At 39.3% G+C, this 144179-nt stretch overlaps 3 protein-coding genes and 1 long non-coding RNA gene across 14 annotated transcripts; 1 reads left to right on the top strand and 3 right to left on the bottom strand.

Moving 5' to 3' along the window:
- Positions 1 to 5295: 5295 nt before the first annotated feature.
- On the top strand, positions 5296 to 54413 carry LOC113241341 (uncharacterized). Of its 6 annotated transcripts, XR_008956497.1 has the most exons (8): positions 5296 to 7091; positions 15575 to 15630; positions 16852 to 17508; positions 39474 to 39565; positions 47705 to 47919; positions 48885 to 48958; positions 49962 to 50175; positions 53291 to 54413. It is a non-coding gene; the product is annotated as an uncharacterized LOC113241341 (long non-coding RNA). The 6 variants fall into 6 exon arrangements; XR_008956498.1 differs by lacking the exon at positions 39474 to 39565 and having other exon boundaries at positions 6438 to 7091; XR_008956495.1 differs by lacking the exon at positions 16852 to 17508 and having other exon boundaries at positions 6541 to 7091.
- SPAG6 (sperm associated antigen 6) lies at positions 27216 to 88593 on the bottom strand. 2 transcript variants are annotated; one of them, XM_048219364.2, is made up of 11 exons: positions 88469 to 88593; positions 88281 to 88376; positions 73315 to 73481; positions 69634 to 69817; positions 49945 to 50150; positions 48880 to 49053; positions 47611 to 47763; positions 44709 to 44900; positions 35969 to 36085; positions 32115 to 32260; positions 27216 to 28174 (listed from the first exon to the last, which is right to left on the bottom strand). In XM_048219364.2, exons 1-11 carry the CDS (start codon positions 88491 to 88493, stop codon positions 28105 to 28107), a joined length of 1530 nt encoding a protein of 509 aa, XP_048075321.1. In that variant the 5' UTR covers positions 88494 to 88593; the 3' UTR covers positions 27216 to 28104. The 2 variants fall into 2 exon arrangements, with proteins under 2 accessions (XP_048075321.1, XP_026334733.1); XM_026478948.3 differs by lacking the exon at positions 32115 to 32260.
- Positions 88594 to 102798: 14205 nt separating this feature from the next.
- BMI1 (BMI1 proto-oncogene, polycomb ring finger) lies at positions 102799 to 112782 on the bottom strand. 5 transcript variants are annotated; one of them, XM_048219366.2, is made up of 10 exons: positions 112684 to 112782; positions 107757 to 107887; positions 107323 to 107419; positions 106660 to 106715; positions 106513 to 106563; positions 106241 to 106349; positions 106117 to 106162; positions 105587 to 105685; positions 105147 to 105227; positions 102799 to 105060 (listed from the first exon to the last, which is right to left on the bottom strand). In XM_048219366.2, exons 2-10 carry the CDS (start codon positions 107866 to 107868, stop codon positions 104731 to 104733), a joined length of 981 nt encoding a protein of 326 aa, XP_048075323.1. In that variant the 5' UTR covers positions 107869 to 107887; positions 112684 to 112782; the 3' UTR covers positions 102799 to 104730. The 5 variants fall into 5 exon arrangements, with proteins under 5 accessions (XP_048075323.1, XP_048075322.1, XP_026334735.1 ...); XM_048219365.2 differs by lacking the exon at positions 112684 to 112782 and adding an exon at positions 112195 to 112340; XM_026478950.4 differs by lacking the exon at positions 112684 to 112782 and adding an exon at positions 108258 to 108732.
- Positions 112783 to 114182: 1400 nt separating this feature from the next.
- COMMD3 (COMM domain containing 3) lies at positions 114183 to 118126 on the bottom strand. The gene is made up of 8 exons (XM_026478952.4): positions 117950 to 118126; positions 116520 to 116631; positions 116349 to 116412; positions 116225 to 116259; positions 115801 to 115861; positions 115652 to 115708; positions 115498 to 115557; positions 114183 to 114558 (listed from the first exon to the last, which is right to left on the bottom strand). The coding sequence occupies exons 1-8, from the start codon at positions 118086 to 118088 to the stop codon at positions 114499 to 114501; spliced, it is 588 nt and encodes a 195-aa protein (XP_026334737.1). The 5' UTR covers positions 118089 to 118126; the 3' UTR covers positions 114183 to 114498.
- Between the last annotated feature and the right edge of the window lie 26053 nt (positions 118127 to 144179).

A 144179-nucleotide genomic window follows, 5' to 3' on the forward strand; every position in this document is an offset into this window, starting at 1 on the left:
TCTCAGAATTAAAAACAGCACAGAACCCTTGCTCTTGACTTTTCACGCTAACTACTGGACCCTAGCAACTTCTAGAGTACTAAGGGATATTGACAGCTCTCGTGGTCCAGCCCTCATTTCCAGATATACTCACATGTAAGTGAATTTCAGGAAAACACAGGTCCAAGGCATCCTTTTCCCCAACCTTCTAATAGGTTGTGGGAGAAGTGACAGGAAGCCTGGTCAGATGTCTGGGTTCCAATCCTGGTTTTGTCACTAACTAGCAGAGTATCCTTTGGCAATTTCCTCTTTCTGGGTCTCATTTTCCTTTATCTGTTAAATGAAGACAGTGGACCAGAAGATCCAAAGATTCTTTCAGATCTAAGTTTTTATGTACAGTAGATTATTTCTGGAGATAATCACAACAGTCCCTTCTACTTCCTATTTCCTGCCCTTCAAAAAAAATTTACCTAGTAATTGTAATAAAATGCACACATTTTGACAAATGGGTACACCACCATGATCAAGGTACAGAACATATATTTCACCCCAACAGCTTCCCTCATGCCCTTTGCTGTCACTCTCCACCCCCCAGCCCCAGGCAACCAGTGATGAGCTGCATTCTGTCACTCTAGATCAGTTGACCTTTTCTAGAATTTCATATAAAAAGAATCACACAGAATGTATTCTTTTGTGTCAGTCTTCTTTCACTCTGCATAACCACATCTTTTTTGCAATGTGCCTGTACCATGCTCCCATCAAGAGTGGGATGTATTTCTCAATCTCTTGAATCTATGCCAGCCCTCTGACTTGCTTTGACCAATAGAATATAGGGAGAATAATGTTTGTGTGATCTCTTTCACCCCCTTGGAAGACAGCCACCATGTAAAAATGCTTGAGCTAGGCTACTGAATTATGTGAGACTACATGGAAGGGGAGAGAGAGAGAGGGAGAGACAGAGAGACATGTGGAGGGGAACCAGACATGTGGATGAGGCCACCTTTCTCTCCAGTACCTGTTGAGGTACCCCAGTCAAGAATGGAGCAGAGAAGAGCCATCCTGCCTGAATTCCCAACCTAAGAACTGTGAGCAAATAAAATGGTCTTTGTTTAAGCCACTAAATTTGGGGGTAGCTTGTAACTTCAGTAACTTAGTAACTGAAACAATGAGTCTTCTCCCCTGTTTTCTTTAAAGGTCCATCAGATTTCTTTCAGGCCCCAGGACTATTTGCTAACTATACAAATGTTTTTTTCTTAAATAGCTTCTACTCCTCTTACTCCCTTTTCTTCTTATTTTAAATTGATGTATAATTGACATACGTTATATTAGTTTCAGGTGTAGAAAATAATGATTCAGTATTGATATGCTGTGAAATAAAATGATCACCATAATATATCTAGTTAACATCCATTACCACACACAGTTACAGATTTGTGTGTGTGACGAAAACTTCTAAGATTTACTCTCTTAGCAAGTTTCAAATATGCAATATAGTATGATTAACTATAGTTGTCATGCTGTATATTACATCCCCAGGACTTATTTATTTTACAGCTGGAAATTTGTACCCTTTGACCCCCTTCATCTATCTTGGCCCCCACCCCCAACCTCTGGCAACTACCACCTTGTTCTCTATTTATGAGATTCGGTTTTTTATTTCTCTTTTTGTTTTTAGATTCCATATATAAGTGAGATCTCACCATATTTGTCTTTCTCTGCATGACACATTTCACTAAGCAAAATACCCTCAAGATCTGTCCTTATTGTCTTGTTACCTTTTCATATTATTCTTCCTGCAAGTTTCATAAATGGCACTACACACTAACTACATGATAACCCTGTTACTTACATGAACTTGAAAATTATAAGGTGTTTTGGTTTTGTTGTTGTTTGGGGTTTTTCTTAGATTTCACTTCGGCAGGGTTAAAAAAAAAAAGTGTCTCAAATTCCTTCCATCTTCCCTTCAGACCCGCTGTCTGGCGTTTGATTTACAGCATGTTCTAGAGAAAAGAATGCTGAGTTTCTGAGCCAAGAGCACTCACTTCATGCTTAACGAGCTGTATGGTTCAGGGCAAGTTTGAAACCTTCCTGCACCTGATTTTCTCCATGTAAGCTATCTCATGGGCTGGTGGAAGGAAGATAAACTGCCAAAACAGATGGGAAAGTTACTTGAAAGCAAAAGTGTTTTTCATTTCCTAACTCTGACAGTCCCTCTGCAATGATATTTGTATGCCCTCCATGTGTCAAGTTCTCTGTCATAGGATTACATGCAAGATACATTCACCTATCACCTGGAAGACAAGATAAACACTATGTCTGCCTTACGGCTTATTGGGAGAAATGAGAGACGTGCGTGTGTGTGTGTGTGTGTGTGTGTTACTTTACTTTTTTTAATATAATGTGTTGTTGTGGGCCATTATGACTCGTGATGATCAAGCAAAATCTGGTGAAGGAAATGTTCTCATGGAAGGATGGAAGCTGAGGTTTACAGGAAGAGATGCATTTGGTTTGTGGGAGACTTAATTATAAGGCTTAGGATTTTTAGAAGTCACCTCTAGCAATGAAAAAATTATGGGAGTCCCATCTCTCTCCCCAAATACAATTCTAAATCAATTTAATCTTATAAACCATAAAATAAAGGTAAAGAAGCCCAAGAGTTTCTGATTTGCACCATGATAGTTAACTTTGAAGCTTTGTTTGAAATAACAAATATAATCTTTCTGACTTTTTTCTCTTTCTGTTTATGGTGCCCTTGTTTGGGGGGTTATATCATGATAGCAGCAGTAGCATCATTGTGAACTTGTTAGAAGAGCTAATTCTGGGGCGCCTGGGTGGCTCAGTTGTTAAGCGTCTGCCTTCGGCTCAGGGCGTGATCCCAGCGTTCTGGGATCGAGCCCCACATCAGGCTCCTCCGCTAGGAGCCTGCTTCTTCCTCTCCCACTCCCCCTGCTTGTGTTCCCTCTCTCACTGGCTGTCTCTCTCTCTGTCAAATAAATAAATAAAATCTTTAAAAAAATTAAAAAAAAAAAAAAGAAGAAGAGCTAATTCTTGGGCCCTAATCTACTGAATCAGAAACTCAGGGCATAGGACCTAACAATCTGTGTTTTCACAAGCCCTTTCGGGTGACTCTGAAGTACTGGAGTTTGAGACACACTGCCTTAGATACTTGAGCTGCCCACTGCACTGTTTCTCAGACTGCCTTTCATTCCAAGTTCCTGAGAGCTTTATAAAAATGCAAGTGTTGGGACTCTACCCCCACTGATTCTAATTCAATGATCGGGGCAGGTCCAAGAAGCCAGTATTTTTTAAAGTCTCCCAGGTGATTCTAACATGCTCACCGGGGTTGAGAAAAACTAGCATGTTGGGGAATATAGCTCTAACTCCTAGGTTTGATCAACTGGTGGGGAGGAAGATGAGGCAAGATGGAGAGAACAGAGAGGAGGTCTGCTTCCTCAGTTTAGGCTGAAGAGAATAAGCAGGAATATAGGATAGTTCAAAAGAATATTTAAGCAAATTTGAAGTATAACATATGTAAATGTGAAATGGGGAAGGCCATAGTTACTAGTTAAGCCATAGTCTTACGTGAGCATTTTAGACTGAATGAAAGGAAGAAAATTTAGAGAAAATTGGTGAAAAAGAGCAGAGATAGTACAACTATGATAACATAGGCTTGAAATTCCTTCTGGTACTATGTTATGCACTAGGACCTGTTCATTTATTTTCTGAGTCTCTACAACAACATTTAGTTTACTCCTTAAAAACTAAAAATCTGACAAAGGAACACCTCTGTTTTTGAAAATCCGTTTAATATTGCTATTCTCCATATTATGTTTTATTGTATGCCCCTATAAGATTGGGATGGTCAGGTAAAGTCTAGGTGAAGGAAACATTCTCATGGAAGGATGAAAGCTGATTGGATAGTGATTATCTTCACTTATAGCCAACTGAAGGAATCCAGGAAAGTCATTTTTAAACTTTTAAAAATTACAGCCATAAAAAGAAAATTTGAGGAATGGGTTTTTTTGGGCCAAAAGTTAGGTTTTTAAAAGGACTTGATTTTTAAAAGATGTAGTGAAAGGATGGAAGGAAGGGGTCTGGAAGTGGAACAATATAAAACAAGGGAGAGATCTTTGTCGGTTTTTTTTTGTTTTTGTTTTGTTTTACCGCTATCTCTACAGCATCTGGAACAATGCCTGACACATAATATTCAATAAATATAGAATATATTTTTGAGAATTATCTCCTAGGAGAACTCCAGTTTTGCATACCAGGATGCCATGATTACTGGATGATTGAGGCATTGATATAAGAGCTTAAACTTCTATTTTATGAAGAACTTTCCAACCTGTCAGGTATACTCTGAAAGGTATTATAAACTTTCCTAGCCAAGGTGTGGTTGTGGTCCTTTCCTAACCAAAGTTCCAAAGAAAAGGAGGTTGAGACAGGGATAATTCCTCAAAGGAGCTGGCTATTCTGGTTCTCTTCACTTTCAAACAATCCATTTTCACTTCAAAACTAATCCAGTGCGCCTGGGTGGCTCAGTCAGTTAAATGTGGGACTCTTGGTTTTGGTTCAGGTCATGATCTCAGGGTGGTGAGATCCAACCTTGTACCCGCTCCCTGTCAGCACAGAGTCTGTTTGCCCCTCTCACTCTCCCCCTACCCCGCTCCCACTTATGTGAGCGCATGCAAGCTCTCGATCCCTAAAATAAATAAAATCTTAAAAAAAAAACAAAACCTAATCCATCATTTATTAATCATCATCCTTTGGGGCCATTTTTGAAAGGGTGTTCAGGTAGTAAAAAGGATTTAGCCAGCTAATTTTCATGTGAAACACATTTCCCAGATGTGTACTGTACATGACATAGGGACTGCAGAACAGAAAAATATTTATGGAACAATGACAAAAATCTTGTGTTCTTAATGTCTGGAAGCCCCAGGTCGTGCTCATCAGACAGACCACCTAAACTCCCAGACAGAGGTGAGCATGTGCAGAGGGTTACATAGGAATAGTAAGAAAGGACCTCATTTTCCTCACAGATTTTTGGTAGGCTCACCCCAGAAAATCAATCCCTAGCTTGAAGGGAAAGCCACCCAGAAGTGCAAGCTCGTTTATTTTATTCTTCTTCTTTGGAAAATGGAAGAGTGGTGTGACTATCTTTTGGCTATTCCTTATTAACTATTGCTCCACAATGAAAAAAGCAGGTTTGAAGAGATCGGTTTTCCTCGTGTCATGTGGCTTTTGGGTTTGTGTTTCTCGCACAATGCCTTTAAATCACGTGTCGTGTCTGTTTGCTAACCACTGATTGCAGTAAATATTTACAAAGCCCCAAGTACTTTGCCAGGTACTGTACTAGGCTCCAGGGAACAACAGTAAACAAGCAACTCCCGGCTCCCCATAGGTTTGGATCAAGTGGGAAGAGACGCCAATAAATGCGTGAAATATACATGATCAGGTGGTTACAGATGCTGTGAAGGGAAATAAAAGAGGAGTATGGGAGATAAACAGGAGGGAGTTGTAAATCCAAGCTTTACTTTGGTGCCTAAAAAATATTCCGCTTCCCTCTTTTGTCATTGAGGTTGTTGTGATCACACAATAGACGGCTTCTTAGCTGACTGCAAGCCCCCTTCTTAGGTCCAGTTCCCTCTCACCTTCTCCCACCAGGCACTTTCATTGGATATTCATAAAAGTCACACAATTATGGGTTCCCCAAATAACTCTAACCTCCACCAGCCCTGCCGCCCGTCCCCTCCCCCACTCTCCTCACCCTCACCCCCAGCCTGAGGCACCGGGGTGGATTCAACAAAACCAATGCAGGCTACCCGTGTGTGTGTGAGCATCGGCCACCTCCCCGGTCTTCTAATTATTTCTGAGAGAGCAAAGGATGTTCTGAGGGTCCAAAAAGCCCTCGGTTACATGAAAAAAGAGTAACTGAAGACTAAAATATTAAAGGAGACAAAGTCAAGGCGGATGGTGGCTCTTCACTGCAGCTCCAACTGACTCTAGGGCTCAAATCTGAATGAAAACGTGGGGAGGAAAATGCAGATTTTTCCTTTCTTTAATTGATATGGAAAAAATTGCCAGCGGTCCCCCGCGCGGTCCCCGCCGAAGGCGGCCCGGCGGCCATTCAGGAGAGGCCGTTTCGCAACAGCTCTTTTACTGCAGACAAAGCCTCCTTGTAAGTCCCTCTGCTGCCTCCGAATAACCACGTTCCGCGTAAGAAAAATAGCGCTGCTGCTCCCGTCAGGCAGCCAGACAATAGCGGCGGGCGGGCCGCTCCACGCCACAGGGCAAAACGCCATCATCTTTGTTTCCACTGCATCCCTGAAATGAAGTCTCCAGATACTATCGTAGCGCCCAGGACGTGGAGGAGGCGACAACGACTCCGGACCACCATCCTCGATCGTCCCTTTCTGGGGGCAGGGACGCGGCGGCCAGCCCTGGAAGCGGCGGACGCGGCGTGCTGCCTGCGCGCTTCGCCGTCTCCCCTCGGGCGGAGGAGGCAGCGCGGCGGCGACGCTTGACGCCGCGCCCACGCCGACGACTCGGCGCCCCCCCCCCCCAGCCCCCGAGCCCGGTGGCCGCGGCGGGAAGTAGCGCCGTCCGCGCGCGGAGGGAAACGCCCGGGCGGCGCGGGGTGAAACGCCCAGGCACGCGGCGCGATCGGCCGCTCGCGCCGTGACGCGTCCGCAGGAACGCGGCGGTGCTGGCCGTCAGCTGCGGGAGTCCAGCCCGCCGTGGCTCCGGAACTCCGCGGCTGCCCCGCCTCCCCTCCTGAAGTGGCCGCGGAGGCCCGCTCGGCGGGAGCAGGCGGTCCTGGAGGCCGGCTGCTGGGCCCGGGGCGGCCGAGGGGGCGGTGGCTCCGACATCGGGGAGTCTCCGCGGGGCCTAGGTCCCGAGCTGTCTGGCCCGAGCCTCTGCAAGGCCAGGCCCCATCTGCCCCCTGGAGCTGGACAGTAGGTGCCACAGGTCGGGCTCCGGAGCACGGTGTGCGGAGCCGCCAGGCTGACTGACGCGGGAGTCGGCCTGGGGTCCCTCCCCAGACTCCACCGCTGGGCTCCCTGAGCCTGGGGTCGCTCCGCTGTGAAACAGGATGGTTGTGAGAACTCCAGGTGAGATAATGCAGCTAAAAATGCCCGACATGTAGCGTACATAGTAAGTTCTCCAAAATAAGAATAAAAAGGGACACACTCTTCATACGTGGAGCAACATGGACCTGAAAAACTTTGTGCTATGGGGGAAAGGTAAATACAAAAGGCCTCAGTCTGTATGGTTCCATGTATATGAAATTCTAGAAGAGGCAAAACTGTGGTGACCCAAAGCAGTTGCCTGGGATGGAATGCAAAGCAGCGGGAGGGAACTTTTGGGGGCTGATGGAACAATCCCATATCTTGATAGGAGTGGTGGTTATAAGACATGCAGTTGACAAAATTTATCTCACCATCGTGTCCACATGGGTGAATTGTAGTATATCTAAATTACACCTCAAAAACGGGGAGAAAAGAGTTAAAGTAGTTGCGAGGGATAGTTGAGGAATAAGGGACACGTTGGTTTACAAAATCTGAGACCTAAATGTGTGTTCTCTCTGAATGGAGGGGGTCCTCCTCCTCCAAGAATCCATGACGACCACCACTAGGAATGTGCACTGTACCAGACTCAGTTCATGCACCTCCGCAGATTTGCTCAGTCCCACCCCCAGGTCCCCTCTTAACCTCTTGCTCAGTGCAGAGGCCTCTGCTTCTGTGGCTTCCTCTTGGGACAGCGTCCCCCTGGTTCAGCACTGCCTCTCATACCATGGTTCTGAGGTAGGAGCCTCTGGCTCTTCCCATCAGTCCCAGACTCAGGTAAAAACCTTGCAGTGCAACATGCTCTGGCTTCCCAGGCAATAGCCTGGAGAGGTCATGTGACATACCCAGAAGAGCATCATGAGGCAAATTTGCACCAAAAAGGACAGAAAGCAAGAAGTAGCCAGCATATAAATTCCTCCCCCTTTTTCTCCATAGACAGGTCTCAAGACAAGATGGTTTTGTAGGGTTTGTCTGGAAGCTTTCCTTTGAGACTGAGCGATCAGCTCTACTTTCTTGTGAGGTTGTTTTCAGCTCAGTGACGTGCTGCCTTGTATTTGCTGCCTTTGCATTTCCCCTTACCCTTGCTGCCCTGGGATTGTACCTCCTAATAAAATCCTAGCACTTAAACTTGGCCTCAGGCTCTGCTTTCTAGGTAATCCTTTAGCAGCATTTGGGCTTTAGGTCTGTGCTTGACTGAAAATTTCGCAGCCGCAATAACAAACAAAATTAAGGGGTGTTTTTGGCTCTGGCTTACTGTCTTGTTAACCCTAAACTGCTACTTTAAAAGGCAACCAGTTAAGGGGCGCCTGGGTGGCGCAGTTGTTAAGTGTCTGCCTTCGGCTCAGGGCGTGATCCCGGCGTTATGGGATTGAGCCCCACATCAGGCTTCTCTGCTAGCAGCCTGCTTCTTCCTCTCCTACTCCCCCTGCCTGTGTTCCCTCTCTTGCTGGCTGTCTCTGCCAAATAAATAAATAAAATCTTTAAAAATAAATAAATAAATAAAAGGCAACCAGTTAAGACCAATACTGAATGCATAAATTTATATATACATGCCTCTGTTTAAAGTTGGTAGAGATAAAAGTTAGCTTTTCCATTTATTGGTTCCTAATGTCAAAGTTAATTTCTAGAGCACTGGCACTTATATATTTTAAACATTGGAAGCTTAAAAAACTTGAAATGCATGTAGGTGCAAAAGAAATATATGTATATTTCAAACATATATTCGAAACATGTTTTCCATCATGATCATAAAGTTACTAGTTGGGGGGTGTCTATGTTTTCGGTTTATTCATAAAGCCATGTTCTTTCCTAAAATTTTATGTCAAAGCCTTTTAAAGCAACTTTTTCTGGAATGCTTTGCAAAACACTTTTTCTTTACATTATTTTAATTTATTGAAGAGTAGTAAGTTTGTATATTTGATGATAACAGCCACTTGCTTTGTGGTCTGTTTTGCAACTTTGTCAGACCTTTCTCTTCCCTCCCACCTGGCTTGCCAACCATCTGTAACTTGATCAACAGTTATTTGAGATGGGACTGGCCAGGGTCATATGTTAGAAAGAACATTTCCACTTTCTTTCTTTCTTTTTTTTTTTTTTTGAAGATTTTATTTATTTATTCGACAGAGAGAGAGGGAACACAAGCAGGGGGAGTGGAAGAGGAAGAAGCAGGCTCCTAGCGGAGGAGCCTGATGTGGGACTCGATCCCAGAACGCCGGGATCACGCCCTGAGCCAAAGGCAGACACTTAACCGCTGTGCCACCCAGGCGCCCCTCATTTCCACTTTCTTGACCACAAAATCCTTCCTTTCCTGACCGCTTAAATACTGTTACATAATCTACAAACACGTGGATCTGATGATCTTCTGCTACATATGTTTGCAGATGTCACACTTGGAAATCTACCTTTCTCACAATATTTTTTATTACTTCTTTTTATTGCTTATAATGTGGCTTATCAGAGTGTTAAAAAATTATTTTAGAAAAAATGTTCTGCCTGCATCTACGTCAGTGAATTGATTTTTGCAGAGAAAACTTTGTCATCCTCTCATGTGAACAGTTTTTAGTCTTTTCATTTGAAAAGTCTGCATTTCTATTTGGGATTAATTTCAGTTACAAGCAAATATGAAGCCAGGCTGGACACAGAAGGTATGTAAACACATATTCACAAAACAAAAAATCATTTGAACATATCTTCAGTCACAGGACACAGTATCAGAGGACATTCCGTTAAACAAATGTGAGCCACTCTTTAAGTCCTAGCACTTGATTCTTTTCAAATATATAAAGGCAGGGGCGCCTGGGTGGCTCAGTCGTTAAGCATCTGCCTTCGGCTCAGGGCGTGATCCCGGAGTTCTGGGATCGAGCCCCACATCAGGCTCCTCCGCTGGGAGCCTGCTTCTTCCTCTCCCACTCCCCCTGCTTGTGTTCCCTCTCTCACTGGCTATCTCTCTCTCTATCTGTCAAATAAATAAATAAAATCTTTAAAAAAAAAATATATATATATATATATAGGCAGGTAACGTTCTAGTAAATGCACAGGTTTTATATATACAAATAGGTGTTCGCCCCTTCAGAATAGGCCGTAAGCTTGCTGCAATTGTATTTCCATGACTCAAACATTTAAAACATTCTTTAGAAATTTGCCACAGGAGACTGAGTCACATTTCTTTAAATGACATCATCCCATCAGTGATAGAAAATCTTCTTCCTCTGAGAATAGATTTAATTTTTAGAAATACCCAAAAGTCATTTGAAACCAGACCAACCTTAGTAACATTGTTCAAAAGGAGAAAATTCAACAAGAAAGAGTAAAAATAAGTGAACTAATACTTAACTTTAAGAAAAGGAGAATTAAGGAAAGATTGAAGCAGAAATCCGTGAATTAGAAAAAAAAGAACAGAATTATTGATCAATTCCAAAAGTAATTTTTTTGGAAAAAAATAGGAAGAAAGTAGAGAAATATCTGACAAATCTATTTAATAAAAGGAGAGAGAAAAAATATAAATTAAAAAGGAGAAAGGAGACATAATAGCTATGGAAAAGTTTTTGGTGTTTTTTTTTTAACTATATGAGAATACTATGTGTAGTTAGCTACGTGCTATTACATTTTCTTTCTGGAAAAACATAAATCACCCACATTGAATCAAGAAATAGAAAAAAAATAAGTAAATCAAAACCAGAGAAGAAATCAAAAACGGCTCAGCCCTGTAGGCAAATCTTTGCAAATTTTGAAAGATATATAATTCTCTTTCTAAATGCATAAAAATATAATAATTTAACCCATTTTATGAAGCAAATATAATTACTGTAAATCCTGTCAAAAATATTACAAAAAGTGCACTCAGAAACTACAAACTCATAAGAAAGTCAATGCCAAAATTCCCCTTGAAAATATGACAAAATCAGGGGCATCTGACTGGCTCAGTCGATGGAGCGTGTGACTCTTGATCTCGGGGTTGTGAGCTCGAGCCCCACATTAGGTGTAGAGATTACTTAAAAAATATAAAATCTTGGGGGCACCTGGGTGGCTCAGTCGGTTAAGTGTCCAACCCTTGGTTTCGGCTCAGGTCATGATCTCAAGATCATGGAATTGAGTCCTCTGTTGGGCTCCACACTCAGCAGAGTGTCTGCTTGAGGATTCTCTCTCTTCCTCTCCATCTGCCCCTCCCCACCCTGTCTCTCTGTCTCTCTCTCTCTCAAATCTTTAAAAATAAAGAAAATCTTAAAAAAGTATATGAGCAAATTAAATTCAATGAAGCTAAGTAATTTTTAACATGATCAGGTAGATTTTGTCCTAGAAATGCCAGGAATTTTAATAATACAATAATTGAAGTAACAAATCATGCATTTAGGTTACATATGAAAACCCCTATCATCTTAATAGGTGATAAAAATCTAACACTCCTAATGAAAACGACAACAAAATTTTTAAATTTTAAATTTTTAAATTTCTTGGTAAATACTAAACCAAGAGCTAATATCATATCCTTTAATAAAGTTTTATAAAAATAATAATGCTAATGGTAAGACACTCAAATTGTAAGGAAGAGGAGGAAGTGTAAAGTTAATTCCTCAACCTCCCATTACCGCCACTCCTCATTCTGTCTCCCAGAGGTGACCTCTATTAACTGTTTCTTATATATCCTTCCAGAAATTTCCCATGTACATAAAAGCATATGACCATCCACTTTGAAAAAAAGCAATCATACTCTACATATTGCTCTGTGCTTGCTATTTTCATCGTATAAAGTACCTTGGACATCGTCCCACATCAGCACATAGGTCTACCAAAATTTTTCATAAAGCTGACTTAGTGAGTATACCACAATTTTTCACTTACCTACTGGGAATATTTTGTCTAGTTTTCCACAATTATATACAGCTACAGTGAGCCTTCTTGAATATCTATGTGTGTTGGTGCTGGTGTAGGATTAATGCCTAGCAATGGAATTGCTGGACCCATTTTTGGATAGATATTTGCAAATTAGCATCTAGAAAGGCTAGATTAATTTATAAATGAACTAAGTGTATGCAAAAATGTTGACAGTTATTGAGGCTAGGTGACAGGCACATGAGAGATCGTTTTAGTATTCAGTCTACTTTTATGTGTAGTCTAATTTTATGTGTATTTTAAAATTTTAGTGCTTAATGATTTGACAAGAGAGCATTCTCATTAAAATCCAGTGTAAAGATGTCTGCTATCAATACTGTTCTTTAAAATTATGCTGAAATAATTCTGTAGTAAGACAAACAGAAATAGTAAGTAACATATTGAAAAGCAGAAGAAAATTTGCCTTTATTTGTAGATGATACTTTTGCCTGGAAAACTCAAGAGACTTGATTGAAAAGCTGTCATAACAATAAGTATTAAAAGTCAGTAACTTTTCCAGTGATCGAGCAATAACCTGTTGGGATATATGTATTTTTTTAAAGATCTATTTACATATAAATAGTATTGGCAAGAACTGGAAGGGATCTGTACAAAAAAAAAAGAGAAAGAGAGAGAGAACCACAAAAACAAGATTTGAATAGATTGAGAAATCTATTATGCTCCTAGAGAAAAGTATCTATTCCTTTATTTGCAACCTTAACCAAAATCCCAATAAGAATTTTTTTAAGTTGAAAAAAACTGTATTTCCACTTGGAGGAAAAAATAGGACTAGCCAGACTACTTTGAAAAGGAAGAGTAATAACAGGAGATTCATTGCACCAGATGTTAATAGATTCTGTAAAACTGCAATAATTACAATGATTTTGAACTACTGAGAAGAGATTGACAAACAGATTAATATTTCAGAAAAGAGAGCCATGAAAGAAAATTCAACATACCAATAAATGACACCTCAAGCAATGAGGAGAACATAGATTATTCAATAACTGGTACTAGCAAAACTGGCCAATCATCTGGGGGAAAAAAAATCAATTAGATGCTCATTTCATACTATGCACTGAAATATAACCTAGATAGATTAAAGGGACAGATGCAAAAATGAAGCTGTAAATGAGCTGAAAGAAAATAAAAGTGAATATTTAAGTGATTTTGGATGGGAAGAAACTAAACACAAAACAATGGAAGATATAATGTAGATTTATTTGCTTAAGCATTGAGAAAATCTATATGTCAAAAATTACAAACAATATTAATAAGTTGAGAAGTAGATATTTGTCTTAAATATTATAAAATGGCAGAGTTAGTATTTGTACCAAGATCCTTCAAAGCTTCAAAAACAAAATCCCATCAGTTTTCAGGCAACGGCAGCATCGTTGTATTAGGAGTTATGAGTTTATGTATTATACATTCAGATGCAACCACTTTGAAGAAAGTTCATTTGGAAGAATCATTTATCCCATTTTTAGAATGCTAGGTTTTTGTCATTTATATGTTTTGTTCTATTTGTTTCCATGTCATTTCATGTGATGATAGTTGGATTACAAATGCTTTTTGCCCACTTTCTTTTTCAAAAGCACCCCTAGGATATTGTGCTTCCTGTCTCCTCTGAAAGAGGTTCACTTGATTTATCTCATTACAAACCCAGGGGCAGATACTCTTACTCTCCCCATTTTCCAGATTATGAAGGGTTTATCTTTGTGGCTGTGAGTACAAATAGACAGCAAACTGAAATATCAAGATAAATCATTCAAAACAAAGTCATTGGAGGAGAAGCCAAAACAAGGGAACAAGATTTAAGAAAGAGGCGGCTGTTAGAAGTACCTGCCAGTTTATATGTGTGCTCAGCCAGGGTTCTTACCTCCTGCCCCAACCTTAGCTGTCACAGACAGACCATGCCCAAGGGATGTAGCCTAGCATTCCACAGTTCCTAAACGAGGACAGGTCCCCGAAGGCCCAGGTCTGGAGAGAGATGAAGTTGTAGACGTGAACGGATGCCTACACTTGTGCTAACACTTACTGGGGCTTAAAACAGGGACTGTTCCAGGCATGTTCTGACCTCGTAATATGCATGAATTGTCTCATGTAACCACCACCAAACGACCCCAGGATTTAGGTCCTTTATAATGTCCGTTTTCCACATTAAGAAACTGGCGTCCAGAAAAGTTGAGTAGCTTGCTCAAGTTTTCACAGCTAGAAAATAGTATTTGAGCCAGGCAGTCGGAGCTGGAGCCCAAGCTCTGTGGCCACATGTAACCATGTATAAAGTCCTTTCATCCACAGGAGCTCCTTTGACCCTCACAACTTTGTGAAGTCAGGAAAAATTCTCCCCAGTTTACACTAAGGCAGTGGGGAAGCCAGAAATAAATGGGTTATTGGAATTAGTAATCTTTTTTTTTTTTAATGGTCTGAGAGAAGCTGACAGCAGAGCATGGATGAGCATGTGATGAGAAATGACTGCAGGGAAAACAAGCCTTCGAAGGCTTGGATCAGAGAGAAGCGCCCTCAGCTTTAAGGAGGTTCAGCACAAGCTGCATGGACGGGAGGGGAGCTGGGAACAGGCAAGCAGAGGTTATCCTGGCACAGTTAGCTCGGGAGCCATCAGGTTTATAACGATGCGAGATGATAAACAGTGAAAGAAATCACATCCATCACGTTGAACTCGTCTACCTTCCTGAAATACTAGCTCCTACTCCATGTCACTGTTGGTCTAAGAATCCTTGTTAATTTATGTCTCTGTTTATGTACCTGGCCTTTGCTAGTTCAGATAACAAGGCTAGAAGTTGTGTAAACCACCAAAACGAAGCTCCCATTGCACAATAGGATTTTCACCCGGTTTTTAAATACAATCATGGTAATAAAGCTTAGACAAATACTTTAAGAATTTCCTTTCCTAGAACCAAAATAGTTATTAGTTAACTTCTGAACTCATTGCTTGCTTTTTGACTACACTATTTTTTGTTCTGCAATGTTGCAAATACAAAGGAACTTCTCAAGAAGCATACATGTTCTGAGAAATTTTTATAAAATAATCCATGTTACATGCACTGGAACTGTATTTAAAAGCAGGGAAATAAGAAGTTCTTTTGCTATGTGACTCTCACCTTATCTGATTTTGTTCAAGTCTGAATTGATAGGTATCAAAAAAGATCAATATATCCTAAACTCACTTCAAAATATCCTTAAAGTCAGTATGCACCATCAACTACAAGGGAAATTCTTTTACCTACTGTAAATTACGGTATTAACTTCAAGTTTTATGTAATGGTATATCAGTATCATAAGATTTGTCCAAAGAACATTATCTCTTTACATTTTCGTAAATAATTTCCATCTAAATCGTCTCTCAAAAGTGAGTAAATTCCACGTAGTAAGTCCTTCCTAACTTCCCTTTCCTGCTCCAAACACAACATTCTATAATTTTTGGCCATCAGAATCTTTCAGTGACCTGTAGCAACCAAACAGGTTTCTGGTATTTGATCTCAAATAGTTAAAAAAAAGGGGGGGGGGAATTGTTCAGACTAAAATATTTGGCTATGCCTCAGGGGAAAAAAATAAAAGGCACTCTTAATCCATGGTTCTAACAAAATTGTTCTGATTTTTTTTTTATTATTGCTGGTGCTGGCATGAATGAAATGTAGGATGATTCATCTCATGAGAATTTGAACGCTGGTGGAAAACTGCACAGAAAATCCAGGTGAGTTGAAAGAGAACGAGATCAGGGATTTGTGAGAAAATTCAGTCAGAAACCGAAGAGAGGCTCTGTGAATGCAGGAAAACAAACCTAGCCGGCTGGAACTCTTAATATTTGAAGCCCGCTAAAGGCCAGTGACATAGGACACCAGGAGGGCAGAAAAGCCGAGGGTGAAAAGTTTCTGAGCGGGCTATTAAATAGATGTAACTCACGGACGAGCGTGCCCATGTGGGATTTTAATTACTCAGACATCTGTTTAGCAAAGTGTACTACTAAATAGCGATCAAATACAGAGATCAAATTACGTGGGGAGGAGAGTGGAGATGACATTCATGACTCAGAAAGGAGAGCTATCGGCCAGGGGAAAATCAATCCCGGCTTTACATCTCACCAACAGAGAAGCAATTATTTTAGATGTGGGGCTGGTTAGCATCCTAGGTCATGAATTTAATTAAATATCCCTCGAGTGGCAGAAAACAGAACAAACCACTGTATTTAACTGTCAGTAAGACATGCTGCAAATAAATGGTCCAAATTCCTCCTCTCTTCCTTCCCTCCTCCCACAGAGATTTGGTGTAGTTTTCTCTTAAATCCACAGCTCTCTTGCCTTTCCTAATTTAGCCCGCCCTTCCAGTGGAGCCCGTAAACTCCTCTAAGTAGACGGCTTGAGCCAGAGGCAGAATTTGACTTCCCCATTTTCACAATGAGATGCTTGGGAAGATGGAGAGAAGGGGCAGGGATTCAGTCCCTGTTCGAGTTCCTTCCTCAGGCTCAAAGAAAACGGCTGATAATTCAGAGAAATAATCCTGGAATCAGAAGAATCCTGTGGCCCCCTTGTTGGCAGTTAGCACCTTGGAAAGAAAAGAAGCTGAGGGAGGGAGACTCGAAACAAGTAGTTGGAGCAAGAACTGTCGGAGAGATTCCTAAGCAGAGAGGAGAGGAAGAGAAGACATTCAGCTTTTAAAAAGACTATTTAAAACCCACCCTTCCTGGGCGCTGCCCCTTGCAGCCCTCTGCTGAGCTCCAGCCAGTGGTCCACGTGCGGCCCCTTGCCTGGAGCTGAAGAAAGGTGGTTCTTTTTAGAGCCTTCGCCCCAACTCTCCACTCAGCTTTCCTCCCCGCATCCCACCACTTCCTTCAGTGACACCATCATTCTCCCAGCAACAAGCTTAAGCTGGACACTGGTTTCCTCTAAAGTGCTTTTCTTCTGTTTGCAAATAACAGAAACCAACTGGAGAGAACCTAAGTGAAAGTGGAAATTTACTGGAAGGATACTCAGGATCTCGTGGAATCCAGGGAAGATTGGAACAACCAAGCCTTCCTCTGGGACACTTGGCCCAGGAAGTCCCCTGGTTCCTCCAAAGCCCAGCATCAGCGGCTCAGCTCCCAGCCCCCACTCACTGGCCCTCTGCGTCAAAGCCGAAATTCCCGGTAGAGTTTGATTCACACGCAGGGAGTGTGTATTCCAGCTCACACAGTTTAGTCAACTCAGAATTATCCTATATGTGGGTTCATGCCTTTGAAACTGGTCCTTTCCGCTATCATCTCAAAGTCCTAAGAAGAACTACTTGAGGCAGCGCTAACTTGAGCTGAGCGGCTGTGGCTAACAATACAGCCAGCTTCCCATGCCCGGTGTAAACAGAGTGGCAGCAGCCCGGAAAGAGTGCAGCTTGAAAAGAGCCCATTCTTGCTCGGGCAGGCTACTTTCCGAGTGTCCTGGCCAAGGTCCCTGCTGCCAACAGCCAGCAGAGCTCAAGGAGCTCTGCAGTGACTCTGTATTGATCTCCTGAGTGCCAGGCAGCCATGCTAAGTGGTATGTTGGATACAGAGGTGAATGTTTCCTGACCTCGCGGTGCTGAAACCCAGACCTGTATCTCTTGTGTGAGTAGCAATCTAAAGACTTCTAAGAAAAATTTGCCGCATGAATACTGTTTAACTTCCTTCCTACTCCCACCCCCACTCCTGCCCTTGGATGAGAAACCCAAATTTGCCTGAGCTGTAAGGCAACCTCATCGTAAATGAGGTCAAGATTTTGCCCCTTAGAGTCAGAGGCTTCGTTAGGCTAAATCAAGGAGAACCGAGATGACTTTACAATTGACCACAGCCAGGTGTCACTTACTTGTATGATGTGACTTGGGGGTATGATGTTGCGTGGGTGTGGAATTACTTTTGGAAATACAACTGATGTTTTCTTCCCCATCTGAGTAAGTTGGGAGCTTCTGATTAGCAAGAGCTACTGAGGCCAAAGAGAGGCCAGCCAGGGTTAAACGTGCAAAGTGTCTGAAACCGTGGTTTGGGTTTAGATCTGAGAACATTTGATGCTCTGGTTTGGTTTGATTCCAATTTAAACAAGTTGCCTAAGTGTTCTTAAATTTTGGGGGGGTTCGACTTAAGGTGTTAATTTTAAGAGTTAGCAAATTATTAAGGCTCATTCAGGTTGTGGGTTGAGTATTTAATTCAGTTCATATTTGTGGTAAGGACAGAAAAGGTCTGCCTAGGAAAGAGCTGCCGCTGGGGAATGGGTGCGTTGGCCCTTGGCCTTGAAGAGGAGCGTCCATTACAGTTCATCCCTTGTGCTGCTTTCCTTGTTTTACTGAAGTGTAGTCAACACTCAGTGTTGCATTAGCTTCAGGTGTACGACACAGCAACTCAACACCTCTGTGCATGATGCTGTGCTCACTACCGGCGTAGCGGCCATCTGGCCCCGTACCACGCTGTTACAGTACGGCTGACTATATTCCGTATGCTCTTCCTCTCCTCCCTGGGACTTAGTCAGCCCGTGGCTGGAAGCCTGGACCTCCCTCTCCCCGTCACCCATTTTGCCCAGCCCCTCACCCTTCCCCCTTCTGACAACCATCAGTTTGTTCTCTGGATTTGTGGGTCTGTTTCTGCTTTTTGTGTGTTTCTTTGTTCGTTTGTTTTGTTTTTTAGATTCTCTGTATAAGTGAGATCATATGGTATTTGTACTCTTTAGGTCCAACCATGTTGTCGCAATTGGCATGATTTCATTCTTTTTTATAGCTGAGTAATATTCCAGTGTGTGTATATACGTGTATGTCGTGTGAGTGTATATATATATATATTTTTATATATATATATATATATATATATATATATATATATATGCACACACACACTCCATTCATGTGTTGATGGACACTTGGGTGGCTTCCATATCTTGCCTGTTGTAAACAATGTTGCAGTAAACATAGGGGTGCATATATCTTTTCAAATTAGTGTTTTCATTTTCTTTGTATAAATACTCAGAAGTGGAATTACTGGATCACATGGTAGTTCTAGTTTTAGTTTTTTGAGGAACCCCCACACTGTCTTCCACAGCGGCTGCACCAGTTTGCACTCCCACCAACAGTCCAAGAGTTACTCCTTCTCCACATCCTCACCAACACTTGTTATTTCTTGTCCTTTTGTTTCTAGCCATTCTGACAGGTGTGAGGTGATAACTCATTGTGGTTTGGATTTGCGTTTCCCTGGGGATGAGTGATGGTGAGCGTCTTTTCATGTGCCACCGTTTCTCATAGTAAGTTCATCCACCTAATAACCAGCAACTCTAGGATTCTCGTTGGCCTTTATTGCCAGGGAAACTTTCAAGAAGGTTTGTGGGCAAACTACAGTCACTACCGCTGCAACGGATCTCAAGCCCTCAGTAACTGACACTTTATTTCCTTCTCCACCACCCCTTCTAGATTTGCCTCGCTAGCACCCATGCTGGTCTAGGCATATTGCCTGGTAGGGTGACCCAGACCCTCATCTCCAAGAGTCTTAGGACCTGGTCACCATTGCCGTCTCAGATCATGGCTTCTGTTCTTGTCCGATTACTGGTAAAACTGGGCATGGGCGCATCGGGAGACTCGGCTGGATCGTTTGTGCACCACACATTGTTCCCTCTCTGCTTTCTGTAACAGAGCTCTACCGCCTCCTGATCGTCGGGGTCAATGATCTCTGCTAGCTTAGTCACTCCTTTGCTTCCTGCTGGTCTCGCGGCATAAGGAGACTGAAGTGGCTTGAGTTGCAGCTATAGTATAAAATACAGTGGGGCTCTGTGTCCACTGATGACGTATTATCCCTCTGAGAACAAGACCTCTTGACCCACAGAATCTAAAGTTTTGGGGACAGGAAGCACAAATTTCCAAGTGTACCCCTGGGAATGCCACCTACTTTCCGCCATGGTTCCTGGACCCATCTATTCTACCTACTGGGGACACAGTACCATCTCATGGTTACTGATTTAGGATGGCATCTCAACCTCAGCGTGTATCATCGCCTAGCTGGAGCCTCAGCTGTGTCTTCGAGAGCCCATTCCACCATTCTGCCGTGCCGGTGGCCGAGGATGCGGTGTGGGATTGGACCGCTGTACTAGCGTACTCTTTGGTCCAAAGCAGTGTTGTATGGGATCCTGTGTCAGTAGATCAAACATTCTTACTCCTCACATGGTGATGGTGGCTGGGTCCCGTGGATAGGAAAGGAAAACTCATTCTTAGCATATATAACCCTAGTCTAGGTGAATCCCTGCTTGTTCCAGAGTAAAAGAGGTCTCCTGTAGTCCATTTGCCTCCAGATGGTTGGTTGGTTGGTTGGCTGCCTTGGGGATGGTGTTGTAACTGGGGGGGTCAGAAGTCATTTCTCTGATTGACAGGTTGGCTATTTGGCAGCAGCAGTGGCTGGACCAGCCTTGGTGAGTCGAAGCCCTATTCACAGCCACTGTCCCTATCGCCACGGCTACTGCACTGAAACACCCGTTAGTGCCCACACTACGATAGCTGATGGGACTGGCTGATGTCCGTGGCTGGGTGGTGAGCGTTGCTTAGTGCCTTTCTGATCAAAGCGCTTAGGGCACTTTGATATGCATGAACCTGGGACACAACCTTATTCACACTTTGTGTCCACACCTTATCCATGATATTCTTTCTCCGTCCAAGCCTCTGGCCAAATTGCCGCTCCGTTTACCACTGTCCATGAGCCTGTGTGTATTCTTACCTTGAACTATTCTTGTTTCCACGCAAAGCAGACAACCAGGGGCTTCGCCAGCAACTCCCCCTGACCGCTCTCTCCCAGGGTCCCCCTAGTAGGCTGCAGGGCAGCAGCTTCTCTTTTTGGCTTGCAGTCTTGTGCTGAGCCAACCCAGCTGTAAACAAAGGTTGGCCTTTCTCCTCTCTGTCAGCTGGCCCTAAGACACACCCCGTGCAGCCGTAGTCGTGAGCTAGTTGTGAACCCAGAGTTGTGAATGCCAGCTCAGTAGTGGGAGAAGACACGGAGATCCGGACCACCAGCTGGAACAACTGACTTGTGCCCTCTGGCCCTCCTCCCCATGCCCAGTCCTGGGTCTTACACTCCCATTTTATGATGGATTGCTGCTGGGCCCACCCAAATCATGACCTGCTGGGTCTGATAGAACCAAGCCCGTGTTTATCTCTGGTTGCAAAGTTACTTGATATCCCATGGTCAGACCTTGTCTCAATCAGGGCCATCAGTCTATAAGAACTTCTTTTCAAATGGTGTAAAGTTCTTTACTACAGATGGAATGACCTTGATCCCAAATCCCAGGAGCCTCTGCTGTGGTTCCTTTATTGGGATTAGCAGTAACTCTGCATAGCATTTCCCACCACAGATCCCTCCATTACCACAGGCCTGCTCAGTGATCTGGTGGGGCTCCTTGCCCGGGGGCCTAGCCCTGCTGCAGTGCCTGTCACCCAGGAAAAGGGCGGGGGCAGGATTTTGAAGTGCATGGGAAATAGCCACTGAATACACTTAGTCAGGCGTTTCAGGCTCCATCCTCATCGTGACCAGCCCGTCCTTCAGTCAGTTGGCTCCAGATCTGGGAAACGGGGCAAGTGACCATGACTAAGCTGCCCTGAGCCTACTGACCATCCATTTTTCATTTATTTTTATTTTATAAACCGATACCCTTATTGACTACCTCTAGAAACGCTGAGTTCCTTTAACTGCCTTCATGGCTGTCTACGGATTGGATCCTGGTTGCCACTCCAGTTTTGCGGCTCATGGCGATAATTGCACACCCCTTGCTTCTGACAGTTAAGTATTCACCTGGCCTCTATTATTTCAGGACCCCATCATCCCTCTTAAGGAGCTCAGTTTTATAACACTGTCTCCACCAGTCAACCCTGGCATAGGAAGAGCGTTACTACTGAGATTCTCAATGGTCATTACCCTCTGAACAGTTCATTTCCTGCCACCTCGGTAACTGGTGTGTTCTCTGGGCTTCTCTTAGAAGTGGGTTTTGCAGTCCTATCTAGGGGATGCGCAGCAGCGTGCCCATCCCCGCGTCATTTGTTATCTCCCCCCACCCCATCTGCCATGGCAGTTGCAGCATTTCCACTTCACTTACTGTGGGAAGTCACTTCCTCCAAACTTCCAAGAGCTATCCCAGCACCTAGGGTCCTTGCCAAGGAGATAAATCCTCTGTCCTGGGAGAGTGTTCCCATTACCAGTAAACTCTCCCTTACCCAACTGTAGTCAATCTTCTTCACGATTGTACTGCTAGGTATGAAAATGAGCCAGATTTTTTACTTTTGTGTACAAAATGTCCTACAATGATCCCTTCAAGAAAGGCTGTTTGGCTAGAAGAGAGAGTCATCCGTCATATCCCAGCCCAGGTTCTGGGATGAAGAAAGGTGAACAGAGTCCCAGCAGAGTTCCCTTCCAGAGATCTGCCATCTTGCAATAACAATGTAATATTCTGAAACCAATTTTTTAAATCAAGATTAAAATGCTATATAGATTATTCCAAAACATACATTGATTTTGCATATATACGTCCCCATTTGGTCTTTTGGTTTTTATAAATGCCAGAATAATGGCTTAATTAGTATCTCTGCTAACTTAAATTGAAGGTTTTACTGTAGAACATACTTTTCTGTATGGGAAGTGGGAAGCAGGGGAAGTAGTAAGCTCAAATGTTTCCAGGCTTTGTAACAAAATAGAGAAAAACTATTTATAGAGATTAACTTTGACTCCTTGATTTTTTTTTTTAATGAATTGCTTCATACAATAGCATTGTTTATCTGGAATTCCCTTCCAAACCCCATTTACAAAAGTGAAAAGAAGAGTAGCAAATATGATCTACTGAGCACTTATGTGCGCAGTTGTGCAGGTTGTGTACTGCACAAGGGCACCTGCACATCTAAGGGGATGTGGTTCACATCATAGAAATCATGGATTTGCATATTTACTAAGAGAATTTTCCAGCAGATGGCAGTAAAGTGTCTTAGTGTAAAAGTCAGATTATTACAACAATTTCTGCTAGGTGAAAGTAAAGTGTCTTGAGGACAGTGCATCTTTTTCTAATTACACAAAGATACCATATAGTTAGTGCTGTCACTGCTTACTACATGCCAGGCCCTGTGCTCATTCACCCTGTTTAGTCCTCAGGAGCCTATAAAATGGGTACTACTGGTAACTTGCTGAAGGCCACTGAGTCAGGGTATAGCAGTTTTGAGATTCTAAAATGGGTCCCTAATTCTAGAGCCTGTGCTCTTCTGCACTAAATGATGGTTTTTCAAGGGCGCCTGCATGGCTCAGTCGGTAAAGTGTTTGCCTTTGGTTCAGGTCATGATCTCAGGATCCTGGGATCGAGTCCCAAGTCGGGCTCCCTGCCCAGCAGAAAGCCTGCTTCTCCTTCTCCCTCTCCCTGTCGCTCTCCCTGTTTGTGCTCTCTCTCTGTCAAATAAATAAATAAATAAATAATCCTAAAAAGGAAGGAAGGAAGGAAGGCTGGTCTTTCAGAAAAGTAAGGTGTAGGGACTTGAAGACACGTGACCAGAGAGAGCTGCTCGGCCGTGCTGCTCAGGCCGGCCGGCACTGGTGCTACTGCACGCTTGCCACAGTGCTGGGTGCCACCGGGGACGGAAGAGCACGGGGCACACTTCATCCAAGAAAAAGGTCATACTTGAGTTTGTGAAGAAAGAAAAATGGGAGAAGGATGACATTCTCTTTGGAATTTTAATTACATTTGTGTGATTTAAACTATATCTGCTACAGAAATTCAAAAAGCAGAGAGCTCAATACAGGTTACAGTAGTTCTCAAAGGATTGGACTTCTTTATATCCAAAAATACTTTGAGTAAATACTTACCATCAGTAATGTATACATTCTATATTTTAGTATAAATTTTAGCAGGATTGCATTACCACCAATTCTGTATACATGGGGAAAATTATAGGCTTTATTTAATATATAAATATCTACACCAACCCACCTTGCAAATGATATATTTTCTGTAATATTCTTGATCCAGTGTTGTAAAACTGATAAAGCATAAGCAGCACTCAATGTAAAATCTCTGTAACATTTAGGGGCGCCTGAGTGGCTCAGTCGGTTAAACATCCAACTCTTGATTTCAGCTGAGGTCATGATCTTAGGGTCCTGAGATTGAGCCTCACATTGGGCTCTGTACTGGGCGTGGAGCCTGCTTAAGATTCTCTCTCTTCCTCTCCTTTTGCCCCTCCCCCCCCCCGCTATATGCACTCTCTCTAAAAAAACAAAAAGAAAATCTTTGTAGCATTCACAAAGTCATAGCTTCAGGTACGAAGAGAAAAGAAAAAGACATTAAACTTCATGGTCTATTTTATAGAATCACTTATGAAATTATGAAATAAAATGTCTGCTAAAAAAACCCCAAAAAATATAAAAGAAAAAATCTCTATAACAAATACTAGTCAATCATTTGTAAATATTTTATATTGATCCTTAATTTACCACCAAGGAGACCTTTCCCCTATTAGACCCACTGAAATAAAAAAAGTGAAAAAGCTCCATCTTCTGTGAAACAAGCTATTACAACTTTTGCTCTTTATTTTAAAATAGCATGGATAGCATGAATACACTTTTCTAAGTTTTTTTTTATCTGTACAAAGGCTCAGGGAGGTATCTAGGATTATGTCAGCTTATTAATGACAATTATTTTCTGGGTTGTGAGATTTGGAGTGATGGTTTTGCTTTTTTCTTTATCCTTTACTATATTTCCTTAATTTTTTAAAAGATTACTTACTCAAATATAATAAAACTTACCATTCTTTTTTTTTTAAGATTTTATTTATTTATTTGACAGAGAGAGAGACAGCCAGCGAGAGAGGGAACACAGGCAGGGGGAGTGGGAGAGGAAGAAGCAGGCTCCCAGCGGAGGAGCTTGATGTGGGGCTCGATCCCAGGACTCCGGGATCACGCCCTGAGCCGAAGGCAGACGCTTAACAACTGAGCCACCCAGGCGCCCCAACTTACCATTCTTTAAAGCAATATCACTGAATATTATCTAATTTTATGCCCTATGAAGTCCTCTTAAAAACAAAACAGAAGTGGGCACCTGGGTGGCACAGTCGGTTAAGCACCAGACTCTTCGTTTCGACTCAGGTCGTCATCCGGGGGTTCTGAGACTGAGCCCTGTGTGGGGCTCCGTGCTCAGTGTGGAGTCTGCTTAAAAAATTCTCGCTCCCTCTCCCTCTCCCCTCCCACTCTCGCTCTTTCTCTCTCTCAAATAAATACATAAATCTTTTTTTTAAAAAAACCATAAGTTTTCGTATTACTAGAAAAATAATTGCATAGACAAATAATATTTTAAAATAAGTCCAAAGTCCCTTAACGGACTGATAAATGTAAGAGTTACAGTTATGACTGTCATTTAATCCTTTTAATCTCTGAAACAGAATAGCCACAAATCAATATTCTCTAGACAGTGATATTTTGTGGGAAGCCTGCTTCTCCCTCTCCCCCTCCCCCTGCATGTGTTCCCTCTCGCTGTGTCTCTCTGTCAAATAAATAAAAATCTTTAAAAAAAAAACTTGAAAAGAAAAACAGGACAACTTCCTGTAAATATGAAACTGTCATTTGCTTTTACGTGAAATATGCCTGTTTTGTGTTCAGTGTCTCCTGCCTATTTTACTCCCTGGGTCTGGGCAAATGTGTTTATATTAGAAAACTCTATGAGGACGGGCAGTGTAGCTTTTCTTTATCATAATTATCTGGTATCAGCTCCACTTACCTAAAAGGATGGGGCCTGATGTGCCCAATTGCTGCCCAGAATGTGTGATCTGTTGTTGGACTGTCAAGATTCACCTTAGATCATATATCAATTTGCACAGAATAGAACAGTTTACAAAACTGTTACCTGCATCACTGGAGGTTAATTCATAAGCATCTTATGAGTAAGCTGAACAAGTATTATCACCCCTTACTATGTAACAGATACAACTAGAACCTAGATTTTCAACATCTCTTTTCAGCACCGCTGATATGCACCTGTTTTCATAACAAGCGAACTGTATGAATAATAAGTTTCAACCAATAATTAGATTCAAGCATCTTTTTCCTGAAATGAAGTCCTAAAAATAAACTGCTGTTTATATAAGCTAAACAAGATATCCTAATGATAGTTGAATTTTAAATAAACTGCAGAGGGGAGAGAGAGCAGTGAGACAGGGTTGGTCTGCCTGGAGAATAGGAATGGACAAAATCCAAACCAGGAGTGAAAATATCAAAGAGAATACCACCAATGAGAGACACTATTTTGCTCTAGCCCAAATAGAAAAGATTTTTTTTAAAAATTTTTTAAAGTCTCATAGTAGACTTTCCTAAAAATAAAGCAAGCTTCATTTTGCTTTAAGTGTTTTAAATTAAGAAACATTTCATAGCATATATTTTCCAAATTTCATGATAAAATTATACCATTCATCCAAAAAAAAAAAATTATACCATTCATCCAAACACTATTAAATATTTTATTTCTTTGTTAGCTTAATACTATTTGATAAGTATGAAATGATGTATGAAGTGAAAAACTTCCACTACATCAACATACAATGGCAAGAAGTAATAATAGGAAAGTCACCATTCCCAAAACAGCTGTGCAGGTTTCATTCCAGATAGACTAGTTTTTGTCACCACCAACATGGCCATCGAAAAAAAATCATTCTAAGGAAGAAACATGAAAACTACCTTTATTTTCTCAGATTGTTAAAAGGTTCGGAAGAGAAGCTGGGCAGGCATGAAGAGAATGGAAAGCTACACACCTGAAAATAAAAGTTATTTTCTTATGCAATACATCAAAGAGATTACTGCAAGGAAACAAAGTAGGCCCAGAAGGTATTCAAAAGTCAAATTGCAAGCAATCCTAGGCCTATATAAGGCAAAAAGAAGTGAGACAATCTTGGGTATGATTGAAGTTTAATTTAAAAAGATGCAACAAAGTTATGCACTGTTAGGAAATGATGACAGAGATGAATTCAGAAAATACCAAAATTAGATGGGCAAGTTCTTTGCGGGGGGGGGGGGGGGGGGGAGGGGAGGAATCCAAGAAGGAAACCTGAAAGCTGGCCAGATTGGGAACAGTGTGGCCTAGGGGCTCTCTGGTGGTCTTTCACCTCCTCTCCAGGCCTCCAGGGAAGATCACTGTAAGGAATGTCCTTCTAGATCAAAAGACAGAAAGACAGACATACACACACCAACTAACCAAGACTTTTAAACGTAATCATGTAATCCCCAAGGTCAGAAGTACACCACAAGACAAAAATGCAAAGGAGAGTCTGATGTTTTTATTTAAAATTTTATTGAAACTCCCTCTCACTCCCTTTCAGCTCTCTAAGTGAAAATGCATGCAAAGTCCAAGTCTGGTGGTATTCTTTTTAAATTATTTCTTAAATCCCTGAAAATGTGCCTTTTGAAACTTGGGGAAGTGAAGCGAGGACAGGGTATACTGAGGACCCATTTTATTTGCCTGCTTTCTTGTTTATTCATGAGCAGGGCTAGACTAAGAAACCTTTCAATGAAATGGGGAGCATGTCTGTAGTGTAATAATGCTTAATACTGACTTCCTCCCTCTCCAGACCCATGAAAGGTAAGGAAGAGTTTCAGGGAGGTGAGAGAAGAGCTTAGAAAATTTGGCATGAACACGAGAGCTTCCTGAGTTATTAGGAGAACCTGACAGGGTGTCCAGAGAGTCCCTGTGCTTGGATAACGCACTGATGGAAAGAGCATCAGAGTCTCTTCAGGTGCCACATACTTCTGTCATTAGTTTCTTCTCTTGGCTATTTCCCCTTCTACGTCCTGCTGAGGAATGTGCAAGGCCAGTTTTCCTTGCCTATGTCTAGGAGGAATTGGCCAAAGTAACAAAGTTTTCGACACCATCTTTCATCTATATGTAGTTGGAGGTGTGAGTGTTTGAGGGCTGTGGAGAGGGGTTTACTAGAACAAAAACAAATGTCTTAACACCCTTCAGTGTCTTCTAAAAATTTACCCTGAGGGCAAATCCTATGCAGATGACCAGCAGTTCCTCATCTGTCCAGGCCACTAATTTTTTTAAGTATTACATAAATTTAGAAAATATTATCCAAATGTATTTCACACTGAATGAATCTAGAATGTACTTAGTTCAAATATTTAGAAAGAGCTTTAACAACTGTCATTCATAACTACTGCATTGTGAATTCGAGTATAAAAACAGAACTTTGCTTAGTTAGTAAGTGGTTGATAGCTGTCCACTCTCTGCAGAAGTGTATCTGAATATCCAGGGGAATAATACCTGAAAAAGAAAATTTTCTATTAGATACTTAGGAAAAGATTCAGCACAGCAAGCACAAAAGATTCCATATAAGATATTTATCTAAATTAATTCTATCAGTGAAAGCTCATACTCGGAATAGTTACGCTCCAGTAATGCTTTGTGCATCGGGTTAGAGGCTGTCAAGGGGGAGAACACCAGCTCATGGGACTGTGCTGGATAAATAGCGAAACACTGACGGGCGATTAATGTAGTGGCACAGAAGGGGTATTTTCAAAGCCAGATACTTGGATCCAGTGATAGTATTTTATTACAGAGACTCTTTTTATTATGTTAAATGACTGATGTTGCTTTAATAATCATAGCTAATAGGTTTTTTCATAAATTAGACATCACTAATCAATGACTGCCTTCTGATTGCCTTACAGATTATTCTCACTGTATGTCTTAATCAGATCTGGCCACCAATAAAAACAAAAATTTCTGGGAGTATAATTCACATTAAAGAACTATTTAATAAATGGTTTACAAATATCCCACTGTACAAACTTAGGAAATTAGTCATTTTCATTGATTTGGGGCATCCATAGTACTAAAATTTATATTTAAAAATTGAACATTTTAGAGGGGCGCCTGGGTGGCACAGCGGTTAAGCGTCTGCCTTCGGCTCAGGGCGTGATCCCGGCGTTATGGGATCGAGCCCCACATCAGGCTCTTCGGCTATGAGCCTGCTTCTTCCTCTCCCACTCCCCCTGCTTGTGTTCCCTCTCTCGCTGGCTGTCTCTATCTCTGTCAAATGAATAAATAAATAAAATCTTTTAAAAAAATTGAACATTTTATAAAATAGATAGTATGAAAGCATTAAATATATTGATTAATGCATTATGAAATGCTTCATACTATGGAAAGAATTTATATGCACATAGAAGTACGTCAAATAAAATTTGGCAGTCATTATAGAATATAATAAACAGACAATCTAAGTGTAATTTAAAATTTTCCAAAACACTCAAAATAATTAAACTTCCTAAGGTATTCTCTCCAGATAAAATCTAATGTTTAAGATTTGCTTTGTCCTTGTTAGTTATCTTTACTTATTCTCAGATGCTTGACTTAAAAACTCACAACTTATATTACACTAATTTCTCCCACAATTCGTCAAGTAGAGGTGAACAAGACAGAATAGTATTTTCTCAATAGTGTATTTCTAGGCGGTCCTAGTTAAATGGACACATACATACATACATACAATTTACCGTAAAGAATGTTTCTCCTCTAAAGGCCTCCTACCCTTGAAAAAACTGTCCTTCAACAGTGTCTCTTTGAAGTCCTCTTACACTGAGGAAGTCACAACTGTTTCTCTGAGTTAGTCACAAATTTTAAACAGGCCTCACCCTCCTAGGCCTGATAAATGGGTCAGATACAAGATAGGTACTTTTTATGTAAATGGTAAGAAGTAGATTTAGAAAAACCAAAACTTTAAAAATTGTGCTGTTTCACGTGGTAGCCACTAGCTACATGTGACTATTGAGCATTAGAAATATGGCTAGAGTGACTGAAGGGTAAAAAAAATGTAAAAACTGATACTCAATTCAGTTATTTTAGGTGAAACTTTTTGAGAGAGAGCGCGCAGGCGCACACACACACTCCCTCGCGCTAGTGGGCGGAGGGACAGAGGAAGAGGGAGAGAGAGAATTTTCAGCAGGCCTATGCCCAGCCCATGTGGGGCTCCATCTGATAACCCTGAGATCATGACCTGAGCCAAAATCAAGAGTCGGGCACTTAACCCACTGAGCCACCCAAGTGCCCCCAGTTGAAACTTTTGGGTGTCTTTGGAACAACTTGTGAATCTACATTTTCAACTGTAAACTTTTTATAATCCAAATACAGATAAGTGTTTCTAATAAAAGCATCTGAATTGAGGTGAACTGGAAGTGATAAAATACCTACCAGATTCCAAAAAATCTAGTATAAAAAATGATATAGCTCATTAATAATTTTTTATAATGATTACAATATAGTCTAGTCTAGGCAGAGATCCAGAACACAGAGTTCTAAAAATACCTCTGGCTGTGGAATGGGCTAGGATTAGAACTCAGGCCTCTAACATCTAGGCCTGAGCCCCTTTCTGCCCATCACACTAGCCACCTTTATTAGAGATCTTGAAAGATTACCAAAACTGCAAGGCAATATGAAATAAATGTTTAGGCTAATAAGAGTTGAAAGAATGTATCCATTGATAACCCATCTTATAAAGAATAATTAGTTCTAAAATAGTCACCAAGTGATTCTTGAGAATTATATGATTACAAAAATAAAACCATTCTGAGCTTATATTTGTCCATTTTCATAGACAATGTTTCAAAGATTTCTACAAAACACCTCTAAGTTCTATAGAACCTAATGCCTTAAAAACATAAGAACCATGAAATGTCAGCTCATCAGAATTCTTCATGATAAGTAGCCAAGTTTTAAAATGAAATCCTAGATCACAGAATGTGAGGTTAAAATTTTGCAACGGTATTTTGACAAAGCACCAGATTAAATTCTAATATGACAGAGTTTTCATTTTCCCCTAGTGTTCTGTAACATAATTCTAGAAAGGAGTGAAAGAAGACTTCTGTTCAAGAAAGTACCTTATTGCTGGTTAATTCTAATAGGTCATTCCATTTTGAGCCCTTAGCTTTGTAAATTTTTTTCCTATAATTTTGTTTATTTTAGAAAATTACATTGAAATCTATTTTAAACTTAAATAAAATAGCATTCTCCCTGAAGGGAAGAATGTATGCAAATTAACTTTATCTTCTTTTCCCGATAAAAGATTTTCATATTTCTTCATTTAGTAGTTTCACACATATTTTATATAAGCTTTTTTGTATATTATTTTATTTGTATATTATATATAGTAGATATACATTTATGATATACTACTCCTTAGATATATTTTTTTATATATTAATATTTTTAAGGCTAACTTATTGGAACTCCTTTGGTCAAGCAGTATTCACGAACCTCACAAAAGTATATGAATTCTACCTATGGAAATTTACTGGAAAAATATATATGAACAGAAAACAAATTTTAACCTTGAAGAAGATTAGTTTTGTGCTTTTACAATGAGTGTTACCATATATATTAAAAACCACGGATACTAAATAGGAAGAAGCATTTATATAACTTAGTAAATCATAACATAGATTTAAACATTGTAATATATATTCTCCAGAATTAACTAGGGAAAATTAGAAATGAATGTAGGGTTAGACAAATATGGATAAATATGGCCTTTAATTCCGAATGTTTCACCGGTGTTTTTCAAGATTCAGTTGTTTAAATCATTCTATCTTTTTCTTGGTAACTTTGCTTTTATTTATTTTGGGTTTAGTGGTATAGTTCTTCTTTAGACTTACAAGGACTGAGGCTTAGGTTTAATGCTCTGCAAATCAAACTTATTTAAAAAATTCATCTTGAAAAGAATTTCCTACTACATTACTATGAGGCACCTGCATATCACAAACATTAATTTTTTCAAATATAGATAGTAACTTTCTTTTTGCTCCTCAACATCTCTTTTCTATTTGTAATACTCCTGTTAATATAAATGTGAGCTTAAGGCAGAAAAATAATATGCAGGGAACTATGAAAATCAGAATCTACAGGCCCTTTCTAGATCAGGTTCACACTGAAGATTGCTAATGTAACTCGCACTCTGTCCTCAGTGCTCTTTAGTAAATCACGTGTTGGATTAAGATAGCAATGTCTCAAATGACATTCTAGTTTGAGGTGGAGAGGCGTGTGTCAATCAGAACATTAGCAAATTTGAGGGGAAAAAGAGGTCACGAGAGAAGTAAACGTAAAAATATTTCAAGAACACATATTGATGCAGTGGATATAAAATCTAGATTTGAAAACAGGAAAACTACATTATAATTTTGAACTACTCAAAGTCCATTTTTCCCACCTTACTATTTCCTCTGGGTAACAGTTGTTAATACTATTGATGTATTCTTGAAGGAGAGATCCAGGCTCTGCTTTTATCTCTTGAACCTTTTTAAGTCCACCACTTGTTACAAAAAGTCGTCGAGCTTTGCTGTCATGTGGCAGTACCTTGAAAAGTTGAGCACATAAAAACGTCAGCTTTTCTTTTCCAAGGGGGATTATCGTTAGTGAAAAGAAATAATCTATCTGAGGAAATGTAAAGGAGAGTTTATGTGCAATATACCTGTAACAGAATGAGCCTAAATTTGCTGATGATTAGAAGTAAAATGTAGTCTTTTTAGAAATGTATTAGCTTTTTATGTTGTGGAGATGGGATAAAGGCCTTGAACATAAGCAAAGGTGATGGGATCCGCTCATATGTAAAAGTAAAGCAGTGTCCCTTCTTTGCTTACACCCATTCAGGGTCTCACCACTACCCTCAAAATTGAAGGCAAGATCCTTCAGCAGGCACAGAGGGCCTTTTGTGACTCAGGTCCTAAATACCTCCCCAGCTCCCTTCCCTACCAATCTCTATCTTAAATTTCATTTCAGTAAGCTCGACGGGTGCATGTTGGGCCATTACTTGCCTTTGCCTATGCTGGTTCCTCTTCCCAGGACACCCTTCCACCCTCCACGCTTCTCCCCGCCTTTGTTTGGCTCTTACTCATCTTTTAAGATTCAGCTCAGGCATCCCCTCCTTTAAGAAACTTTCTCTGGGACATTCCTACCCACCCTCCTATCCCGGGTTGAGGCAGATAACTTTTCTTCTCTCACAGCGTTCTGTTGAACCACTGTCAGTGCGCTTGCCACATAATCTTTTAACTATCAGCTTCTATGTCTGTCACGTATAAATGTCATTGAAGACAGAAGTTACATACTCATTAGTTCATGTATTCGTTCATTCATTTCTCTAGTGTCTGATGCCTCATCGATGCTCAATACGTGTTTAACAAATGAATGGACATAGTAAAGAGTAAGCAGAGAAAGGAAATTAAGGAGATGTCGAAAAGGCAAGAAAAATCAGAAAAGTAAGGAACCAACAAATCCAAGAGAAGATTTCAAGAAGCAGCCAATGAGGACTTTTAAAAGTCACTGAATTTGACAGTGGATGTTCGTGTGTTGAGAGGAAAGGGCCAGTGGAGATGAAGAAATAAATTATGCAAGACAACAATGACTGACCAGACAAGAAAGGCCCTGAGAGGAGGCAGGTTTGCCTTATGGGAATCCCTGCTCCCTTCTTTGGTCATGGCTACAATGCTCTCTGACAGAAACACCCTTTCTTTCCCCCTCCATTCTTTCTCTTATTCCCTTGTACTTCCTGCATTGAAGGCCCTCTGAATATTTCAGACTGCATTCATTATTCATTCTTAAATTTAAAAAAAAGTTTATCATGAAATCTAGCACACTGAAGTGTTTTTGAATTGTTTTGTCTGGTCTCTCAGCTAGATTATAAAGTTCCTTGAAGAAGAACTTTGTCTCATTTTTTTTGTCTATCCCCCAGTGTTTAACAAAGTATTGGGTACATGTAGGCATTTAGCAAATATTTAAAATTACAAAAGGATCTTGCTAATAGAATGATAATACACATCAACTGGACATTAAGAGATGACACTAGTGGGGCTCTTGGGTGGCTCAGTCAGTTAAGTGTCCCATTCTTGATTTCAGCTCAGGTCATGATCTCACGGTTGTGAGATCGAGCCCTGCGTGGGGCTCTGTTCTCAGCGTGTAGCCTGCTTAAGATTCTCTCTCTCCCTCTGCCCCTCCCTGTCCCCCTAAGCTCATGCATGTGTTTGTGTTCTCTCTCTCTAAAAAAAAAAAAAAAAAAAAAAAAAAGATGACACTAGTATGTATTTCTAAAAAATGAAATAGCCTCCAGATATATCTATTCTAAATATTTGGTTTGGCCTGGAGAGTTTTCATTACCTCCTGTCTCTGATGCCAGCCACACTAAACTAATGTCTTTTTACCTTCCGCCTTGCTTTCTCACCTCTTTCCAGTGCTCTGGTACCCTCAGATTAAGAAAACACAAAATCCTGCCTAAAGCAAATATTCACAAGGGCACATTTGTAAGAGTGTATCATATGTGGTACTGCCTTTATTTTAGCTTGGCTGTCTAACGTGCACAAATCCCACTGGTTTACTCTAGTGACTCATTTTGAACTCAGTTCGGGTCAGTGTTCATTTTCACAGTAAGTTCAATAAACTAGTCACTCAGTAGACTTAAAGATTAGATCATAAAATACAACTTTAAGAACTTAGGAAGACAGAACCTAAGTGTTTGATCCCCAGAACTATATCGTGAGGCAGCCTCAGCAATGTAGAACCTTCTGCCACCCAGTGTCTATGGTGCTTGAGGGTCCCCCAAGCGGCTGGAGACCATGGAAGCCAGAGAACTGAGGCTGTTAGTAGATAGTATTACCTTCCAGATGAGTACCTGAAACTAGACCTGTGGCTGCAGGGCCTAGTTTAAAAGCTGTAACGATATGTAGTTTTTGTTCATTGTTTATAGAAACAGTACACAGATAGTAGTACCTCCTTCGTATAGGTCTACACCTGACGGTTCACACGAATTTACCCCCCACTCATTTTTAGTAATTTTTAAAAATTAACCTTAACCACTTCTATGTTTTATTTCTTAAAAACAACATTTTGGGTTTTTCAGTGGGGGGAGGGGTTTGAATGCTTAATAAGTGGGATTAAGCTAAACCTTTTACATATAATATCTCATTTAATCTTACAGTGATCTTATAAAATAAGAACTCTTATTACCCCCCATTTTATGGATAATCATACTAAGGTTTATACACATCAAGACTTTGCTAAAGATACTACGGCTGGTAAATGGGAAATCCAGGCACCCTAATTTCTCAGCCTGAGCTCATAACCACTATGGGATGCTACTTCCAAAGACCCCATTTTCTTAAATCTCCTGAGCACACTGTAACCAGTTATTTACAGCTTAGGGCTGCCACCCTGGCCATCAGTGGCTGTGGGCATACAGTCATTCTTTCTTAGCCTTTGCTATTAATAGTCGGTCCTGCTGGCTAAACCCACATCCAGCAGCTTGACCTTTCTACCTTACTACTTTTAATCTGCAATGATCTAAGAAATATGACGGCTCTATTTGTTAAAACTGTTCATAAAATAAGTCAATACACTCCAAATGACTATCTGAAAGCATCTCCAGTAAAGTACATGGACTCTGCCATAAACAGCTCAGAGACCTTTTTGTTTTTCTTTATAAGATCTTTGCAGTGTTCCCAGGTGAGTGAGACTAAAAGACACCACGATAATCACTAAATTACTTATCAACATAAATTATCTGTATTATGAGGTGCGTATATGTTGACATACTATTTACTCCCCAAGAGCACTGAAAAAGATAGGACAGAGGCTGTAAAGAAAATGTGAGGAAGAAGAAGTGTGAATTACTTATATGTGAATTTTATTAACTTATGTTAATTTTATTAACCTATGTCACCCTTTTTTTTTTTTTAAAGATTTATTTATTTATTTATTCGACAGAGATAGAGACAGCCAGCGAGAGAGGGAACACAAGCAGGGGGAGTGGGAGAGGAAGAAGCAGGCTCCTAGCGTGGAGCCTGATGTGGGGCTTGATCCCAGAACGCCGGGATCACGCCCTGAGCCGAAGCCAGACGCTCAACTGCTGTGCCACCCAGGCGCCCCCTATGTCACCCTTCTTGTCACTACAGTCAGGGAGAGCTAAGAAATAAATGCCTGTGCCCCTCTTTCAGAAGAAGACATTGACCCAACAGGAGAAAGTTAGCAAGTCATTTAAATTTTCTTCCCCCACTTCCGGAAGAGAGCACATCTTACCTTACTGAACTGTCCAACCACGTGCTTCAGAATATTGGGAGGTGCATCATACAGAAACGGCTCCAGGGCTGGTAAATAGGTGCATTTTTGTAGGATATTCTTTATGGCTTTTTTACTCTATTGAAATACAAAGCAAAATATAGACCAAAGTAGTAATCAAAGCTTGACCAAAATGCATGCCTCATGTTCCTAGAACTTGAAAATGAAATGAATTTCCAGGTCTAACCTGCAGTTGTTTTATTGTTTAAGATAGTTGTCAGAAAAACTATCCGGCATTGGTTTTACCATAGAATACCCTGCCAATTGTCTTCTTGTTAAAATTTAGAATGTACAGTGTTATTACTGATGTCTTAAAATCACCCATGAGGAAAGTAAAATTAAAAAGCATAAAGCTATAGACTGTAAATTAATATGTATTATATTTTATTAGTCCAAATTGTATATATTAAATTGTGAGATAACCAACATGTCCTACTCCTTCCAATCAACAAGCAGAAAACAGTTTATTGTAGAAAGTCATTATCAAACATTCCGTGTTCTCTAAAAGGCTTCATGGCTTCTAGGTATGTAGTCAGGAAGAGTCTACGCTGTGCGTTATTCAGTGAATGTTTGCAGATTCGCTGCTATAGCTTGTGGGGAGAAACTGCCCCATTCACAGGTAAAGCGGAACAGAGGGGAGCTACTTGACTGTACAGGAAAGCTCCCCTCAGCAACAGGGAGCGCATCACCCACAAGTCAAACAACAGGCACTTCCCCACTGTCCCCAGCCCTCCGTATGTCCCAGTGACACCGGGTATGACCGAAGAAGGGTCCTGATGTGACTGTAGTGTGTCACTGCAGCCAGCTCTCCGGTCACGGCTCGTTGTGACTCCGTTTCCTCGTCTTCAAGCCTGCCCTCCTCACTTCGGAAGGCTGGAATTCCACACCTGCTTGTATGAGGTTTCGTGTGGCGGCGCACCCCTTCCTCTGATCCCTCAGATTCTCCGATTCTCTCGCAGGCCTTAGCCAACCTGGTCTCCTGGCATCTTGCTATTGAATGTTTAGCAGTGCTTTTGAAATGTCAAGCAGCATTTTGGTGTTTTGTTTTGTTTTTTCCAAGGAGCATTTTGATTTTCACGTCATGAATTTTCCAGTTGACAAATGGATTCAGGAAAACCTTTCCTCACATTTGTGCTATCAGTAAAGGCTCTGTTAATTTCATGGTTTCCCAGAAACCCAGGCTAAGCAGACCGGTATAACCTCTTGTCTTGACACATTTGTCCTCAAACATTGTTTCATAAACTGAATGAAACAAAATCAGGAATGTAAGAAATGCAGCCCAGCTTTCTTCCACAAGTAGTATAACCTACATTGAAATTAAACTCTCAATCCCCAGCATACCTAGCTATATCTTCGTGAGCCATTTTAGGATCATGGTGACCTTAGCAGGTCACCAAATTTAACTCAACTGCTATTAGGGAAAGGTCTACTAATTGTGTAGCGCAGATCACATTCAATGTGCCATGTGATGTACTGTCAAGTTATTAAGAACTCTAGAAAAGAGTCTAATGATCCTACAAATTCACTGAGTTTTACTATCCCTTGTCAAGAAATATACTTGATTTATGACTATATATACTTCTAGATAGGAATGTATGTCATGATTAATAATCAGCTATATTTCCCAACATGAAAGAAATATTAGTGTATTAATTACGATTTTATTTACTTGTCAAATTCTGGGCTTAAGATATTTTAACAACCTTATTGACATATAATTTACATACCATAAATTCACTCATTTTACGTGCACAGTTCAATGGATTTTTAGTAAATTTACAGAGTTGTGCAACCATCACCACAACCTAATTTTAGAACATCTTCATCATTCCAAGAAGGAACCTCATTCCGTTTGTAGTCACTCCCCCAACAGCCCTGGGCAACTGCCAACCTACTTTCTGTCTCTACAAATTTTACTTTTCTGGACAATTCATGTAGGTGGAATCACACAATATGTGAACTTTTGAGTCTGGCCTCTTTCCCTAAGTGTGATGTTTTGGGGGTTCATCTATGTTACAGCTCGTATCAGTGCTTCATTCCTTTCATTGTCAAATAGTATTCCCTCAGGCAGATTTATCACATTTTGTTTATCCAGTCCCCATTGATAAACATGTGGGTTGTTTCCACTTTGGGTGATTGTGAATAATGCTGCTATGGAGATTCATATACAAGTCTTTGTGTAGACAACTGTTTTCATTTCTCTTGGGAAGATACCTAGGAGTGAAGCTGCTGGGTGATAATGGTAAATTTATGTTTACTATTTTGAGAAACTGCCTGTTTTTCAACGTGACTACAACATTTTACATTTCGACCAGTAATGTAAGGAAGTTCAGATTCTCCATATGATGATCAACACTTGTTATTACCTGTCTTATTAATTGCAGCGATTCTTGTGGGTGTGATGTAGTATCTCATTATGGTTTTGATTCGCATTTCTCTAGTGACTAATGATGTTGAATATTTTTTCATGTACTGATGGATCATTTGTTGGTGAGATGCTTATTCAAATCTTTTGCCCATTGTTTAGTGGCTTATTTGTCTTCATATTATTGAGTTGTTGGAACTCTTTATATATTTTTAATACAAGCCTTTCTTGAGTATATTATTTGCAAATAATTTTTTCAAGTCTGTGGCTTGTCTTTTGGTTTTCTTAATGGTGTCTTTTAAAGCATACCAGCTTTTAATCTTGATGAAACCCAACTTATGAATGTTTCATTCATTACTTGAGCTTCAGGCGTCATTTCTAAGAAACGAATGCCTAATCCAAGGTTTCAAAGACTTCTTTATTTTCTTCTAAGAGTTTTGTAGTCTTAACCCTTATATTTAGATCTATGATCCATTTTTAGCTACTTCAGGTGTATGGTATGAGATAAGGGTCCAAATTAATATTTTTGTTTGAGAATGTAATAATTGTTTCCAGTGCATTTGCAGAAAAGACTATCCTTTTCACATTAAGTTGCCTTGGAACCTTTGTGAAAAATCAGAAAAGGGTCTATTTTAGATTTTCAAAGTTCAGTTACATTGATACATATGTCTCTATGTAAGCAAGTACCACACTATCTTGATAGCTGTAGCTTTGCAGTAAGTTTTAAAATTGGGCAGTGTAAGTCCTTTTACAAGATTGTTTTGGCTAGTCTGGGTCCTTGGGATTTCCATATGAATTTTAGGATCAGCTTCTCAAGTTTGGGGGAGATGGGAAGCCAATTGGGATTATGATAGAGATTGTATTAAATATATAGTTCAATTTGGGAAGAAGTATTGCCATCTTAACAATATTGAATCTTCCAGTCCATGAACATGGAGTGTCCCTCCATTTATTAAGACCTTCTTTAACTTTTTTCAGCAATGTTTTGTAGTTTTCAGTGCACAAATCTATACTTCTCTTACTAAATTTATTCCTAAGTATTCTTTTTGATGATATTGTGAATGAAACAATTGTCTTAATTTCATATCTTTTTTTTTTAAGTTGACTTATTTATAATCTCTACACCCAACGTGGGGCTGGAACTCATGACCCTGAGATCAAGAGTGGCGTGCTCCACTGACTAAGCCAGCCAGGTACCCCACATGTTTGAATTGTTCATTACCAGCATATGAAAATATGATAGATTTTTATATATTGATCATATATCTGGTGATCTTGAACTCTTAGTAGTTCTAGTATTTTCGTATATGTGTGTGTGTGTCTGTACTCCTTAGGATTTTCTACACACAAGATCATGTCATATGTTGGGTTTTAAATTTATTAGCCTTTAGAAAATGTGCCTTATGTTTGGTTATTTATGGCACTGAGCAAAATAAAATAGTTCTTACAACTTCATACTGCGAATTATACAGAATTTATATGGGGTAAACACACCCTTTCGTTCTCCTTTTTCAGTAAATCAAGTAATATATTACTTTGAAATAATAACAGATTATGAATTTTTCTAATTGTCACAGCATTTGGTAGGTAGTGTTTATCCTTAGACATGTATAATAGGAGATGATGTCAGAGAAGGAGTCATGAGCTGTCTATTTAGGGCAACTTGGGTTTGAGCCTGGTTTTCCTATAAAGTAGCATAGCATGTATCGTTCTACATTCATTCATTTTTCTGTCATTTCTAAAAACTGACTCTGTCCACATTGATAAAAGCTATTATAAAAACCACAGTAAATAGCAACACTATTTTTGAATCTCTTAACACACATAAGAATAGTAATTAACAAACTAAAATTGTCAATACTATGCAAATATTTGATGCCATTTTAATTGTTTTTCACAGAAAATGAAAGAAATAATAAAACTTATTCATTGTTGCTTTCCTTAAAGGATGAGCTTTAATGAAAACTGCCTAAAATGAATAATGTTTCTTATTCAAAAGTTAATTTTGTTCTGAAAGCATTCTGGCCCAAAGAATTATACTTATTAAAAAGAAGGGGAGGGGCGCCTGGGTAGCTCAGTCAGTTAAGCGTCTGCCTTTGGCTCAGGTCATGATCCTAGGGTCCTGGGATGGAGCCCCGCATCAAGCCCCACATAGAGCCCCGCATCAGGCTCCGTGCTCAGGAGGGAGCCTGCTTCTCACTCTGCCTGCCCCTCCCCCTGCTTGTGCTCTCTCTCAAATGAATAAATAAAATATTTAAAAAAAAAAAAAGAAGAAGGAGAAAAAGAAGAAGAAGGGGAGTGGCGCCTGGGTGGCTCAGTCGGTTAAGCATATATGACTATTGATTTTGGCTCAAGTCATGATCTCAGGGTTGTGAGATCGAGCCCGGCATGGGGCTCTGTGCTGGGCATGGAGCCTGCTTAAGATCACCTTTCTTCCTCTACCTCTGCCTCTCCCGCCAGAATAAATCTTCATGACCTTGGGTTAGGCCAAGTCTTTTTAGATAAGGCTCCAAAAGTACAAGCAACCAAAAATAAATAAATAAATAAATTGAACCTTTTAAAATTTTAAAGAATTTTGCTGCAAATAATACCATCAATAATGTGATGATAACCCATAGAATGGAAGAAAATACTTGTAAATCATACATCTGATGAGGATTTGTATTCAAAATATATAAAGAACACTTACAACTCAATAATAAAAATATAATAGCCCAAATTAAAAATGGGCAAAGGGTCTGATTAGACATTTCTCCAAAGATGTACAAATAGCCAATAAGCACGTGAAAAGATTTTTCAACATCATTAACCATCAGGGAAATGCAAATCAAAACCACACTGAGGTACCAATTCACACCTACTAGGATGGCTACAATAAAAAGAAAGAAAGAAAGAAAGTAATAACAAGTGTCCACAAGAACATGGAAAAATTGGAACCCTCATACATTGCTAGTGGGAATATAAAATGATGCAGCCACATTGGAAAACAGTTTGTTGGTTCCTCAAAATATTAAAAAGAGTTATTGATTGATCTAGCAATGCCATTCCTTTGTACCCAAGAGAAATGAAAATATACATCCACATACATCCACACAAAAACCTGTACAAATATGTTCATAGCAGCATTATTTATCATAATAAAAAGAGTAGAAACAGTCCAAATGTCCATCAACTGGTGAATGGGTAAACAAAATGTAGTATAGTGATACAATGGAATATTATTTGGCAATAAAAAGGAACAAAATATTGATACATGCTACAACAAGGAGGAACCTTGAAACTTACACTAAGTGAAAAGAAGCCAGGCACAAAAGACCACTTACAATGTATGATTCCATTTAAACGAAATGTCCAGCAGAGGCAAATCCCCAAAGACACAAAGTAAATTAATGGCTGCCTGGGGCTAAGCAGGGAGAGTATGGAGTGACTGCTCAGGGGAATTGAAAAGGTTCTAAAATTAGATTGTGGTGATGGTTGCATCTGTGAATATACTAAAACCATTGAATTATACACTTTAATTGGGTGAGCGTATGGCATATGAACTATACTTCAATAAAGCTGTTAAAAGACGGAGGGAAGCAACCATGATGACAAGAACACAATAATCAAATAATCTTAGAAATACTTTCATAACTAAGGTAATAGAATGAATTTACTCAAATGCCAAACTAAGATGGACCATTACAATATGATTCCTCTAAATCAAAACAAATGAAAATGCAACTGTGTGAATGTTTTCAAAATATATGTAGGTGAGCTTATTAGATAAAAGATGGATCTTTTTTCCCATTTTTAATAAGGTGCAGGCAGATATAAAGCTATATGAGAACATGCGAGCAATTCCAAAGGACAGCTCATTGGTTCTCCTGGATCAGAACCAATTAGAGAATGCTTACAGAAGCTGACATGCCTTTGGGACAAAATGAACTTCAACATGGCCTTTAATTTGAAAGCTGCCACAGAGTAACAAATGAGAAATACCATTAGACAGTTCCTAAAGCTCTTGGATACATTTTTCCCCACTGAGATAATGTCAAACCAAACAGACTTGGACTTTCATTCTAAAGCCTTTAAAACAACAAATGTTAGAATCCAAGAAAACTTGAGGAAGCAAAAATAATAATCAAGTCCCTACAATAAGAAAATATGTAGATGGACTTAAAGCCTTGGAAGGGTTGCTGACAGGATAATGATTAATAAAAATCCCACTTTTTATTTTAATACCCATTGTATTTCCTGAAAGTAAATATTCTATCAAATATAGGCAGAAGGAACCTTAACTTCTATTAGTAAACCTGAATGTTTTAATAAAACTACTTCTGTTAAACTTAAACACAATAAAAATGATCTTACTTCAAAAGGTGAATGTTTAAACTTATTTTACTCTAGTGATATTTATACAAAAAAACCAGCATAATAATTCATTAAAAACCAAGTTACATAAACTCAGTAGTATATAAAAAGTATTTAGTGCTACCTAAGACGCTTTTTGCAAGGATTTCTCAAACTACAATTAGTATTGATTTCACTATTAATGATTCATGCTATAGCTGATATATTCCTTTCTTTCCAAAACTTAAAGGAAAATAGAAGTTGTTATGTGCAGGAATCTGAAGGCGATAGAGACTATTAATAATTTGCCTCTGGATAATCTAGAAGTTGAACATGATTACTATTATGTTTTGGGCGCAGCTTATACCTGCAGAGACCCTGCAGACGAGACCGTAGTCATTGGACCACTAGAGAAAGGAGGGAAAAGGAGCGAGGAGCGAGGACGAGGAGGCCGGGGGGTGGGAATGAGAGGGAAGAGGGAAGAAGAAAAGGCAAACACGATAACAGGTTAAAATATGAGGCAAAAGTGAACTACATAAATAAGCTAAAATTATACACATGTAAACCAGCTGTCCTTGGACAACTCAAAACTGGAAATGTAATTGTGGTTTCTCACCAGAAAGACAAAGAATCACAGAATGGTTAAACAGGGAAAGGCCTTAGCACGTTGGCAACATTACTCTCTACCAAGCACTGCGAAGGAATACACTCAACACTGTGGAGAAATGTAAGGGAAGCCCCAAATCTATTAAGTCATTGCTTTGATCTGGAAAGTCTTATAAAAATTGAAAAAATGCTAACGTTAGAAATTCCCTCAATGAATCTGTAGAAAAACAACACGTAAACATAACCAAATAAACATAAATTCACTTTTACAAAATTCATAAATCCATAAATGACTCATTATATGACTTTCAGAGTCTCTCAGCTATATAGTTCAAGTAAACTTCCTGCCTTACTATACCGTCTAAAGTTGCCTCAGCAAGTGGCTTTCCTATTGGTTGATTTATTGTTTTAACTAAATTTAAATGTCATTTAACTTACTCTTGTTAATTTTATCCTTTCTGTGCACTTTCCTCAGCCTAAGGCAATTCTGAAAACTCTTTCACAAAAGGTACATGTTTTCTTAAGGGAGTTATGCTGGGAAACGTTTTTTAAATATTTCATTTATTTATTTGTCTGAGAGCGAGCACAAGCAGGGGGAGCAGCAGGCAGAGGGAGAGGCAGGCTTCCCACTGAGCAAGGAGCCCGATGCGGGACTCGATCCCCGGACTCTGGAATCATCACCTGAGTCCAAGCAGACGCTTAACCACCCACAGAACCACCCAGGCGTCCTGCTGGGAAACATTTTTTTCTTTCTTTGAAATTCTAAAATTATTAAACAACCCACCCTAATTAAATTTAGGTTAATTAAATTTAGTAAATCATTCTACTAGCCATTAATATTTTTTAAAGAAAACTTGCTTTTAAAAAAAACACATGATTTTAAAATGTTTAACTTAGTGAATTTATGGACATTTTTCTTTTAAGGAACAAACATAAAATATATAATTCAAGGATCCAGCAGAGTTAGGAGAGGTAGATCATAGCTTCAGGAATACCCTCTGACCAGTCGCATTATGCCTTTCAAAAGCACCTTAAATTCTTTCGGACTCAATTTTTTAATGTGAACTGGACTAAAGTTCTAATTCCACCTCCAAAATCCTATTATTCAATTCCTATTCCATAAGAAAAGTCAACATTAAAGTAAAATGCAAAAACCAGACATTCATTTTACAAACCACTTTGCACCTATAGAGAACTTTCTTTAAAATAGATCGCTGTTAGAGATAAGGGTAACCCATTTTCAAAGAAAAGCTACCTCAGTTCTGGTAAATTTGTATTTCTCAACTAATAGAATCAATATTACCCATAATGATAATTAAAACATTTAAAATTACATATTTTTAAGAATGAGTCAAATCTAACAAATCTTCATACAACTGTTAAAAATTAAGCACTTACTTTTACTTGAAGATCCTCGGAGCTTTCTGTTGACATGTACAACGAAAGCAGAACCGGCAAGGTGTTCGTGACTGCAACAGCCCGGGCGTGCTCTGGAGTGTGTCTCCCAATCTGTCCTATGGCCCAAGCAGCAGCAGCCTTAATATGATCTTCTGGTTCTTCTGACAAGCAGATTGACAACTGGGGCACACCCTGCAGCGTTGATCAAAAGAGCAAGTGTTATGAATCTCGAGCAGGATTAAAGAGTCTTCCATGTCTCTCAAACATTAGAAGAAATCATTTTGGCCTTGATCCTTTTTTTCCTAAACGGTTCAATAAATGAGCACATCACAGGGGCTGTCATTTTTCAAGTCAATAAAATGACTAGAACTAATTTACCTTAATTATCTGTAACAATCCAACTACACTAAGAATATCTCTGCTAGCATTTACTCCCCAAATAGAGTGGCATTTAACCAAACAACAGATGCCCCAGACTAGTATATATTATAGGCAAAACCAGATTCCAATGTGGCAAAATGAAAGTGTTTAGGATTTTAAAACCTTTTATTGTCCTTTGTTTAAAAAGTTAGCTTAGAATCCCTTAAAAAAATGCCTTTCACCAAGTATAATAGATCTGAGAACAAAATAACTAGTTTAGATCCAAAATCAAAAGAATGAGCAAGAATCCTACTTAAGTACCTTTTAGATGAAATATTCACTAAAAACTTTCCTGATAGAGTAAATAATTTTCATTTATTTTAGCCAACTTTTAAATGATAGTGTTGCCCATTTTAACATGATTAAATGTTAAAGTAGAAATGACTACTTTTGTTACATAGATATCATGTATTTATATTCTGCACAGGCTTCAATTTTATCTCAATAATCAAAAACAGAATTAACTAAAGGGTCTCAAATACACCACAGTTTATATTCCCAAGGAATACTCAAATAACCAAATCAAATTATAATTCCGGATTCTATATAGGCATAATTTTCTAACGAATTCGAGACTAGAATAATTATCACCTTAAATTTAGTATCACAAAAGCCAATATCACAAGGTCAGGCTACCATAGCAAAGGCCAAATGATCATGTATATTTTCTTTTTGTCCACTTTAATATTCAGTTATTAGTACGACTAATTTCCTGAAGAAACCCACCATATCTCTTCATTGGCTTCTTTCTTACAGCAAAAAATATGTGCCTGCCAATACAAGAAAGGTCAGATCTGTCTTCAGAATGAGGCAACTTTGCAGAAACCCCATACTTCTGGGATATATCAAGAATGAAAGAGCAAGAGGAAGAGAAGTCACCTTTATCCCTATCCCCCAAATTCTGACTTATGGGCTTCCATTGTTATGACTGTCAAATGAGATAAGAAACATGAATGTGCTTCGAGAATTATAAAGCGTTATGTAAATGGAAGTTGTTGTTACTGGTCCTTACAGTGCCCCACAGGACAAGGAAAGAATGATGCAGCCCTGGGTGGCTTGAGAGAACCGCTGCTGCCACTGCCCCCGTCTTCACTAACTGAAAAGCAAACTAGGTGGGAGAGGCCAGCGGCAACCCTAGACCAAAGGAGGGGAGCGCCGCCTGGTTAGTTTGGGGAAGAAATACAGGAAGCAAAAGTAATTGCTTCTTCATCCTTCTTCCAATGTGTAAGCTTTCTGACTATGCACAAAAGAACTGCAAATCAAAAATCCCAATAATATCCCCGTGGTGACCCTTCGGAAAGCATTACTGCTCTAGTCACTATCATAGTCTTTGGTAATTGAAGAACAAAAGGAAAGGCGCAGGATAAAAAGGGAGTGAAACGAAGAATTATCAAGGAATTGGTAGAAAATGAAGATCTGAGGTTCCTCTTTATTCTGAGGATTAGCAGGGGATAAAAACACCACCACCAACAACAACAACCAACCCCCTCCCTTCTGTTGAACACACAGCAGCAGGTTTTCTAGGCTGATAAGAAACCCACACCCTGGAGGGTTGCCAGAGACACTGTAAGCACACAGCCTTCGAAGCATTCTTTGGGAGATCAATATTTATTCATTCAACAAATATTTTTTGAGCACCTACTATGTGCCAAGGCTACACTCCCTGGTGGGTTAATACTGAGTTGAGATAAGGCCAAATCCCTAGAGCAAGGAAACAAAACCATTACTGTCTGATGTGTGCTCTGAATTGCCTCCATCTAAGAAGAGAAATCAGTTCATGAAAGCTTACAGAGAAAAGGGAGATAAAGAAGGGATGTCCTAGCCTTGTCATCTCTTACCCAAATGACAGGAAAGGGGATAATGTATAGACATCAGAGGACAATGAAAACGACTACCAGGCATGTCATTCATAACAGTTGTATTTTTTTAAGATTTGTTTATTTATTTTAGAGAGAGAGACCATGCGCAAGTGGGGGTGGGGGGGCATAGGGCGAGGGAGAGCATCCCCAAGCAGACTGACTACCCACTGAGCATAGAGCCCGACATGGGGCTCGATCCCAGAACCCTGAGGTCGTGACCTGAGCCGAAGCCAAGAGTTAGATGCTCAACCGACTGAGCCACCCAGGCGCCCCATAACAGTTATTTTTAATCAAAGTGTGCTTTATATTATCTGTAAATATGTAGTCAATCCTTCAAGATAGATACTTAATATTTAAGTACAGATAATACTAAAACTCAGAAGTGTCGATAGTTTGTCTATACTAAACACTGGCTAAAACTTTAAACTTCTGCAAAGTAAACCTCACTTCAAGCACTGCTTTGGGAAACTTACTAATAAACCTTGGAAAAAGCTGAAAATTTCTCGAAGTAATTCTTTCACTCCGGTCAGTTTTATTTTATACTTTGTGGGAGAGCACTCGCGTGTGGTTCTGCGTTCGCACATCTCACTGCAATAACTAGAGGAGACGAAACAAGCACAGACCTTGGAAATGATCACTGCCATTGCCAGGTTCTCAGAATGAGCCGCTACATAACCAAGCATCATGATCCCGGGCAGCCTTATGTTTCCTTTGCAGGACCCGATACAATCAATCACGGCAGCCACTCCTCCGGCGTTAACGATCAACTGCGAAAGCTAGGAGAGGAGAGGCAGAGCATCGGGACCGTGAAGCAGGAGATTATCTTTCAATCTACCTTTAGTCTCGCCCGATTTTTAAATTTAGGACCTAAAAACCAGCTGGTGAAATCTGAAATATCATTTCGTGAGATTGTTGTATTCATTACGGAATACGTAAGTAGAATAATCCTGCTGTTTCCAATGCGCAGACGTACTCACTGTGAGGAGCCACTCTGTGGTTCCGTTTTTCGTGCATCAATAGCACAACTTTTATCCTTATTGCAATCGATGTCAAAATTCCTCACTTAGACACTAAGCCTAGGGCCAGTTCATAACTAGCTAACTGCTGAAACCCCCAATCCCAATGAGTGAGTATGAAGCACATTAATCACTGAATGCTGAAAGACAATGTCAGACTTAAACTGTTCTGGCCTAGTTCTCCCCCCTTTGCTAGCAAGGACTATTAGCTGCTTGCACTTTGATCTTGAAAAATCTCAACCAAATGAAGATGTTAGGTGACATAAAGAATGAGGACTTTAAAGTTCCGTGAAATGAAACTGATGAGTCAGAAAATACACGGAAAAAGATACGACTTCAGAATCCACCCAGATTTGCTTCATCTCTACTCCCTCAGCATCTGAGAGCTCAAGCAGTTAGGAGAGTTAGGCTGTCCTAGACTGTGGGCCTGGTGGTCTCTTCGGACCTGGAGGCATGCTGTCTGTCACTACTCCCAGCTGACCTAGAATGACAAGGATGACAAAAGTCCACGCCCCCCACCGTCTAGAAATGGAAAGCAGGAAATTATTAAAAACTTAGATTTTAGACTCAAATTCCATTGAGGCACTTGTGTCCCCTGGGAAACGCCAGCCATATATGGAGACATTTTTATCAGGATGGGGTTCAGGTGCTACTGGCATCTTGTGGGCAGAGGCCAGGGATGCCGTGTACAGGACAGCCCCCCATGACAAACAATGACCTGGTCCAAAATGTCCATCGTGCTGGGGACGAGAAGCCCTGACCTAACCAGGTCACGTGGCACAGCATTTGAGCCCCATAAACAAGTTGATGTTTTGCTTAAAAACTAAAACTACATATTACTGTATTTTAAAACCTGAATTTTTTTTTTTTTTTTACCTCAGGCGTATGTTTTGCAATCTCTCTAATTAAAGTAGAAGCATTTTTCTTCACGTATTCATCTTTGTCCTTCAGACAGGTAAGTACAACTGGAAAAATCTCTGCTTCCACCACCATTTCTGCCAGATCCACGGAATGTTTTGCAATCTGACTAAGAGCTGAAAGGACCTGACGCTGTTGAGCAAAAAACCAAAAAAAAAAAAAAAAAAAAAAAATATGACATAGAGCTTGCTGCAGAGTTCTGATTTAAACAGCTTTATACACACTCAAATTCCTTTATAAAAAGGAGAAAACAATTACATTTCTAACAGAACCTTAGATTTAGGAGTCTCAAGACAGTCCATTCCTAGTCTTAGGCTGGATACTCAATTTCTCAAATTCCCTAATTCCCAAATTAAATGCCTTCATTTTTCTGTGGACTCTTTAAATCTCTTATCTATGCAGATGATCGAAGAATATGACCTTTGGATGAATAGTGTTTCTTAATTAACACTCACATTGTTAATTTATGATACATGTAGTACAAAAATGATCAAGCACAAGCAACAACTTATTTTTGGCATCATGCTGATAACATTTCAAAGAACTTTCCATGACTTAGTTAACGGTATCAATTTTAGAAACTTACAGAATGTAAGTATTAGAATGTGAAAGTATAAGTAACTATTAACTGAAAATCAAATTTTAGAAAGCCATAAAAAAAAGTAGGGTAAATATGGCAATTTTCATAAGAAACTTAACTATAATAGCGGTGGGCTAGAAGACCTTTAGGTTCCTTCCAACCCTGAGATTCAGTCATTGCGTAATTCCTTATTTTAATGATGATGTTCATACGTCACCTAGTTTTCAGCATGGCACATATTTTAACCAGACAGGTCTACTGTCTGATCTCTACGGCTTAAGGTTCACATATTAAAAGACCAAATACATAACATATCCGTATCTGTTTTCAAGGGTGAATTTTCTAATTATTTTTAAATGTGTAATATTAATCTACCCACATTCCTATTTTCTTAGGTAATCGGAAGCCTGATCTGTTTGTTTTTTAGCTTTCTTTTTCAATACCTTTAATTTCGAATCAGGGTTCAGGATCATCTGGGCTAAGTGAGCAATAGCGCCTGCGTCCACTACGGTCTGTGCTAGCTCCGGAGAATGCTTTGAAATATCACTGAGGGCTGAAGCTGCAATCCTTTTCAAAGCAATTTCTGGCTCCTGGATACAGAGCACTAAAAGAGGAACAGCTCCCGCATCCACCACAGCTTGTGACAGTTCTGTGGGTCCAAGAAAAGTAATTAAGTGAGTATGGGTGACTGACCCTTGTGCAAGCCATTTTTCACCCTGACAGATACAGCAAAGAAAAAAGGGGAGGGTGTACTTCACTGTCTCGACATCTGCATTTCAAATCAGCCTTCCTGGTTTCATAAACCATGTGGACCAATCCTGAGCTGAAAAGAATACAGGTCAATAGATGGACCCCCATTTACATGAACACATTTGAGGTAGATTAGGCTGAAATGGCTTGTTATTCTTTTTTTTTTTTTTAAGAGAGTAAGCAGATGTCAGCTGTTTAAGCTCTGACAATTCTGCTCTTCTCAATAGGCAAGCATTTTATGCATGGTTTACAATAACAGAGAAAATTAAAGTACCAAAAATTTACCAACCACACTAATTAGGCAGTATTTTGTGCTATTTACATGAGTAAACATTAGCATGAATCTTGTGCCAATAATGTCAATTTTTAAATTCCTTTCATCTTATAGTACTTTTGAAAGATTTTTTTAACTTATTCAGAATTAAAAGGTGCATTTTCATTGTACAAATAAAACAAGATCTACAACTGAACAACATTTTAATATGCAAATGTTAATGTTTAGATAAAGGAATAAATTTATCTTAACCATTTCACATGTCAGAAATAAAATCTTTTGAATATACATGTTGATTTGTTTGTGTGTCCAAGACAAACAGCTATAAAAATAACACATTTTAAATTATAGAGAATGAGAAACGAGCAGGCAGACCCATATAATATGTATGTAGAAAATGTCTTTTGAGAAGCATAAAATACCATACATAGTTACAGATTCTCCCCTCATTGTATTCTAGGCCTCTCTTCCTAAATCACATATACCTATTTCTAGACTCTCTTCCTTTCAAATTATGTTCTCATTTTCCCAGATTTGTAGTGCCTTGGCAATTTATAGCCAAGCTAAGATATCTATTTAGCATATCACTTAAAGTCTTTAATTAAAAAAAAAATACAGTGGTTAATTTTTCAAAAGATTGGTGATATCACATTTTCTAAAAGGAAATAATGTTCAAAAATACAGGTTATAGTGTCCAATATTTGTTTTCCTTCAATTATTGTAATTATCTTAAAGTTCTGGTATTATATAAATGGTTCACTCATCCTTTCATTAAACAAGTATCAATGAAAGGTTATTATGTGCCAGACTCATTCAGCTCCGGTGCAGATGACACACTTCTACAAATTAACACTACATTGATTAGCAAATATATTTCAATTTTAAAAAATCTAACGTGAAATATGAAATACAATGGGAAGTTAATATGTAATCTCAAGAACAAGAGGCAGATAAGAGGACGTTGGTTAACAACAGCAACAAAAAAAAAAACAGCAACAGACTGCAATATCAATCTCACAATATAACAGATCCTCAGAAGCTTCGCTGGGATTCTGCCGCAATTGCCTTAAGACCAGTAAGACAGCAGGTGAAACAGGTGATTACTGTATCTTTCCTACCATCCCCACCCAAGGGAAATGGAAAGAAAGCATAAAGTATGATATGTGTAATTTATAGATATAATTTTCATATTTTATGTTAATTGGTAACATGTTACTTAATTCAGTTCGGCCCAAATTATACAGGTGTTGTATGGTAATACCGACTTTATGTGCACATATTTAAGGGCACCTGGTATATATACACAGACAGTCCCCAACTTAGGACGGTTTGGCTTAAGATTTTTCAACTTTATGATGGCGCAAAAGCAATATGCACTCAGCAGAAACTGCAATTTGAATTTTGAATTTGGATCTATTCCCAGGCTAGGGATACACACACAGTACAATGTGAGGCCCAAGCCTCAGCCCTGGCAGCCACGTGATCACGAGACCAAACAACCAGTACGCGCAGCCATGCTGCACCCACACAGCCATTCCGTTTTTCGCTTTCAGTGCAGTAGTCAATACATTACGTGACATTTTCAGCACTTTATTATGAGATGGGCTCTGTGTTGGATGACTTTGCCCAACCGTAGGCTAGTGTAAGTGTTTTGAGCACGTTGCGGGGAGGCCAAGCTAAGCTGTGATGTGCAGCAGGTTAGGTCAGCAAATGCATTTTCAACTTGGGATATTTTCAGTTTACAATGGATTTACCAGAATGGAACCCTATTGCAAGTTGAGGGAGATCTCTAATGGGCTGCATCTATTTTGAGAGAGTATAAAGATGAGTTCGTCTATTTATGTTTGCTCACTTCTATATTTTCTAAGAGGAGGAATGTGCAGTAAACTGCAACTGTTTAAAAGTACTATTAATAGGGGGGGCCTGGGTGGCTCAGGTCATGATCCCGGGGTCCTGGGATTGAGCTCCGCATCGGGCTCCCTGCTCAACAGGGAGCCTACTTCTCCCTCTCCCTCTGCCACTCCCCTTGACTGTGCTCTCTCTCTCTGTGTCAAATAAAATATTTTTTAAAAAATAAAAAATAAAAGTACTATTAATAAAAACTAAGGTTTTTTTTTTTTAAATTACTATCTTTGTAATTTCCACGTGTTTTATCTTTTCCTTGAATAACAGAATGCCATATCCTCCTTTTCCCGAACTCTATAATGTTGAACAAGAAAGCAAACTCTGTTCTTCTGACTGGTTACCATCCTCAGCTGTTTTCTATTCTCTCCAGAGTAGTGATGGTAAATGTGGGGAAGGCTGGGGATGGCCCTGGAGAAAGATCTACTGTGAAGGTTATGAAGCTTCCAAGAACCTGGGTTGGGCCTACAATTCTGTACTTGAGATTTCATATACATCATATCTCCAGATTTATCTGGTCCTCTAAAAACTGGGATCAGAAACACACTGTTATTTATAAATGATGGTATTCCATCACGTTCATACACACATAAGGTATAAAGCAGTGTATATACATGTAAGAATACAGCAGGCCTAACGAATGCACACCATACCACGTTACACATATTACAGACTATCTTATCCTGCCTCTAGCGCTACTCTTTTTCCTATGGCATGTTTTTCTCCTCTTCCCCACAGTTGCTTCCTCTGGCATTTCTGTGCCAGTCACCATTGGTGTCTACCCTGTAGCCTTTGTCAGCCAAGGCACAAGTAGAAGTCAGCTAGAAGCATCTGTGAAAGGGTTTTTTCTCTGTCGTCAATAGATACACACAGAAGGAAACTCCGACTCTGCTGGACATGGTCAAGTGTACGAGTGACATCTGGAACTCTTACATCTGTCTTGCAACGATAACGGAAGAAATCACCGTTTCTCTGAGGATGACTGAGTACAAAAATGAAAAACATCTGGGTCCTCCATGACACTGTTCAGCTGCATAACCGATCTTAGAACTGCCCTGCCTCTGAACTTGTGTGTCATGTAAAACAAAAAACGTCCTTATTTTTAAGCCATTTGTAAAACTTGATATTCTGTAACAGCCAAAAACATCCCGGTATAATCCTGTCCTCGCTCATGCTCGGTATATTTACATATTCTCCTCTCTTCCTCTGGTCATCAGGTGTTCATTCAGTGTTTACTACGTGCTAGAAACTTGGCTAGATCTTGGGGAAGCCGAATAGAGTAAAACGTGGTTCTGTTCTAACAGTTGGCTCAGGGTGAAGGTACAAACAGACTACACCAAGTAAGAGCGAGGAGTCAGGTCTGCGGAGCGGGTGGGGAAAACAGATACGCAGGGGTGTGGCAGGCAGGGCTTCCCACATTACCTCCTTCTCCCCTTTCCCATGTCCTACACTTCTCTATTCGGAAAAAAGCAATGGCAACCGAAGTACATGCAAATTCTGGTACATTTAAAAATTACTTCCCGTAACAGAAATCTCACAGAGTTCATTTCTAACTCTAATTTGAAAATGAGTTTTGGTTGTTCAGTTAATTATACTTATGAAATCAAAGATCGATACAGACTCAGATGCTCATTATAGGTTGACAGATTTGACCAAAGAAAAGCAGTGAGTTAAGAAATTTATCTTAGTGCCTGAAAATAGCTTCATTTTAAATTTTAAATGAACCTTCAAAAATTAGTTTTTAAAAAATAAATCTTCTCTTATGCAATAACATTCAACATAATCATTATGTTAGATAACAAGCAAGATTAGTAGTAGTTATACAAAGAAAAATGCAGAGAAAGAGGGTTATATATTATACCAACATACCAACAGAATTTATAGTGCATTGATGGTACTATTGCTGATAAACTTTTCTTCTCAATTTGCCAAATTTTCTTTGATGTGATTATAAATGTTTTAAAAATAAAAGAAATGTGAACATGTCTTTTGTCCATATATACAGCTACTGCTGTGTTAACTATACTAATATTACTATTATAAAGGAAAAATAAATATAAACATTTTAGCTTATTTCTCAGGATGGCAGGAATTTTCTTATTTTAAAAAACAGTGGGAATGTATGTCCCCTTTAAGCATTCTGAAAATTAAAAATCTTTGGAAAATTACTAATGGATAGAGGAAATATTATCTGTTTGCTTTTCCACACTTGCCCTCTTGCCTTAATTTATGTCCTTATTACATTTACGTTAAAATATTACATTTTTAAAATGTGAAGCTTTATTCATTTATAACAATTTCTTAGACTGCAAATTGTCAGAGGGAATGAAACTATCCAATAGCACTTCCTTTTTCATAAATAATAATGAAGGCCATGTATTGCAGACATGTAGACAACTGAATACACAGTCCGCAGACTTGATGGTCAGCTGTTTTCAGGAAAGGAAAAACTGGTTCTATTGGGCCTCATGAACAGCTCGCTGTTGAGACAAGGAAGGAAGGCAGCCTCCTCCATGGGACTGTGACCAGGGTAGTCACCCGTCACACTTCTCTCTGCCTCTCTCAGTTTTTCCATGATCCTTTCTAATTACATTTGTAAAGGCTTATGTGCATACAATCCTTTCAATATTCTTAATACGAAATTTTGGGTGAGAACTCGTTGCTTCTCACACAGTTGCTTTTTGTTAAGAATTTTATTCTGTCCTGTTCTTGGGACCTGGGTTTTTGGTTTTGGTTTTGTTTTCCTAACAAAATAAAGGCTGAACTTGTAGTACTCCCTAACAGGTGTGAAGGATTACAACTTCAATGGATCAAAATCTTTCATACAGAAGAAGAAAAAAATGCTCAGGACACTTTAATTTTAAAACAAAAAGACATAGTATAAAGGGAAGACTTTTAAGAACAACACCACTCATAGAATTAGTACTACTTATATCTGGATGAGTGGAATATTAGAAAGGACTTTATATTGACTAGAAGAGGACAGGAATGCCCATCAGTGTATAACAGGCATGGCTGACGCAGGGAAATCAGGGAAAAGTGATTTTGCTTTAGTAGGACTCACAGTGGCTTCGACCCCTCCTCTTAACTGCTGGGACTGGTTTTTTGTTTAGATCCGCAGTGGTAAACTCAAATGTCCACGCGGCCCAGCAAGTAACTCAAATAAGCGAAGTCAGAGGGTATACGAAAAATACTGGGACGGGGAACAGTGGAAAACCGGAGAAGCACATGCGACGGCTGCAAGCAGCAGCAATCGCTCAGCTTGAGCCCGGTGTGGCCACAGAGGAACACAGGCCTGTGTCATCAGATCCAATGATGTTTCAAGAGAAGCCAGAAATCTGATTTTTAACGTGAAATCACCTGGTTTTTTAAGTGTTGGCAACTTAAAAAAAAAAAAAAAAAACACAACACCACTCTGTGAGACAGTATAATGCAGGCCAAAGAAAACACACCCACCTGTGGGCCAGCTACAGCCCACAACCGTCACCTCACAACCCTGGGCTTAAACTTTATACCTTCTAAAACGACCTGTGGGAGGCTCCGGATGTGGAAAGGTAATGTACTTTCTGCCTTTGATTTTTGGAGTCATCAAAGAACCACTATGAATAAAATAAATTAAAATAAAATAAAAATTTAGCAGCAAATTTCAAGAAACTGATGAAAACCTGAAAGTTGACCTGCAAAAAAAGAATTAACCTAAATATACATTATGATACTTAACTGCTTATAATGGAGATGTAGGAGAGAAGACTTTGAGCAAAATTAATCTATCAGGAGAATTCATAAAAAGGACTCAAAATGAAGAGGCTCTCCAAAAAGAAAAAAGGAAGAAAAAAATATTACGAATTTCGCACACTAATTCAGAAATAATTAGGCAAATCGAACACCTCAGGAATTCTAATTCTTTTAACTTTGCTGCTTTTTAAATCATTTTTTCAAACACCCCTTTTAATCACTGTCTCTAAGCCCTACAACAAATTATATTAAAAACGAAAAGTCTTGAATCACCATTTCTCTGCACTTAGGTGGCCCTGTTTATCCGTTTAAAGATAGGATGGTTTTTGCATCTGGCTGTAAAATATATCACTACCCCTTCAAAACCTTTTTGAAATAAAGCAGGTTAAAGATACATTTAAAATTTGGCTACACACTTCTGATGTTAATCTTACGCTATAAAAGTCACCCCATTCAACCAAACTTTTCGTGAATTGGTAAAATCATAATAAAAGCCGAATACGACAAAGCTGGTTATATACCAACCACACTGCAGTATGCGTTTAGGAATGTCACTTCCAAAGTGGGAGAAATGTGTCCTGGTTTTGGTCTAACCCAGCTAATCTACTGCTTGGTTATCTACTGCTCTGTAACAAATCACACCAATTTAGCTGCTTCAAACAGGAAACATGGTGTCGCTGTTTCTGTAGGTCAGGAATCTGGGAGCGGCTTCGCTGGGTGGTTCAGGCTGGGGCCTTCCACGAGGCTGCAGTCAGGATGTCCGCTAGGGCTGCAGTTATCCGGGGCCCCACTGGGTCTAGAGGATCTCCTTCTAAGCACACTCATGGGAATGTTGCAAGAAGCTTTCATCAGGTCCTCCCATTTCTGGGGCTTTTCCATAGGCTGCTTATGGCAAGGCCTCTCCCAGAGTGAGTGATCCAAAAGAGAAAACCCAAGACAAAGTCTGCAGTCTTTCATAATCTAACCTCAGAAGTCACATACCATCACTCCTGCTATATTTCACTGGCAAAATGTGGGAGGAGGCTACACGAGGATGTGACTAGGAGAAGGTGGGCATCACTGGGGGTTGGCGGGGCCATCGTGGAGGCTGAATTAGTATTAGAATTAGTATTTTTCTCCACTAACACGTCTGAGCGAGGCAACATCCCTCTGTAGGTAACAACGCTCATGATACCTGTAATTCTGAGCTGAGAGACAGACCTCTCCAGTTGCTAGGTGAGAAAAGGGTAGAGAGAGAATTTGCATATTATTATGAAAAAGTCTAATATATGATTTTTATTTACTTCCCCCACCCCACAGATGTCATTTTTCCTACTTTCATTATTTCCATGCCACGTCTCTCCCATCCTCAGAGCTATTGGTCTAACTCGTACACATGGGTTGAGTGTTTGAGAGATTAAGGGTTAACATACATACATATGCTTTGAAGGTTAAATAATTCTGGCTCCTCTAAAAAGTCAAGTGAGTCAAGTAAGCCATTGATCTGGAGTTAATGGTGCCGTAGTAAGAAATTACATTCAGCTGCGATGGACGGCGCACTTACAGGCTCAAATATAAAAAGCAGCTTCAAAATATGGTAAGGAAAAGAAGTGGAGACAAGAGAAGGAGAATGTGGGAAATGAGAAAGACTTGGGTATGGCCTTGGAAGTTAATAGGTAACATAAGATTTAGAGCAATTTTTAAAACACCCAAATTTTGGCAATTTTTAGTTTTTGACTTGTAACGACTTTACGGCTAAGACTAAGCTGGATAGAAAGAGGCAAAAGCTACAGAGAAGGTTTGTGGTGCTCTATCCACGAAAAATCGGATGGTAAATTCGTGGGAATCAGAGCTTTTACAAAATACACCTTTTGTATCTAGAAATGTTTTCGTTTTGTTTTCCAACTGCTAAATGAGTATATAAGATTGTAGCCATGGCCGTAGCTTCACTCTGCCTGCAAATTCGTGAGCTTCAAAAAAAGTAAACCTAAGTGCAAAGGGGACATTTATGACCACGGCATCCCCGGCGCGCTTTCTTTGCTCCAGCGCAGTTTTAAGTTCCCTGCCTTCTAGCTGCTCGGCGGCGGGGAACACACAGAGAGGAGAGAGAAAAGGAAAACCAAGGAAGCGCTGGATGATTAGAAAGCTTGCCAGGTGCCTTTACAAAAGTGGCCCCTGGTCCGAGGTTCTTGGTGTGGCTCCCTTTGAGTGGTGCCTAGAAGCTGCCCATGGGCTTCCACTGCCCATGTTTATTCCTGAGGATGGATTCAGCTCCACATTTTAATAATTGCATAATATCCCACTGAGTAAATATATGCCATAATTTACTTAACCATTCCCCCGCTTTAGAACATTTGTTTTGTTTGATCGTGGTTTGGGTTTGGGCCATTATGAATACAGTGAAGTGAACCTCTGTGTGCATTAAGATTATGTATTAGTGGGGCGCTAGGGTGGCTCAGTCGGTTAAGCGTCTCCCTTTGGCTCAGGTAATGATCCCAGGGTCCCGGGATTGAGCCCTGCGTCAGGCTCCCTGCTCAGTGGGGAGTCTGCTTCTCCCTCTGCCCCTCACCCCACTCGTGCTCTGTCTCTTTCACAAATAAATAAAATCTAAAAAAAAAAAAAAAAAAGATTATGTATTAGTTATCTATTGCTGTGTAACAAATGACCCAAAGTCAACGGCTTCAAACATCATCATCTGTTATCTCACATTTTCTGTGGGTCAGGAATCCAGAAGCAGCCTAGTTGGGTGGTTGTGGCTCTGAGTTATTCACGAAGCTGCTCTCACACCAATGGTTGTAGTCATTTGAGGGCACAACTGGGTGAGGATCTGTTTCCAAGCTCACTCAGCTGAGTGTAGTTGCTGGGAAGCTCCAGTTTCTTGCTGGTTGTTGGAGACCTCAGCTCCTCACCACGCAGGCCTTTCCCTAGGTTGTCTGACTGTCGCGTCCTAGCAGCTGGCTTTCCCCAGAACAAGGAATGAGACACAGAAAGGGAGAAAGCCCCCGGGACAGATGCCTCAATCTTTTATAGCTGGTCACCTATTCTCAGAAGTAACCGACCGTCACTTCTGTCATAGTCTAGTGGCTGCATAGACCAGTCCTGGTCTGATGTGGGAGAGGCCTATCCAAGGGTATGAATACCAGGACACAGGTCCTCTGTGGGGCATCTTGGAGGCTGGCTACCGCTGGTCATACATACATACATCTAGAACTCCACAGATTACGCAAACACACATGCATGTGTGTATTTACTTATGATAGCGGCTGAAAGCCACAATTACTAAGGGGGAGTGTTGACACTTTTTGAGGTTCTTGATATTTTTAGATTAAACAACATGAAACTGCTATTTTTGTTAAATCAAAACCAGTTGAATATAGGTTATTTCATGTAGGTCAACCTAATATACATCAACCTACTATGGACTGCAGAATTGTTTATTTTATAAGTATATGTCTCCACCATCATGTCTCACCATGTGTGAGTTTGGCAGTCTGGCCACTTCACGTATAAAGTACATTTTAGTCCTTACATCGAGTAGGAGATTGCTCAAAGTTGAATCATTATTTACTTCGCCCCAAATGGTGTTTTTAGTTCCAAATTCCTTAATTTACTGCATACTACAGTTTAGTTACACTGATTAATAAACATGAATATTATGTATAACTTTTTTTATAATAATTTTTTATTATGTTATGTTAGTCACCATACAGTACATCCCCGGTTTTTGATGCAATGTTCCATGATTCATTACTTGCGTATAACACCCAGTGCACCATGCAATACGTGCCTTCCTTAATACCCATCACCAGCCTATCCCATTCCCCTACCCCCCTCCCCTCTAAAGCCCTCAGTTTGTTTCCCAGAGTCCTTAGTCTCTCATGGTTCATTCCCCCTTTTGTTTACCCTCCTTCCTTCTTCACTTTCTTCCCCTACTGATCTTCCTAGTTCTTATGTTCCATAGATGAGAGAAACCATATGATAATTGTCTTTTTCTGTTTGACTTATTTCACTTAGCATTATCTCCTCCAGTCCCGTCCATGTTGCTGCAAATGTTGTGAAATCATTCTTTTTGATGGCTGAGTAATATTCCATTGCATATATGGACCACATCTCCTTAATCCAGTCATCTGTTGAAGGGCATCTCAGCTCCTTCCACGATTTAGCTATTGTGGACAATGCTGCTATGAACATTGGGGTGCATACAGCCCTTCTCTATGTATGACTTTTTTAAGACCATAGCGTTACCACTATATTGCCTTTTAACAAATAAACACAAAGCATAGACACGCTAATTCTAAGTCAGTACTGTCCAACGGGAATGTAAGTCACACATAATTTAAAATTTTCTAGTAGGTACATTTAAAAAGCAAAAAGAGGGTGCCGGGGTGGCTTAGGCAGTTAAGCGGCTGCCTTCGGCTCAGGTCACGATCTCAGGGTCCTGGGATTGAGCCCCACAAGGGAGCCTGCTTCTCCCTCTCCTAGTGCTTGAGCTCTCTCTTGCTATCTTTCTCTCTCTCTCTCCAAATAAATAAATATTTTAAAAAATAATAATAAAAATAAAAAGCAAAAAGAAATAGGTGAAATTAATTTTAATAAAATACATTATTTAACACAATATATCCAAAATATTACAATTGCAACATGTAATCAATTTTCAAAAATTTTAATGAGATATTTCACATTCTTTTTTTCATACCAAGTCTTGGAAATCTAGTGCAGATTTTGCACTTACGATGCATGTCAGTTTGGCTGCTAAGTTTTCATTGGAAATACTCAATCTGTATTTAGACTTCAAAAAGTTTATAGCTGAAAAAGTAGATTCACATACCCATGTTGTTTCGATCATACCTAAGAAATCTCCAGTAATTGAACTGGTTTATCGATTTTTTTAAATTTATATTAGAAGTAGATAACAATTTAGTGCCTCAGATGCCCGAGCCACCATTCATGTATATGACAGTAACAGGTGACTAGTGCACGACCGCATTGGTAAATCTGTAGTTTAAAATCAAAGGAGATACAGAGAACTGGCTAGTAATAGAATTATCACACAAAGAGTTCAATAACTGCAGTTAATACCTTTTCAAGGCCAGAGGTCGATCTTGAGCAAAACGCTTTGATGCAATTAACTTATACCACATTTTTATAGCAAGCTGTTTCATTCATCTACAGCCACGGATGAGAGCAAAGTAGGCCAAAAAGTTAACTGCAGAATCAGCCAGAAACATGGTAATTATACAATAACTATTTTCCCAGTAGACAATGGATTTTAAGATGTATGTTAAGATAAGATGATGAACATGACTTATTGCAAAGTACCATCCTTTTTTTTTTTTTTCTTAGGTGGAGGGGAGGGATGGAGAGTCTCCAGCAGACTCCCTGCTGAGCTCAGAGCTTGAGGTGGGGCTCGATCTCACCACCCCTCACAACCTGAGCGGAAACCAAGAAACCAAGAATTGGAGGACCAACTGGACTGTGCCACCCAGGCACCCTCAAAGCACAATTCTTATGCTAACAAAGCCCTAAGCTTTTAAGAAGTAAATTCTCTTGTAGATGTTTGTGAAATGCTTAATTGCAGTACTTTCAAATTTCAGTCAAATACACTATGACCAATGTACTTCTAGAAATTCAAATATAAATAAAAAGTTTGTCCCCTCAATATCTAAAAGGTGTTGGAAGGTTTTATACACTAGTGATTGGAAAATAAAGCAAGTCTGAAAAACACTTTTGTTCAAACCAAAAAAATACATTACGATGCACTGTTCAAACTTGATTTATTTCTAAACTAGTAGGATGCAAATACCCTTCTCTTTATCTACTCAGCACACAATTTCGTGACATTTCTTGTGCAGATATTTGCACCAAACAGAAAACAAAGCCTCAGACTAAAAGAATATTAGGTGGCACCAGGTAGAGGAAGTATTTTGGTGCATAGAGGGCTTTCCTTTCTCCTTTAACTGTACTATCGATCTCACTTCTCTTTATTTCTATGCCCAAAATCCATCCAGCAGTTATCCAGATGTAACTTAAGAATAATAAAAAGATTGTCCTTTCTGGAATGGTACAAAAAGCATAACTTGTAATTCATGTCTCACTTGGTCCAACTTAGAATCACCCAGTGTATTATATGTACTCTTAAGACAGTAGGGTACATTTCTGTCTGATGTGCCCAGCTGTCTGGGTGACTTTTATGCTCATCTCTATCAATTTTCCTATCTTAGATTGTAAAATCCTAGAGATAAGATATTAGCCAACTTATTTTACTTTGAAGACATGGTAACATACACATAAGTGCCTCAGATACTTTTTGACGATTACAATGATGATGATGGTGATAAAGAAACTGTTCACTGGCCTCATATATGAAGTTAATGGTCTCAGTGACTTAGGAATCTGAGATTACAGAATTACATGGTATTGTTCTATATTCTGAATTCTAAAAAAACAAGCACACACAAAAAAACCTCAGAAGATTTTATCAACCAAGAGTTTATAACTTTAAAAATCACAATAAATAGGGATGCCTGGGTGGCTCAGTCAGTTAAGCCTCCGCCTTCAGCTCAGGTCATGATCCCAGGGTTCTGGGATCAAGTCCTGCTTCGGGATCCTCGCTCAGCGAGGAGCCTGCTTCTCCCCCTGTCTGCTGCTCCCCCTGCTTGTGCTCTCTCTCTCTCTCTGACAAATAAATAAATAAAATCTTTAAAAAATAATAATATAATAAAAATCACAATAAATAAAAATACAGAAGAATTCACCACATATTTTTTCTTCTAGTAGCACTCAAACTACCCTAAAAATGACTAACGAATGAGGTAACTACTGAGTAGTTATAATTAAAGTGTTACTTTGTTTAACATATTTGGCCTCCATGCCAAAAGAACATAGACAAGACATCTATTTTCACTTCATCTTTTTTCACCAACACTTCACTAAGTAGAAAACTTCCCTGTGGAAGTCAATGTTAGGATCAAAATAGGTGTGACGTGTAACACATGTAATCCCATATACATCATTTGCCTCTATGCTTATTCGTTCCTCAGCCCCTCCAAGATAAAACAAGTTGTAAAAAGAAAAAGATAGTACGGAAATCAACATTATTATCTACAGGCTTCAGTAAAGACAGTTGTCTGTAGGGCTTTTAAAATAATTTTTAATTAGGGGCGCCTGGGTGGCACAGCGGTTAAGCGTCTGCCTTCGGCTCAGGGCGTGATCCCGGCGTTATGGGATCGAGCCCCACATCAGGCTCTTCCGCTATGAGCCTGCTTCTTCCTCTCCCACTCCCCCTGCTTCTGTTCCCTCTCTCGCTGGCTGTCTCTATCTCTGTCAAATAAATAAATAAAATCTTTAAAAAAAATAATAATAATTTTTAATTACCAGGCTGCAGTTCCCTTCACCCCTTCATCCCCACAGTACAAAGTCCCTTGTTATCTCAGATATTTGTCACGAATATGTGACTTTTCAAAAAGTTAATTACTGCTTGCTAAGCCTGTTCCACATGATTTAGCCTACTGGTATTTACAGATGGGTGACATGAGAAGAACATTTGCAAAAATTCTGAATTTTAAAATTCTCTTTTCTTTTTATCACGTCATCATTCTATACAAGATAGAAAATAATCAGGCTGACCAGCTCGGTCTGGATTCCTTCCTTATATTATCTGTTTAGCAAATAGAATAGAATCTATTAACTGTTTCTGTAGTGTCCAAACCAGCCAACTCCTGTCAGCACTGCTCGTCTTGGCAACCTCATCTTCTAACTGCCCCTGAGCTGGGATGGAAATCTCTCATTTGATTTAGTCCTGTGGACATCAATCAAGTCTATAGGAGAAAAGGATAGTCACACATGTGGAAACCAGCCATCATGGATTAAAAACAGAGGTATCTGGCAAGACTTTCAGATACAACAAGGAGCTTAAAATGAAGAATGATGGGCTCTCGTACACTTACCTTTCTCATACTATAAAAAGGAAGAACCTCTGAAAGATTTTGAGTAATTGCCAAGCAGTTCCACCATAAATTGCTGTCTGGCCAGAATAAATCCTTCCCCTCTCTACTTCACTTTCCTCATCTATATAATATGACAATTATATTAATGATTAAAATGTTCTAGAACACCTAACCAAAGGTACGGTATTCCTCTTTGCCAGGCTTGAGAACAAAGTTTACTCTGAGACAGCAAGACTTTATAAGAAACGGCATATTTAGCTAAAGCTCCCAAAAGAAACACTTAAAACTTATTTTTGAGCCCAAATGTGGAAAATCATTCCTACAAAGCCCTTGTACGGCTCCTCCTTCCTCACCCCTCCAGCCAGGCTATTGCTGTCAGTTTAGTCCCAGGTGCTACCTTCACTGCAGCCACCCCCTTGCTACGAGGTCACTGGAAGCCCTCCTCCACGAAGCTGCTGTGCTCCACACAGTAAGGAAGCAAGAGAGAGGCTGCCAGTGGGGAGCAGCGAAGCAGAGCGCTGCTGGGCCCCGCCAGGTGGAAGCCCTGCACCTGCAGAGACCCATGGTTCCTTCTTCCTAGCTGCTGACACTTCCTGTCCACACAGGCTCCGTGCCTCATGCCTTGGATCTCCAAAGCAGGACTAATCCTCGGAAACAACGAGAGGGTGACATTGATGAGGAAAATATGTTAATAGAATAATGCTGCAGAGTGGGAGAATCCAGCAAGAAGGAAGAAGAACCAGTCTAAGAAGAATTTACCTCAGCTTTTATCTAAAAAGCCAGAGAAAATATAAAGAAATAGCTTATTTACCTTCAAAGTAAGAGGTACATACATCAAGAATATTCAATAACTGATGATGCAACCACAGAAATTTAATGACATAATTTATACAGAGTTAAAAAAGAAAAAGAAAAAGAAAAAGAAACCCCACACCATTTCGGGTTGTTAGTCCCCAATTCCCTTTGATTATCTAAAATGCTTTAAAATCTACACATAGAAGTAACTTTCAGAAATTGTATTTTTCAAATAAGGAGAGGAAAGGGAAGAAGAAAGGGGGGGTAAACTGAAGCGGGGATGAACCATGAGAGACTATGGACTGTGGGAAACAAACTGAGGGCTTTGGGGGGGGGCGAGGAATGGGATAGGCTGGTGATGGGTATTAAGGAGGGCACGTATTGCATGGTGCACTGGGTGTTATAAGCAAGTAATGAATCATGGAACATTACATCAAAAACTAGGGATGTACTGTATGGTGACTAACATAATAAAAAATATTATTTAAAAAAAGAACAAGTCAAATGGTGCCTATTGGTTTTTCTCTTCTACTAATTGCACACTTACTTTATTTTTGTTTCCTAGACACAAAACGTTTTCCTTCTATTGCCCTTAAAGGTACACTCTATTTCTTTTGCATCTCCATTTAAGGCTTCTGTTTCTTGAACTGCCTAATAAAACGTTCTTCTAATACTAAGCAGAAAACACTGAATGAATGTCTTCCCATTAATCTAACATATTCTGTTTTTAGGAAATCACTGAAAAAGAAGTCAGGTTATTTAGAGGCAAACCGTCTATTTTCACTGATTCAGGATGTGAATGATGACTTCTTTTATTGCCTACTGGGTAACAATTCCCTTTCCTTCTGAGAAATCTATGCAGTAATCTCTTCTGGGAGCTTCTGGGTCCCAGACCCCTAACTACTGTGAAATATTGAAATTACACTGGGAATTCCATGTGGGAGTCAGATTATAGCAAGAAATTGGAATGGAATCCCTAAGACAGATCCTATTTATGAACTATAATCATTTAGCCTCAGACTTAACAAAAGGGAGATATAGAAAGGCTATCTATACGCACCCGCCTGGAGTATATCTGTATGGCAGTCCCTCAAAGCTCTTCTGCAGCACCTTTTGAAATACGCATGTTACCATCTGTTTCCCATAAAGTCCTCTGACCAAAAGCAACAATAACAACAACAACAAAAACCCCAAGCTAAATATGATAACCAGCTTCCCATGATAACCAGCTTCTGATTTAAAACATTGCCTTAGGGGAGTCTGGCGGATCATCCAACTCTTGATTTGGGCTCAGGTCACGATCTCAGGGTTGTGGGAGCAAGCCCCCTGGCAGCTCTGTGCTCAGCGGGGAGTCTGCGCGAGATTCCCTCTCTCTCCCCCTCTGCCCCTTCCCTCACTCCCCAACTCTCTCGCTCAAGTAAAGAAATGAATCTTAAAAATCAAAAACTGCCTTAGTTTCCTCAATCACCATATATTAAACAATAGTCCTAAGGTGACCCTATTCGGAAACCAAAATCCAGATAGTAAGGAAATCATTTTAATATATTAATTCAGAATCATTCTAAGCATGACAATAGTTTTCTTTCTCCATTTATTTCTGTATCATTTTCTTTCCTTTTTGTCTCTAATAGTGTCGCCATTTTAAGAATCAAATTAAACATAACCATGGGAGAGCCTCTTCCTATTTCCATTTTGAATTTCTTCTTCGATGCTCTTTTAAGAAATATTTAGAGAAGCTGTTATGGTCAGTGGTTAACATGGAGTCAGACAGATTTAGACTCAAATTCTGGTTCCACCATTAACATAACTCCGGGTCTCCTCTCTAAGTTACATTTTCTTCCTCTGTTTAACAGGGAAAGTAATACCGACCCTATGGGTTGCTGTAGTCAAAATGAGATAATGGATCTGAAGCACACTGCACAGAGCCAGGCGCACAGTAAGTGCTCAGTAAGTGGTAGCTATTGTTTCGTACATAAACACACATTGGAAAATCTGGAAAACAAAGAAAATGTATCCTTCATTCTATCACCCTAGTAATACAAACATGTATTTCTTTGTAATTTATGTCCACATAAAAACTTATTTTTATATTATTATAATTGCAATATATAATTTTATCTCTTTTTTTACATTATAATCATGTTTCCATGTTACCATGTAGGAATCATAATTACCTTTTTAATTTGCCAAGTGAAGTTCCATTAAGTAAAAACGACCATAATTTAACCGCTAAATTCCTGCAGTATTTGAGGGGTTTTGATATTACAAATACTACTACAATAACATTTGCATGAATATAACTTTTTCATTCTGTGGAATTCTTCCCTTAGGATGGATTCCCAAAGCAGGCTTTTCAGAGTAACCAAAAACTCTTTCATGACTTAGTTTCGCCAAACTTCTTTCCACAAGTTTATACAATTTGTAGAGGCTTCGCCAACGGCCATAAACATCATATTCTCTCCAACCTTCAGTATAAATACTAATATCTTATATTCATTGCATATTTACCATATGCCAACTACTGGTCAAAGTGCTTTGCGTATAATATCTCATTGTGCTCACAGCAAATCTCTGAAACACCTTTTAGGGAACATCTTTTGCGGATGAGGAAGTTAAGGTTCAGGAAGTTTAAAAGCTATGTCCAAGGTCATACAGAAGTGAAGAGGTCGAACTTGGACTCACACTCAGACCCTGCCTAATGCCACAGTGCTCTTAACCATTTGGCTACATTTCTGCTTTACTCTTTTCCCCCCTAAATAATAATAAGTGGGGAAGGACATTTTCACTGGTGTTTTAACGTGCAGTTCTTTGATCACTAGCGAGGTTGATCATTTTTACATATGTTTGTTTTAAAACTATTTTCTTGTTGTATTATTCATTCATATTGTTTAACAACTTCTGTAAAGTGCTGAGGACAATGTTGTTCCCTCTGTATTCTTTACCAACAGGTGTGTCAGCACAAACTTCACATGAGAGGTCCATGTCCTTCTTGATGACTTCATGGAGCTGTCAGTTTGTAAGAGGAGGTACTCCTCTTTCCCCTCCCTCTTGCCCAATATGGGCTCATACAAATACATTCTAGAAAGTTATCATTTCCATATCTCTTCAACATTATTCATTCATGCGATATGTCTCCTGCCTGGATTAGAACACCCCTATCATGAGAGAGAGTAAGGACCCAACATCCCCTGAAACATGACAAACTAAAATTTTTTCACTGAGCCAATTTACCAGCATCTTTGAGAATCCATCACTATCTCACCTCTCCTCATTCCCCACTACCTGTCTCTTTCTATCTTCAAATTTCTCTTCTACTAACTAGGATAAGGACTGAAATGTGTAGGGTTTTTTTTTTCTTTTCAAATTTTTATTTAAATTTTAGTAACATGTAGTATAGTATTAGTTTCAGGAGTAGAATTTAGTGACTCATCACTTACGTGTAACACCCAGTGCTAATCGCAACGAACACCCACCTTATTACCCATCATCCATTTAGCCCATCCCCCTACCCACCTCCCCTCCAGCAACCCTCAGTTTGATCTCTATAGTTAAGAGTCTCTTATGGTCTGCTTCCTTCTCTTTTTTTTCCCCCTTCCCCTATGTTTATGTTTTGTTTCTTAAATTCCACATATGAGTGAAATCATATGGTATTTGTCTTTCTCAGACTGACTTATTTTGCATAATACTCTCCAGCTCCATCCACATCATTGCAAATGGCAAGATTTTGTTCTTCATTCTTTTTGATGGCTAACATTACTTATAAGTATATATAATATATATTAATAGATTTATATTATTTATTTATTTATTTATTTATTTATTTATTTATAGATTTTATTTAAATTCAAGTTAGTTAACATGTAGTGTATTATTAGTTTCAGGAGTAGAATTTAGTGATTCGTCAGTTGTATATAACACCTAATGCTCCTTACATTAAGTGCCCTCCTTAAAGCCCATTGCCCAATTTCCCCTTCCCCCCACCCATATCCTCTCCAGCAATATACCAAATCTTCTTTATCCATTCATCAGTTGATGGGTATCTGGGCCCATTCCATAATTTTGCTATTGTTAATAATGCTGCTATAAACACCGGGATACATGTGGCCCTTCAAGTCAGTATTGTTGTACCCTTTGGGTAAATACTTAGTAGAGCAATTGCTGGGTTATAGGGTAATTCTATTTTTAACTTTTTGAGGAACCTCCATACTGTTTTCCAGAGTGGCTGCACCAGTTTGCATTCCTACCATACTGTAAGGGGTTCCCCTTTCTCCACATCCTCGCCAACATCTGTTGTTTCCTGTGTTGTTAATTTTATCCATTCTGACAGGTGTGAGGTGGTATCTCACTGGGGATTTGATTTGCATTTCCCTGATGATGAGTGATGTTGAGCATCTTTTCATGTGTCTGTTGGCCATCTGGATGTCTTCTTCCAAAAAATGTCTATTCATGTCTTCTGCCCATTTCTTAACTGGATTATTTGTTTTTTGGGGGCGTTAAGCTTGATAAGTTCTTCATAGATTTTGGATACTAGCCCTTTATCAGATATGTCATTTGCAAATATCTTCTCCCAAGACTGAAATGTGTAGGTTTTTGTGAATGTGTGATCCAAATAACTTGGCCATCATTCAAAACTTATCTCCCATAATGCATGGAAACATCATTAAAACTGCATCTATAGTTCCCTAAGCAAAACCAGATTTACCTAATAAATCTAAATTTTAATAATCCTGTTTTCAGATATGCTCCATTACCTGCATTATGTCTTGCAATATATCCAAGTGCCCAAGCCGCAGCCTCCTTGACTCCAGGGTCAAAATCTTCCAAGCATATCACCAGCGTATCCAGTGCTCCACAGTCAACTATTGCCTGAGCTAGTTGAGGAGAATGTTTGCCAACTGCTCGTAACACAAAGGCAGCTGCTTTCTTGTAAAAACGCTACAATGATAAAATAGATAAAACTCAAAGTGAATCAAACACTTATAAAACCAAAAGTGAAAATTGACAAAAACCAACATAAAAATGACATTAATATATATAAAGCTCAACAGCTTTTAAATCCAAAAGATGAAAAACATCCTGCAAAATAATTTTTTGATGCTCCCCTATTGCTTCTGTTCAGTAACTAAACTGAAATAATTTAAATCTTAAATTACATTTCAAATGTTTTATTCCAAAAAATTCATTTGGAAATTGTATAAAATACAATATAAACATTGTATTTCCTACCAATTCATAAAATAATGAGATTTTCTGTATCTGCAACACACTGAAAAGTATTTGTTTGACCCATGGGAACTCTTAGATTGTTAGCATGTGCAACAAAACTGTCCACTGACAAATTCATTTCCTTTACTTGCCCTCAGCCTCTAAGCATGGTAGGCCTTTCATGACCTCAACTAATCTTTTGGTGTCCCAAGCTATCCTGAAATAACAACCATGTTTCAAGATGCACTACCAACTGTTGGATAAACATAAAGGCGAAACACTCATGATACATTTTTAAAGCTTTCCTGGTAAATAAACTAACCAAACAAGGGGATGTGTTATTTATCCCCTCTTAGAAATGCTTTTTTAAAACAATAAATACAAATGACTTACTGTTAGGTGAACTTTAAGTAATGCTTCATATTTATAAAATTTTCTATGTAAAATTTTATCAGATTGAGAAATAAAACTGAAACACAAGACTAACATGTTTTTTTTTCATATAACTAAAAAAAATTAAGTGTATAGGAAGTATTTGGCTATAACACTCACTACTGTTTCAAGGTTAGTATAATGACACAGTAACAGTCTCTGTCTTTTATTAGTAGAACCCAATTAACCCCCTAATTGTAGATTCCAAGTTTTTACGTCTTTACAGTGACTACTAAAAGTGACTAGGTCACTATAGCACCTGTTCTGAAAGCATGCTATTTACTTTGGCTAAAAGATTAAGATACAACAAAAATTATAGGAGAGAGAAAATACATCAAGAATATTTTAACGTATTATATCTCAAAAATTGGTATATGTTGATGATATAAGAAATATGCTATGTTAATGATGTTTTGATATATTTCTTTAGTTTCTTAAATGTTAACATATATAGATATTAAAATATTTGTTATAAAGGTTAATTTTATGTCAGTAACCAAATATCTACAACTTACTATAAAACTTAGAGTTCTAAAGAAGCTTTCCATTATTTTCTTATAATCACGGGAAAATAATGGTGATACGTTTCCTGTCATCACCTTAAGCTAATGTGACTTTTTTTTAATAATAATTTTTTATTGTTACATTAGTCACCATACAGTACATCCTTAGTTTTTTACGTAGTGTTCCATGATGTGACCTTTTATATGGCAGAATTTCAAATTCACAATTTACTGGCCATCGACAGTCACTGCTAACTACAGTGCCTATAATCCACTCCTTCTGATCTCATTTTCCCCTTTCTCCTAATTTCTGCTTCTTCAAATTCCTCTCTCTTCTCTCCCATTCCTCACTAAAAGAATTCCCTTAAAAAAGGGGGGGGGGATTCCACACCAGGGACTTTGTACCTCATAAAGAAGAGATTAAATCCTGAGAGAAATGAGTTAAAGGACTGGTTGGTGAAGGAGACAGAAGCCTGGGAACACTGCTTCACATTCTCACTTTCTCCTCATTTCTGCCTCTTTACAACTAATGGACATTCATTCACATTTAGATCTACTGAGACCCTTCTTTGTGGGATACCAAAACACAGACCCTGCCCTCGAAAGAAGGAGCTAAGAGTCTAGGAAGAACAAAGTCTAACAGTATTTGATGATGGAAGGAACACCTGCAAGAAAAATAAAATTTCTGAGACTCCTCATGGAGATAAGACAGTCAGTAAATGACTCTCCAATCTATAAAAATAAGGCAAATTTTTAAACAATTAGGATTTATTTTTTTATTCTGGTAAAATACACATAATATTTACTATTTTAACCATCTTAAAGTGTACAACTCAGTGGCATTTAGCATATTCGTGGTGTTGTACAAACATCACCATCTAGTTTCAGAATATTCTCATCAGCCCAACAAGAAACCTCACACATGTTAAGGAGGCACATTGTTCCCCTCTCCCCCCAGCCTCTGACAATCACTAATCTGCTTCTGTCGCTACAGAGTTGCGTATTCTGGACATTTCCTAGAAGTGGAATCATACAACATGTAGCCTTCTGTATCTGGCTTCTTTCTCTTAGCATAACGTTTTCAAGGTTGATCCATGTCGTAGCATGTGTCCGCACTTCATCCCTTTTTATGACTGATAATATCCATTATATGGATGTCCAAAATTTGTTTATCCATTCTTTTGTTATAGTGAATAATGCTGCTATAAACATTTGTGTACAAGTTTTGTTTGAACACCTGTTTTCAATTTTTTTGGATATCTAACTAGGAGTAGAATTGCTGGGTCATCTGGTAATTATGTTTAACTTGACTGCCAGACTGTTTTCTATAGCAGCTGCACCATTTTACACTCCTATCAGCAATATATGAGGGCTCCAATTTCTCCAAATCTTCACTAACACTTATTCTTTTCTTTTCTTTTCTTTTCTTTTTTTTTAATCATGGCAATCCTAGTAGGTAAAGTGGTATCTTGCTGTGGTTCTGATTTGTATTTCCTAATGACTTATGCTGTTGAACATCTTTTCATCTTCATTGGCCATGTGTATATCTTCTTTGTATGTGTATAGATGTCTATTCAAGTCTTTTGCCCATTTTTAAATTAGATCATTTGTCATTTGGTTATACAAATAGGAATTTAATCTTAAAAAATATCAAGAAATATATATCCTTAAACTAACAGAATGGAATAAACAGACCAAGACCCTATCTATAGGAAGGTCCTTAACTATTCTTAGGTGGTGCTACAGAAACATAGAGTAGGACCAGACCGGAGGGGGAAAAAATTGGGGCACTCTTAGATGACCCCTAAAAGGACTGGCATGCTTACGTACTTGGTATAAAATGCTTTATCAAACCTTCCCTTACATGTATTCTCCTTCCTTTTGTATGCTTCTCTCCCCCTTGCTTCCAAGCTGTCTCTTATAGTTAGCCAGATTTCACCTGCATATAAGGATTGCTGAAAACAACTTTTTATTTGCCTAAGGCTCCATACAGCTCTCAAACCTGATCCTACAGGTTTAAGACTCTCATACACAGAAATACTGCTTTATATATGATCCCATTAAAAATTGTGTAATCTGTTTTCTTATATTAACAGTAATAGGGAAAAGCTGTCTATTACTCCTAAAATAAAATACCCTAAAGATATTATTATGTGCAGTTCAAAAAATTAAATGTTGTGTTAACATCCTAAAATTCTAATGCCTATAAGCTTGCAGCTGTATCCAAACTAGCAGATTCTTAAAAATCTAAAACAAACAAAAAACACATAACTAATTTTTTAAAAATCTTACATTCTGTTCTGCCAGTGAATAAACAAGCTGTGGAAGAATGTCACCCTTCACCACCGCTTCTGCTAGGTCATCATTATAATTAGCCAGTCTCCCAAGAGCCAACGCAGCAGTCTGTTGAATTGTTGGGACCACATCCAGAAGAAGAGGCCTCAGCAAAGACATTACACCTGAGTTTAGTTATGAAAGAACAGAAGTCAGCAAAATTTAAACGCAAAAGCAAATACACAATTCAGCATTATATATATATAAATTACAGGAAAAAATCAGTGAAGACAAAAAACATTATCCACTAAAAACTAGTGGTATATTTAGAAGCATCCAACTGGCCAAGACAAAGAATAATACAACCTGAAATTATCAAAGCAGCAGCACAGCATGACAAGAAAGGCTTTGGAGTTAGGTTAAGAGTTTAAATCCCTGATTTGGCAAATAGTAGCTATGTGACCTGATAGGCCTGTTATGGGGAATGCAGAGAAAGATTGTAGAGCAAGTAGTTTAATGCCTACCTAGCACATGGTAGGGGGTAGAGGGGAGCTGGGGGTGTAGGTGTCCCCCAGCCTTTGCAAATCCTATCTTTCAGGGTTCAGTTCAGGTCCTTTCATCTCTATGGAGTCTTCCATTTGTTTTGTTTGGTTTTTTGTTTTTGTTTTTTCTCTGATTCCAACTGTTGGGTCTTTTCTGTGATTTCAACTGGCTAAGGCCTCACATTCGTGAAGGGATGCAACTTCAGATTTCTGATATTATTTCAAAGAAACAAATTCTCTGAGATAAGTATTTTGCATTACTAGTTCTCATAATACTCGCTCCAGGGTTGAATACAGAGTAGGTATATCACCGTCACAGCAACAATAGTAAAAGTTAGCTTATATTTATCCAGCACTTCTTAAATGCACACGTTGTTTTAAGGACTTGTTTTCCATATGAATTCACTGAACTGTCATAACAAACCTATGAAGTGGCCTATTATTATGTCTATTTTACAGATGAGGAAATGGAGACTGAGAAAGGTTAAGAAATCATCACAAAACTAATAAATGATGAAACATGGTTAGAAATTCAGACATTCTTCATTAATGATTGCTAAATAAATAATACATATTGAAAGTTGAGGAGGTAGGGAAAGAGAGATAAAAAAATAATTACATTTTAGTCATTTGGCTATTCCAAGTCTTTACAGTACCTTTGCCTTACTATAAAATACCCCAAATAGTCAACTGCTATTTGGGCTTTAACGATGCTGTTTTAGTCTAAGGTTACAAGGAAGGTGATGACAGAGCTCAAACTGGAACAAAACGCCCCTTGACTTTCTAAACTTTACTTAATTTGCAGCAGGCTATTCAGCTAGATGTTATTACATCTTTTCTTTAAAAACATACCGCAGTGAGCTAGAAAAGCAAATATTATCAATATTCTTTTATAATGTTATGTCCAGAAACATTCGAAAAAGAATAAAAGGAAAACATTTATAATAACACTTAGGATTAGACCAAATTAAGATAAACAGTACTACCAATAACATAAGCAGAGAATAATGATGCTTATCACAGATACATGTAATGATGTGACCCAAGGCTTTTCATAGTTCCCAATTTCATTTAGTGATCATCTTTATGGTTACGGTGGCTTGATGAGATCATCTTACATAAGACCACAGTTGCAGGTTTGAATCCCACTCAGGCTGGTTAACTTTGCTGGCACATGGCACTTCTAGGTCATAGCTCATGTTCAACAAATTAACATGTCTATACTCATAAGTGTTGATAATATTACTATCTATACTTTTTGTAGTGATAATTTCTGAAATACCTCACAACAAAAAGTTTAAAGTGCAGAATAAGGTATTAGAATGACTACGGGGGGCGCCTGGGTGGCACAGCGGTTAAGCGTCTGCCTTCGGCTCAGGGCGTGATCCCGGCGTTATGGGATCGAGCCCCGCATCAGGCTCCTCCACTGGAAGCCTGCTTCTTCCTCTCCCTCTCCCCCTGCTTGTGTTCCCTCTCTCGCTGGCTGTCTCTATCTCTGTCGAATAAATAAATAAAATCTTTAAAAAAAAAAAAAAAAAGAATGATTACGAAATGTTAACACAGGTTCTTTCTAAAAAGTCGGATTTAAAATGATTTGTTGATCTCCTCTTTGTAGCTGTTTCATTACTTGATTTCTTTTTTTAGCTTTTTAATCGTGGTAAAATAGGTGTAGCATAAAAATTACCATTTTAACCATTTTTAAGTGTACGATTTAGTGTAATCAACACCACTACCTAGGAACTGCGGAACTGTTTTCCACAGGAGCTGCGCCGTTTTACATTCCTACCAGCTAAGTACAAGTGTTCATATTCGTCCACATCCTTACCAGCACTTGTTATTTTTTGTTTTTTGTTTTTTGTTTTTTAATAATGGCCACCCTAATAGGTGTGAAGTGGTATCTCATTGTGGTTTTGATTTTCATTTCCCTATCACTCATGTCAGTGAATGTCTTTTTATGTGCTCATATTGGCCATTTGTACATGTTCTTTGTTGAAATGTCTATTCAAGTCCTCTGCCCATTTTTAAATTGGGTTGGTTTTAGTTATTGTTGACCATAACTTCATTTTTTATAACAAATATGCATGATTTTAAGTAAAATAAGTCAATACTCTAAAAAAACAAGAGCTAAATTTGTTAACACATATTTGAAGTTTCATAATAAATACATTAACAGGGTCAAAAAGTATAAAGTATAATAAGTATGCTTCAAATAGTTTTAAAAGAATTACAATTATGTTTCATGTTATTTTTTCCTGATGATTCTGGTATTTCCTTTTTTTCCCTTTTGATATATTTATATATGTGTGTGTGTATGTGAAGGCAATGGCTTATTGTCTTTAGAAATAAAATTGGAAAATCAATCTATACTGGGTTATTCATCCTGGGTATTTTGAATTAAATCTCAAAAACTTTGACCTTCTATGTTAAGAAGTTGAAGAATGAATTCATCTATCTGGGTCTGTAATGTTTAATTTAGTTATAAGTGCTTATTTTATTTTATTTTTTAAGATTTTATTCATTCATTTGAGAGAGAGAGACAGAGAGAGCACAAGCAGGGGGGAGAGGCAGAGGGAGAGGGAGAAGCAGACTCCCCACTGAGCAGGGAGCCCGATATGGGGCTTGATCCCAGGACCTGGAGATCATGACCTGAGCCGAAGGTAGAGGTTTAACCGACTAAGCCACCCAGGTGCCCCAGTTATAAGTCTTTATTATTAGTTACAGTATTTAGCTAATATACCATAAGTCTCCCAATTTTGGAAAATTTCAATTTGCTGTTTTGGCAGTAAAATGTTTTACCCCCCCCCCCCCAAGTATTTCACCTCTCCATATATTCAAAGGAATTTTTTGCTTTATACGTTTTCTCCTCCATTTTTCTACTACATCTGGCCCAGGAAAAATAAGATCAATAAAATGACACAGCATTCCTTTCCTTCTATCCCTGTATTTAATATCAAAGTTAGGCCTCCATGCAGATGTCTCTGCTCTATCATTTTTCCTGCATTCCTTAGTGCACACAGGAGCACAATAAGACTTTTGAAAAATTTAAAATCTCTGAACCTATAAAAGTAAAAGCTAAAGTTTCAGTTTAAAATATCTTTGTTTGAGGGTACCTGGGTGGCTCAGTCAGTTAAGCCTCTAATTCTTTGATTTTGGCTCATGTCATGATCTCGGGGTTTTAACATCAGTCCCGTTTCAGGCTCTGTGCTCAGCAGGGAGTCTGCTTCTTCCCCCCCCCCCTCACCCACCCCCTGCTCAAGCTCTCTCTCTCTCTCTCTAAAATAAATAAGTAAATCTTAAAAAAATATATATGTTTGTTTGAATAAGGTCATCTTTATTAGAGAAAATATTGCCCAAATTTCTAGTCCTTGAATTGCCTCTTAATGCTTCATAATTATCAGTCCCCAGAGACATGTTTTTATTTCTTACACAGATTAAGCATGGAGACCTTGTTATTCTAATCACAAGGCTGTCCTAAAAATATAGATAATAAATACAAGAGGAAGGAAGGAAGGAAGGAAGGAAGGAAGGAAGGAAGGGAATACGTTAGGGAGCAAGGGAGGGAGAAAGGAGAAAAGAAGCATATGTAACATAAAAAGAAATTTTTCCTTACCTGCCTGTCCGTTAGGAATCCATGATGATTGATCCTTGGTGAATGAATGCATGAAAATTTAGAGTCCATAAATAACAGCACTTTGAAGACTGGCTACTACAATATCTGATAAGCAAGGTCTCTAGTGACAGCTAATGACCTCAGTGCGGTCTCTACTGAAGGAGCCCACAGGTACTAATATTAAAAATAATAATTCACATATGATACTCTAACATCTATAAAACAATTCTGTTTCCTCCACAAAAACTGATCAAATCGTATGAAAGTGTTTCTGAAACTTCTAGATAAATCTTCACAATCTCTCCCTTCCCAACTTTATAGCTCTGAGTTTCTTTTCTATTTTTCTTGTTCCAGGGCCATACTGGAGACATTGCTTGTAATATCTACATTTCAATCCAGTTATGAAAAAAACAACAAGAAAAACAACTTTGCTGATCCTGCCCTCAGGAATTCATTCAAAAAATAGATCAGAGTTTATCAACTGGCAAATGATAGGATTACACACCTGAGAAAAGGCAGTTCCTTCCCTCAAGAAACTAATAATCTAGTGGAGGAGATTATAAAATAGCCTCAAAATAATCACAAATCTTTAATTCCTTTTAACACAACATAGGCCTAATTACTTTGATTGTGTACACCAATTTCAGATATAAATCAGGAAGGAAATATCAAACATTTCCAAGGCCAAAAAAATCCCATTCTCATATTATATGTATATAGTTTATATACATATTACCTCAATCTGCTGTGCTTTAAAAAGATAGTTAACATCTCAACTTTGTTTCTTTAAAAACAAGTACCTGCAAACTGGGCCTTTGGGTCTACGTAAGTCCTAGTAAAGATTTCTGCTTACCCTAGTTACCTCTCACCTTCTTTGTTTTGTTTTTTAATCTTTAAAACTGAGAATGCAGTATGACCATAGTACAAGATGGGAGCAAAGAGTTGGGAAAGAAGGCTAAGAGATTAACAGAGACAAAAGTACTGAAGAGCCCAATAAACTATCTTAAGTATTTTGAATTTAACCTGAATTGTCAGTGTTTTTGTACTTTGTAAAGAAAGATCACTGATTACACTGGGGAGAAAGAATGAAAAGAGACAACATGGGAGGTGGGAAGACCACTTAGGAAGCTACTGTATGAATGTAGGCCAGATGTGAAGATAGCTTGGAGAATACTAATGGCAAAGGGAAAGAGAAAAGTGAAAGGTCTAGATATTTACAAGACAAACTGATTATTGTGAAGAAGAGGGAGGACAAAAGATGCATGATTCTTGCAGACTGTTGAAGCCATGATAAATTCATACTGGCCTGAAATGTAAAGTGGGAGGGAGCCAGATGTGGGGCTCGATCCCAGGACTCTGGGATCATGACCTCAGCAGAAGGCAGACACTTCACTGAGACACCCAGGCACCTCCCACAGTAGGTATTTCTTTACCGATCTACCATACACCTACATAGCATTTATCATGTGCCAGGGACTCCCCTAAGAAATTTACAAATATTAACCCATCAATCCTCATTACAATCCTATGAGGTAGATACTATTTTATAACTCTAGCATCTATGCCCTTCTGTTTCTCCTCCCCAATATCAATCACAGCCCATTTGCCAATGAAAACTAGCCTGTATGTACCAGGTTTCAAATGCATAATAAAGGGTATAATCTGTTGAACTCACTTCTGTAGCTCTCTTCCATGATTACTGCATTAAACCGAAATTTCATTCATTTTTCCAGTGCAACTGTCTGACTCTTGGCTAGGTCATAGCCACCACTGTCTATATGTGACATTCGACCTAAGTACACAGATCACAAAAGTTATGGCAGGTTCAACTTACATGATACTTTAGATAAAATGATTGGAACTTACATGTTTATAATTACATGAAGAAATATAAAACAGGCCTTTAATATAGTTTTCAAATGAACATGTAAATTCCACATGTCCAAAACCCTCTTTCCAAGCCAAGATCACTCTCATGAGCTCCAGAGCCCTACATAGCCAAACTGCTCACTGTAGTTGCTGGCACATAGATATCCCAGACACTTCAACACTATTAGAGAATGAAGCCACCATTTCCCTCTGTTTTTTGTATCTCTTCTCCATTAATGAATGGCAACCAGAAGACTGTGAGTCACACTGAACTCCCCTCTCTCCTCACCTGCCCCGCCCCTTCTACTAAGTCATAAATCCTACAGATCTGTTAATGTGGCACGACTGCTATAACAAAAATGGGCACATGGTCTTCCGGATCCTGTTTTAATTCCCTCCAATCAGTTCTCCACACTGCTGTGAAGATCATCTCTCAAAAACACAAAATGGATCCCTTCATTTTTCTGATGAAAGCTTTTCAATGGCTTTCTATCAATTCCAGGATAAATCCAAATTTCTGATGAGGTCCTTCAGAGGTAGGCCTGTTCTCCTCTCCAGCCACTGCCTTGCCTCTCTGTAGCCCTATTATCCCAAGAGGCTCCTGCCATATCTAAACATTCACCTTTTCTTTTTTTTTTTTTTTTAAGATTTTATTTATTTGAGAGAGAGCGAGAGAGAGAGAGAGAGAGAAAGAGAGCATGAGCCAGGGGGAGAGGCAGAGGGAGAAGCAGGCTCCCCACTGAGAAGGGAGCCTGATGTGGGACTTGATCCCAGGACCCCAGGACCATGACCTGAGGTGAGGGCAGACGCTTAACTGACTGAGCCACCCAGGCACCCTAAACATTCACCTTTTCTATCAAGCACCACCTTTCCTCTTGTCTCTGTGCCTTCGTATATAATGTTTCCTCTACCTGAATACAGTTTTCCTCTCCCCCTTCTTCATCTGGCTAACTCCTATGAAATTCAGCCAGATAATTCCTCCTTCTAGAAGTCTCCCATAACTCCCAAAGCTTGAGTTATGTACCCTTCACGTGTGCTCCATATGTGTATGTAACAGACACTTATCAAACAGTATTTATATATCTCTCCTTTGCAAATAAGCTCCTTAAGGGCGTTGTCTATGCCTATTTTTGCATGACTGGCATCTAAGCATGCAGCTGGCCCTTGCACACTCAATAAATGTTGAATGATGAATGAACAAACTGAAATTTAATGTGTAATTTTCTCTTTTTAGGCAAATTTTAGTTAAAACAAAGAAACAAAATGGCCTTCTGTTTAGGGTGACTTTTAAAAAGTTTTGGAAATAGTGGTGATGGCTGCATAACTTTCAGAATGTAATTAATACCACTGAATTACACACTTAAAAATGACTAAAATGGCAAAGTTTGTTATATTTAACACAATTTTAGGAAATAAGAATGTATCAGGGTGCCTGCCTGACTCAGTCAAAAGAGCCTGCCACTCTTGATCTCAAGGTCATTAGTTTAAGCCCCATGGTGGGTGCAGAGATTACTTTACATTAAAAAATCTTCTCTGTATCAAAAACCACTGAATTTTACACTTAAGTGGGTGAATTGCATGGTATGTGAATTATATCTCAATAAAGTGATTTTTAGAAACTTTTTAAAAATTAAAAATAACAACAAAATGGATAATATATGTTCATAGTTCTTCTTTTAGGTATATGAGTCATTTAAACTGACCCTTTACCCCATAGCACCCCAGATAGATATAATTGTATCTTAATTTGGAAGTTTTCTAGAGAGCTGCAAATACCGAATAAGTCCTGTCTCCTTTTGTCAATGTGTTTTCTCTTTTATGATTTATACCTCTAATACCCACCTGCCTACAGAAAATTGGAACTCTCATAAATGGGGTAAGTAGAGAATAAATAGAATAATTATAAAAGGATTGTCTGCTTCAGGAGATTTCATGGGTAATATTTGAAGAGATCACCTTTGGAAGATAATCACTTCAAATTCTTCAGATAAAATGTTTTATTTTATTCATATTGCACTTACTCTAAAAAGTTTTGAGATAGTTTTCTCTAAAAGATAGATATGCAAAGATAACTAAGAGCCATGTAGTAGGAGCGCCTGGGTGGCTCAGTCTGTTAAGCGTCTGCCTTTGGTTCAGGTCAGGTCATGATCCCAGGGGCCTGGGCTTGAGCCCCACATCAGGCTCCCTCCTCACAGGGAAACTGCTTCTCCCTCTCCAGCTTCCCCTGCTTGTGCTCTCTCTCTTTCTCTCTGTCAAATGAACAAATAAAATCTTTTAAAAAAAGAGAGAGTTATGCAGCAGAGAGATGGGAACTGATAATTTTATCAAAAATATAGGTTAAGAGTATGGGGCGCCTGGGTGGCGTAGTCGTTAAGTGTCTGCCTTTGGCTCAGGGCGTGATCCTGGCGTTATGGGATCGAGCCCCACATCAGGCTCCTCCGCTATGAGCCTGCTTCTTCCTCTCCCACTCCCCCTGCTTGTGTTCCCTCTCTCACTGGCTGTCTATCTCTGCCAAATAAATAAATAAAATCTTTAAAAAAAAAAAAAAGAGTAACTGCTGCAACTCTGAACTCTAAACATATCACTGAGTTTTCTGGAAGCAAAAGTAAGAAAGGAAACACTTAGTGAAATAAAGTAGGAACAATTTTTTTTCCTGAAATTTCATATGTAGGCCTAGCTTGACACATAATAATTGATAAAAATTGGTTGAATAAAAGAGTGTATCTTTACATAAAAAATATTTAACATCAAAATGGACAATGTCTTCAATGATAGATTTAAAGAAATTTATGGGGAAATTTAAGTATTTTTTAATAAGCCCTCAAAAGAAGGCATATTAGACTACTTCTACAAAGACATCTCTATGGAAAACTAACATAAGCTAGTCTATGTTTATAACTTAATAGTGACTCTAATGACACAGAAGTAGAATATACAGTAAAGTGGACAGAAATCATTTCCTTTGAAGACACATGCACACAGACATACAGCACAAATATCATTTGTTTTCACCTGGACTTATAACAGAACTTGAACAAAAAATAAATTTAAAATCTAGCCACCCTTGTGACAGAAAGCATGGGGTATACGGCAGAACCAAAATGTCACTTTGAAAATTAGGGAAGTCTGACATGTTCAGAGGGGCCATCCCACCCACTACAAGACAAGACCAAATTTCTTCTCAAGGGTGGCCCTGGATTTCTCCTAGGGCCAATATATCTACTCAAAAGAAATCCCAAAGTTCTGACTCCAATGAACATGGCGTAAAAGTCCTTCACAGAAAGCATGATTAAGTAAAAAACAAACGGAAGTATTAAATATAATCAACCTACAAATATCAAGTGCCTCCCTTTCCATTGTGCTCTACCCCCCATGTTCTCAAAAAGAACAAGCTGCCCACCTTGGGCTCTGATGCAGTCCCCCCTGCACTCTCTCTGATCCCAGCAGGGACTCAGTCCAACAACCCTCTGAAGTATTATCTCGGTTTGTAACTTCCAGTGGATTACACACTTTTCTCGGGGTGCTTTTAAAGAGTTCCTGGCTTGATAAGGCTTTCCTTAGAAGTCAGAGAAAGCTGAAGGTCTTCTAGAGTTCTAAGTCCAGTGTAAGCCCTAAATACAACTCCCACTCCCTCAAACCTCCAGGTACTTATCAATTAAAGTTAGTTCTCTGCATCTGGCCTCCACTCAAGCTCCCATAATGGTCTTCAAGGAGACCTCAAAAGCCAATTACACACAATTACTGGATAGCCTTTCGTACCCAAAGGCCTAAACAAATGACTTGTTTTAATAGTTAACATTGAGGTTTATTAGGAACTCCTAGAACCATGTAGAAATAGCTTACTAATACCTGCAAGGTAACACAGAAAGAGTGCAATGTCAGGCAGCAGTTAAGCATCTACTAGTCCCAGTTTGGCTGGGACTAACTCTGTGATGAGGGCAATCATCCAACCTTTTGGGGGCTTAACAAGATACCTATTCTACCTATCTGAGCTGTTATAAGAATCTAATTTTTTAAGAGATGTGAAAACACTTAGAAAAATAATTACTCCTAGGGCACCTGGCTGGCTCAGTTCACCTCTTGATCTCAGGGTTGTGAGTTTGAGCCCCATGTTGGGGATAGAGATTACTTTTAAAAATTAAATCTTAAAAAAAATATTAAGCGTCTGCCTTCAGCTCAGGGCGTGATCCCGGCGTTATGGGATCGAGCCCCACATCAGGCTCCTCCGCTATGAGCCTGCTTCTTCCTCTCCCACTCCCCATGCTTGTGTTCCCTCTCTCGCTGGCTGTCTCTATCTCTGTCGATTAAATAAAAATAAAATCTTTAAAAAAAATTATTATTATTATTATTATTATTCCTTTCGTTCTATTTAAATATGTTGAACATCTGCTCTATACTAAGCATTATGCTAGGCACGGAATTTATAGTTTGTGGAGAAAACAGAAACTAAATCATTGTAATCGTAATGAGTATCATGAAAAAGAAATATTAGGAGCAAGGAAAGCATAAATCAAGAGACTTAACTTACTGAGAGGGCTCAAGGAAGGTTTCCCTGAGGAATCAACATCTAAACAGAGCCATAAAGAATGAGTAGAAATTAATTAGACAAAGAAGTACAAGAAAAGGTTCTAGTCATAGGAGCAAAAGCCATGAAAAAACACTGAAATGTGAAAAGGAGTTAGGAAATACTCAAATATCTTTTCAAAAATATTGTCACATTAAAATGTAACCCACACAAACTTGCCATTTCTAAGCCCCACTCTTATGGGGTCATCTATAGCTTAGATTTTTCTTGTTTAATCATCCAGTTTTTCTTAAGAAAACAAGGACATCCTAGCCCTGGCTATATTATTTTCTACTTATGTACCAATGCTTAGATAACAAAACAGATAAATGTCCATGTAGGAACAAGGGTTTGGAACACAGAATATAATTTTGAATCATTTTGTTTTTAGGACATATTATTAGGTGCAAACAAGTTCAGAATTTTTATAGTTCCCTCAAATGTTTTCCACTGAAGCATATGTAAAACAAACAAAACACAAAACCCACTATGCCTATCTTTTAAGAAAAGATCAGTGCTTTAATTATCATGCATTCACAAGTCCAAGACTCCTTTTATATTCATGAAATTTAAATAGCATGATTGGTTAAGTTTTTTTGAAGTTGCTCTACTAATTATCTTTTCAGTTTCAATATCCTTTGGAACAGTGGGTTTTGTAAGAGAATCATGGTACTTGTACCTACCAGGCTATGTTTTAAACATATTATAAACGCTTACCACAGACCTTTCCTTCTCAGCAAATTGAGGTGCTAAATCATTAATCTGAACACTTTCACCCTGCCCCAGACACGTGTAACTTAAGATCATTTTGTGTCGAAGTATATTATTTTCTTGAATTGTAAACTCATTAAATTGCCTAAATTTGCAAATTAGCTTCATAGAGATGCATATTGAATGTGTTACACAATTTTCTCTATTCCTACCCTTCTGAAAATGTGCATAACTAGTGATTAGCCATGCTTATTGTTCTGCTATAGGTTATATGTTAAATATTATAAAGTATTAATTTAAATTTTACCCCAATTTTTCTTACATAAATAGCTGCTTCAGAAAGGTCATTTTAAACTGCTAAGCTGTTTAAAAATAATTTTCCTGGTAGTTTTTATATTAGCTTATTATGAAAGACTTTCTGAACAAGCTAAGAGAGCCTGATAGTCCAATACGCCACAAAACATATTACTTATATTTTACAACTAAACGATCACCTCCATTGGCTGAAATTCTGCAACTGGTAGAAGTAATAATGTATTATCTCTACTATTTACAATGTGTTACATGTGTTACTGATTATTCAAAGAGGGGAAGCATCAAAATTCATTTTTAAATAGCTGCAAGATGTAATGGTTCAAACGTACAGGGTTGAAGGGTGCATAAAGAGATTTTATAATAAACATTGAACTTTTTAATGTTTTCCTGTATGTATTTGATTTAGAAGGAATAAAATCTCAGTAAGAAAAATATAACTCTAGGTTATAGACACATTGTACACCATTCTTTCTAGTAACAATTTTGGTTAGAAATCAAACTGATTTTTGTCCAAATACTCTGAAGAAGATATCTTGCAACAATTTGTTTGCTTTAATAATTACTGTGGCATATGTAATAAAGCAAATATTCTTATTAGCACATCAAAAATATAATGAAAAAGATCAGAGATTTAAAATGAAATAAAACTCCATTGATAATTTTCACCTTTAAGTTTCCTTTCACAGTGAATGACTTAAAAAATTCTTAACAAGTGAATTACTGATTTATCATGATACCTATATGGAAAATGTTTTCTACCTTATCTTGGATCCATGATACATATTTATTTAATTAGTTCATTAGGGGAGAAAAGTGAAAAAACAAAACAAAACCTCCGTAGGTATGCAGAGAGTATGTCGAAGTCAGGAATAAAATGCACTGGTATTTTATGCTATCAAAATGAAGTCACTTGACTGGAAAAAAAAAAACTTGATCGTAATACATAAGTGATGCATACGTATTGTGGCCCATTCAAAAGTATTTTTAAATCCACGTTGATTTTTTTTTAAAGAACAAACCATTACAATAGTTTATGGGCTATAAAGTTTTCATAACAAAGCTTACAGATTATTTTAATTAAAAGAATAAATATACTAGAATATTCATTAGCTGTATCTATTTAAAATTATTAAAGCAGTGTTTAAAATGAATCTAGATAACATGAAATATGTTAAAATAAGTTCCTTAAGAGAAGAAAAATCTTAGCATCCCATCAACTTTGGTCAAGTGCAGACAACTTCAAAACATTGTTATATTCCTTTTGTATTCCATTCTTTCATAAGCCAGACCATAAGTGGAAATAGGGGGCTACTTAAGATGTCATATGTAGGTCCCTTATACTTTGGTGATCACTTAACCTAATGGTTTGGATTGATTAAATTCCATAATACATTGTACATTGTATACTTTATAGGAGGAAATAACCTGCCACTATTATACTAAAATGTGATATTCTGTATTTTAAGTGTTACTTATACCCCCATATTACAGTATCAAATTTTTAAAGTAATGTCAATCATTTTCCCTTTTAAAAAAATGTTTTGGTTTAGCTGTTTACTTATAGTTCAGAAATTAAATATTTGTAAATAGTAAGTGTCCATTCACAAAAGCCATTGACCAGTAGGATTGAGGGGGGGAAGAACTAAAAATTAAGTGCATTTTAAAAATGTAATATGCTCTAATAAACTTATATTTGTCAGTATATATGAAACACTGTGTCCAACACTGTTCTGGGTACTTTGGGGAGTACACACCCATGCACACACACACATGCAGAAGAAAGAAAATTAATCCACATGAAACAACTGCAGAACAAAAGATGATCAACTTGAAATTTCCAAAAGGAGAACAGATTAGTGGTTGTCCAGGGTTAGGGACAAGAGGAAGGTAGGTGTAGTTATAAAAAGACAAAAAAAAAAAAGTGATCCTTGCTGTAATGAAACTGTTGTGTATCCTGACTATAGTAATGATGGATACACACAGGATAAAACTGTATAGAACTAAACACACACACACACACACACACACACACAAATAAGTACAAGCAAAACTGGGAAAACCTGAATAAAATGGATGGATTTTTATCAGTGTCAATATCCTGGTTGTGATATCATATCACAGTTTTGAGGTACAGGGGATCTGTGTATTATTTCTTACAACTCTTATAACTCTACAATTATCTCAAAATAAAAAGTTTTAAAACATGATTATCAAATACACTTTCTAGAAATACACCCCCCTCCAAGAAAAACATACAAGGAATAAACACCAAAATCCCTCTCGGTGACAGAAAAAATTGCCATTTAGGTGCAAGAGTAATTCTCAAAGAAACCAGAGTAAACGTTATTTCTAAACATTCTTGCCCTGTCAATATGTCCTTAAATTTCTTTTAATTCCACATTAATTTGAGTGAGTTTTAAAGATTACAAACTATAAATTAAACATTTCTTATGACACAGTTGTGATAAAATGCTACGTTACTTTGAGTTCAGATGGCGGTGGAATCGTTAATCCACCATTATCTTCTCCACCTGTTTATGTTAATTGATAAGAAGCAAATCACACACTCTCTCTTCCTCTTTCTAGAGTATGCATGATTTCGGACTGAGGGGGTGGAATGACAGCACCATAAGGACTTCTCAAAGCTAGCACTTTACCTACTTTGAATGTCTTAGAAATTATTCAAGCAAATCTTTGCCCTTTCACTAATGCAAGGCGAGAAATAATGTGTCAACCGCTCTGGAATTCCTTTGGTGTGAGGAAGTCAAAGGTGATCAAAGGCAGGGTGACAAGCAACGGCACCCGGATAAAATGGGTCTGATTAAGGTAGATTCCCATTCACGTAAAATGACTTCCAGGCAATTCTTCTGGCCTTGACTTTCAACTTGACACTTGCCTGGTTGCCATAAAGATGGAAACAGGGACGTCGGGCCCCTCTCACACCAATCTGGAAGCTTCACCCTCTTGGCCTCACACCCAAAAAGACCCGCTCAAGAGAAAGAATGCTTCTACTGTCTCCGCGGTGATTGGAAGAACTTAGGGACGCCGTCCCCCTGTCCCCACCCTGCCCCTCTCCAAAAGCTCAGCCGGCAGAGGAGCCGGGCGACAGGGAGTCGGGGTAAGGCCGGAGTTGAGGCAGGGGATCCGGGACCCGAGGCTAGGCGAGGCCAGGGACCCTGGCCGACGAGGGGCCAGGGATACGGGGTGAGGGGGAAGGAGGTAAGGGGCGAGAGAAGGCTGAGCACCCGGGGTGACTAGGAACTCGAGGTGCAAGACGAGGCAGGGGCACCAAGTGACGCAGGGCCCGGGGTGCGGAGCGACCCGCCAAGCGGGGCGAGGGGCCCTGAGCGACGCGGAATCTGTGCGGGCTCACCCGCATTCTGTAGCGTCTCGATGTTTTGGGGTCTGGTCGCCAGCTCCGCCACCATCTGCACGAACTGGGTCCGGGCTTTCTGGTACTGCTCGAACACTGCGGAGGAGAGACACGGTGGAGCAGGCCGCCCGGTGCCCCCGCGGCTCCGGCCGCCAGCCCGTCGGGGCGCCGGCCGCCCCGGGACTTACCTTGCAACACCTGCCTCTGACTCATGGCGCCGGCAGCTCTCCGACGGCGACCAGCTCGGCGGCGACGCGGCCTGTCAGCTCCCGGCCTGCGAGAACGCCGAGGGGACGACCGCGGCGACGACTCAGCCTCCGACGGGAGCCGTTTCTCTCTGTGTACCCGCGTCTCCCGGGCAACCGACCGGAACCGGAACGCGACCGTCTCGCGGCAACGGCCAGGCCCGGGCGTGACGTCACGGCCGGGGTACCGGGCGCCGGGCGAAGGCAGCCAGCCCCGGGGGAACTCCGCCTGCAAGGGGCTCCCGGGACGTGCCACACTCGCCAAGCAGCCGCGGGAATCGTGCACCGTCGATGTCACGATCCTGCAGCGCTTACAGGGTGTCCGCCAGGAGTCTGCGGTTCCTTGCAAACCGAACCCGCACCCGCGAAGTTTCCTGACTGAGCCGCGGACTCGGTCCGGGCGACCCGGAGCCCCCCGAGAGAATCCAGCTGAAGCGCGGCGAGGCTAGTCAGTGGAGTCGTCTTTGGCTTAGACGGTCAAGAGACATCTCACATATGACATTGTGTAATCTGATGTAGACATTGTCAATACAACCTTCACGCCGAATGGTTTCCCCCTTTAATCCAGCTTTCATGAACCTGGCATTTCTGATTCCAGGATTCCTGGAGGATCAAGACAATTATGTTCATAACTTAAGCATACTGCTTTAAAAGTATTTTAATAAGCACTCCTAGAGATTCAATGAGAAAAGTCGACGGGGAACAATATGATAAATGTCCTGTCTTCCGTGACTTTCTCCTATCTACTAACTTTGCTGTTTCCTCACTTTTGTGGTTTTTAAACATTTGTCTTTGTCTTTTAAACTTAAGCTTTTTTTTCTTTTTTTTTTTTCTTTTTGCTAAATGTGATTTCCAAAAGAAAGGGAGAGAATCTTTACCTGGAAAGTCTTGGTTCACATTATCTTAACCAGACTTCCCTAGCTTGTATAAGTTTAAATTTTTACCCAGTTTGTTTTAACAGAAATTAATTACTTAGTCTATCACTGGTTTCTAGCTTGCCTGAAAACTGTATAGGAAATGTTTCAATGACAGGTGTCAACTTTAAATGTTTCTCCATCAGAAACTACAATTTCACCAGGTGTCAAGTGAATGGATAGCCATAGCTGCTGCTGAGTAGTGCCAAGACAGGAGAGAAACCTCTTGATATCTCCTCTTCAATAGAAGGGAGGATGCAAACTTAGCTGGTTCTCATATTTGGGGTGAGTCATATATAATAATCTTTATGCTCTCACCCTGACTTGAGCTCTCTGATGAAGTCCTGATATTTTGTGGAGCCCCAGATAGTTGGGGAATGGACCAGCAATAAAAGAGAGGAGTAAGTGTGTGCAGTCAGGTCCCTGCTACCCCCGGAACAGGTGCATGTCTTTTGCTCTGAAGTTCAGAAGCCAGTAATACTCACAATTCCTTTACCTAACTCCAAAGTCATAAGTTTCTCAATGGTCTCCACATTTCTCTAAGGAAACAGGTCTTTTTAAATTAAAGTTTTTTTTATGTTCCCATTTAGAGATGTGGGGGAAAACAGATTGAGCAAATAATTAAAGTGGCAAATAAAACCTTCATTGTAATTTTGTTTTCAGTTCCTTGTTGAATTATGAAAAAAATCCCCTTAAAACTAAGAGGTTCCATATTTGGTTTCAGTCCTTAAACAATTCAAACTCCTAAGCTACCACAGCTGTCACTTTTAGTAATTGCTTTATTATGATTTTCTACTTTAAACGTGTTGAGATAGGAGCTTGATAGTGAAAAAGATGTATAAACCTATAAACACACTACTTATACAAGTCTACTTATGGAATGCTACAAAGTTTAAAAACTTAAGTTCAAATGGTATGTAAACTATTTTAAACTATAGATTCTGAATATCTATCATTAACAATGTCTGTGGGTTAAATTGTATTGTTCCTGATAAAACATAATATAGGATTCCTACTTTATATCTGAAATTGGACACATTAAAGAAGCTAGATCTTTGCTCTTCATTCTAGCTTTTTGGGGGGAAAATCTTCAAAATTAAATAGAAAAATGCAACAGAATGATTATAATACACACATAATGAATTATCAGCAATTCAAATATAAAATGTGGCAGATTACTTTTACTGACAAGAAAGCCAATCTATATTTTCTGACCTACTTTTCAACTTACTAACTTCAAAATAAAATACCATTCTGTTTTACAAAGCTGAATGCCCCATGATCACATACACACCTGTAACAGTTAAGTAGTGAGGAAGAAAACTGTTCAAAGGGATATTTCAGGGCTTTTTAAAAAATGCTATTTAAGATTACTGTTCTTAAAGTACCAGCTAACTTTAAATACAGATATATAATGTACTTGACTTATTAAACTATACACTTGATTGAGGATGAAACATATTATCTGAACAAATTGCAAAAGTGTTTCTATGAAAGATTTGTTTGGAAGCCTTTGGCTCCTTTTGTAAAAAGCTAGTGATGTGTAACTTCAAAATCACTTTTGCATTTAATTTTTCTACTTATGAAAATTAGACTTAAAAAAGACAACATTATAAAGCCAGTTTGATATCTTGTTCTACTTCTCTAAAAATCTGGTTTGGGAATTCAGAAAAATCTCATTATCATGGGAATATATTTTACATATGCCTGAAAGAAATTCTGCCAATTTTACCATACATGTATTTTTTTCTTCAGCTCCTAGCTAAAATTTAAAAGATAAGGCTTTATATGTGATGATTAGATACTGACATCCACATTTTAAAAATTGTTGAGGTGAATCAAGTGTATATATATTCCTCTCTCAAGCCAAACACAGATTAAGTATCAAAGTACTCCAGACACTTTGCTAATAACAGAATGTGCTTGTCTTCCAGCACATGAAATCTAGTGTGAGAAAGACATGTAAACAAAGTATTAATTCATTCAACAAGTATATACTGCAGCCTGCCCGTGTTTTAAGAGCTATAATTGCTCTAAGCCATATAAGTGCTTTGGAAGCAAAGACAAAGGATTTAGGGTAACCTAAGTGAAGAAAATGAGAATATCTACATCACTTAAATAATAAAAGCCTCCTTGTTTTTTGAGAAAAATGAGCTGGGTTTTATCTAAATATGAAGTCTCCTTCCCTCTTCCCCCAAAGAATTAAAACATAGTATTAGTATTTAAATAGGCATTCATTTGGCAATTGCATGTAATTATTACCTAAGTTATAGAATACAATAATCACTTTGCCAAAAACAAATCTAAAATTACTGAAACAACCCCATATTTGCATACTTGAATTAAAAATAAAAACACTACATACCCCATAACCAAATTAGTGGACTCAAAATATTATCTATAATGATGAAAGCAAACATATGATTCTTAAATGTTGCTTTGGCACTCTTTGGGGGAGAAACATCAGGATTTTGCATTTACATCTCGGCAGACCATCCATTTGTGCCATCAGGTTTGTCAGCAGTGCAGAAGAGACTCAGACACTCCTACCCAGGAGGGGAAGATTAACATTTCTATGCTTGGGTTGCATTTGTCTTATGTCCTGTTCTTTGCTTTTCAAGAACCTTTAAAGTCAATTCTTTACATTTTAAACTTTAAAGTGTTTACCTTTCAGTATTAAGGTCAGTAAAATGCTAAGATGACAGTGATTGAACTGGCCCAAAGTTCTAAGGATACACCTGTACATGTCTTTCTTTTCCAGTAATTCAATGGATGCAGAGATTGAACTCATCTTTTCCACTCTCGAAGTAAACCATGATTAGGGGGAATTCCATACACGAATGATTTCGCTTCCAAAGGCACCATAGAGCACAAAGTGATTGATACAAAAATGGATGCTTTAAATGTAGAAGTCTGAAATAGGTACTGGGACTTGCATTAAAAAAAAAAAAAAAACAAATTATTGCTCCTTAGTGTGTGTGTGTGTGTGTGATGTGAATATCTTTTTAAGGAGGTGAGTTTTCCTTAAAAATTGTACCCAAACCCCGCATCACCAGATAGAAAATTCTAAGCGCCCTGACACAGATGTCTGTCAGCCGCTCCCTCTCAACACTACCCATGCCCCCCACCTCTTTAAAATCTTGGTGTTGTTGGACTTGTCTCAGGGAAGGTAGATACCGTCCTTGTCCCACCTTTTTATTAGTACAGGATACAGGAGACAAAAATGGAAAGTGTCACATAGGGAACGACCCCTGGAGCCCACCCCTCCTGCATTCGGTCCAAGACCTGGGAGGACTCGGCCCACGCACCCCTCAGGTGCGGGTCCAGCCAGAACTGTGCAGCGGCTCCGCCAGCCAGGAGCCGAAGGTTCTTGGCCAGCACCGCAACACCGGACAAGTGGGTCTCCGCGCTGGGTGGACGAGTGGTTCCCGACTCGACGGCGCTGGCCCCGGCAGGCAACTGTGTCCAGTGTTCATGGTGGTGTTGAGGCCCCAGGGGTAAGGAAGAATGCAGTACTCTGGGACGTTCTCGGCTTTTCCTTTAGTCCAAAATTTCTCAAACTCTAAGGAGCACCTCTGCTTACTCTGTAACGAGGGAGGGGGCGCCGGGAGTCGGTTGGGGCTGGGGTCAGGCGGTGGTTTGGATCAGAAGCCCTCAAGGGCCCCGCTGTCAGTCGCTGAGCTTGGGAGAAAAGGGGTCGCGGGGGAATCAGGGTCGGGGGGTGCAGGCAGGAGGAAGAGGTGGGGGCGCCCCGCCCGAGGGCGCGAGTGCGGAAGCGCGGCGCAGGCTCTGCCCCGCTGCTTCCCTCCCGCGGGGCCTCCCGGGCCGGCTGTGCGCTCGGCCGCTGCGATGTCCAAGGGTGCGAGCGAGATGGGGTGGCGGGGGGAGTCCCACTCTGCGCGCATCCTCACAGCTCTGCGGGCCGCGGGCCTGGGTATCTTAAGGGAAGGGGCTGCGGATTCCGCAGAGCCGGCGTCTCCTGGGGGGCGGGTTGCAGGAAAAAGAAGGCCTCTGTCCTTTCGTTTTGCTTCCCCGGGCCAGGCTTCCAGCAAGAACCGCACCGCCACGCGGGCTCTCGCGGAGAGGTCCCGGCCGAGCCTCCCCGCGGCGCGGCTGACCCGTGGGCCCAGGAATAGTGGGGCCAACACTCAGGAGCCAGCCCGGGGCGGGCGGAGACCCGAACCCCAGAGCCGAGGCCCCGCAGCGCTGGCGCAGCCGGAAAAACTCGCCGCGGCCGCTCGAGTTGGCTGTGCTTCCCCTTGACTTTCTCCTACCAGGAGTTCTAAAGAGGGCCCCCCCCCCCCCGTTGGTGGGGGTAGCGAGAAGGTTCTGACTCTTTTTGCCGGGGGTGGGGTGTGGGAACCCTGCACCACTTTACTTCAGCCAGCTCCCGAGACCGGGTGGCGCAGGCCAGATCCCAGAGGCGGGTTGCAGAGCCAAAGGCTTATTCGGAGAAAAAAAAAAAAAAAAAAAAAAAAAAAAGGAAAAAGCCATACCTCACTGCGCATGTGCGAGGCTCAATTTTTTTTTAATTTTTGACGTCATTTTGTTATATCAAGTCCTAAGCCAAAACTTCTTGCTCATTGATTACTCTGAAGAATAACTGACTGTATGCTCTGACCCCTCGAAAATACTGCAAAAGTAATGAAAGAAAAATTTCAAGTTTTCTGCTTTTACAAAAATGGCATATGCTCTTTATCCACTCTGTCGGTTTCCCCCACAGAGATTATCAGAGCCGAGAGTGAGCTCCGCTAAAACGTAGACAAGGTTGTAAGACGCGGTGGCACAGCGTCTCATTCCTTAAGAGGAGATATTTGCACTACAATTTGCATTCTCGTTAGCCCGAGTGAGCTATAAAACACAACTCCTGTCATCTTACCTTTTGATATTCCAGAGGAAATATCTGAATATTGCTAAAGCTGGGTTATTTTAATTTGCCTCCAACTCCAACGTTACCCCATATTTACTTTTTTAAATGAAGAATAAAGGTTTTCATGTGGAAAACATAAAAGATTAATGACTACCTATATGAAGAAAATACTAATACATTTCCCATTAGCAAGACAGGAAATGAATTATAAAGAAATGCCTTTTATTCTAGGAGTGAATAGACACTCTGGTGAAAGAATATGTAATTGCTTATCATTTTAATTATAAGTCAAGAGTAAAGTTCTTGGAAGTTTACAAAAAACTTAGAAGTATACAAATAATGCCAGAATGCTAATGGCCAAATCCCAAATAGAAACAAACTTACTAACAAACTCTTGGTTTAAGGAGTGCCTTGCAATAGTATGGACACCAAATGGGGACAGGGAAGATAGAGACTTCTTATAGCACAATTAGATTTTAAAACATTTATTTTTTTAATGTGATGCTTATGCATAATACTTTAAATGTATGGCAAGAATTGAAGAGTGATACCAAGAAACTGGTATCAGTTATCTTTGTGGGAAAGGATATTCCCAGAACCCATTGCAGACCATGGTAATGTAATAGACTTGCACTGCACTAGAGTCTCTCTTTCAGTTTAGAGAGCCTATACGAATTGCATATATTAAAGTTCATGAAATGCATTTTCTTAAGTCAATTTTAAAGAATGCTTAGATTATTCTGTTGTAAACTTACTTTATTGTAATGAATTTCCTTAGAGGTGTTCTCCAAAGTGGTAAGAATTTTAATAGGTGATTAATTTGAGTAGAATGAGCATTTGGTAAAAGTGAGTGGGGTCCTTTGCATCTCATAACCTTTTTCTCCTTAGAAAATGATGGGATAGTTTGAAAAGAACCCAAGTGAAAATATTTTAAGAAAATTGTCACGAGGCATATTTAGAAAGAAACAGCTGGTAAACACATTTCCCCAAGCTTTCTCTGACCAAGTTCTTCAGTTACATTAGAAAACAAACTGTAATGAATCATGTTCAAAGCAAAAACACTGCCCTGAGTTAATTACTGATAACATTAATTTTCTGATTCATGAACAACCAAATGCTTTCTAAACATCACTTTATCTTCCCAGTACAATTTACCCTTGAGTATTTTGGTAGTGTGTTTATTAAACTTAGGGGTTCCCCCCCCCCAGAAGATTGGAAAGGAGTCAAAAATTGCGTGATAAGATTCTATAGAAATGTAACCGATTCCAATAAATAGTCCTCTGTACGGAAGTACATTATGGAAATGACGTGGTTGTCAGACCTAACCTCATAGAAGAAATTCTACAGCCTTAGGGGTGTAGACTCAAAAGCAGCATTTCTGGTTTCAGTTTAAATAAAACAATGAAATCCATCATTATTCAAGTCAATAGTGATAATTCACATGAATATGAATGCACTTTGATCTTATCCTTCAATTCATTGAAAGACACAGTCGTAATGAAAAAGGGAGATAATCTCTTTAACTTGGTCCAAAGCAAGTTGTTGGAGCTTTTCTTTCTTGAAAGACCGTAGAAGGGAACTTTTCACTAAAGCCTTGCTTTCCTATTTTTAAGGTGGTGGTGGGGTGTTTGGGCAAGCTACAGGTCATTATGTTGCCTCCAAGAACCAAGTAGTGCTAACTTTCTTCTTTGAAGTAAACTGTTTTATTTAATGAACTTGACATTTTGTGAAGCTTAAAAGTGAACCCCTTTATAAACATCATACCTAAGAGTCATTTTAGTATGCATATTGATTTAAGTTTACCATCAGATATGATTAAGACATATCAACTACTTTCAGTATGTTTTAAAGCTGATTTAAATTAAAAAGAATATTCCAAGATACATTGCCTTGGTAGATTTGCAACATCCAATACTAGCCCCTTAAGTGTTCCTGTTGAACTGTGAAGAAAGTTAATGTCATGCTTGTGCCGTATGAAAGTCACTTTAAAATCTCATCTTACATATGGCTATTTAACCAATTTTCAGACCCTTTATTGGGAAAATAGCAAAGTTACTAGTTCTTATATACATTTTATCATTGTCCTTAGAATTCTGGAAACATCTGTCAGATAATTTTAGTACAATCTACCACATTTGATATATAATTAGGTAAAAATATACATGAATGAGAATGTCTGATTAATGGCACTAGCTTGGAAAATGTTTAGCTTTCCACCGAGTTCATTAAAGGTACCCAAGCTTTATAGTGGTTATTAGTACATTTTTTAAAATAAGGGTTATTGAACTTCTGGAATCCTCTAGAGATTCAAATATTTGTTGAGTTATGTTAAAGGGCTCTGGAGCACACAAAGATTTATAAGACAGGTGCTTGTCCTTCAGGAGCTTTAAACTTAGAAATTTCAACATATCTGTGATTTACATGAAATTTTAATCCTTGAAGAACACTCAGCTAACTTAATGGCTATTTAAAGAAGGGGCAATTATCAAGAGGGAAGAAATTTGGCAATGCACATATTTCCCAAGTTATCCTACCAGCTAAATAAAATACTGTGCTGGATACCTGGATACTTTGAAGATTTTTCTTCAATAAAAACCTGCTTAAAACACTAACAAGTTTCTGTTTAAAAAGTTAAATGTGTTTCCTAGAACCACAGATATGAGGAAAGGCAGAAAGATTCCTGAGGGTTAAGGTCAATCTTTTTTTTTTTTTTTTTTTTTTTTTTAATGTATCAGACCAGTCAGTCTACACTGCCAAGAGCTGATATGGTTCATCAAATAAAATGGGGGGGGGGATACTCCATCCACTTACGCATAACGAGAACAAGTATCTGGACGTGATGTTGGAGCAAACGCAAGATATTCGTGGTAGACAAAATAGAAGATTGTAGCGTTTTCCTGTGGCTCTAACCCAGAGGAAAGCCACTGTTACCAAGAGCAGATGCAACCATAAGCTCTTCTTTGTGTCCCTGTTACTGGAAAGGGAGTGGGCGTCTTGTCTTGACTTCTTTCTTTACCACCATTCTTATTTCGGAAGTCAAGAAAAGCTTTCTACTGGAATGGCCATTGACAAAGCCTTTCAGCTTTGGAGACCAGGGCACCTGGGGCTGGGACCAAGGCACCTGGGGCTGGGACCAAGCAAAGCGCCCCTATCTCGGGGGCTCAGGTGCCTGTTCAGCGAGGCGCGCGCAGCAGCGTGCTCTCCAAGCCTCCCCTATTGTCTGCAGTGGGGGCAGGGCCAAGCCAGGGGAGCTGGCTTTTGAGCGGAGCTGAGAGTACCGGAGGATGAGGACCCGGGGCGGGGGTGAGAGAAGTCAACGAGGGCAACCCCAGAGTTTCAAATGCTCGACCCCGAGGTGTACGAGAATGCAGCGGTACCAACGGCTGCTGCGGCGGCCCTGACTGCAAATCGCCGTCGTGTGGTTGCTACTGGCAACCGAGCCTCTGCCTAGCGCGCAGCCCCGCAGCCCCTGGAAGGAAGGTGGCGAGGGGAAGCCGCTGCGGCGCCTCCGCCACGCCGGCTCGGCAGCCCACAAGGCTCTCGCTCCCGCCCGCGCCCTGCGGTCCCTTCGGGCTTTGACCGCAGCTGTGAGGCACGAAGGGCTGAAGGGCTCTTCGGTTGGGGGTGTCGCTGCCTCGGAAGCGTCAAATTACTGGCGCCCTCTGTGAATGCAACATGGCAGCTCGGGCTCGAAGCCTGGGTTCATTCAGTCCGCCGGGGAGGAGGGGGAGGCGCCGACTCTGCAGAGCGCCCACCGGCTCCTTTCCAGGCGGGCAGTCAGTCCTGCTCGCGCCCCCGACTCCGAGCCCGGCCGAGCAAAGGGCTGCTGTGCGCGCGGACTCGCCTCGCGTTCACCCCTCGGCCCTTTGTTCTCCTCTCGGTAGGCACCTCACGCTTCGGGGGCTTTTAATGGAAACCCTCGAGGACCTGGCAACGCTGGGTTGGACACCAGGCTTTCTGGCACTCTACGGATTTATCTAGCTTTCCCGGTCCCCGAAGGGCTCCGGGCAGAGCTGGAAGCGCGAGCGCGGGATCCTAACTCGACATTCCCAGAGGAGCCTCCTCTCGTCGGGTGGGTTCCTTCCCGCTAGGCCTGGGCTCCTCACGCCCGAGAGGTGTGAGGCGCGAGACCGGCGCAGGGATGCCGGCCAGCAGGAAGACAATGCCCATCAGGACCGCAGGAAAAGGAGATTCTCCGCACTCGGGAGAGAAGAGCTGCGGGCTCGCAATAGCCCCAGTCTCTGAAAAACGGGGAGGAAAACACCCCTTTAGGTGTGCGCTGGGCTCCGTCAAGCTTCACTCCAGCCTTTGGGCATGGGTGGAGGCCGCCGTCGCCCCGAGGAAACGTCCCCCGCCCCGGGTCGAGGGGCGAGTGGATCGGTCCATCGGGAGTGGGGGAGGGGGTTCAATGCCCCCAAGGGGGAAGGTTAGGGGAAATTTTGAATTTTTAAAAACCGCGGTTTAAAAATGACCCTGCCACGTATACAAGCCAGTTGTGACGTTCAGCACAACGTGCTACTGAAATACCAAAATCCGCCACCAAATGGCGGCTCCTGCAGTCTGATAAAGAGGACTCGCCGGGCGTCGCCCATTTTAGGCCGCTTTCACTTCTCTGCCGTTACCCCGACTCCCCTTCTCAAGTCTTTCCTTTCTTTCCCGGTTTTCGGGTGCCAGTGGGAGGCCCAGGTCAGATAGGCGTTTATACCCTAGGGATCCGGCAGGCACAGCCTCTGTCGGAAACCGGCTGCGTCCCGGCGTCTTTCGGAGGCGACATCCCAGCCTGGGACCGCCAGCCGCTCTGCCGGGTCGGGGGGCGCGAGGGCGCCGGTGGCTTAAGGGTGCCAAATCTCCCAGGTTTGCCTGGCCCCGAGACTTATTTAGGCGTCGCCTTTGGTTCTTCAAGGTGTGGTCCTTTGCCCAGATCTTGAGATTCCTGCCACGAAATCACCCCCTCTTTGACACTGTCACCCGGCTAAGTCCCGGGGGAGTGGAGCCGTCAGCCTTTCCAGTCACCGCCTTCGAAGCGCGGCCTTAGGGAACCTTCAAAATGGTAGCTTTATGTTTTGTTAATAATTCAATTTGCAGTCTATCCAATAAAAATTCAAACTGCAAGGACACCTCGTTTTTGACGGAGAAAGGGCATAGGATTTGAAGCGGGAGGAGGAGGAGGGGCAAAGCAAGGATGCGCGTCTGTGGGCTTTGCGTGCGAAGCCGCGGCGTCCCCCGTCGGTTGCCTACCCGCGCTGAGCTCGAGGCCCAGGGGCCGGTCCCCGTGCCTCCGCCGCCCGGCAGACCTGCCGATGTCTCGCCCGGTGGGCAAGCCTTCGGCAGGAAGGCGGCCACCTTGTGATGCCGCGCGCACCCCGCTGTCGCCGCCCCTTGCCACAGGTTCCGACTTTGGAGAAATGACTTCTTTTTGCCGCTTCCCAAGCCGATAGGGCCTGAGAATCTTGCTTTCAAATTTGGCGGGATCCGAATCCGCCGAACCCAGGGCGGCGCGAGGCGAGCGGCGCACGCGCAAAATGGCCTCCCGGCGCCCGGCGGCCTCGGCTCGCGCGTAGGGCCTGGCTGAGCCCCCGCGGCGCCGTGGTAACCAAGGTCTGAGCTGTAGCTCTTTACACTCCTCGGAGAGCCGCTAGTTAAAAACTAAGGACAGAGAGAATGGCGGTTTCCTCCTTAATGTGTTCTTTTGGTAAAGGCTCCCTGACCGAGAAGACAGCGCGGCCGAGAAAGGGAGGTCATTTTCTCCAGGCAGTCGTCCTGTGCCCTTTCCACGGTGCTCCAGAATATAAGAAGACTTTCTTTTCTTTTCTTCTTTTTTTTAAGCCGTTGCTCTTTCCACCCCAATCACCCTCGCCTCCTCCCCCGCCCCCCCGCCCCGCTTTTTCTTCCAAGCCGCGCAGTGCGCTGCTGTCTTCGGCTTTGTTTGGGTATCTTCCACTCTTGGGGGGCATTTAGACCAAACGCTGTAGTTTCTGAACAGATTTCTCAATCTCCAGTAACATCTTTATCCGTCTCGGTAACGTTCTCATTCCTTCCATCTCAATTTTCCACGCGTTTCGCGAGTACCCTGGTCCGTAGTCTTCCAAAGTCTCTTCTCGAAGCTTGAGTTCTAGCTAACTTAAGGGGACAGAACTAAGAGCACCAAATCGGCACCAAACTTGAAATCATGTTCTCTGTGAAGTTTGGATTTTGTGATGATCCAGCAATCAGAGCAAGAACTATATTTTTACTGAAATGTAGGTGACTCTGAGGGAATGACACCTGCTATTTTTGAAAGTTCTTTCTGATAATTCTCTGGAAGGTATATTTTAAGAGCCTAGAAGAATGGGAGTAATTTACCTCATTGGAAGTTTTATTGAGTGCTTACTGTTTATTTGGAGGGTTAAATGAAATTTCGGGATGAGTTTTCCACATGCGCTTGAACTTCTTCAAAAAACTCACAAGGATCCTAGAATAGCCTTTGCAGTGATAAATGACTTTTGATGTCGTCGACTTGATGAAGACAAGGTTGACAGTGAAGTCTTCATGTGAGAACTCTAGAAATTGCACACTAAGAAAAAGAAACTGGTGCAAATAAAGGAAATCCGTTTCAAGAACCAAAAGAAGAAAAAAACGTTAAAAAAAATTAACTGCGGAAACAGGAAACACTCGACTGTGTAAACATTTTCGGAGACTTTCATAATCAAAACTAGGCGATCTTGAGATTTGCAAGGAGATCCACAGGCTCAAGGTATTTGCGGGGGTATTTCCCAAATCTGGCTTACTAGGAGGTTCTAGTATGTATTACTTTCTCTTTCTTCTAAAGGACCTATCTGAATTCTGTGGTCCCAGTTTAATACAAGGTTTTATTTGGGAGGAGTCAGAATTTTTTTAGAGCGATTTTAGAAATAACCACCTGTTGTGCTATTCATTTTATACTTGAAGAAACATCCTCAAGTGAAATGACGCTATCTAACCCAAAGCCTTATGCAGGAGCTGCCTTCTGTGCTCTTTGCATATCAGATGTCTTTAAAATATATACTGTTGTTAAATAGGATTATCTTATATGTAATTTCATCAAGACCTTAGCTTTGGATAAAATGCGAGGAAGACTGCATGAGGGAAACAACCACCGTCTTTCAGAATGATATAGCCTCCATTTCATAGAAGCAGTAGACTAAATCAGAATTCCCAGCTATCATTCCAGGAGCAATGAGAAAAAAAGATGTATTTACCACACCTTTAAAATATAAAAGAAATGGGAAGAAAAAAAACCCGCTTCCATCACCCCAAGATTCTAAGACTAAGTTCCATGTGCATATTGTTTCTAAAATTAAAATTACATCCCCTCAAAAAGATGACCATAGCTATTTTTTAAAAAAACAGAACATCTTGTTGGTCAGTGGAAAGTAGTATTTCACGTGGGTTCCTATTGAGATTTCACAATAAAACTTGATCTTGATAGGCCTATACCATGTTTCTACTGAAACTCCAAATATTGGGACAAGAATAAGAGGAAAGGATGTAGGAAAGCCCCTGCGAGCTTACTCTGCAAGTCGAATTATACCTCCAGAAATCCTAACATTTGCACGTATGAATGTGGAAACAAAAGCAATACGGTTGGTGGGTTAAGTCAACTGAAGGGCAGCTCCTTTTTTTCCCTCGATGCAATTAACGGCCGGCAATTTTAAAAGCAAAAAGTACTTGTAAAGTGGTATGCATGTGTAAAGCAAGATAGATCGCTATTTACACAACAGTAACCAGCCTCATTCTTTTTGCATTTAAGCTAAAATCTGTGAAATCAATTTAGGCATTTTCTGTGGAATATTTTGTTAGCACTAACTTTGTGATAGAGAATCCTAGAATACTTTTCAGAAGCAAAAGCCAAACTTAAAGCCTACTTTTCATGTACCCTGCTTTTACTAAGAGTTACAAAGTTAACAGCTTTGATATGGGTATTATAAGACTGAAACTTTTTAAAGTGGTAGTTTAGCAAAAGTTTTAAATCTTAATTGTCAGAACTGTGAAAGCTGGTTATGGGAGAATGCAAAACATTATAATCTTTCTTCTGTTTTATTGAAAGACAAAGACATTTTAGATGAAATATCCTTTAACGCTTAAGAAATTTTCAAAAGGAGTAGGGAAAAAAATCCTTTCGAACAAAATAAATGCATGTTTTCAAATATGATAAAACAGTGTGAAGTAAGCCATAAATGCAAGATCTGATTTTTAATAAGCAATTTCAAAAATAAGTCCATTATAAAAAGCTTGAGATGTTAAGTCTTTAGTTCCATGTTGATCTCACAACTTGGTATTGTGTAAGTCAAGTGAAAGGTCCACTAGCATTTGAAGTTTTGAAGTCTTTGAAAAATAATTTTTCATTCTTTGTATACATGATCATCCAAAGTAAAACCATCATTTGAAACTTCCATTAACTAACTTTTCTTTCTTAGATAACATCATGAAAAACTTGAGAAGCCTGCAAAAATGAGTTAAATTCACCAAAATTGGCAAACATGGGTAACTTTTACTTCAAAGATTGTAGAGTAAATAAACAGATACATCTTTCAATTGGGCTTTCAAGCAATTATACAACAAAGCATGGACTTCTTAGCAACATCACTATTTAAGACAGCAATGGATTCTCTTTAGTTTTACCTGTTGTAATCCACAGTAGGGTTTCCAAAACTTCTGCACATTGTGCTTTTCATATCAAATTTTTATTAAAGTCTTAGCTATTTTCTAAATGAATATCCTTTTTATTGGATTTTCCCAATTACAAATGAAATTTAATTTTACATCTATAATTAGAAACAACACTTACAATGGTACTGTACAAATTTAGATCAAAATAAAAATATATGTATTTTGTGGTTTCATAAAACTTCATTTACTGTATCTTCAAAGAAAGCAGAAATAACAGCAATATATGTAAAAGTAATGATTTAATGACTATAAGCAAGACAAAGCAATAGAATTGTGCTTCTTTTGCAGACTGGGGACAATGAAATGTTTAGCTACAATTTTCCCATACAAACATGAAACGATATTCATATAGAATAAACACCCTCACAAATAACTGATGGGTGATGAACACACACCAAGTTCGACCAAAGCAAAACACGAACTGAAAACAGTTGTGGTTATTCATATTTTAAATTCAACATGTTCACTCTGTTTAAAAATTAATACCTGGAGAAGCTAAGAATAAATTGCTTCTATTTCAAGATATTAAAGGAGGGCATATGTCATTGTTTGTAACTGTAAAAGCAACTCCTTAAATTTGAAGTAACTGCTAACCCACATGTTAAAGTAATTTTAGATAAAATGCCTTCTTCCAGCAATTTGCTGGTTTACTTAAAAAATTTGTTTTAGAATTATAGTGATCAATATGCATTTTAAAAACATTCATTCCATCAAAAGCAACAGGAAATGAAAACACTGTTTCCGAAGTCTTTAGTTAAAAGTTTTTCTTTACTGCAACAATTAATTTTAAAAGTAAACATGTATTTTACTACAGAAAATCAGTATTATGATTTGCCAATTGCTTCCAATGGAATAGAATTTAGAATTAGAGATCCACATTAAAAATGTTCTATGCTGATAAGGCTCAAACATAGGGTATCTGCAAAGGTCGAACCAGTTGGGAGAATTTTAACAACCATTTCTGAATGCATGAAACACAATATTTTCTTTATAGTATTTATAAATATATCATACAATACTGTTTCCTGTTATGTCATATACCAATATGGCATTGTACAACAAGCATAATGCCATCTGATTCTTACAAAAGCGAATCATTTAAACAAGCCAGTAAAATAAACGGTAGTACCCGCTTTTAGGCATACAGATTGTAAAACTGAAGTTTACTTTCCTTTGATCGGTTTTGTGTAGCAACAGAGAAGTAAAAATCAAACAGGAATCAAAATGGCTAAATATGCAAGAAGTCCTTATTCACAGTGACATGGCTACATAGAATGCATTATTCTATGCATATTCTTTCTGTTTGTTGAATTTCAAGATAAAAAGCACTTGTTTTCTACAGGTTCACAAAACAGCATAACAAGAACAATCAAGGAGAATGTAATGTAGGCGTTAGTTGAGATTAACAAACTATGGCCCAATGTTTATATCCACTGCAGAATTTTTCAAATCTGAACAATGGTTACAGAAACCATTTCACATCTTGCCTAACACACAGAAAACATCTTGCCTGCCTTCTCAGAAACCAATTCTTTAGAGGAACAATCTTTTCCATTAACGTCCATATGAATATCACATCTAGTCCATCTTTTATAGCCAAATTTAATGTCACTACAAAAGAAAGCAAATTGGACGACAGTCACATGTATTAGCATCTCTAAAGCTGTAATGGCATGAAGATATCTATATAAATCGGGGATTTAAAATTTTTTTTTCCTTAAAAGTCTCAGGTATCAACCAGATGAAGTTGCTGACGACCCATTTACTGACGATTTTCGAGGTCTATTGGCAAAGGAAGATTGGTGGTTACCGCTGGGGCTGCTGCTGGTTCCATTCATAGTGCTGGAGATGTGAGGGAACTGAGGGTGAGGAGACTGAACGGGAGTGCTGGGGCTGGGCAGACAGGAAGAGGTGGAGGGAGCACCTCCTGCGGGGCTGTTGGCCTTGTCACTCCCAGAGTCACTTTCCAGTTCTCCAGCATTTGTCAGTCCATCTCTCTGGTGACTCATCTTCATTCTTTTACAAGTAGGTCGAACTCTGTATTTCAAAGGAAGCGGACCATTCTACAAAATGAAAAGGAAAAAAATAATCAGTCCTCTTTAAATACAGTTTACCACAATAATCTGGGAATATGAGTTATGCTACTTACCCTTCTCCAGGTATAAATGTAGGCAATGTCCATTAGTGTATAGTAATCCTTTAAAGGTTCCTCTTCATACATGACATCAATCTATTGGAAAATAATATTTCAATCACTAAGTACCATGAAGAACAAAGATAAATCGAGATTTTTTTGGTCATCTATATGCAATCCAAAAATGCTTTAACAAACATTCTCTTCAAACATCTGAACAAGGAAAGAATCCCTCTTGACACTTCAAATGAGGAAAAATACTACCTGAAATTACTAAGGAATTTGTTTTCATAGCATAAAACAAAATTCATACTGAACATTTTAAGGAACAGTTCCAATTGAGTTCTAAATTTTAAAAAATCTGTTGCTTTTTTGGGGTTCGGAATCCAAAAAAAAAAAAGTCATTGAATTAAAAAAAATCCACATTAAATGCACAAAAACTATAAAGTATATACCTGGAAAGTATTAGGTATGTCCATTTTACTTCTGAGAAACTTTCTTAGGTGCATCACAGTCATTGCTGCTGGGCAACGTAAATACCTTTTATCATTCACCTAAGAATACATTTAGGAAAGTTATTTTTTAAAATTCCCAACTTCTGGGTAAGAAAAAAAATTTCAATTCGATTGCCTCAATATGATAAAAAGTATGAATACCAAAACTGAGATTGGCTAAATTTTTAACTATACTTCGAGTTTACTATTATAAATATGAAATAAGGAGCTTGCTAATATAAGAAAACTTCAAATACATCAAAGCATTGAACATTAGTTAAAGTATTCTGCAATAATAATAATCATATATAAAGTAAATTCTATCTAGTTACTATCAGATATAAATTACTCTTAAACATCAAATATGATCGTTTTCTCCTATTTGACAGCATCATCTGGCCTTAGAATATTCTAAAGGGCAACATACACCTTCAGAAAATCTAGAATCCAAACAATGTTTCTTCTGTATGTTTTTGTGACATGGAACATACCTCCTCCTTAGGTTTCTCCTTGTCTTTGTTTACTTTTCGATCCAATCTAAGAAACATAATTTTATTAGTGGAACAATGCATCTATGAACAGATTAGCATAAAACACATTTCTGACAGAATTTACCTGTTCTGGTCAAAGAATTCAATGGATAAGCTTATTATCTCATCATCAGTTATAATTCTCTTATCTTCATCTGCAACTTCTCCTCTATCTTCATTAGAGCCATTGGCAGCTATAAAGACATTTTGAAATTCAATTTTAAAATTAAATATTTAATTAAAATATTACATATATAGGAAAAAGGAATGGTACTTTAAGTTAAATTCAATTTTAATAATTATTGAATAATAAATTCTGTCCAAATAAAATGTCTTTTCCCTCTCTAAAGAGATTACCATCAGCTGAAGGATGAGCTGCATAAAAATCCCTTCTTCTCTTCATTTCATCTAAAGGGGGGGGGAAAAAAAGACTTAAACATTTGTTATAGCAGGTAAAGCTGATGAAATACTTCGTAAAAATTCATTTGTAAGCAAGTTACTCACTTTTGAAAAGCCCTGGAACTAATTTGTATACAATATCTTGGAGAGTTTTATCTGACCTGAAAAAAGAATTAGAAAAGTAAATTATGAATTATAATGGCAAAAATTTTAAATGCTCATAAATTATTACAGATTCTTTGTTTTCTTTGTGGTATAGTATTTTACTTGATTATGAGAGTCTACATCAGTAAGATAACAATTATGAGACTAAAAATTCTTTATGGAGTAATAATCTTTTAAATCAGCAGAAAAATACTTTGTTACATTAAGAAATTCTTCACATTTCACTGAATCAAGAGAAGTGTGCCTTTCAAGTTACTAAATTAGCTAATATGAAAGAGAACAGAGAGAAGAAAATGGAAGCACTGTACACACACCCATTCCTGCCTGTCATAAACTCAATAAACCAATGCAGAAATGGAGAACTAATTCAGGTTTAAAAAAAGTTTTAAAAAAACCATTAAAATCCACTTGAATAATACCGAACTTTGCTTAAAGTTAGTCATCATTAAAATGGCAAGAAATGAAGAGCAACCTTCACAAAACACACACATTAGGTGGAGATTCAACGGTAAATTCTGTGTGAAGAAATAAAACAGGGTAGCCTTCACTAAATTACGCAATTCCAATAACAATTAGAGACAATAATTTTAAACCTTTTTTTACCTTATATTCAGTAGTGGTCTGGTTTTGTGAACTTGGACATCACAAATAGGACAGTATTTGCTGGTCTCCAAGTAACGCACAATACACGTTTTACAGACTAGAAGTAGAAAAAGTTTTTAAGTTTAGAAATTAGATGCTAAGCATTGAAATTAGTGTCAAAAATGGAGAACTAGTGATAGCAAAATGCTAAATGTCAAAAGGTATTTCCAATGAACTAAACTAACTCAATATCCTGAGAATACTTATACATTGCATAGTTACAAGTTTAAAATATGCACTAACAAAAATTCACCAAATGCAAGAGTAGAATATGACTCCATCACTTTTTACCAACATTCTCGAGGATTGCAGGAATTGTTAATAGTTTTCAAAAGTCAGAAAGAAATGTGAAATACACATAACACACAAAAAAAGGTCTAAAACTTTGTACTTACAGGAATGTAGACATTCTATTATGGTTGTGGCATCAATGAAGTACCCTCCACAAAGCACACACATTAGGTGGGGATTTAGTTCAGTGATCTTGATTCTGGTTGTTCGATGCATTTCTGCTTGATAAAATATCCTGCAAAACACAGAAATATTGGCCGTAATCCACAGAAAGAGAAACGAGATTGTCTCCCAACTTCTAGTAACCATACGCTCTGAAATGCTGAGGAGTTCATAAAACTCGTTTAACACTGTACAGCTGGACGGTCCCAACGTTTTCTACAGAAGGTATTTACTAATCAGACCTGAATCAATTACAGTGAAATGATGAAAAAGGATTCAACTAAAGTAACTTCTGGTCGCTCAGGTCATTCCAGGAGGGAGAAGAAAAGGTCTGGGGTGGGGGCTGGGAGCTGAGAGTATTCGGGTCTCTTTCTTCCATTTGTCCTCTAGCCTAGCAGCCCCACGGCTGCTGCAGACGCCACACAGTCCCCGCAGATATTTACCAACCGCCAGGGCTTGTTCCAGGTCTCCAAATTTATTGTAAAACTTCCTTATGGATCTTCAATCGAAAATCCGGGAGCATGCCCTGGCTTCTCAGGGGTTCTTGTTGTTTTAGGCGGTTCCAGCAACCAGAACCTGGCACGTTTTCACGCGATACAAAGGGAAAACAAATTCTGCCCTATCTGCATCCCTGGCATTTCCGGAGCTGGGTGCTGGGGCCGCAGAAGCACCTCCAGTCGGCCTCGGGCTGGGGCCTGAGCGCGCGGACGCCCGGGGGCCGGGATGCGAGGGGCGGATCCGGCGGCGCCCGGGGCTCAGTCTCGCTCCGGATTCGGAACTCGCCTCTGTCGGGGGTTTCCATAGCAACTTACACTTACACTTGGCATCCGGCCACCGCTGCAACTCCGCGCGAAGCCCGGCCGAGCCCGGAGCTTCGGCGGGCGTGCGGGGCGGCGGGGCGGAGGCGGCGGCGGGCGCGGGGGAGGGGCCGGCGCGGCGCGGGGGCGGGGCTGGCGCGGGGGCGGGGTGGGGTGCGGGCGGCGCGGCTCGGGGGGGTGGGGCAGCCCCACGAGGCCCGCGGCGCTGGGGAGCAGGATCCCAGCCCGCGGCAACCGCGCGGGCAGCCTGGGGGGCCCGGAGCGTGCGACTGGTAAAGGAAAAAGCAAACCGCACTCCCGGCCATTTCGGACACTCTTGGGGGCCTCTTTCTAAGTCGACTCGGTGCGAAGACCTTCTTTCAGATCTTGACTTGGTCTCTCCTGTTAGCAATCACTAGGTCAAAAATTTCACGAAGGGACCTTTTGAGAATTGCCAACTGTGCACTTAGCCCGAAACCGTCAGGGCTCAGATTGCAGAGATGTTTATTGAACTGAACCTCTTTAAAGCTTTCTTCTCTAATATGAAGTTCTCCTGCAGATTAGATGAGCGATACGAAGTTTTGCTAAGGCTAAAAAGTGAAATCTGTTTTACGAGAAGACAAGGAGGGGGCAAAGCCGTGTGTTTTATTTGAACTGCTGGAGGCAAGACAAACTACTTTAATCGGTACGGTAGTGACAATATGTAAAGAACCATGTGACCCGTCCATTCCCAACGCTAAATCAACACCTTGTCAACCCAGAGCAACGATAGGGGAGAAAAACAAATGTCATTTTTCTCAACCTAACCTCCATACAAATCCCCACACGATGGAATAATATTCCCAGTAGATACCATATATTATAGAAAACTCACGGTGGGGAACTGTCAGAAACAATACACCAGCGGACAATCAGGGAAGTCAATTATTTCATGTAGTACTCTTGAAAAATATATTTCTTACCTCCACTTCATTCATTTCAGAACCTAAAATAGGACCAAACTTCTAGACCTGTCTGAAGTACATTCTCAAAACCGCTTTCAGTAGAAATCTAGGAACCTGTGAAACGTGAAGATGCAACTGAAGTTTTAATTCTTAGGGAATTTTAATGCAGAAGGACATACCAATCAACATACCTCAATGGCTGAAGCTAACAGCTTTATGGTACTAAAAAATGGTATAAAAACAAAACAAAGTCTCTTTTATGAAAGTGATCGTAGTGGCAACTGGCAACTTCAACCAGAAAACTTCATGTGTGATTCCTCAGTTACCTTTGGATTACTTGTTTACAAGGCTACTGTCAATATATTGTTAAAATAAATTTAAGTGGGGTTGCAGAGGAGTTGTGGGTGAAGCACTGTCCCTAAAGAGTAGCAATATTTAAATCCATCGTGGTTGACTAAAGACAAGCCTTAATTCTTAAAGAAAACTCTCCTTGTGAAACCACAGGACCTTTCCTAGAAAGATAGCAAGGTGATACTTATGTCTCCTTGTGAAAGCATATCACACTAATGTCACAGAACATGAAGTTTAGGAAGGGACTTCAATAAAAATAGCTGCCTTTATTTCTCCACTGTACAGAAAACATCAAACACAAATACTAAGACACAGGACAGTCAAACCTCAGTGGAGGGTCATCTGGTTGGCTTTTAACATTTAAGTCACAGGTACTTGGCTAAAACCTCTTCAAATTCATCTTAAGTCTTAATTCACGCAACTCTTCTACCTCAGTTCTGAAGCATTTGGCCACAGTCCTATTTACCATCTATAATGCTAGTAAATATCACTTTGTTACTTACATAAAAATCAGTTCTTTATCTTTTTATACCACTTGAAAGTCCTGGCAACCTAAGGATGACTTCCAAACGTTTGACATGCTTGACAGATTTAAGAAACAATCTCTTGCACCTTAGAAATGAAAGCCTTCCAGGTTCCAACACAGAAAACTGCCAGGCAGGCAAGTAAAAATGCACCAAATGTACCACAGTAAAAATACTCAATAGTTAAAACTTGCCATTATAACATACTCGGTTGGGGCTGTCAGTTTAGTTGGGAGGCCTAACACCAGTAATGTCAAAATGAAGCAAAACAGAAGCAAGTTCTTATGTTAACAATCAGCTTGACTATTGCAATCTAAGAAATGCAAATGAACTCCATAACCCCAGTTGGGGTTCACAGCCCAGAAGTATGGGTAAAGTTTGGGTTAACTTGACTCCTGGGAGAATTTTGCCTAGTTGAGTGCTTAATGCACATCACAGAACTTGGTGGTACAGTATTAATGAAGTTATCAAGTACAATTAAATGCTCTTTTTTTTAAACAAAAGCATATGTGCATACACACATGCATACATAGTGACTTTTATATAGCTTTAAAGATACTGTTACTAGGCATGTAATTTGCATAGATAGGTTATTTCAAACACCTTTGCACTCTGGTGCAAATGTATGGGAATGAACTCAAATATTAAAAAGTTTGTAAATTTGCTCATAAAATCAACCTCTAAGGGATTCTGATCAGTCTACTTAAAATAAAACTCAAATATTAACACAGTCACATAAGTTAGTATATACTGTCAACAATTTGCATCCTTAACTTTCAATTCTTTCTTACAGCTTGTAATGGGTTTTCAGAACTTGAGGGTTAAGGTTCCTATAAAATATAGGTTGAACTACTCATAACATTCTAGGTACCACCAACCAACACTTGGATTTGGATAAATATGCCCAGAATTTTGCCTGCTTTAAGAGAAGGGGTTAAATACATGCTTCTCCTTCAAATATTGGACCGTGACCACTAAGCCCACTAAATCCTTTTATTGCAATTGGAAATGATCAAAGTCTCTCTACTTGTTTACTTCCAATCATTAACTGTAAATTTCTGGGAAAAAGATCATGCTATATCGCTGTCAAACCCAAAAGACTGTGTAAACATATGTAGTCAACTTTTTGGTGCTCCTTTTCCAAAGCATCTCTTTACCACATGACCTAGGCTGACATTTAGCAAAACCTATAAAACGTAGTGGACTTAAGTCATGGTTCTAAGTGCATCCCATAGTAGAGGTTGAGAGAAAAATTTCAGTCACCGAGGAGGAAAAACAGAAAAAGAGAAAAAGAATGGGGGGGGGGGGGAAGGAAACCTCTTGCAAGACTATAACGTCCAGTCACCATCATCACTCCAAAAAAAGCTCCAAATTTGAAATGCCCACTTCCCAGTGCGCACGCCCCAAGTAATGTTTAGAGAACTTATTTAAGACTCCCAACAAATAACACCTTGAAAACTTTACCATTTTAAACACAAATGCAGGAGACCTTGGAAACAACTGGGAACCGCCATCTTACAAGCCATCCAATTTCACACAAGTGTCCCTCCAACTTAAGTTAATAACATTTTTGTTTGAGCTCTTTCCAGTTTAACATCCACCTTGGCGGGATCGCTGCCCCCCATGTAACCCGTCCCTATAAAATGAGGGCATTCTCTGGATGTTTAAACCCCTCAAAAGCCCTTTCTTCGGGAGAAGAGGGAAGCCACTTGACCCGAGCAGCTCCCGATTTCAGGAACCCGTCCCCGTTTCATCAAAATCTACCTCTCAACAAAGGGCGCCGTGGCGGGGAGAGCCGCAGAGACTGGAAATAGAAGTGTTCTTCTCGGGGGCCATGTGCGTCGCGAGGGTGTAGAGGGGCGCTCGGGGGAGAAAGGAACTAAAACGTGGGGCCGCGCGCGGCGCGTCCGGGGCTGGAGCGGGCGGCGGCTGGAGCGGCGCCGAGCCCGGCTGGCGGCGGCGGCGGCGGCGCGGCGCGGGCTGCGGGTCGGTCCCGGCGCCGCGGGAGACGGCGGGCGACGGCGGGCGCGCGCTCGCGGGCGCGGGCGGCGCGCGGGGCCGGGCGGCGCGCGGGACCGGCGGGCGGCGGCGGGCGGCGGCGCGGGGCTCGGCGCCCACGCTGTCAGCGCCCTCCCGGCCGGCGCGGGAGAGGCGCGGGGGGGCCGCTCCCCATCCACCCGCGGCCGGCCCGAGCCCCGCGCGGCCCCCGCCGCCCCCCGGTCCCGTCCCGGAGGCGCCTCGCCTCCTACGTACCCGGAAAAAGCAGCCGGCGAGAGGCGATCGAAGCGGGCGGAAAAGACAATGAAAGTTAAAAGTCGTTCAGCAGAAAATGAATGTGAGCCAAGCGGCCATCTTGAAGCGAGCTGCAGACGCCGCTGTCAATGGGCAACGAGCGCAGCCGAGAGGAGCCGCGGCCGCCGCGCTCGGCTCATGCTGCCTCCCGAGCCCGGCCTCCTCCTCCTCCTCCGCCTCGGCCTCCTCCTCCTCTGCGGCCTCCTCCTCCTCCTCCTCCTCGGCCTCCAACGCCTCCTCCTCCTGGGCCTCCTCCTCCTCCTCCTCCTCCTCCTCGGCCGCCGCCGCCTCCTCCCGCTCCGCACTCGGGGGAGGGAGCGCGCGGAGGGGGCGCGATCAGTATTATTCTGCGGGGTTGGGAGGTGTTTCTAATCCGGATCGGGGCTCCCTCGCCAACATCCCCATTGTCTCGCCCCGATCTCTGCCTTTAATACTACGATTATTATTTCATAGTTGCTGTGGGGGGAGGAGGGCGAGTGGGGGGCGCCGTGTGTGTGCGTGCGGAGAGGCGGGGGGAGGGGAGGAAGGATGAGGAGGGGGGAGGGGAGGGTGGAAAAAAAAATGCACCGCTGAAGGCAGAGTGGAAACTGACACCGGCTCCAAAATGGCTCAGAGTCCGCCCGCCCCCTCCCCCCGCCGCCCCCCCACCGGGTCACGTGCTCCCCTCATTCCTTAAGGGCGGCCTGGGAATTAGTGTCGGTGTAGTCGGGCCCGCGACCGCCCCCTCCCCTCTGAGCAGCGCGACCCGGCCCCCTCCCCCTCGCTCTGCGCGGCGGCGGCGGCGCTGGCGCGGCTGCGGAGACATTTCTCCACAGCGCCACACGCGCCACCCTGCTCTCCGCGCGGGCATCGCTCCGGCCCCGCACACAGCTCAGCCCACCCCACCCCCCGTAATTTCTTTCTTTCTGCCGCCCGCCTCCGCCCGCGGCGCACACGTCCACTGGCTCCCGCCGAGGAGAGCGCCCGGCCACCGCCCCCGCCTCGGCCCCGCCAGCCCAACGGGCTGCGGCCCAGACTCCGGCGCCGCGGCGCGGAACCTGCGCCCGAGTTGGGTTCGCGGAAACAACAGCGCCCGCCCCTGTCTTCCCGCGGCCGCGCCGGCCCCCTTCCCCGCCCGCCAGGGGCCGAGGCGGGGCGCGCGCGGGCAGTGGCTCGCTCCGGGCAGGGGCTCCGCGCGGGGGCTGGCCGGGCCGGGCCTCGGGAGTCCCGCAGGCGAAGGTCCGGCTGCGGGCGAGCCCCCGGCGCAGGTAACGGGACCCGCCGGCTCCCGCCGCGGGGCAACCACGTCCGCTCCCCAAATCCCGAATCTGGGGTCTTCAACAAGCCCCGGAGATCACATCCTTTCCCACTGTGTTTAACTTTAATGCAGAGAAAAGGCGATCATTAAAAGTTAACGCTAATCGTATGTATGTCTTCAAAGTAATAATTAACACACAAACTCAGATCCAAACTCTCACCACTTTTTGTGGGAACAACTTATTTATTCAGAGTGTAATACTGTCTACTTCCTTTTGTAAGACTTGAAAAAGACCAAAATGGGATCAATGTACAGTTTATACTAAAGATGTCTGAAATACTGAGGCAGAATTTCCCTCAACTCTTTTACAAGTTTAAAAAAAAATAAAGTGTCAAAATTGATGAGCGGCATAAATCCAAAAGGAAAAAATTTTTTCTACTTAAGAGGAGGACATCCAGCTCGCACAAACGGTGGTTCGGCCGACGACAAGGCGTTCCTGGTCTTCCTCTAGACCCGGGCGGATCGTTAACTTCCCCAAGTTACAACTGAGTTGCTCTTTCCAGACTTTTCGAAGCATCTTTAAGTTTCCCCACTAAGTCCTAAAAGACGTTTATAATGCCACATTTTTAGGATAAAACACAAGACAGAAGTATCCAAGTTTGAGAAAGATGCAAGAAAAAAGTCGGGGCACTTTCTAAACGAGTTTAAAATTCACGAGGATTTTAACCTTTGACAAACCACTATCGATCAAAAGAAGGTTTTCTCTAAAATATCTCATCTTCAAGTGGGCTACTTGCCCTCAGATTTGAAATATAATTTCCAACCAAATCCTCGTAATAGGCAAGGTATGTCAAAACTAAATTTCCCAAGTTACCTAACAAAAACTATGCTGTATTCACACTTTCTGAAAGTTTAAAGTTTGATTAATGGTTACATTAAAACAATTCCAAGGGAGATGCCTTTTGAAAAATTCAAAATTCATCAAAATTTCAAGTAATGCTCTTCATTTTTTTAAGTGGTAAGAAATAAATTCGTTATCATGTCCGTTACCCAATGTAGTTGTGAGTTTTTCCAGTCTTACACTGGCAATATAAAGAGTTTTAGATTTTTAAGTATACTTCCAACTTTATAAAAAGTCATTTAAAAATTATTGAAAACCCTGTTTGAAAGTTTAATTCAATTTCCGAAAGCAAAGAAGGCATTTTCAAAGACATGTTCTTAATTTTGCTTTGTCCTATTGGAGGAGATTAATCACAAATAGAAGGAATTTACACTCACCCCTACAATTCAGAAATTTATCTTAATCAGAGGGAACAGCAAATATAAAACCAATTCTTTACGAGTAACATCTTAATTTCAAAAGTGAAGGCTACTTTAAAATATTGCTTTTGAAGCCCTTTGCCATTAAATCTTTAACCAACCTTCATTATCTACTGACAGATGGTTAGATAATTTTTCTTTTGAACTTTCCATAAGCATAATTCTCAATTAAACATCTATAAACAGATAATGCATATTCACAGATCCTAATACTGTACCTGTAATTGTTCCATGTTGCAACTAAAACTAATCTCTGGGTGGGATCGGGAATCAGTGTTCTAGGGAAGAAAAAAAAATGCTATTTATGTAAATCAAGGACATTTAAAATTTCATTTCACATTTAAATTTTAGATAAGGCTTATATGTAAATACCTCTACATTTAAGGTCACCAAATATGCAGGTCTGTACATCTTATGAAGTTGATTAGTCTAAAACAACACAATACATAATTTCAGTCTTTAACTCTTTTTTTTTTTAAAGTTCCCTAAATCCCCCTAGAGAACAGTTTATTAAACTTTACCTTTATCTGATATTCCAAACGCCAAGAAACATCAGTTATATGAGGAAGAGATCTGCCTATACTAAAAAATACAATGATAATTTTGTACATAATATCTACATAAAAACTTTAAGCGTTTATTTTTACCAAGAATGGTGTTCACCTCCCCCCAACACACATACACAATTTCAATTTACTCTGAATTTAAAACATTGTTAAACTTTATTTTCAAGTTCTGAAGAGTAAAAGAGCATTTAAAAAATTATCTCAATAAACTTTATCTTTAAAAACATTAGCTTAACTTCAATTGTTTCACTTGCCCTTTGGCCCCTTTTCTTTTGGTCAAGATCCCTGTCTTTTTGCCCTGTTTTGTTTCACACCAGCACTCTCCATTCATACCTGCAAGTGAAAAGTGGCTCAGCTTGACACCTTATACAGTACCTACCTTCCCAGTAGGATTTCTAGGGAATTCTTATTATTCTGGAGGGGGGAAAGAAAGAAAGAAAACACATCTTTGCAAAGAGAAGAAAAATAGTAATTGTTAATTTAAAAAACTTTAAGTAAGTAACCTGATATTCCGTGCAAAACAGTTCTATTCGCTCTCTATCAAATTTACAGTCTTCTAGATAAGTGCTAAAGGGGGGGAAAAAAGCCAAAGTTTAGTGTCCATTTTAAAAACTGAAATTGGAATCTTAAAGGTACTATTTGAAAACAAATGGATATTTAAATAAATCCTGTACCTTAGAGTTGATTTGTCAGCTCTTTGCTTTCCTGCCTCCAGTATGTAAGTTGCAGCTGCTGTGTGACAATGTTTTAAAACCACAGGATCGATATGTTTCAAGTCTGGGTGATCTAAAATAAATTAATTGCTAGTGATGCCTGTGATAATAAATTCTTTATAGTCATGTTTCTAAAATGGGTATTTTCATTTGGGCAAAAATCCCCTTTAACAAGAACACAAAAAGAATTCAACTATAAGGACTGGCAATTATAAGTAAATGAGATGAACAACAAGGTCAATGGAAAACAATAAAGAACACACATCAATAATTCTGCTGTTACCAGTCTCAATTACCTTCTTTTATTTTGCCTTAATTTCTTACTGTTTTTAAAAAAACACTGTAGCCCCAAAGAAAAAAATAACTACACTGTGGTCATTACAATGCTGGGTGCAGTAAATTCAGAGGAAAATAAGATAAGATATTTTACATGGTGTAAATTTAAGAATGAATAAGCTTTCCCTCTATAGAATGATTACTTTTAGGATAACTGGCTCCAAGGACATTAATATATCAGGGGCGGGGCACGAGTTCAGAATATAAAATACAATTTTCAAAATATTTTCAGATTTTGACAGCTATCCTTTTTTTGAGATTAACCCAGGTGGTGGTTACTATTTTCGTTTAAAGAACTTCCACTTTCATACTTTTTGTACAAGTGTTTAGATCATGAAACTACAGAAAAAACAAAATTTGAATTGTTGGGATATTTATATTTAAGAAAATGATCTAAAAGCGTTCTGTCTTAAAATATGCCTTCAATCCATACTGACACGGCACTCCGCAATGACTGACCGGACCACTTAAAAGAGACTCGCCTCCTGGTAACTGGTGCGGAACAAAACATTCTGCACCATATTTTAAGGTTCTAGGCGTGGAACCGGTGCAAAACATACTTAACGAGAGTGTTGGAGTGATCATAGGAACCTGATGTATTCTCTAAGTTGGAAAATGTCAAGACTATGTGACCTAGTAATTACTTTGGAAACAGACTGTTTAAAACCTTTGTCAGCCTAGCACTGAACGCTTGAATTGCAGGGAGCTACCCTGATGAAGTCCAAGTGTCAACCACCCTTTGCCTCAGACCAGGCTGAAAACCTTAGATGTTTAGGCCACAAACAAGACTTGAACACGGGCTTTACAAAGGAACAAAGAGACTGGGAGGAGAAATCACACCAGAAACGTGTTGCAGGCTTAGTGCAGGTGCCAACTGGGAACAGAACAATGGTCAGGGTCCGCTCCGGGTTCACATCCCCACACTCCGTCCGGAGCGAAGGGCAAAGCCGGGAGACTTCCTCTTCCCGGGGTTTTCCCCCTCTCGCTCGGTCTCGCTCCTCTTCTCCAAGCGCCCCTCCACCCAGGCCGATCTAGCTCAGAGCCGAGCGGCTTACCTAACACGGCCTCGTCCGCCTGGGCGTCCAGCAGGCTCTGGAAAGCCGCCCGGAGGAGAAGCGTGAAGGCGTTGGAGTCGAAGGAGCCAGGATCGGCCAGCATCTGGAAGCCTTTCTGCACATACTCCGAGAGCTCCATTGTGAGCGCGCCGTGACCTTCGACACGCGCACCACGTGACACGCGCCGCGCGCTCAGCTGATTCGGCCGCGCGCGCACGCGGCTCGGGGCGGCGGCGGCGCGGGCTGCGGGCCTCCCAGCCCGGGGCCTCCCCGCCTGCCTCCCGGCTTGCGCCTCGGCCCGCGCGCCCAGCCGCCCGCCGTCCGTCGCCCGCCACCCCTGTCCTCCTCGGCGCCGCGGCTTCCGTCCAGCCCTTCCTTCTGCGCCAGCCGCGAGAGCTGCGGCGCCTCGGCGAGAGGGACGGCCCCGGGCGCTTTGTGGACGCGCTCGGTGCTTTCTCTTCTACTCGCCGCTCACCTAGGTCTGTCACCAGCTCCTGCGGGGCTCCGCTGGAGCGTTCCTTGAAAGACCCCCTTGGGGGGGTGGAAGAAGGTGACGGGATCCCGGCCCCCACGTCCCCCGAAAACTACGTCTTCCTAGTTCCTCAGCGCGAAAGCCTGCGGGAAGCTCCCATTTGAGGCAACTGGTTGTGTTTTGTTTTGCTTTGGTTTGGGTTTTTTTTTTTGTTTGGTTGGGTTTTTTTTGTGTTTTTTTTTTTTTTTTTTTTACCCAACAGCTTAACCTCCCAGCATTGCCCTTTTGTGAGTGATTCTGTAAGCAACTGATGATATAATTCTTGTTTATTTTTCCTTTTTCATTGTCATTTCTGGGACATGGCAGTTGATGCCTTCCTGCGTGGATGTGTGTGTGTACACATATATGCATACAGATAGTGCGCGTGTGTTGTTACTGTACCTCAACAATTGAGGGATTAGCAAAGTATCCACAAACGTATTTGACAGTTATTAAAATCTTATATGCCGCTGCAAATAAATATCATCCAAAACCAAACTGACACAAATTTTGTGCTACGGTGCTCATTACATCTCTAAGTCTTTAATTCAAGAATCTTCATATATTTATATCAGGCGGTTATCTTAGTAAGAGACAGTTAGGAATGGCAAGGTTTTAACTAGAAGTGATTACTATCTCGGATATCCATAACCTTAAAGACTCAAATATTGTATAAAGTTTTTAACTTCCCCTTTATATTTCTGCGAAGTTGGAGAACAAGAATGATTCTTTGGGGGGGGGGACGAGAAGCAAAGTAGATTATGCACTTTTGATCAAAAGAATTTAAAAAGAAAAGTTAAAAAGCAAGTTCTTTACCAGTGGAGGGTAGGGATAAGGAACAAGAAAGGTGTTTTAGTCTTCAGGTGCGATTATTTGAAACAGACTCAACGTGAAACGCTTCAGTGGGAATAATTTAGGGCTTATTTTGGGGGGGGGGGAACTATCTAATGAATACAGTTAACATTTAACCTTGCTGCAATATATAGGGAGCGCCTGGTTTCACAACAGGACACAAATGGAATAATTTAGCATCAGTAACAGATTGAGTAACTCCTAAATTTTCCTTTGAAGGCTTTGAAAGGCACGTGAACTAACTCTTCACTTCCGTGAGCATATAGGAGCAGTGAAGGATTTAAGAGTCTCCCTAGAGTCTTTATGAAACAAACACCTATTAATCATGTTCATCTTTTCTTCCCATCTCTCATCTTTCCAAACTCCTTGTTTCTCATCAGTAGTAAAGTGTCAGTTGAAAAATCTCCAGATATCTCATTTACATAGGGTATATTTTACAGGGCAGTGTTGTATAAATGTCAATTTTAACAGCACATAAGATCATTATATTTATTTCACATATATTTTATGACTTTGCATAAATAACATTGTCTGTTAATACTCTAATAGAATTCGAGTTAATAATTATAATCATACTCAATGTAGTGTCAAAAAAGAAAGCATTAATGCTTGAGCATAGATTTTAAAATATAATTTTAAAAGAGGAAAGTACATACCATAAATGGTTGTACCTTTGAGGTCATAAAAGTTAAGAAAATCACAGGGATTGTTTCCAATAGCTGTCCATGACAGCTCTCTTATACATATGTAATTACTTTCTCTTACAGGGCATTTATTTGTTCTCTTTCGCCTAAATATGTGTTAGGCCCAAGTGATGAGTACATTTACAGCTCACACAAAAATTTTAATTATATGTTTTTTGATACTAGAAAAGCTGAATTTTTCTACCATAGGTACATTTATTTCAACTTCCTTTGAAGGAAGCACAGGATTGTTTGTTTAAATGTAGATAGGACATGTATGTTTTTGACAAGTAAGTCATTGAAATACATTGAAGTACAATCATTAAAAAGCATGATTGCACAGATGTAGACTCTACTGTTTGCAGCAATAAAATCGATGCATTTTATATTGTTAGAAAAACTATGTATGAATACATTCTGAAAGTGTAAAAAAACTTTAAAATTTTTGCTTTGATTACTGCAAAGAGCATTGGAGGTTTCACTAGACTTTAAAAAATTCTTCAGGCTCAAAGCCAACAGACTAAATTTGGCCTCTTTAAATAACAGAGCCTAACTAAATACTCAAATATCTTCATTTTATAATACTTTTTCCCTTCTAAGTTGCAAATGTTAAGATAGATAATGCTGATAAATTTTTCTTTTTGAGAATCTAGAAATTACTCAGATAATTAGAAAGTATTTAAAACAATGTTTTAGAGAGTCTTAAAATACATTGTATCCTTTGAGCTGTTAGGGTTTTTTTTGTTTGTTTGTTTGTTTTGTTTTTTTTAAGAAACCAATTTAATATTGGCCTCTGCATTGTGAGTACAATTAATATGTGCTGGGGTATTTACAAGATCTATGTGGTCAACTTTTCCCGAAGGCCTCATTGATACATTTGTTAGTTTTATGAAATAAAGTATTTTCTAGCATTCTTTTTTTTCCCATCTTAGATTGTGTAAGGACTCTTGCTTTTGTGCAAAGAAAGTTGAAAGGAAGTATTCCTTTAGAATGAAGAATTTATTGAACATGGGGTGGGGGGAGGGAAGCCAATATGCCTAAGTGCTCATGAGACATCTAGAAATGTTAACTGACATACATACTATGTGTTCTAGTGGGGCTCTATTTTATCCTTGCCCATGGAATATCTGCTCATTTTCTAGAGAAAAGAAAGTTAAAAACACTTAAAACTTACCTCTACACAAGAAACCATCTTCTCTCTGCCCCCTAATACTCATTCTGTGATGGCTAGTGATCTGATCATAAAGCCTTGAGATACATATTAATGAAAATAGAATTTGTTATTTTAAAGCTATTTTAACCAAAAATGGAGAGTTGACAGGAATATTTAACTGCATTATACATAGCATCTGTATTTAGGTCAAAATTATTTCAGTGAAGTTTGTAAAATCTATACGCATGCTCTTATTAAATATCTTAACTTGGTAAGGCATAGATTAGGACTTGGGATTTGAATGGTTAGGTTTTGTACATTCATGATCACAGAGTTCAGTGGTTTCAAATTAAGTCTATGTCATATACGTTGTCAAAAAACCACATTGAGAATTCAGAGGGGACACCAAAACTTTAATTTTTCAAATTAAGCATTTAATCCAATCCCTAATAACTTATAAATTGTCATTGCTACAATAATTAATACAGACAAATATAACCTTTTTTCCTCCCTCACATCATAGAGCCTATCTTATATATGTGAACTTTTAGATAAACTCAAATTAATTTCAATGGAATACTTATGTGAGGGAAAGTGAAATATCATTTACATTAAAGAAACTGGAACCACAGGAATGAAAATCAATCATATAGTGTTCATACCTATGGTTTTGCATGAAGGTATTATTGGACTTTTCCCCAAAACTTTTATTTAAAACATTTAGACTAAATAGTATAATTTCTATTTAAGCAATATTTTCATCAGTATCATTTTTAAAATATTTATTTTTCAGATAGTTGTATCAGAGAAATATCAAACATAAAACTTCAAGATGTCATATAACATTAAGGAAACTTAAATATTTTAAAACTAAGTTTTAACAGGTTAAATTGTTACACTAGTAAGAAGTATCTTAAAAAGATAAATCTCAAAGCATTTCTTGAAGTTAGGAAGCTATAATTTTGTTAAACTTTGCAAATAGGAATTCTACAGTCAAGATATTGTCAAAAAAGGAGAATTTTCTTGAATTTCTGAAGTAAAATTTGGAAATTATCATCAAGATTGCCATGCCATGATTTCGTTAGCTACTTGAGTCAGAATAAGATAACTCTGTAACATTAAAGGAATGTACATAAGAATCAAATGTTAATTTTCAATATCAAATCTTTGTATCTAACCAGCCTATAATTTTGAAAAAATGTTATGCTTAATAGAAAAGCCATGTCTTCTCTTTAGAGCTCCTTTAGGAAGTTGGAACCCTTATTCTGAAACAAAGCAGCCAATGTCACATGGAAATATCTGAGTTGAACTGACTAAAATTGTGTTCAGCTAGGAAGAAATGAGGAATTTATTTTTTAAAAGAAAATAAAAGTAAACAAATGTAGTCCAGCAAGGGATGAAGGCAAATTTTAATTTAAAGTAAGTAAATCAGAAAGAAACAAAGCAATCATATTCAATATTACGTTTAAAGAACAAATTGAATTATGTGTCTTAGAATTCTCTGCAGAGACAAATAAAAACTAATAGTTTACCTTTATATTCAGTAAATGATTTAAATGGTTACAATTTGCTTATCTTTTGTATGGATTAAGGAAAGCAAGTTTGCTCCTTGAGACACACAATTTATATCTATTTCACCAGTGAGGTGTTATGAAAATTAGGAGCTGGCTGATCATTCAATAAATTCTGTCAAATAGACAACTTAGATAATAACATAGTTTGCCCATCAACAGCAGATTGGTTTTTTTCTCTACTTAAATTATAAAGATCACCACTTCAATTTCCTACTGCATTGATTGGTTTCAGCCAGAATGACCCATGCTGTAGCTATAAGAGAATAAAAGTGAAAGATGGACACGTTGAAATAAGTTTACTTTGATGAATATATCTAATTATTCCATCTGTATATAGACTGTTCTTTAAATTGTTAGTATATTTTTAGAGAGAGATTGAATATTTTCAAAAAGAAAGAAGGAAAAGGAAGGAAAGAGGAAGGAGGGAAGGTAGGAAGGAGGGAAGGAAGGAAGGAAGGAAGGAAGGAAGGAAGGAAGGAAGGAAGGAAGGAAGGAAGGGAGGAAGGAAAGAAGGGAGGAAAGAAGGGAGGAAAGAAGGAAGGGAGGGGAGATTATTTTTCCCTTCATAAGGAGAAATATCATGGAAAGCTTATTTACTGTTTATTTTCTCTGACACAGACCATTTTAGTGAGATTGTCTTAGCTACACTGAATTCAACTGAGCCTCATAGTAATGCACAGAATGGACTGGAAGGTCATCTGCCATGTCCAGAACTTAATCAGTTTCAAGATGTCCTACATTTAGACTACAACAGAGAGTATCTAACAGATTCCCTTTCTTTTTGATTCTGGTTTTGGGATCTATTCTAACAGTGTTTTCTCATACCTCAGAAACTGATGTTTGAGCCAGTTCCATGAATTAGGGCAAAAACAAACAAACAAACAGGAGTGCCTGGGTGGCTCAGTCGGTTAAGCAGCTGCCTTTGGCTCAGGTCATGATTCCAGGGTCCTGGGATTGAGCCCCACATCAGGCTCCCTGCTCAGCGGAGAGCCTGCTTCTCCCTCCCCCTCTGCCTGTTGCTCTGCCTACTTGTGCTCTCTATCTCTCTGTCAAATAAATAAATAAAATCTTTAAAACAAACAAAAAAACAAATGGGCCTACTCTATGGAATATTACTGTTTAAAGCCAATATTTCTTAAAAGCTGGTGTTTTGAGAGCATGCTTTCTACATACTACATTTTGAAATTTAAGTAGTATACAAATATTCATATTTATTTTGTGTAAAGGAGCATAATTTTAAAAAGAAAAATGACAATCACTAGACCATTACTTATTAAACAGATCATTTGAGAACCAAAGTGTTATATATAGGAATGCACAATCTGAATTAAATACATCACAAACACTAAAAAAATACGCAGTGTGCTTTTAATTCATTTAAGTTAAACATTTAAACCAGAATTAATATTTTAAAATTGCTTACCCGGGAAAGAAAGGCTTAAGTAAAAGGGGTTTTTTTTTAATTGTTGTTGTTGGTTGTTTTTAAGTGGGGTTTGAACTCACAATGCTGAGATCAAGATCTGAGCTGAGATCAAGAATCGGATACTCAACTGACTGAGCCACCCAAGTGGTTTTAATATTTTGAAATATATATGATGTCTTAAATAATACTGGTTAAGAATTTATCATTTTAATTACAGTTGTTTTGAATATGTTATTTTCAAGAGAGTACATATTTTATCTTCCTTGCCAAAATAAAACATAGACTTGAAAACATTTTACACAAAATTCGGTCTAGAAATATTTTAAAGAAAACCTTAGTAGTATAATTGTGTTCAACACTCTCACTTTTATTTTTTGCATAGATAGAAATATTCAGAAAATACTTTAAATGGTTTATGCATAAGTGATTTTTACACCATGGTAAATGCTCAGAAAGTAATTTTATAGATGACTATGAAAACTAGCACCTCTAAGATAAATGAAGCTTTTCTGCCCCTCCCCCATAGACAGTTTTCTCTACTTAAGCTTTTAATTGATTTATTAAGATTAAAACATAAATACAGTTGTTCTAACTCTTTCAAGTATCTTCAAAATCACATTTCTTTATGTAAGCATTTTATCTGTATTTTATGAAAAGGGATCGGAGAGTAAGACTTAAAAAATCATTTTAATGTTGTAAAATACCAAGAAAATAATGACTAACAACAGAGTGGGAGGGAGAATTGTATTAATATAGCCAATTGAGTCCATGCAGTTAGTAACTTGGACCTGGGTTACTGGTATCTGGATAATTCCTCAATTTTCTTTTTATTTTGTGCTAAAGGAAACAGGCCTGGATCATTTGGAGCAATAGTATTTTAAATCAAAATTAATCAGATAATTGGCAATGTTTATGTGACTTGCAGTGCTCTGTAAATTATAGACCAAGAAATGAGGAGAAATTTGGAAAATAATAATGTAGGTGGAAATACATTGGCAAATGAGGCCTATGAAAACTCTAAATTTTCGTATGCTTTTCTTAAAATTTGAAGGTGACGGAAAATTTTAAATGAGATCCACTACAATATATGGGTGAGTAGTTGACAGGGGTTTAAGATAACTTTTGTTTTTGTTTATTACTAGTAATCAAATTAATATTTTTGTGAATTAAAATGAAGAATTTTATAACACCAATGGTATCAATAAATTTGTTTTAGAAATTTTTAAAAAAGATTTTATTTATTTATTTGAAAGAGAGAATGAGTGTGTGTGAGAGAGAGAATATGATCAGAGGGAGGGAGAGAGAGAAGAAAACTCCCCGCTGAGCAGGGAGCCCAATATGGGACCCTGATCCTAGGATCCTAAGATCATGACCAGAGCCGAAGGCAGACGCTTAACCAACTAAGCCACCCAAGCGCCCCAGTTTTAGAAATTTTTATACACAATATGTATTCTTTACGAAAATATCCCGCCAGTAACTATACTGGAAACATTGATTTTACATTTGCCACTTATAATAGAAAGAAAATAATATTCCATATATATTGTAGTTTTGAAGTTTGCCTTAAATTATTTTTGCAACAAAGTGGGCATTAATAAAAATCTAAATTTCAGATGTTTGTGAGATATTTTAACCAATGATTAATGTGTTTTTAGAAACCTAAAAGCATTTTCAAACTAATAATTCTAAGTTAAATTTAATTTTATTTTGCTTTTATTCCATTTCTAAAAGTTGCTATGATCAATATTTGTCTTTTTGAAGAAACTATGACATTCCATGATGACTAATGTTCAAGTTGAGTCATACTCATAGTCTGTTATATTAAAATCAAGAGCGACTATAGGAAAGTAGTCATTTTGCAAGCAAACATCCTGTCCAGTAATGGCGGGTGGTGGGGGGAGCATATGTCATAAACTAACAGACTTAAATCTTTAGCTCAGCCTTAACTATCCTACCATGGACAAAGGGCATAAAGATACTCTAATTGTATTTGTCTTAAGCGTTTTCTTTTAGCTTACCTTTATCTTATTAAAGTTTTTATAAATAGTATAAAGATGTGGTTAGATTTGAACATATTTAACTTGATTCCTGCGATGGTTTTAAAAAAAAAAACCCTTTACATTGAAATGTCATCAGAATCTCTAGCATAGTTTTATATTATGCAAAATTTTAAATGATCATTCCAGCTAAGTATAATAATAGAAGAATAGATAATGCTACATTGTGTATTGGAACAATATTGCACCATTCTTTGAATGAAAATAGTTGTTACTCTCTTTCTTTAATATATCTGAATAATTATATGAATAATTATTTTGGAAATACAAGAGTTTAAATGGCAAATTTAAGGATTAGAGTTTATCTCCAGTTTCAAGTGGAATATCAATTTTTTGAAAAACATACTTGATTAGGATAATAAGATTCTGTGAAAAGGAATATAAAAAATCTTTTGGGGGCTATTTACCCAGAGATGTATTCTATTTTTAATAGATTTTCATAACTTTAACATTTTCTTTTTATCTTAAGATAGGATCCCTAGAAAAGTTCTATAAATAAGTTACAGTGCCTTCTTAAAGTATACTGAAAAACGTGGGATTTAAACCTTTAGGGTTGGGGATACCTGGGTGGCTCAGTCAGATAAGTGCCTGCATTCAGATCAGGTCATGATCCCAGGGTCCTGCTGGGATGAGTCCCACATCAGGCTCCTTTCTCAGAGGGGAGTCTGCTTCTCCCTCCCCCTGCTTGTGCGCTCGCTCTCTTCCTTGCTCCCTCCCTCTCTCTCTCTCTCTCACAAATAAAAAAAAATTTTTTTAATGTAATATATTAAAAAAAAAACCTTTATGGCGGTTACTTCTTTACTTTTTTATTTTTTTTTTTTTTGCTTTTTATTAGACAAGCACCTGGGACATGATGGATAGTCAAGAATATTTGTTGAATGAATAAAGGTAGTATGGAGCATGGTGTCATAGAAAATTTAGCTCAAATCTTTATACCACCTGCTTCTAGTTCTATGACCTTGGACTTCTTTTCTATGAGTCTCATTTTTCTCAAATGCACAATGGAAGTAATAATGGCATCTCTTTCATATGGCTCTTGAAAAGCATTCAGAGCCTGGCCTTAACATGTGCTTCATGCATGCTATTATAACCAAATAATGTAATTCTGTAATTGTTTTGTTTTTACTGGCGTAGGTTTTTTTTTTCATTCAAATTTACAGCTGTTGTGCACATGATGTAACCATTCGAGGACCCCAAGCACATAAGCCCCTACTTAGAGAATTAAATAAAAACCTTCTGGGCTGCCTAGGACTTCTTTGCTTTCAGGGACTCTAAAGTGAATCAGAAAGAGCTCTTTTAATAGCAGCAGTCATAAGATACCCTCAAAGACCTCAATGACAATAGTTATCTTACCCTCATCTTTTGACCCCCAGAAATATCAGAATCCAGGCCAGTATTCATTATGTCATTCTACCTGTAAACACCTCCTTCTTAAGAAGGCCCAGGGGGCCATTCCCTCTCTTTCCACCGGTTCTTACTCTAGTTTTTCTTGAATCATACCCATGGTTAGCTGTTCTTTAGAAAGTCTCTGGGAGCAAAATCAAGATGTCTTCACATTTTCCTCTGGAACATTTCTTGTCTTGTTTCAAGGAGTTGCTGTTTCATCCTCTAGGGTGATCCATAACTTGTGGTCCTTTGGTTCTGCTTGGAACACCTTCTACCAATGCCACATACTTCATAAGGTATTGAGAAGATCAAGCACATTTAAAACAATCAGAAGAAAAGAATCCTTACCTACCATGGAATGGAGGACACACCATTCTAAATGTGGAGGCTTAAACTCTACAACTCCAAAGTACTGAACAATTCAATGAGTTTTGGCAAATTTATGCAGTCATGTAACCACACCACACTGAAGATATAAAGACTGCCATAATCCCAACTAATTTTCCCTCTTCCCTTTTGTCGTCATTATACTTGCCCCACCCATGATCCCAGGCAACCATTTTTTTTTTTTTTAAAGATTTTATTTATTTATTCGACAGAGAGAGACAGCCAGCGAGAGAGGGAACACAAGCAGGGGGAGTGGGAGAGGAAGAAGCAGGCTCATAGCGGAGGAGCCTGATGTGGGGCTCGATCCCAGAACGCCGGGATCACGCCCCGAGCCGAAGGCAGACGCCCAACCGCTGTGCCACCCAGGCGCCCCCCAGGCAACCATTGATTTACTTTTTCTCACTATCGTTTTGTCTTTTCTGGAATGTCATAAAATATAATCATGCAGTTTGTAGTATTTTGTTTAGCTTCTCCTACCAAGTCGAATGGTTTTGAGATTCACCTATGTCAATGCATGTATCAATAGTTCATTCCTTCTCATTGAGAATAATATTTAATTGTATGAATATATCACATTTACCCATATACCAGTTGATGGACATTTAGATTGCCTCCAGTTTTTGGAGATTATGAATAAAGCCTCTATAAAGATTTATATGCTGATTTTGTGTAGACATATGCTTTTATTTCTCTTGAATAACTAGCAAAGTGTGGAATTGCCGGGTTATACGATATGTGTATGTTTAGCTTTATAAGAAGCTGTCAAACTGTCTTCCATCATAGCTATATCCTATTGCATTCCCACCACCATTGTATAGCAGTCTCAGTTGCTTCACATCCTTTTTACATGTGGTGTTATGAGTTATTGTATTTTTAATATAATTTTTAAGGATTTTATTGTTTTAAAGTACTCTCTATACCCAATGTGAGCTCAAACTTACAGCCTCAAGATCAAGAGTCACATGCTCTACTGACTAAGCCAGCCAGGCGCCCCAGTGTTATGAGTTATTTTAGACATTTTAACAGGTGTGTAGTGGTATGTGATTGTGGTTTTAATTTGCATTTACTTAATGACTAATGATGTTGCGCATCTTTTCATGTGTCTATTTGCCATCTACATATCTTTATTAGTGAAGTGTGAATTCAAATCATTTGCCCATCTTTTATAGGGGTGTTTTGTTTTCTTCTTATTGAGTTTGAGAGTTCTTTATATATTCTGGATACAGGTCTTTTATTAGATATGTTTGTGCAAATATGTCCGTGAACATTTTGTGGATAGTCTTTTCACAAAGAGTGTCTTTCAGAGAGCAGAAGTTTTAAATTTTAAGTCCAATTTTTCTTTTATGGATTGTACTTATGGTGTTGTGTCTAAGAATTTATTCCTTAACCAAGTTCACAAAGATTTTCATCTATGTTTCCTTCAATAGTTTAACAGTTTTAGATTTTACATTTAGGTCTGTGATCCATTTTGTGTCAATTTTTATATATTGTCTGAGATATTAATTAAGCAGTGGGTTTTTTGCACATAGTCAATTATTTTGCCCTATTTGTTGACAAACTGTCTCCATTGAATTGCCTTTCCACTCTTGTCAAAATTAAGTTGATATATATGTGGGTCTATTTCTGGATCTTCTATGACACATTGATCTATTTGTCTAACTTTTCCCCAATACCAACACAGTCTTGGTTACTGCAGCTTTATAAAAGTAAGTCTTAAAATCAGGTAGTATGAGTCTTCCAAATTTGTTCTTGTTTTTCAAACTCATTTTGGCAATTCCATTTTGTTTGTTTTTTCCACATAAATTTTAGAATCTGCTTTTTGATTTCTACAAAAAAGCCTGCTGGATTTTGATTGGGATCATATTTAATCTATGATCAATTCTAAGAGAAATGGCAATATTGAGTTTTCCAATCCATGAGTGTGACGTATCTCTACTTTTATTTGTCTTCTTGGATTTCTCTTATCAACTCTTTTATAGTTAAGCATGAAGATTTTGTACATATTTTATTAGATTTATATCTAAATAGTTAATGCTTCTTCGTGGTATTTTAAGCAATACTTTTAAAAAGTCTATTTTCTAATTGTTCATTGTGAGTAAGTAAAAATGATTTTGCATATTGACCTTTATACTATTACCTTGCTAAAACTCACTAATTAGTTCTAGGAGGTCTTTTATAGATTATATTTGGAATTTTTCAGTGTAGACAATCATATCTTATGTAAATGGAGTTAATTTTTATTTTTTCCTTCCCAATCTGTATGCCTTTAATTTATTTTCATGCCTTATTGCACTTACTAGGACCTCTAGTATGATGTTGAATAGAAGTGGTGAGAGTGGACATCCTTACCTTGTTTCTTATCTTCAGGGAAAGCATTTGGTCTTTCACCATTAACTATGATGTTAATTGTAGGTTTTCCATAGACATCTTTTCTTAGGTTGAGGAACATGAGGAACATCCCTTATATTTTTGGCATGCTGAGAGGTTTTGAAAAATTATATATAGTTGTTGATTTTTTTTCAAAGCCTTTTTCTATATCTATTGAGATGACCATACAGTTTTTCTTCTCTAGTCTGTTGATATGTTGAATTACATTGATTGATTTTTAAATTCTGAAAAAATTTGCATTTGTGAGGTAAAGCCCCCTTGGTCTTGATGTATTTTCTGCTTTACATATTGCTAGATATAAATTTGCTAATATTTTGTTGAAGATTTTGTGTGTATGTTCATGAGGCACATTGATCTATAGTTTTCTTTTTCTCTAATGTCTTTGTCTCTTTTTGGTATCAGGATAATGCTGACCTTGCTCCTTTTTTATTTTCTGTAAGACTTTGTGTAGAGTTAGTATTATTTTTTTCCATAAGTATTTAGTAGAATTCACTGGGGAAGCCATCTGAGGCTGCAGTTTTCTTTATTTTATGGTCTTGAGCCATGAATTTATTTTTAAAGTAGATGTAATAGTATTCAGATTATCTATTTTTTTTATAATTTTTTATTATATTATGTTAGTCACCATACATCCTGTATGGTACATCCCTGATTTTTGACGTAAAGTTCCATGATTCATTACTTGCGTATAACACCCAGTGCTCCATGCAATATGTGCCCTCCTTAATACCCATCACTGGCCTATCCCATTCCCCTACCCCCCTCTCCTCTGAAGCCTCTTATCTATTTTTTTCTTGAAAAAACTGTCACTTGTCTTTTCATTTTCTTAACATTATCCTTCAAAGAACAGAAGATGTTATACTACTTACATTACTTAATATAATAGACAATAACAAGCAGTTATAAGTTCTTGAGCAGTGTGGAACAGTGAAACAATAATGTTTTAGGAAGATGAGTAGGATTCAAACAGGATCAAAGAAGACTGCAGTTAAAGAGAGCATCTCGCAGATGGGGCAGAGGTTGTAGCAGTGAAAATGAAGAGGAAAGTGAGCACTTGGATGTCACTTTAAAGAAGAAATTAACAGAACTTAGTAATGTCTGGAAGTAGGTAAAGATGGAGAAGGGCACTAAAAAATGAACCCAAGATTCCATCTGAAGAGATGTGAAGAATGTCAATAATGCTGACTGAGGTGACTTGATGGAAAGGGTAGCCATTTTGGAGGTCAAAGTCATGTTTCATCTTGGCATATATTAAGTGTGAAATGAACTGCTATGGAAATTGTTGGTCAAAATAGTATGAGAAGGTATGACTGTAGAAGAGATTCCTTACTTAGTGAGACTAGGGTGCCTTAGAAGGAATGAAGAGTCAGAGTGGTTGCCATAAAAAAACAGGATGCTCACTTAAATTAAAATTTCTGATGAATAATGAATGATTGTTGGGGGTATGATTTTGTCCCAAATATTGCATTGGGCATACTTATATTAAAAATTATCCATTGTTGGGGCGCCTGGGTGGCACAGCGGTTGGGCATCTGCCTTTGGCTCAGGGCGTGATCCCGGCGTTATGGGATCGAGCCCCACATCAGGCTCTTCCGCTATGAGCCTGCTTCTTCCTCTCCCACTCCCCCTGCTTGTGTTCCCTCTCTTGCTGGCTGTCTCTATCTCTGTCGAATAAATAAATAAAATCTTTTTAAAAAATTATACATTGTTTATCTTAAATTCGAATTTTATTGGGCATCCTATATTTTTATTACTAAGTCTGGCAATCTTAGGATCTGAGAACTTTGATTTCATCGTGGACATTGGCCCCATGGGCCTCAAAGTAGAAAGAATATAAAAATAGAGGATCATAGGGTGCCTGGCAGGCCCAGTTGGTAAAGCATCCTACACTTGATCTCAGGGTCATGAGTTTGAGCCCCATGTTAGGTGTAGAGATTACTTAAAAAAAAAAAAGTAAAAGTAAAAAAATAAAAATAAAAATAGAGGATCATAGAACTTTTGGAGGAGTCTAAAGATTCTAAACAGTGTAGGTTGAGGACCAGGCTGTTGGTGATTACAGAGAATTCATATTATCCAAATCATATGCCTATTTTCAAATTTTAGACTGTAAATATAGATGTTAACTGCATAAGTTTTACTTTCAGTAATACTAGAAACCATTTATAGCCAAGGGAATGGACACACTAAACACAATGGTAAACTATATTTCAAAAAAATTAAATGTAATTTCTTTTGAAAATAGCAAATCATACTGATAATCTTATCAAAAAAGATAATTTGAAAAACAGAGGGAAATGCCATAAAATTGGCCTTAAAGGCTTCACAGGAATTTGTTTTGGGGCGCCTGGGTGGCTCAGTCGGTTAAGTGTCCAACTCTGGATTTCATTTCAGGTCACCATCTCAGGGTCGTGAGATTGAGCCCCACACTGGGCATGGAGCCTGGTTAAGATTCTCTCTCTCTCCCTCTGCCCCTCCCCCCACACGGCACGCACGTGTGTGCTCCCTCTCTCTCAAAAAAAAAAGGAATTTGTTTCATGGGATAAATAATATTATAGGCTACAACTACAGCTACAATAACTTTCCCAGGTAAGTGCTATTATTCCCTTTTCCAATGAGGAAACTGAGGCTAAGCCAGATTCAGTCTCTTACTTAAGGTAACATAGTACGGTGGCTTTATGCTGTGTCAGTTGAGCCAAGCTGGAATTCCCCAAACTTCCTGACTTGCATGGTTCCCATTTAAAGTTGGCCACACGAGAAATCTGTGCAAGATTTGGAATGTAGAAGTGAGGCGGCAGCCATTACCCTCAAAGCACGCTGTTGCCGATCTCCTGGCTCATCTCGCTGGCTTGAGGCAGCCGCTCCCTCAGCTCCTGCCAATCTCCTCCTTCAGCGGCTCTTAGTCCTGGGCCAGATTAGACGCCGGGAGAGACAATATAAAGCCAACGCGCTGTGTTACCACAAGTAGGTGTGCTTGCTTCCCGTCACTTCACATCCAGCTGTCCTCAGTAATAGCTCTGCTGGTCTGCAGTGACTTCCAGCCCACCGCGGAGCCTTTGTAGACCCATTCATGCTCCTAGGATAGCAACTTTCTCTGATCCTCCAACTATCTCCTCCTTTACAGATCTTGACCATCACATTTTCTCCCACAGTTGTGTAAGTTCCTATCTCTATAATGAATTTCTTATCCCACATTACACCTACTGGTTCTGCTTCCCTGATTGAACTATTAACTGATAACATATAATAAGCAAATTACTGGGGTATCTTCTCAAGTCTGTCTGTCTGGCTCCTAGGCGCCTATTAGTCTTCTTCTCATTTTGAAAAAAAAAAAAAAAATTAAGACTTTTATTTGGATGACACTCATTATCAAGTGTGGCTTGTTATACATGGTATGATTGCTTACTTGTTATCTTGCTGAAATTGGTAGGTCATAGCAATTTCAATCTCTTTCATGTTTCCTAACATTCTATTTTGAGTTACAGTCATATGTGTGTCCTCTCTAGTACTGAATGCTAGAATTCTTTAAGGTCCCAAAAGCCCTATTTATTCTCCAATAGCTTCTGCGATAGTATTTTGCAGACAGTAGATATTCGATAAATGTTACTTTTAATATGTGTAGCTTAGTTCCTCAAAAATATGCAAAACAGTCCCACATCAGAATATACATCTACACTCGGGGACAGTAGGTATCTGTTATAGTATGTAGAAGAGATGGTGCAGTTAAATGGGGATGCAGAGAAAGATGAACTATTTTTATTTTATTTTTAAAGACTGTATTTTTAAGTAATCTCTACACCCAGTGTGGGGCTCAAACTCATAACCCTGAGATCAAGAGTCGCATGCTCCACCGACCGAACCAGCCAGGCACCCCTGGAAAGATGAACATTTTTAAATAGGAATTGGACTGTTGTTCAAAGGGTTGGAATATTCTTGTTGCAAGATGAGGCTAAGCTTCAGAATGAAAGGCAGAATCTTGCCTTCCCTTGAACATCGTAGGCTCATGGTAGAGATTTTTGATACACGCTACTGAAAAGATACCGTCTCATTGCATAAGAGTAGTGCATCCACAAGTCTTACTCCTTAGAAACCTACGCTACCTGATTTACTCAGTAAAAGATTTTTGAAAAGGGTAGTAAGTTGCTCTCTGAATCTCAGGGAAGATCAGAAAATGAGGCTTTTGAGCAGTGAAACCAGTCCTCTGGGGGGGGAAAATGTTTCTTAATTTCTGTGCTCTTTATAAGTAATGATTATAGATCTAACACACTTCTAAATTTAATCCGTATTATTAACATTTTTCCATAACTTAAACTCTAGACAGTCAACAAAACAATAAATCAAGCCCTACTTTGTGGTGTTTGCCAATTTCTGTGGTGTAAATATTCCCATCATGGCTTATTTCAAGCTCCTCGTGTGATGTCACTGAACACGGAATTGGGAAGAGATGGATCATACAAATATAATAGATTTAAACAACCGTAAGTCCATGGATAACGTAACATGTAGAAAAATAATTAGGAAGTAATGAGTTTCGAGTGCTTACCTTTGTTTTTTTTTTTTAAGATTTTATTTATTTATTTGACAGAGATTAGGAGAGAGCGCGCGCACAAGCAGGGCAAGCGGCAGGCAGAGGGAAAGGGAGAAGCTCCCTGCTGAGCAAGAAGCCCAATGCGGGACTCATTCCCAGGACCCCGAGATCATGACCCGAGCCGAAGGCAGATGCTCAACCGACTGAGCCACCCAGGTGCCTTTACCTTTGTTTTATATATAATTTATTTAGTTATAAGTTTACATAATTTAATATTTAGTATTACATTCAATGATTATGACTGGCTCACAAAATTCTGGCAACTCAGCAGTAGCCTTTTATAAGCTGGTACAACGTGATCTAGCACACCATTGCTTTGGGGCCACCCAACCAGGAAAGAGCACCCCAGAAACCCACAGCACTGCTCCATGGAAGATAGCACTGCACATGGAATAGCTGATAGCAAACAAAACAGGTGGGCACAGGACCTGTTACTAGCTGGGCCAGGAGGGTTCTGCTAGAACTACTCCCCTGGTTTCAGGAGATGGCTGCAGTTGACATCTGTCACCGTGACACTTGTGTCTTTGTGTTGCTAACTCCCAAGGCTTTGAATTGGTAGATGCATCTGATTGCTAGCTCTCCCTTAGGTGCAAGGAATCTGAAAAAAGAACTACAATATTTCACATTTTCAGCTTCATTGGTGGCAGGCTCTGCCTCATAAAATGAGGGGTTCTAAAAATACAGAAAAAGAGTTCAGATATTGGGTGCAAAAAAAAAAAAATAACAAGCTTCCACTCAACTCTACATTTTACCCCTTTGACTGCCTAATAACAGCATACAATCTTCTTCCCATACCCAAAACTTCCCAAAGTGGAAGAAAGCACGGGAGAAAAAGAAGGAGGGAGAGACAGGAGAAGAGTCTTAGAAGAAAGAAATGATTCTAATGAACATGATGAGCAAGCCCCAGGACAATGGAAAATGTGTTCACCTCCTTTGCCAGAATGGTCAACCCAGTCTCATTAGTAACTGCATCCAGTTCCAAGTCAGACTCCCAGGATGATGTGCATTTCTTTTCTGGTTTCATCACCATCCCATCTCAATATTCTGTAATCCATGGACTAAATTGTAAAATTAATCACGAGATTAATTTAAAGTCTATATAAAACAATGGGGAAAAGAGACCTGGAGAGAAAATGGAACTTAGTTAAAATGTATAGACGCATACTTGACTTAGGAAAGAACTAATCCTTGTTCATATCCTGAATCACCAGGCAAGGGTAGATGTTATGATTTTCCTCCTCTACTACATGTTCCATATTCCATTTGCCTTCAGCTGGTTAAGCCTCTTAACCCAAGGGATTCAAATTGACAGTCATGAAAGATCGGAGTCCTTTATGGTCTGGCATATTTGGGTTTTTATAATCTTCACTCCTGTTAAAGTAGTGTTAGGAGGTGATCTGATGTATCCACAAGAATCAGGCCATGCTCTTCCCTGACCCTTTATCTCATGGCAACCTTATTTTGCCTTGGTAGTCAGGAGTATTCACCCCATAAGACAATGTAATACTTTGTTTTTGAACTGTTATCTAGTGGCATGAGAAGCCCAAGTTGGGCCTGTGACACTCTCAATTTATAAGTCAAGGGAATCTATAGTTAACCTCCAATGGAAATACTCTTTCCTTGGGTACTAAGACCTCTATACCAGAGCCCAGTGTCTCTGGGATAGTAAGCAAACATTTTGCAGATGGATCATTAGGGGTAATAGTGAAAGATTCCACTCTTACTTCCTCCTCTTGGTTCCCAAATCCGTCTATTCTAGCTGTGGGAGAATTGGTTATTGGTTAAAAACATTTGCTACATGCCATAAGAGAGCACAACAATCTGTCAAGGACAGGTATTATTATTCTACTGTTCAATAGGGCCAGCTACTTCTGAGTGATGTCTAAAGATAAGTGAATCCCATGGATATCAACTCACTGTCTTACTTCTTTTTCTATAAAGGAGATTAAATTTTTGATAATATGCTTCCTTTTTCAAGACATCTATCAGCTTCACTGACAATACAGGTTAGTTAAACTGTGATGTCAAAAGAATCATTAACCCTGCATCTCTTAGGGTTGTTATGATGCCTCTTATCTCTGTGATCCTTCAGGGGTGGCTATTGCTTCATGGTGATTTGTTGGTATAGAGAGGTACACGGGGGATGAGATAGGAGCTCTGAATGTGGCCCTTCCTGCCATAACAGCTCTTGCTCTTGCAATGACAGGAGTCAGTGTGGAGATTCTTTCATATTTTAAGTTCATCTATTCCTTTATGCTCTTAGCCACAGAGGAACTAAAGACAGTACGAGTTTAAGGTACTACTGGGCCTATGTGATACAAACTCAGATCAAAATTTTATTTCTCTTTTTTTATTTATTCGATAAATACTCATAAAGGCGTTGTTCTAGTTGCTTGCAATACAAGGAAAAAAAAAAACAGACAAAAATCCCAGCTCTAATGGAGCTTATGTTTTAAAAGAAACAGGCGATAAACTGACTGACCGACTAATATAATACACTAGAAGGCAACAAATTCTATAGAGCAGAAAGTAAGCCAAGGAAGGGGGTTAGGGGTTCTAGGTGGAAAGGTGTTTGCATTTTTCATAGGACGGTCAGGGATGGCGTTATTTGAGCTATGTTAGAGGAAACAAGGGAAGCGATCTCACTGTGTTCTATAAACCACAGTTTCATTCAGGAATTAGAGTTAGTTCTGAGCCAGTTTCCAATAATCTTCCAAACATCTTTATGGTATACTCTCACGTTGATCAATGACTTGCAAGTGCTTTTGGGAAAGTCCAGGAGAAAGATACATAGTACGGACATGTGCTGTTGTTACGGGATCTTCCTCCAACGGTCCCTGCCTCTCTTTCAATGCAGACACTCTGGGTCACTGAACTGACTCAGACTCAGGAGTCATAGGAGGGCCCTGAATCCCCATTACCAAAGCTCACAGCAAATCTCTGTTCACCAGATAGAAGTTTTGGTTATTTAGATCAAGTAGGCCTTTAATGGGCTGACTGTCTAATTTGGTTCTAGGGACCCAATACTCAAATAGCTGCTAACAAAGATTCCTGTGGGGCTCATTCTATTTATCACTCCCCTTCTGCTGCCACATACACCTTCCCAGGTGATACTACACTGGGACCTTGGTACTCCCTTTATGAGTTCATTGGAGAATGAAATCAAAAAGCACATTTCAATCAATACATCCCCCAGCTACACAGAAGAGCCAGTGCAATGTGTATTCATTTGTTTTTCAATGTTGGCACTGATCTCATCAGGGATTATCTTCTGGACCCCCTCAAGGGACACAGTTAGGAGTTGGGGAACAGCCTCACATAACCAATCCACTCCAACATTTTTATTTCCCTACTATTTGGATTTCTTCTTTGACATTTTATCAGGGAATTTCAGGTATCTCAACTTTATTTAGCCAGGTTTCAGGCAACCAACTGGGCAATCCATTACAACCATTCCCAGCTGCTGAGGCGGTGCACCCAATAAATTCAGTCTGACCGAAAATTCCATCCCATTGTCTTTGGTGGAACATCCTCAGAATCCATTTCCAAAGTTTAGCAATATTAATTAGCGTAATCTTACAACTCTTTTGATATATAGTTGGTATCTCCTTTATTGGATTTTGTTATTATAGCCTATTGAATTTTGTTATAGTATGCACCGTCAGGACATACTAGGATGTATATGATATAATATATGTAATTATATGTGTTCTATAGACTAACACATGTATTCCATATACTACATAGTTACTTATGTATATATGTGTATTAGTTATTTGTGTATATATGTAACTATACAGAGCTATAATATCCATATATGTATATATAGTAGTTGTATATATATATATAGTAGTTATATATGTACATATAGTTATATGTTAGTATATATATAGCAATATTATGTTAATACCATATTAATAATAGTTATTATTAATATAATTATTAATTATATAATTAATGATATTATGTATATCATATTAACTAGATGTTAATATCACTATAATGGTAATAATATAGTGATATATATGTTAATATCACTATATATACATACATAACTACATACAGTTATATACATATATGTGTGTATATTATACATATATATACATAACTGTAGTTACATATATATCCGCACAAACATATATATAACCTAGAGATAGATAAATAGACAGACAGACACAATGAGGTACGGAGGAGGTAAAGTATGAACGAAGTATTTCTTTTTTTTTTTTTTTAAAGATTTATTTATTCATTCAACAGAGATAGAGACAGCTAGCGAGAGAGGGAACACAAGCAGGGGGAGTGGGAGAGGAAGAAGCAGGCTCATAGCAGAGGAGCCTGATGTGGGGCTCGATCCCATAACGCCGGGATCACGCCCTGAGCGGAAGGCAGACGCTTAACCGCTGTGCCACCCAGGTGCCCCTGAACGAAGTATTTCTTAACAGGTCAGGTCTTTATAGAATCTTCAGGCAAAGCAAGACTGTCTTATCAGCTTTAGTTGGCAAGTGATACTCAATGGGGGTTGGAGGTTCAGTATATCCTGAGTTATTCTAATCCTCCCATATATCCATAGTCTAATCCTCAGGGTCCTACACTTTTTCATTCAGTCCCTTAACTTGAATCGAGCAATCTATAAGGCTGGTACTTCAACTGATACTGAAATTAGATAACTCACAAGATCTAAGTTGATGTTTGATTTTCAATAATCTCAGCTTTTATTTTGGGGTCTATCAACTCTGATGTACAATAGATAAGAGATTCTCCAAGAACAATTGTAGGAACTTCCTAGTTTTAGTCCTTGATATATGTCAATTGCTTAGAACTTTGAGTTTGGCCTTTTCTTTTCCTTTAAGTTCTTCAATACCATTAGAAGCACCTACTCTACCCTGTAGTCCTCGAATTCTTCATACCTTTCATACTGTTTTTTGGAAATAGGCCTTGGGTCTTTCAATGCTTTATATGAATGAGCACCAGGTGACCACAGTTAACTGCACCATGTAATACCAAAGTCCAATCCTTCAATACTGCTTGAATTTTTCTCCATTCAGCCCCAACCTGGCCAGGTAACTGATTCCATCTTCCTTATTACTCGAGGTATTTTGTCTCCACCCATGGAGCACTACAGAAACACCAACAAATTCAAATATGTCTGTCTCTGTGTTTAAGACCATATTCATATTATGGCTCTTCTGTTATGACATTGCACATGCAGACATGTTGCAAGAAATTAAATCATAGGGATAAGTCATTTTATATAATTTCTATTCTTGCTATTTCTACTTTGATACTTTGGAATTAGGAAGTCTTGGGTTCCAACCCTAGATCCATAACATACATGTGGTATAATCTTGGGTAAATGACTCTTTAAGCCTCAGTTTCCTTATGTGTAAAAATGGGGCTAATACTGTTTACCTAAGTGGTGGGTGAATCTTGGGTAAATGACTCTTTAAGCCTCAGTTTCCTTATGTGTAAAAATGGGGCTAATACTGTTTACCTAAGTGGTGGGTGATGGTGTCATGAGAATTAAATAAAATCATCTGTAAAGAACTCAGAAAACTCTGAGCTCCTATTTCTTAAGTGAAAGCTCCTGAGGCTTTGGAAATCACCCTGTTTCATCAGGAAGACATTTACAAATGATCATAAAATGCCTCAGCAGGTGTCTAATCTCACCCATTATAAACCTGTCACGATTAAAAAGCAAAACACACCCTGCATCAATTCTATGGAGCGTCTCAGTGTGAAATTCAGAAACTAATGAGGCTGCTCCTTGAGGGCAGGTTTACTACTGTATCCCTACACACTACCACACCTCCTGGAGAGCAGGGCCAAGATCAGGCACTGAGCAAGTACTCATTGAATAATTACAATGGTTCTTCTAATCGTGTCCCCAAATTCTAGGAAGATTCTTTTCCTTTAGACTGAGAAGCTGGTTCTAAAATTAATATGGAAGGGGCGCCTGGGTGGCACAGCGGTTAAAGCGTCTGCCTTCGGCTCAGGGCGTGATCCCGGCATTACAGGATCGAGCCCCACGTCAGGCTCCTCCACTATGAGCCTGTTTCTTCCTCTCCCACTCCCCCTGCTTGTGTTCCCTCTCTCGCTGGCTGTCTCTATCTCTGTCAAATAAATAAATAAAATCTTTAAAAAAAAAATAAAAAAAAAAATAAAATTAATATGGAAATGTAAAGTGTGAAGAATACCCAAGGCGATCTTGAAAAACAAGGCTGGGGGACTTTCACTGTCAGATACTAGGACATAGATTATAAAGCTCTAATAATTAGGACAATGTGGTATTCACACATAGATAAACCATTATATAGAACATAATAAAGAATTCAGGAGAAAACTCATACATATACAAGTTACCAGATTTAAGATAAAACTGATACTGCAGGCCAGTAGAGAGAAGATTGGCATGGGTCCATTGGATGTCTCTATGGAAAAAAAAATCTTAACCCTTACCTCACATCTTACACAAAAGTAAGTTTCAGATAGATTCACGTAGACTGTGAAAGATCAAATTATAGAGTTTTTAGAAGAAAGTACAGGAGAAATATTTATGACATACGAGTAGGCAAAGATGCTTTAAGTACAATACAAATAGGGCTTTCCACAAAAGAAAAAAATGATAAATAGGACTATATTAAAATTAAGAAGCCTGTTCATCAAAAGGAGAAAAAGTTCACCCTTAAGAGAATGAAAAGGCAAACTATAGAGTGGGAAAAGATATAACAATATGTATATGGACAAAGGATTTATCCAAATATATAAAAACTTCTACAAATCAAGAAAAGGACAGAATACCAATAGGAAAATGGACAAAATATTTGAACAAACTTTCACAGAAGATGAGGTAAAATGGCCAATAAGCCTATGAAAAGATGTTCAGCTTCTTTACACAACAGGGAAGTGCAAATTAAAACCACATTGGTTCTACCAAACATTTAAAGAATTAATAACAATTATTTTCAAACTCTTCTGAAAAAATGAAAGAAGACTCATACTACAAGGCCAGTATTCTTCTGATACTAAAGCTAGACAGAGATACCACACAAAAAAAGAAAACTATAGGCCAATATTCCTTATAAATATAAGTTCAAAAATCTTTAACAATATACTAACAAATCAAATCCAACAATGTGTTAAAATAATTATATATAATGACAATGTTGGAAATATCCCAGAAACGCAAGGGTGAGTGAAATAAGAAAATCAATGTGACCTGCCCCATTAATAGGATGAAGGTAAAAACTACATGATCATCTCAGTTGATACAGAAAAGGCATTTGGCAAAATCTAAAACACTTTCATGATAAAAAAAAAAACACTCAGAAAACTAGGAATAAAAGGGAATGTCTTCAACATGGTAAAGGGCATCTGTGAAGAACCGCTACTAACATACTCAATGTTGAAAGAGTGAAAAATTTCCCCTTAAGAGCTAACAGACAAAGGTGTCTGTTTTAACCACTATTATTCAACAATGTGCTGAAAGTTCTATCCAGAGCGAGTGGGCAAGAAAAAGAAATTACAGGCATCCAAATTGGAGAGGAAGAAGTAAAACTGTTTCTATTCACGATGACATGATCCTACATGTGGAAAATCCCCAAGACTCTACCAAAAAGAAAAAAACTTGCTAGAGCTAATAAACAAATTTCAGCAAAGTTTCAAAGTGCAAGATCACACACATATTCTCTCCCCCTCTGTCACACACACACACACACACACACACACACACACACAGAGTTGCATTTCTATACACCAGCAATGAACAACCCAATGAGGAAATTAAGAAGACAATTCCATTTTCAAGAGCATCTAAAAGAATAAAGTGCCTGGAATTAATTTAACCAAGTCGGTGAAAGAATCATACACTGAAAACTATAAAACATAGCTTTAAAAAATCAAAGAAGATCTCAATAAATAGAAAGTCACCCTGTGTTCATTGAATGGAAGTCTTAATACTGTTGAGATGGCAACATGATCAAATCGACCTATGGATTCAGTGAAATCTGTCAACATCCTAATGACAGTTTGTGTAGAAATGGACAAGTCAATTCTTAAATTCATATGGAATGACAAGGGGCCCTTAACAGCCAGAAAATATATTTTTTAAAGATTTTATTTATTTATTTGACAGAGAGAGAGACACCCAGCGAGAGAGGGAACACAAGCAGGGGGAGTGGGAGAGGAAGAAGCAGGCTTCCAGTGGAGGAGCCTGATACGGGGCTCGATCCCAGGACCCTGGGATCATGCCCTGAGCCAAAGGCAGACGCTTAACGACCGAGCCACCCAGGCACCCCCTAACAGCCAGAAAATACTGAAAAAGAACAAAGTTGAAGGGCTCACACTGCCCAGTTTCAGAACTTAACCAGAAACCTACAGTAACCAAAATAGTGTGATACTGACCTAAGGACAGATACATAGACCAATGTAATAGAATTGAGATTCCAGAAATAAATCCATACATCTATGGTCAATTGGTTTTTAACAAGGAAGCTAAGACCATGCAATGGGAGAAAGGACACTCTCAACAAATGGTGCTGGCATAGCCAGATGCAAAAGAATGAAGTTGACCTCTACTTCACATTATATATAAAAATTAATTCAACACGGATCAATAATCTACATATAAGAGCTAAAATCATACAGCTCTTTGAAGAAAACATTAAGGTAAATCTTCATGGCCTTAGATTTAACAGTGGATTCTCAGATATGACATGAAAAGCCCAAGCAACAACAACAAAAATAGATAAATTGGACTTCATGAAAATTAAAAACATTCATTCTAATGTTCAAGGACATTGTCAAGAAAGTGAAAAGATAACCTATAGAACGTGAGAAACTATTCACAAATAATATATCTGATAAGGGTCTAGTACCCAGTATATATTAAGAACACTCACAACTCAACAGGAAAAAGACAGTTTAATTAATATTAATATGGGCAAATGACTTAAACAGACGTATCTCCAAAGAGATGTAAATGGCCAAGGAGCACATGAAAAGGTGCTCAACATCATTAGTCATTAGGGAAATGTAAATCAAAACTGCAATAAGGTACCACTTCATACCTATTAGGATGGCTGTGGCTATAGTCATAATTCTTTTTAAAATCTGGAAAATAGGGACTCCTGAGTGGTTCAGTCAGTTAAGCATTTGCCTTCGGCTCAGGTCCTGATCCCAGAGTCCTGGGATCGAGTCCTGCATCAGGCTCCTTGTTCAGTGGGGAGCCTGCTT

Source organism: Ursus arctos, unplaced genomic scaffold (assembly GCF_023065955.2).
Source record: "Ursus arctos isolate Adak ecotype North America unplaced genomic scaffold, UrsArc2.0 scaffold_30, whole genome shotgun sequence".
In the NCBI taxonomy this organism is placed as follows: Eukaryota; Metazoa; Chordata; class Mammalia; order Carnivora; family Ursidae; genus Ursus; species Ursus arctos.

Bases quoted from the DNA above. Each gene is read 5' to 3' on its own strand.
- SPAG6 (XM_048219364.2), bottom strand. From the start codon at position 88,493: ATGAGTCAGAGGCAGGTGTTGCAAG. The intron at 88,377-88,468 runs GTAAGTCCCGGG...TCTCCTCCGCAG, and splicing joins TCAGAGGCAGGTGTTGCAAG to TGTTCGAGCAGTACCAGAAA. The intron at 47,764-48,879 runs GTAAAAAAAAAA...CTCCTCTCCTAG, and splicing joins TTGCAAAACATACGCCTGAG to CTTTCGCAGTTGATCGTTAA.
- BMI1 (XM_048219366.2), bottom strand. From the start codon at position 107,868: ATGCATCGAACAACCAGAATCAAGATCACTGAACTAAATCCCCACCTA. The intron at 107,420-107,756 runs GTAAGTACAAAG...TTCTACTTCTAG, and splicing joins AATAGAATGTCTACATTCCT to TCTGTAAAACGTGTATTGTG. The intron at 106,564-106,659 runs GTGAGTAACTTG...CCCCCCCTTTAG, and splicing joins AGTTCCAGGGCTTTTCAAAA to ATGAAATGAAGAGAAGAAGG.
- COMMD3 (XM_026478952.4), bottom strand. From the start codon at position 118,088: ATGGAGCTCTCGGAGTATGTGCAGAAAGGCTTCCAGATGCTGGCCGAT. The intron at 116,413-116,519 runs GTACAGGATTTA...CCCCCCCTTTAG, and splicing joins GCTGACAAATCAACTCTAAG to CACTTATCTAGAAGACTGTA. The intron at 115,709-115,800 runs GTAAAGTTTAAT...GTGTTGTTTTAG, and splicing joins GTTTGGAATATCAGATAAAG to ACTAATCAACTTCATAAGAT.